The sequence below is a fragment of the Antennarius striatus genome, chromosome 4 (genome assembly GCF_040054535.1).
Source record: "Antennarius striatus isolate MH-2024 chromosome 4, ASM4005453v1, whole genome shotgun sequence".
Taxonomy (NCBI): Eukaryota; Metazoa; Chordata; class Actinopteri; order Lophiiformes; family Antennariidae; genus Antennarius; species Antennarius striatus.
In genome coordinates this window covers 12,507,836-12,652,014 of record NC_090779.1, presented here as the reverse complement: position 1 = coordinate 12,652,014, position 144,179 = coordinate 12,507,836, and the positions used below count along the sequence as shown (strand labels likewise).

General features: G+C 40.2%; 7 protein-coding genes across 12 annotated transcripts in view; 4 read left to right on the top strand and 3 right to left on the bottom strand.

Annotated features, from left to right (window-relative positions):
• The window catches only part of frmd4a (FERM domain containing 4A), a 93,977-nt gene extending 64,969 nt beyond the window's left edge, over window positions 1–29,008 (bottom strand). The window contains exon 1 of one of the 2 annotated variants that reach the window (XM_068312431.1): window positions 28,883–29,008. In XM_068312431.1, the coding sequence (XP_068168532.1) occupies window positions 28,883–28,915 (33 nt within the window). In that variant the 5' untranslated portion in view covers window positions 28,916–29,008. Of the gene's footprint in view, window positions 1–5,554; window positions 5,623–28,882 lie in introns of those variants that run through there. The other variant, XM_068312430.1, reaches the window with a different exon arrangement.
• Window positions 29,009–50,217: 21,209 nt separating this feature from the next.
• Window positions 50,218–52,759, top strand: LOC137593831 (ankyrin repeat and protein kinase domain-containing protein 1-like). The gene is made up of 9 exons (XM_068312875.1): window positions 50,218–50,288; window positions 50,512–50,693; window positions 50,789–51,119; window positions 51,202–51,350; window positions 51,459–51,508; window positions 51,593–51,748; window positions 52,080–52,162; window positions 52,260–52,326; window positions 52,468–52,759. The coding sequence occupies exons 2-9, from the start codon at window positions 50,539–50,541 to the stop codon at window positions 52,542–52,544; spliced, it is 1,068 nt and encodes a 355-aa protein (XP_068168976.1). The 5' UTR covers window positions 50,218–50,288; window positions 50,512–50,538; the 3' UTR covers window positions 52,545–52,759.
• Window positions 52,760–53,342: 583 nt separating this feature from the next.
• On the top strand, window positions 53,343–65,398 carry impdh1a (IMP (inosine 5'-monophosphate) dehydrogenase 1a). 4 transcript variants are annotated; one of them, XM_068312871.1, is made up of 17 exons: window positions 53,343–54,090; window positions 54,384–55,520; window positions 56,839–56,937; window positions 57,457–57,505; window positions 59,648–59,749; window positions 59,990–60,064; window positions 60,163–60,369; window positions 60,485–60,572; window positions 60,684–60,883; window positions 61,120–61,210; window positions 61,303–61,398; window positions 61,581–61,724; window positions 62,411–62,552; window positions 63,051–63,194; window positions 63,281–63,364; window positions 63,675–63,691; window positions 63,832–65,393. In XM_068312871.1, the coding sequence occupies exons 2-17, from the start codon at window positions 55,285–55,287 to the stop codon at window positions 63,933–63,935; spliced, it is 1,878 nt and encodes a 625-aa protein (XP_068168972.1). In that variant the 5' UTR covers window positions 53,343–54,090; window positions 54,384–55,284; the 3' UTR covers window positions 63,936–65,393. The 4 variants fall into 4 exon arrangements, with proteins under 4 accessions (XP_068168972.1, XP_068168973.1, XP_068168975.1 ...); XM_068312872.1 differs by lacking the exon at window positions 63,675–63,691 and having other exon boundaries at window positions 63,832–65,398; XM_068312874.1 differs by lacking the exon at window positions 53,343–54,090 and having other exon boundaries at window positions 55,381–55,520; window positions 57,486–57,505; window positions 63,832–65,386.
• A 177-nt stretch (window positions 65,399–65,575) lies between these two features.
• Window positions 65,576–71,064, bottom strand: prrt4a (proline rich transmembrane protein 4a). The gene is made up of 3 exons (XM_068312870.1): window positions 70,988–71,064; window positions 69,844–70,735; window positions 65,576–68,162 (listed from the first exon to the last, which is right to left on the bottom strand). The coding sequence occupies exons 2-3, from the start codon at window positions 70,655–70,657 to the stop codon at window positions 66,058–66,060; spliced, it is 2,919 nt and encodes a 972-aa protein (XP_068168971.1). The 5' UTR covers window positions 70,658–70,735; window positions 70,988–71,064; the 3' UTR covers window positions 65,576–66,057.
• Window positions 71,065–73,944: 2,880 nt separating this feature from the next.
• si:dkey-5i3.5 (uncharacterized protein LOC565091 homolog) lies at window positions 73,945–79,928 on the top strand. 2 transcript variants are annotated; one of them, XM_068313087.1, is made up of 4 exons: window positions 73,945–74,119; window positions 74,594–74,851; window positions 75,048–75,294; window positions 77,898–79,928. In XM_068313087.1, the coding sequence occupies exons 2-4, from the start codon at window positions 74,600–74,602 to the stop codon at window positions 78,257–78,259; spliced, it is 861 nt and encodes a 286-aa protein (XP_068169188.1). In that variant the 5' UTR covers window positions 73,945–74,119; window positions 74,594–74,599; the 3' UTR covers window positions 78,260–79,928. The 2 variants fall into 2 exon arrangements, with proteins under 2 accessions (XP_068169188.1, XP_068169189.1); XM_068313088.1 differs by having other exon boundaries at window positions 73,945–74,287.
• Window positions 79,929–82,517: 2,589 nt separating this feature from the next.
• rbm28 (RNA binding motif protein 28) lies at window positions 82,518–91,780 on the top strand. Its single transcript, XM_068313651.1, has 20 exons — window positions 82,518–82,853; window positions 82,999–83,145; window positions 83,244–83,347; window positions 83,499–83,574; window positions 83,680–83,772; window positions 83,882–83,953; window positions 84,048–84,150; window positions 84,245–84,492; window positions 84,586–84,652; window positions 84,784–84,893; window positions 84,975–85,048; window positions 85,148–85,283; window positions 86,374–86,438; window positions 86,587–86,745; window positions 86,909–87,058; window positions 87,217–87,291; window positions 87,378–87,504; window positions 88,273–88,411; window positions 88,902–89,016; window positions 91,376–91,780. The coding sequence occupies exons 1-20, from the start codon at window positions 82,736–82,738 to the stop codon at window positions 91,514–91,516; spliced, it is 2,319 nt and encodes a 772-aa protein (XP_068169752.1). The 5' UTR covers window positions 82,518–82,735; the 3' UTR covers window positions 91,517–91,780.
• A 192-nt stretch (window positions 91,781–91,972) lies between these two features.
• LOC137594275 (leptin-like) lies at window positions 91,973–93,850 on the bottom strand. The gene is made up of 3 exons (XM_068313652.1): window positions 93,726–93,850; window positions 93,064–93,258; window positions 91,973–92,972 (listed from the first exon to the last, which is right to left on the bottom strand). The coding sequence occupies exons 2-3, from the start codon at window positions 93,211–93,213 to the stop codon at window positions 92,637–92,639; spliced, it is 486 nt and encodes a 161-aa protein (XP_068169753.1). The 5' UTR covers window positions 93,214–93,258; window positions 93,726–93,850; the 3' UTR covers window positions 91,973–92,636.
• Window positions 93,851–144,179: the final 50,329 nt, after the last annotated feature.

Genomic DNA, 144,179 nt, shown 5'->3' with positions numbered 1-144,179 from the left:
CATCTGAGGGCACTGCATGTGTGTTTGTGTACTGTGCGTTATGTCTGTTTGTGTATTTTTCATATAACTGCACCAGAAAACTATATACCGCATTGGCCGGAATATAAGACGATCCCGATTATAAGACGACCCCCTCTTTTTCAAGGCTCAAGTTTGAAAAAAGACTTTTTGAATTCCGAATTTAATTTTTATAGAGAAAATAATTACAGTACATCCGAAACAAATGATTATAACAATATATTCGAGAGAAAAACTGTAGTGCAATAAAATAATGCAAACTGGATTAAACTTAAGAGTAGCCGAGATCTATCATGCCAGAACATTACTCCTCGCAAATATCCTCTGCCTCGCTGTGCTCAGTGTCGCTGTCCTCACTCCCATTCTCTGGCTCCGCTGGCTCCTCCCATAGCACGTCATCCTCACTGCCGTCCAGAGTATTTCATATGCTGATGTGCATCCCGTCCTTTCGTTTCTCGTCCACATACGCGCACACCCTCCTGTCGAGCCCATGGAAGTGGCCGCTATGAGGACCACGCAAAGCTTTTCTCTGGTTGGGAGCATTTTTTAGTCGATCTTTTTGAGCTCTCCATCTCCGTACATTGCACTCTGTGACACCATATTTCACAGCCGCTTTGCAATTGTTTGAGGACTCTGCCTCATATATCACCATCATCTTGAAGTTTGCATCATAACTTCTCCTCAGCTGCCGGTTAACCTAGCCGATCTTCGACCCACATTTCTCCAGATTGTAGCTACGTTTCTCCATTTTCTGTTATCTCTTCTCTTATTTTCTTCACTTTTCTTTCTTACCGCTATTTTTTATTTTTCTTCTTCGTGCTACCGCTATTTTTATTTTTCATCTTCGTGACAGGGGTTCGCTTTGGCCTGGGGAGCCAAGTTCAGCTTTTGCTTTAAAGATATCTGGCGCCATCTAGCGTTGTGAATGGGTATGTCTAGACCCTGAATATAAGACGACCCCCACTTTTTCAGTCTTATTTCAATGCAAAAAACACCGTCTTATATTTGGGCCAATATGGTATTGCCTCTAACTTCACATCCATTTTTTCTTTTATACAGTAATATTTATATGGTAAGTAGCTGTTGCTTCAAAAAAGAAAACATATGTCTGTCTGGTTGCAGTTCATTATGCAGTGATCTATGTACAAACAGAATCTCCCCACCTACATATTTGAATAAGCTCACTTGAAAACCTCACATTGTCACGCTTTTTAACTCCACCCACTGCCTGTCAGTCAAGCACCCAACCAATCACAGTGCCCAACCAATCATGGCACATCTCCCAGAAGGAATCACGTGAACAATGGGGCGTAAAGCATCTGCTATGTTAGGAGAAGAAATAACTATCCATGGACTTCCCAGTTAAAATCATTTTAGATTGTCATAACTGTTCCAACAATTTTCATGTTTTTGAGCAGAAAGTCCAAACAGCAAGAATGACAAAGAAAACGTCAACAAGTTCTGAGTGAAACTAGCTGGCTAGCACAAAGTCTCTCCAGCAATGGTTTCTGTTTGGAATGGAACAATCGATGTAGTATCCAAAATGCTCCCCGGGCATCTGACAAAAATGCTGTTTAAGTAACTACATACATGTAGTTAGCTAACAGAACTATCACTTCTCTAAAATTTCTTTTCCACTTGCTCTTTTGACAGGTGCCTTTTCTTTTAATGTTACCACCTTTCCCAATCTCACCATTTGTTAGCTTTCTTTCTCCAGTTATCCTGCTAACATTCATCTACAGCTTCGCAATGCCAACACAAAGTCGTTACGTCACCATGCTGATTTTTGACTACGGGTGCGCTTGGGTGCGCTTGGTTTATAATACCAATACATTTGTTTTCATATATTTGGTATGAAGTCTGATATTATTGTTTTATTGTGGAATTTCCATGAGTTCCCGCTAGTTAGAATATATTGCTAAAATGGGCATATTAAGAAAGCAGCTATAGACTTCAGTGCACATTTAGCAGAGTGCTAAATGTGCACTCTGCTCGACTGAATGGCTCGTAATGCTTCTGAATTCTCTCCAATCCATGTAAAATGTAAAGTTTCTCCATGGGCTTAGCCTTTTGACGTCATATTGCAAACCATGTATACAATTGAAAATGATGTCTGTGTGATAAATAGATAATTAGTTTATATATTCATGTACTGTATATAAAATGGAATCAGGGTGAATATTGCCTATTCACTGTTCATTTGGGTGACTCTGGAGTCATCATCAAATAATGAATTATTTATAGGATGGGGTAAAAGAAATTTGGTAGCAAAAAAAAACCACTACACAGGAGGAGTTACATAAAGAGGAGTATCTGGATTGACTGCAACAGTTGAAGAGGTTCATGTGTTTTATCGGGAAAACTAAACCTCATAATATTGATGCAACCAATTGGAAATTCAGGCAACTGTGTCCAGTAAGAAAACAGTGGGATTCCTTATCACATGCAACTGGAGAATCAAGCCAATCGCTTATAGAGCTCAACCACATCAGTTTGATTCATTTACAAAACACTGTATTACTTTGTTATTACATTAATCTATTTACTTTGCCCAACCTCACTTGCCTCCGCGCCTATTCTGTCTACTATCAATTATAAGAAAACACAATTACTTTGAGATATGTTGGTGTATTCTCATCATCCAGATCATGGTATGCAGGCTTTGTAGAGTTAAGACTCTGAAATCTCCCCAAAGCTAAACTTCACTGTTCAGAAGTCTTGTCAATGTGTCACCCCCACACTGATCGACACACTGTTAATATCAATATGACATGACAAGTGTTTGTTGAGTCAAAGGAAAGGTGAAAAACATGAATCAAGGGAGTGGAGGGGGAAAATAGAACAACTTAAAAAGTGAGGGAGAGAGGAGTAAGCAGGAGGTCAGCTCACTATAATTGAACAATGTTGTGACTGAGCAGAGAACACACCAATTATATAAGAGAGCCCAGGCAATAGCTGCATTATCTGAGATGACACATCTACAACAACACAGGAAGAAGACATAACAGAATGGCAAATACTTTTACACAGATGTGTGATATTGTGATGCTGTGATACAATTATGGGGTTAAAAAAATACAAGCTTTTGGTATCAGAACATTACATTTTTTTATGCCACCTGCAGACTGAATGCTGCAGGATACAGCAAAGTACTTTGTCGGACTGACTCCCAAAAATTTAACCTGCTGCTGGAAAGAGGAGATGGTGGAGGAAAGAGCAGTACAGCTGCAATGGAAGGAATCACATTCATGATATCTCTCTGTGCAAGAGGATGTGAGGGGGTAGAGGAGAAAAAGAGGATGAAATGTATGCCTCAATGTCCGCATTGAAGAAGGAATGAAGATGATGATGGAGAGGGATCAGGGATGAAGGTAAAAGATGTGCACCGGGGGGGGGGGGGATTCAATTAAATTACACAAGGGTTTAATGCATTTCTAATCACAATTTTTTATTTCCTGATTTGACTGGCAGCCTTTGTGTGTGACTGCAAGGCAGCTGCTGAAAGAGGTGCTGCCATCTTTCTTTCTTTTCTCCCCTCAGCAAACAATATCCAGCAGATTTGGCAGGAGTTGATATGATGCAATAAAGATTTTACAGCCACTAGGAAAACATCCAATCACTAAATGCAGATAATACTAACATTTTTCATGATCAGGGTCCTTTCATCTTTTATGTGGCAGCATTGCCACATTATACATATACGACAATGCATGTCACAGGGATCAAGCTGGTTATATTTTTCCTCAAAATTCTAGCAAAAATGTTCCTATAAAATATTTTTTGAGGTCACTACAGCTTTAACTTTACTAAGCCTTTGTAACAGTGGCAAGGTCATGTATCGTGTAACCATGATGTCTGCTCTAGTGAGCTTTGAATTGATATTGGTCTTAAATAGAGGTTAAATAAAAGTGTTGACCTGCAAAATCAGCAATGACTTAGCTTCATCTCCAGCCACACATGAGTAACCTGGGCAACAAAATAGTGACCTCTTTTTCCTGTAGTAAAAAGGAGAGTGTAAGGACATTTGTTTTTTTAGATCCTCTCGCCTTGTCTGCATCATTTATTTGCGCTGCTGTGCTAACAAAAACAGTAGTGCATCTTTGAACAGCCTATTCAGCTTTTGTATTAAACCAATGATCATCTCAGATAAGGGTCTGGTGCTTCTTCTTTAAAGGAAGATGGAGAACTTGTATTTTAATGACCTTGCGCATCAACCTTTGTCTCTGCTGGATTAATTCAAGCGTAGAGAAATGTTTACGAGTGCTGACAGCCAGTTATAATCACTGAACTCACCCACTTAAGTTGAACATTGGCAAAATGTTTTCACTTGTATCATATGTCTGACACACGTCTGCTGCTGGAAACTAATTTAATTCACCATGCCTTGATTTGATGGTTCACTGACAAACCCTCTTTTTAGCTTATGTCTGCATGTCTGAACATTCATGTGGGTGTGTACACATGTGTATTTGAATATACGCATGCGCTGCCATATGCACGCTCAGAAAGCAACCGGCAAGGATAGGGCATATGTGATTGGAATATTTCTCATTTAAGTATGCAAAGTGGCCTAATAAACGTCTGTTTTTCAGGTTCTTCCAGCAATTACAAAAATAAATAAATAACTACTCTAATTAGGATGAAGGAAGAAAATGTAGAGGAAGGAAACATTTTCTCAATTCCCATTTCTTCCCCCCTACCCACATATAGTGCATGAATAATCCAAAAGCTGTTCTGGCTGTAAACACTAATCTTTATTGCCTGACTCATAAATCATCCATTGGATGAATAAAACTCCCAAATCTCCATCATATAGCATTCATGTGAACATGGATATGTGGAACATAGGCCAATAGGGTGGATGGTGCACCTCAGGAAAATATAAGTTATTGAGCTTGTATACACAACATTGAACGAAAAAGGCATCTCAACGGCAAAACCCATTATAGCAGCCAGTAGATTGAATCAACCAGGGATTTGGATGTGTTATGATGTGTCTGTAGAAATAGATTGCATGTGCCGCAGTTTATTGTATACAAGTATGTGTAACAAAAGGTGGGTGACGGATGCAATGTTGTAGTTTTTCATTTACACAGCCTAAATGTTTTGTATTCTCAGTTTTCTACCTCTATCCAAGCCTCACAAGCAATGGAAGTCTGATTATCATATCCATCATATTTTCCTTAACATTATTTTTCCTCTTTCATCCCTTATTCTCAATCCTTGCTTCCTTTTCTTGGAGATTTCAATGATTCAGAAGATTGACAATTACCTGAATATAACTACAGACTGTAGACAGTGCAATTCAATATTTTGTTGGTTGAACAAAAACTCTTCACATACACAGTCCAAGTACCAATTAATAAGAGTGCATCTGCAAGGAACATATGATGGCCTCTGGTCTCAAAATGCAATTATAGAATGTAGAGGTCATGTGAAGCACAGAGAGGAGAGAGAGGAAATCTACTGTATGAGAGAAAAAGACAATTACTATAATTAAAGAAAGTTGAACAGCAGTAAGAGAAAGTGAACTCACAAAGACATCCATAAGCATGTGCTCCAAGGTCACCTCCATGTCCTCAAGTCTTGCTGCGAGTGTCATCATTCAGCTCATTCACAAAAAACAAAAAAACAATAACCAAAAAAAGATAACACAGTAAAAGATCAGGTCTGAATTGATAGCCTTGCGTCCTCCTGTCTGAGGGGAATATTTACATCATGTCTGAGATTCTGATTCTCGAAATTACTGCATCCCAACAGAGTCTAACAGTCCAATATAACTTGTTCACATTCTCCTTTCATTGTCAATCCAAGATAGTCTAAAAATATTGTTAATATCCCAATCATGTGGACGAACAAAATTATCTTCGAGGAACTTTGCCTTGAAAGTGACGTGGATTCAAATTAGTGCTCCGAACGTTTCCATTAAAAAGTTTAAAGGGCTTCTTTGCACAGTCCCTCATTACTTTGACTTATGACAGACTGGAGTCTTGCAGTCTCCTCTTCAGATATGGGGGTATGATCCATGGGTAAGACACTGACAACTCAGTGGTAGAGGGGAGGGTGGTGGGTGGTTCTCACTGTTCTCTGGACGCCTGTAGGAGGAGAGCAACTAGTCATAGAAACTACTATTCTGTGATTAAGTCATATTTCTGTTTTTGTTTCTATTTAAATCTATATCTCACAGTCTCCAAGTTTTTTTGAACATGTCTTTACTCCATTTTCCCCATGTCTCCATCTGTTCTGCATTTTTTTAAATCTGCCTTTTCAGGCCTCTATCCACAGTGGAGATCTTTGTGTGGTGGGAGAGCCTGGGGTGGCTGATGCCCAGTTCTTGGTACTTTGGGCTGGGGTCATCTTCTCTCACATTGTGCCTCTCTCATCAATGGGCCTTTGTAGAGTCCTCATTACTAGCTGGCCCAGGATGCAGAGGCTCCAATAGAGAGAGGGAAGAGAACAACTGTGATAAAGCCTGGATCTATGACTGGACGCTCATGTAACAGTGACAGGAAGGGATGTCTGGGGGTCACAGAGGACAGGGCATGTGAGGTCTGATCGGGAAATAGAGGGAGTAGAAGGGAAAATATGTGTCCATCACAAAGGGGTGTTTCAGTGGCATTGGGAAGTTGTAGCAAAGAAGGGAAGCAGGGGGATGAAGGGTGTTGATGGCATCTCTATGGAGATTAGTTGTTTTTCTGGCAAGACCCCAAGGAATGTACCCCAAACCCTGCCCCCAATTTGGGATTTACTTGTCATGTGGGGAAAAACATAGAAACAAAGTGTGTCTGCATGTATACAAGGGACCAAGTTTCCAAGACGGCATACTGTATTCTTCTATATTTTGTCCAAGAATTTTGAACGGCAGTGGAGTGAATAGGGTTTGTCTGATGGCTTCAGCGGGACTTGTGGTGTTTTAGGAAGTAACCCTATTGATGCATCAGTGATATCATCATAATTACTTTAAAATAGGTTTGAGGTTTCAAATATTTGGCAGAATCTGTTATGGAGTGTCTAATAAAAGATGAGGTACTGATTTTGATTAGAGAATAAGTAAGATCCAATGCTTGTGAGGTCAGATTTGAAGTCAAGATCTGTCGCTTCGATTGCAACCTTTTTATAATATTAAATTATGAGGCTACTCCTATAGAGTGCAGATAAATCTATGGATACTAAAGAAACTTTAGGATGTCACAAATAATATCATAAAATAATATTTTCATGCCAGTAAAGTATCCCACCACACTACCCCATCCAGCTATCTGTACCTCTGTCCATCCATCCATCCATCCATCCATCCATCCATCCATACATCCATCCATCCGTCCATCCATCCATTTTCTTGGGGACAAGACAACAAAAATTTTGTTTCCAGCTGCTTTTCTGCCTTGCAAATCAGGTTTACTATGGCCTATTACAGCTGGCATAGGGGCGAGAGGTGGAATACACCACAGTAAATTAGATGAGTTGCCATCGCCTTATGGGGCCACATGAAAGATATAACCACTCATGTACACGCTCACACCTATATGGACAGTTTGAGGTTCACCTAAATTGCGTATTTCTGAAGGTAGGAGGAAGCCAGAGAACCCCAAGACAACCCGTGCAGACATGGGAACATACTACTCCTAAGGTGTAATAAAGACTTTGTGAGAGAAACTATGTTTAAATGTTTTTCATGAAACTGTATAATAAAGTTTTCTGTGATTCCACACCATGATTTTCTCTTGCTGTAAGGTAAAAGTGTTTTAAAATTAAGCAGACTCTTCACGTCCCGCTCAGCTCTCTGTCACAGATATCCAAGTCTATGGCAGCCTCTACTGAGTAAGATAAGTGGTGGTTTTTATTACTACACTTCCAAAGGAGGCACACAGAGTTAGTCTTACCTGTCTATTCATCAGTCCATCCATCTGTTTAATATGGTCTTGTAACATGTTCTCAAAAAACATTGGACAGAATTCACTCGCTACAATTCACTCCCCCACTTCAAAGCACAACTGAAAACACATCTGTTTAAGACTGCTTATTCCAGCTGAAAACTGTAGCTCTTTTTATTGATTTTAACTATTTTTATTGTTGTTTCGGTAATGGACTTTGTATAATTCTGTACAGTTCTTGAGTGTCAAGAAAGGTGCCTTGAAATAAAATGTATTACTGTTATTATAATTAGTCAAATTTTATGCACACATATTACGGGCCTTATGTGTGCATCTCAGCATTGGTTTATATATTTTGGTAATTTATTCACTCTTAGATACATTTGAACTTACTTTTTTTCCCTGTTATTCTATTATCACTCTGCCTTTAAAGGTTCATGCTGTCATTTAATAGGTGTGACCATGGCTGAGGAGTAGAGCTGACAGACACAGCCCAGTCAATTGATGGTTTGCTACCGAGCCACCGGAGTCTGAATGCCACATTGGTGTGTGACTGATTATCACTCCTGATGAGCAAGACATGCCTCACCCTGAATTATAGTCTCTGAGGATGCATACATCAATTTAAATCAATTTAAGATAAATAGTAATAAACAGTCATTAACTTGTGAAGCTGTAAGCATTACAGTAATCCCTCACTTGTTCACGCTTCAAGATGCACAGCTTTATTACATCACAGATTTTTAGTAGGTAGTCACGTGATACCGTCTTCTTCTTTTCCTTTCAGCTTTTCCCTTCAGGGGTCGCCACAGCGAATCAATTTCCTCCATCTAGCCCTGTCCTTTGAATCCTCTTCTCTCACACCAACTACCTTCATGTCTTCCCTCATTACATCCATCCTCTTTGGTCTTCCTCTAGGCCTCCTGCCTGGCAGTTCAAAACTCAGCATCCTTCTACCAATATATCCACGTGATACCGTATGAGCATGGTATTGTCTGACAGCATCTGGAAGTGCACTGTCAGACAGCACACTTCCAGATAATGTCATGGAAAGCAGCGCACTTCTGTGAAACACAAAAGTGCTTTAAACAGTCTATAAGAGTGTGGGAAAAAGTAACATAGATGTAAGGTGGTTTAACATCAAATTGGGGAGGTCTCATAAATGTTTAAATTACCGTAAATAATAAGATAAATAGTTTGTCGCTATATGGCAGAATTAGGTTATTCATGGGTGGTTCTGGAATGTATTAACCGTGAGTAACAAGGGATTACTGTATAGTGTTTAAATTTACAAAAACACAGTAATTAACAATATATTTTAAGTAATATTTCGTAATTGTATGTTTCAATTTGAAACTAAAAAATACAGTACGTAGCAGATAAAAACAAGAAATCTTTCAATACAATGTTTAACAGTGCACATCTGGTCATTACTCTGCAAAACTTTTATGCTTTTGGTTCAGTGTATTACAGGAAATAATTTTTTACCTGCAGCGTCTCTCTCATCCTGTCTTGCTTTTGCTCTCAGAACTATTCCCTCCAACCATACCTCTGCCTGATTTGGTGTTGCCCTCTTCTTCTGCCCTCTGACCTCTCTTAGGAGTGAAGATCAGATAATCATCAGAAAACTCTCAGACCAACTCCCTGAGTGAAAGTAGTCCACCCCCACCTCGCCTCCATCCCCTCCACCCCCCCACCCACACACACACACACACACATGCACAGGTGACATTAAGCACCACTGGGTGTATACAGTGGTGCACGGATTCATCAGGAGGCCCTCTTGTCTCCCTCATTTCACTCCTAATGCTGGCTGCTGTGAATATGTAAGATGCTGCCATTAATAACTCTGATACAGGACTCTGATTCTCATCTGCATGCCACTCATACATTATAAATACCCTTCGGCATGGAGAAGATAGAGAGGATATGCCCGTTAATGCTCGTGAAGCAGGTGGCATGTGGAGTATGAAGTGAAGGGTGTCGACAGAGGCAGGTTGTCTACCCCAACTAGAATTCCTCATTAGTGACAAGCTTAGCCCCCAACAGCGAAGCAACACCAGACAGCATGTCCAGTGTCAGTCTGCTGCATGGCAAGGGTTAAAACCCAGATTTATATGTATAATCCAGTTTGGTTGTGTTGGTGAGTGAAGGTAGTTTAATGGCTCTATTGACGCAATGTTTCCACAGTGTTCTTAGAGGAGGAAACAACCCACCCAAGAGAAAAAGGACAGATTAAATCCTATCCTAGATAATGTAATTATGTCCGAAGCGTCCTGAAATTATTTTACTGTGTGATTTACATAAAAAGGGGGCATCTGAATAGTCAAGACACTATTTCTCCTGAGATTTATTTCAATATGAAGAAGGGGTTCACAAGAGTACTCCTTTAAAAAACTGCTTTGTGAATATTGCTCTGCCCAAACAAACAGCCCATTCTCAAAGAATGTAGTAGATTCACTTGAGGATATGTCAATGCTACATTTAATCTGAATCTGTAAAAATTTACACAGTAGTGCGGCACAATATAGGATCATGTAGACTGAAAAAGACTGTACAGGTGGTCGATGGATGAGTCACTACCACCCAGTAGCTGAAGGTTCTCGTCTTGTGAAAAACAAGAGGACATTTTTTACTTATTTTTGAAATTCATGAGTTAAATCACACAATGAAAACACTTTATCATAAACCAGACACATAATATTTCTCTTCATCCCATACTGTTTCGCATCCATGTCTTTTGAAAATCCATTCAGATGTTCTGTATTCATTATTACTCATGTTACTGCAGAATGAGTATGTGCACTGTGTAGCTTTGATGTAATACAGGTTGTAAACAAATTCTTTGATCTGCAAATGACTAACAAGGCAGTCAGAGACTGCAACATCCCGCGACACCCCTGAATTTTACATTTTACCCTGACCTACATATTTTTGTGCCTCTGGCTTCCTGAAATGTTGCTTTTTGTTTGTGATTATGTCTCATCAGATTTCAGAGATGTGTACCTAAAAAGGTATACAGTGTGCCGTCTTTCCTCGCAGTTAATGTGTTCCAGGAACCACATGCGATCAACGAATTCCGCAATGGAGCGACAAACTATTAATCTTACTATTTACGGTAATTGAAACGTTTATGAACCCTTCCCATACAGATATTAAACCACCTTCTTTCTGCATTACCTTTTCCCCACACTCATATTGACTATTTAAGTCAATATGAGTGTGTCACGGAAGTCCGAGACTCACAAAATGTTGCGCACTTCCGAATGTCATTAGCCATTAGAATGTGCATACGGTATCACGTGACTGCCTTCCAAAAATCCGCGATGAGTACAAAAGTTTAAATTTGACCTTGACCTAGTTTTCTCAACATCAAGATCATCATCTCATTTTCATCCCCTTTGCCACCCGAGTAATGTGCTTTTACTTTAATCTTTCTATCTGCAACGGTTGTCAAGATATTTCGTGGACGGACGGATGGACGGACGAACACATAAATACTGACAATTACAATACATTACCGTTTTGTGGGATGTAATTACATGAAATGATGATGCCAAAGGGTTCGCCCCCTCTCCATGAGTCACATATGCATCATATTCTTCTGAGGTATGCCCTAAACTTTATCTCACAACCACATGAAAGATAAACAACATCATGTCAGACAGATGGCCATGGGCAATTTTGAGTCACAAATTCACCTGTCTTGCATATATCTGATGGTAGGAGGAAGACTGAAAAAACTGGGGTGAATCACATAGATGAGAAGGACTTAAATTTGTTGCTTGAGTACTTATTTCTTTACAACAGAAGGAAAGAATCAAACTACAGACTCTACTTCATTTTCTAGAACACTGGCAAAATACACAGCACAGGAAGCGAAGACTGTCTCTATCCATCACCAGATCCCTCATGGAATTTGACTGTCCCAGTAATCTAGTTTGCAGCAAGGACATCAGAGCGGAGGTTACAGCAGAACCTCAGACTGCGCATCACAAAACCGATCTTATTAAGCATCACTGATTCTAGGTAATTAGTAAAAATGATGAAGACGCTTTAGTTTCCTTTTTTGATCAAGAGTACCGACTGCCTGTCTGTGTGAGCCTGATTGATCATGATGTCAACCTGGCGTGGCGAAGAAGGATATGTGCTAATTAAACTCTGGGCATTCTTCCAAGTTGCTGGCCTGCAGACACTTGCAAATTCAAAAATAGTATCCATTCCAGACATGTTGATAAATCCTCTTAAGCACCTGGTTGCAGAAAACTCTATACAGGGTTTAATCCCCATCTTATGCATCACACAACTAGACGAGGAAATTTGTAGGGTAAATATCCAGAAATGGCTTTAATTTGCTCACTCTACAGCTAAAAAGTTATTGATCTATCAGGTGTTCAATGCCCAACATACTTTCTGGTTATTATTATTATTATTATTATTATTATTAACATAACTTTACCTAACACATTTCTGTCTTTCAGTAATTTCATCTTTCGATTCTTTTCTGTCTTTCTCTCCATTCAGGTGTCTTTCTAAGTATGCCTCAAATTGATGAAATAATTGTGAATAAAAGGGATTTTGCTTAGTCATCTCTGTAGAGGTGCCAATGATCTGAAATTTGCTGTGCCACTCATCACCCCATATCTGTCATTTCCTATTATAATGAATGGTTCTGTCTTATTGGTATTCCTGTGAGTGCAGGTGTGTGTGCGGAAGTGTGAGTCTGCGGTTTGTAGAAAGGCCCACGAAGAGAGAGGTAAGTGAGTGTCTCCTTGGATTCTGTTTGGATCTTTTCATACTCAGAACGAGTATGAGGAAATAAAAATAATGTCTGATATAGACAGATCAAAAAGCCCTCAAAAAACAACTACACCACCTTTGCTCACTGGGGTAGAATCATTCGGACACATAAGCCTCCCACCATAGACTGATTGTGTGTCTGAGAGGGACTGAATAGAGAGAATGTGACAGGCATATTTTAGAGGCTGGTTCTATGAAACTGCTGGGTTGAGTCACGCTTCAATATTTTCTGCCCCAATAAACTTAGCCCACTTTACCCAGTAGGCCCAGCCTACACCATGTACAGAAATAGACACAGTTACACGACTGTTATGTGAAAAAGAAAGCGTTTCCCTAACAATGATCCAACCGTTAATATAGGTATATGAATCAAACCGCGAGAGCGCACAGTTTTTACAATATTTTCTAGACTGAGAAATGCATGTAAGTCCCTTTAACCAAATTACACCCACAGTTAAGAATCTGATTTGTAGCAACATGAGCATTAAATGTTTGATGATGTGGCTGTATATTTAATAATTACAGGCCGGATCATGGGGGAAATGGGTTATACATGATTCTACTCCCAGGGGAAACACTGGAAAAAAGCTGAGACACCAGTTATCAACTTTTCTCTGTGTGCATGTGCATCTCTATGGTTTATGATGCCGAGAGGTAATTTTTATAGGACTACCAACCTCTGTGAAATGTAACATAGATATGACTAAATGCTCACAATCCTCTTTAGGAAAACATTGCTGACAAAACCAGACTCTGGGAATGACATTCTATGTCTTGAGGTAAACCATTCTTGTCATTACAAATTATTAGAAAATAGCATAAAAAGTCCATAATAACGTAATTTTTTTCATCAAAAACTGTTCAAAACATACCATGTAAATTTAAATCTTTCATATTTACCACTGGTGAATACATTTTTGAATGTCAGATTATAAGACTGAAGACTCATGTTTTCCTGTTTCTCAATGTCTAGCCAAATGCTGTTCATTCCTCATACCTCTGTGAGAGAATAATTTGTCTCCATGCAGGATGCAGCTGTGCTTATAACCCTTGTAAACCTCCCAGCCCCTCCTAACTACATAACTCTCCATCTTTATAGACAATGAATCATGATGATGCCTTCTGCGTGCACACCACAAAACAACAAAGTATGAGCACGAACAATTTAATGCATTGTTGAGGTGGGATGCACCTGTGCGAACTGTACACGTACACACGTCTGCCGAATCATACATGCATTTCTCCTTCTTTCTTCTAATGAGCCAACATGACCTTCTCATTCTGCAACCCTCAATAATCAGGCATGCATTCTCCCAGTAGGGCAGTAACCTCAGCCTCACTGTACCAGCTCCACCTCTCGCTGCAGGCAGAAGGCTAAGCTGTTTGTCACTGTGCAGATGGGCCTTACACCTCTGGCAGGTGGAGTAGCTTTTTGTCTGCCACATAAACCAATTCCAAAAGCTGGTCTAATGACTGAGCTAGATTGCCTTTATGATGCACAAAGGAGAGGGCATAATTTTAGATCATTGTCATCTCCTGATGTTACTCCAGATTCTTCCTCTCCTTAGTGTGATGGTTAAGACATAGATTCACCACTGGGTACTTTGAGATCAGTTTATAATTTAAGGCTGTGGCTAGCTATTTAAACCAAAGAAAAGGTAGCCTGACAGAAGGGGACCAGACTGACCCCAAGGGGCCAGACTCCACTGTAAACCCTCCGGCGGACAGGTCAATCACCTCCCTCTCTTCTCTTGCCTATGTTGCAGCTCCTCACCATTACAGCATTCAGAAAAAGATGTGCTGTGATAGGCAGGGTGTGATCAGCCCCAGGGACCTCTTCCAGCCGAGGTCCTGTCCCCTGGTATTTGCCACTTATTTACATTCTGCTCTCTTTCTTGACAGGGGAAAAATGAGCTGCTGAAGCTATGAAAGTGTAGGGAGGCAGGATGACCACAATGGGGTTGAATTCTGTGTAATTGTCCTTCCAATAGAAATCAGGGGTAATTGGACCACTAGTCCTTTCATGACAATACTTACAATTATCAATCACATGCACCCTTGAACAGATGCTTTACTCCCCCCTTTTTGTTGTTGTTGTCATTTTCCTCTCTCTTGATTTCATTTGTCATCTCTGTTCTTTGTCTGTCACCCCCACATTTTGTCCTTCTTGGACAGCAGGGAGAGCAGGGTGAGTTCATTAATTATACATATAACAGTTCCCTGCTCACCACACACACTTGCAGACATGCACACTCTCCCCCTTCCCCACCTGGGTCCCTTCACCAGCACTGGTGTCTGTGGGGGAGTTGTGTGACGGATGAGCAGCACAGTTGTCCAATAAAGCTTGGTGTTTATTGGGGCCAAATGGACGGCACTCACACAGCAGCAGAGTAGCAGACCACTGGTCATTTGAAGTAAAGGTCTCCCTTTATTGACTATGTATCAGGCAGAACATGGTAGGAGGAGGCCAGTTGCTCCTGAAAGCTGAGACTCTCAACTAACTCCAGGAGTTTTTCTAATCAGTGCTGACCTTCTTAATTCTTATTTGCAATGGACATATTCCTACTACACTAAACTACACTTTCCTGAAGGAGTTATAGAAAGAAAAATAGATACTGCTTAGCACATTAACCAAGAGGGCATCTTTGTCTTTTGTGAATGGGATTCTCAACTTGACATTCAGGCTCATTGTTTGGGGAAGCCTTCTGTCAGAGAAATGGAATCCCACAAAGCTCACAGCTCTCTCTGGTGGTCAGAGCGTGAACCACAGCATACTGGCAAAGAGCTTCAATAAGAGATCAGACGTGCATGAAACAGCAGACATGGGCTAACAATGCATACAAACTGACATGACTCTTTAGAGGACTTAGTTTGTTTGTGCAGTAGTAACAGTCTCATGATTGAATTGTCAGACATCTAACAACAGGTACATAGCTAATGAGTCCACACACACCAAAACACATAGCAAACTGAATAGCAGTTGTGTTCTGACAAAATCGTGTTCCATGAATCTGGGCCAGTGCCTCTGGGAAGCAAAAATATGTTTACTTTGGTTTTTTTTAATTTGCAGCAGTGGTTTTGAAACTGCTTGTACTCAAGACTATAACGCACAATTTTTATTGCCAACTTCAGATTAAAGGCATCCTGATTAAACTCAGTTTTGTTTAAGCCCTGCAAGCGAGGACTTAAACGAGGAGAGTCTTACAATATACAGGTAGTCCTGAGCGAACATGGTTCTGACAGGTTGTTCACAAGTTGATCTCAAGTGAATCTTAATTATACGTCTGTGTAAAAGAATAAAGGAAAATAATAATCAAGTTTACGTCATTTCACTCAACTTAACCCCTGTCCGCTACAAATATTAGACTTTTAAAATGACTAGACAGCAGTTTAAATCATGCTGTATAATGTTACTGTACAATAAATAAGTATAAAAATGAATAATTATAATATTGTAATTCATGCAATTGCTTTGAATTGAGATTGGTTTACGGTGAGATTCTGCTGCATAAAATTTAATCCTTGAACTCTCGACCAGATTTTAAGTACATCCAACAACAACATTTAGAGCAGTGGTTCTTAACCTTGTTGGAGGTACCGAACCCTGCCGGTTTCATATGCTAACTCACCGAACCCTTCTTTAGTTAAAAGTTTTTTTTTTCAAATTTAAGACATAAATATATGTTTTACTGGTATAGTTAATGAATTGTGCATTACTGTCACCTTTTTAAAAGAACAAAACTGAACCCCTGAGACCGACACCCCAAACCCCTAGGGTTTGATCGAACCCAGGTAAAGAACCACTGATTTAGAGTCAGCTGCTGATGTTACTGAAGCATGTAGAATATAGGAAGTAGTTTACCTTTAGTGCGAAGGAAGAGGAGGAGGAGGGAGGTATTGCAGTCGCTCAAAGGCAGAGTTGTCATTAGAGAGATCGCTGCTACTACCACTATTTTCACTACCCTTTGCTTTATCATCCATGATGAACAGTAAATTATCCAAGGTGCGAAGGCTGACATGCAGAGATGGTCACAGGGACAAACAAACAGATTAGAACAAGTGGGGGAGTTAAGTGTTGTACGTGCGCGAATTCAACAGTGCTGCACGGCGAGGGTTGTGGCAGAAAGGGGAACTGCAGTACAACAGTTGGATATGGCGGCGGGCATTTGTTTGTATATGTAAACAAATGCAGATACAAACAAGTTGAGGACTATCTGTGTCTCGTGGGGACCACAAACATTTGTGTTGAAACTTCTAAGTAACAATTCATAAAATCAGTAAATATTTGCTATTACTGTATTGTGTCTTGTTGATTGTATTTGCTAAATGTGTATTTCGCATATCCACATAGGTACGTATTAAAATTCAAAAAAACAAATTAGGAGGTGTAAGATTCACTCATTTCCCAGTTGATGTAAAATTGAACATCAGGTATGTCAGATAAAGACGTATGTAACCGAGTAACCGGCAAATAACAACAGCTGTTGTCTCAAACCAGAGACATCCACATACAAACACCTCTAGACATGTATTAATGGCCTTAACTGCAATAGCAGATGCTCACATCTGCTCGGACTAAAACAAACAGAAATATGTGCACGTACTCAAGCATACACACACGGGGGGGGGGGTGTTATTATCTGACACACGTCACGTTTAATTGTTCTAACAAGCAGTAATGAGAGAACAGAGTGAGTGAGGCACATAGGATGATGTAAGTATCCCCTGGAGGGCAGGATGGATGAGCATCAAACTGGCAACCTTAATTTCATAATTTGGTTTATGACGGCATAACAGCAGCTGTCGACACATGGGAGGGAAGTGGTAATAGGATACTTGGCAATGACCACACAGTACACAGAGGTAGAGTGCCGGATAGGTGATGAAAAACCCATACATTGTGAAGGGAGCAAGTATCACTGCCTTTGTGATTTCACAGTTTCTGATTTTCACTGAAAGATTATCATTGACAAAAGGTAATAAAGAATAATAATAATACTGGCCGGTCCCAAATTGCCCGTAGGAGTGAGTGTGTGTGTGTGGTTGTCCGTCTTTGCGTGGCTCCGCAGTGCACTGGCGTCGTGCCCGGAGTGTCCCCCGCCTCACGCCCTATGTCAGCTGAGTTAGGCTCCAGCTCCCCGTGACCCGCTACGGCAGATGAAGCGTTAGACAATGAATAATATCACTTTAAGTAACATATAAACATAAAACATCTATATGATTATCTTCTTCTTCTCCTTTTGGCTTTTCCCTTCAGGGGTTGCCACAGCAAGTCAGTTGCCTCCACCTATCCCTGTCTTCTGCATCCTCTTCTCTCACACCAACTTCCTTCATGTCCTCTTTCACTACATCCTTAAACCCCCTCTTTGGTCTTCCTTTAGGCATCCTGCCTGGCAGTTCAAAACCCAGCATCCTTCTACCAATATATTCACTATGTCTCCTCTGGACATGTCCAAACCATCTCAGTCTGGCCTCTCTGACTTTATCTCCAAAACCTCTAACATGTGCTGTTGCTCTGATATACTCATTCCTGATCCTATCCATCCTGGTCACTCCCAGAGAGAACCCGAGCATCTTCATCTCTGCTGGTCTCACCAAAGTTTGCACTTTTCCTTTCATTTTAGCTTCTATCACACATCACACCTGACACTTTCCTCCACCCGTTCCATCCTGCCTGTACACGCTTCTCCACCTCTTTTCCACACCCTCCATTGCTCTGGACTGTTGACCCTAAGTACTTAAAATCCTCCACCTTCTTGATCTCTTCTCCCTGTAACCTCATTCTTCCACTTGGGTCCCTCTCATTCACACACATGTACTCTGTCTTACTCTGGCTAACCTTCATTCCTTTCCTTTTTACGACAAACCTCCACCTCTCTAGCTTCTCCTAGCAGTAAAACAGTAAAAATATCCATCCATCCATCTCTCCATCCATACATCCATCTCTCCATCTGTCTATCCATCCATCCACCCATCCACGAGGGCGGCAATGGCTCAGCGGTAGAGCAGACGTCTTAAGACCAGACATCACCCAGCCATCGGCAGTTTGAGTCCCACTCCTGCCAGACATCCAGACTTCGGGGCGCACCAGAAGTCACGACCCGTCACTCTGCCTCCCCTGTACTGCTTACTAATTGCATGCCTACAGGCCCCTAGGGTGTTGTGTCTGTTTCAGGGTCCAGGGGCCTGTACGTAGGATTGTGCTGTGATTAATATATATATGTGTGTGTGTGTGTGTGTGTGTCTATATATATATATATATATATATATATATATATATATATATATATATATATATATATATATATATATATGTGTGTGTGTGTGTGTGTGTGTGTATATATATAGCTATATATATAGATATAGATAGATAGATAGATAGATAGATAGATAGATAGATAGATAGATAGATAGATAGATAGATAGATAGATAGATAGATAGATAGATAGATAGATAGATAGATAGATAGATAGATAGATAGATAGATAGATAGATAGATAGATAATGTCCCTCTCACCCTTGTGGGGTGGTATCTGTGCGTCATCCTCAAGCTCGGATCCTCTACCAGAGACCTGGGAGTCTGAGGGTTCTGCGTAGTATCTTAGCTGTTCCTAGGACTGCGCTCTTCTGGACTGAGGCTTCAGATGTTGTTCCAGGAATCTGCTGGAGCCACTCTTCCAATTTGAGGGTCACTGCCCCAAGTGCTCCTTCTACCACGGAGACCACATTAACCTTGATCTTCCACATCTGTTCCAGCTGTTATTTCAACCTTGATACTTCTCAATCTTTTCGTGTTCCTTCTTCCTGATGTTGCCGTCAGCTGGAATCGCCACATCTATTACCACTGCTCTCTTCTGCTCTTAGTCCATCACCACTATGTCCGCTTTGTTAGCTAGCAGCTGTTTTGTCAGTCTGGAAGCTGAAATCCCACAGAATCTTAGCCTTGTCGTTCTCAACCACCTTTCATGGTATGTCCCATTGGGATTTGGGTACTTCTAGTCCATACTGGGTACACAGCTACTTGATTGTGCCTTTCCATGTATGCTGAGCTGGCGAGCATCTTACACCCTGCTACCACATGCTGGACTGACTCTAGGGCTTCTTTACATAGCCTGCACCTTGTGTCAGATCTACTGTGGTAGATATTGGCCTCTATTGCTCTTGTACTTAGGGCCTGTTCTTGTGCTGCCATGATCAGTGCCTCTGTGCTGTCTGTCAGTCCAGCTTTATTCAGCCATTGGCAGGTCTTCTTGATATCAGCCACTTCCTCTATCTGACGGTGGTACATGCCGTGTATGGGCTTGTCCCTCCATGTTGTCTCCTCCTCCTCCTCTTCCTCCTCATGTTTCTGTTGTCTAAGGCATTCATTGAGCAGTTAATCTGTTTGGGCCATCTTCCTGATGTACTGTTGGATTTTCGATGTTTCATCCTGGACAATGGCCCTGATGCTCACTAGTCCTCGGCCTCCCTCTTTCCGCTTAGTGTACAGCCTCAGGGTGCTGGTCTTGGGGTGAAAACCTCCATGCATGGTGAGGAGCTTTCTAGTCTTAATATCTGTGGCTTCTATCTCCTCCTCTAGCAGGGTATCTGATGATTGGCAGTGCATACATGTTGATGGCTTGGACCTTGTTCTTGCCATTTAGCTGACTTCTCGGGACTTGCCTCTCTGGAGGTATTTGGCTTTCACTTCCTTGCGGCCTCCTCATGATTGCCATTAGCCTGTGGGATTCCAAGGTATTTGTAGCTGTCCTTGATATCTTCTATCCTGCCCCCTGGTAGGTCAACCCCTTCGGTTCTGATCATCTTGCCTCTTCTTGATACCACCCGGCCACATTTGTCTAATCCAAATGACATCCCTATGTCGTCGCTGTAGATCCTGGTGGTGTGGATCAGTGAGTCAATTTCTAGCTCATTCCTGGCATACAGCTTGATGTCATCCATGTAGAGGAGACGGCTGATTGTTGTCCCGCTTGTGACTGAGGGGGTTCAGGCCTATGCAGAACAGCAGTGGTGATAGTGCATCCCCTTGGTATATGCTGCACTTGATGTTAACTTGGGCAATTGGCTTGGAGTTAGTCTCCAGGCAGCTGTGGTCAGTTCTCAGGTCCACTCCAGTATTTCTCCAACTCAGCTCTTGGTGGGTCTGACCGGATGCTATTTCCTTGCCACTGAGAGTACACCTTTGCTGGTTAAGTGGAGAAGGTCTTGTTTACTCTCCTGGCCTCTATCTCCTTGGTGTATCTCTTCAGTCGGGTAACCAGGGCCGTTAGTCTCTGTTTGGCATTTCGAGTGCTTCAGGTATGGAGAGCTTGCTCTGTTTCCTGGGTACCCCTTTATTCACCATGTTCCCTTTATGCAGCTTGGCTAGCTTGCTTACTTCTCTCCGTGTCGCCTTTATCTTGGCCTCTAACCGTCTCTTCCATGGAGGGTATTGTTTGTTATGCCCTGCGTTGATCTTATATCCCAGCATTTCGAGGATTACTGTTGCTGTAATGTGAATCAGCTTATTGGTTTCAGTTATGTTCCCTGTAGGTATGGTTCTTATCGCAGCATTCAGATCTTCTAGCAGATCTTCTGAAGGTACCTGACAACTTAGCTTTGGTATTTGTCGGAGGCTCCAGGTTTCCATTTGGGTCACGATCTTCCTTCTCAGGTCAGCAGCTCTTGTATTGAGGCTGTCTATGTCTCTTGGGGCTTGTGGGGTCGGGTGCTGAAATCCCCCCGCTGACCTGGCGTCCTGGCTCCCCCTTGCCATAGCATTGTTATAGTATTTCATCGATCTATAGTTATGATAGCAGTTTTCAGTTACGGATTTGGAACACTGGGCTAACAGCTGTTTTTTTGTTAGCCTTTATTGTGGGTTTCGAAGCATCCATTGGTCCCACATCTGCCCCATATATCCCTTTTCTGGGATTACTCATGTAGTAGCATTCCAACAACTCCGTATTCTCCATCCTTGTCAATGTATGTCTTGTTCCAGTAACCCACTTCTCATCAGATTGCCCTGGTTCCCTAGCAACTGACACGGTATGAGATTAAAATGAGATTAAAATGTGATTAATTAGATTAATTAATTAGAAATCCTGTAATTAATTAGGTGAATTTTTTAATCGCCTGACAGCACTAGTATATATAGTATATATGTATAAATGTATATATATATATATATATATATATATATATATATATATATATATATATATATATATATATATATATATATATGAACTGAAGGGGTCATATATATGAACTGAAGGGGTCAACCTACCAGGGGGCAGGATAGAAGACATCAAGGACAGCTACAAATACCTTGGAATCCCACAGGCTAATGGCAACCATGAGGAGGCCGCAAGGAAGTCATCCACAGCCAAATACCTCCAGAGAGTAAGGCAAGTCCTGAGAAGTCAGCTGAATGGCAAGAACAAGGTCCGAGCCATCAACATGTATGCACTGCCGGTCATCAGATACCCCGCTGGGATCATAAGCTGGCCAAAGGAGGAGATAGAAGCCACAGATATCAAGACTAGAAAGATCCTCACCATGCATGGAGGGTTTCACCCCAAGTCCAGCATCCTGAGGCTGTACACTAAGCGGAAAGAGGGAGGCCGAGGACTAGTGAGCATCAGGGCCACTGTCCAGGATGAGACATCAAAAATCCAACAGTACATCAGGAAGATGGCCCCAACAGATGAACTGCTCAGTGAATGCCTTAGACAGCAGAAGCCTGAGGAGGAAGAGGAGGAGGAGGAGACAACATGGAGGGACAAGCCCCTACACGGCATGTACCACCGTCAGATAGAGGAAGTGGCTGATATCAAGAAGACCTACCAATGGCTGAATAAAGCTGGACTGACAGACAGCACAGAGGCACTGATCATGGCAGCACAAGAACAGGCCCTAAGTACAAGGGCAATAGAGGCCAGTATCTACCACAGTAGATCTGACCCAAGGTGCAGGCTCTGTAAAGAAGCCCCAGAGTCAGTCCAGCATGTGGTAGCAGGGTGTAAGATGCTCGCCAGCTCAGCATACATGGAAAGGCACAACCAAGTAGCTGTGATAGTGTACAGGAACATCTGTACCCGGTATGGACTAGAAGTACCCAAATCCCAATGGGACATACCACCGAAGGTGGTTGAGAACGGCAAGGCTAAGATCCTGTGGGACTTCAGCTTCCAGACCGACAAACAGCTACTGGCTAACAAACCGGACATAGTGGTGATGGACAAAGAGCAGAAGAGAGCAGTGGTGATAGATGTGGCGATTCCAGCTGATGCCAACATTAAGAAGGAACACGAAAAGATTGAGAAATATCAAGGGTTGAAAGAACAGCTGGAACAGATGTGGAAGGTTAAGGTTAATGTGGTCCCCGTGGTAGTAGGAGCACTTGGGGCAGTGACCCCCAAACTGGAAGAGTGGCTCCAGCAGATTCCTGGAACAACATCTGAAGCCTCAGTCCAGAAGAGCGCAGTCCTAGGAACAGCTAAGATACTGCGCAGAACCCTCAGACTCCCAGGCCTCTGGTAGAGGACCCGAGCTTGAGGATGACACACAGATACCACCCTGAAAGGGTGAGAGGGACATTTAATTTATATACTGTATATATTAGCCGATGTGTCTGTAAATCATTAATTAGAGTTTAGAGTGCTGGAGCATAAACAACAATGCAGCTCTCTCTTTCTGCCTTCAAGACGGTCTTGTCACCTGTCCAGTTGTAGGCCAACCAATCAAATTTGTGGATTTCCTCTGTTGACTGCAGCTACCTTTCTTTCTGCTCATGTTCAGAGATTATGTTAGCACACAGGGGACATGCAGTGATGGAAATAATGTTGCTTATGGAGACACAAAGAGACACAGGAAAGACACTGGTTACAAATTGTGAGTCATCGATATGGGGTTAAGGTGAAAATTGCAGAATGGCGTGTGGAGGAAATGCTGAACTACATGTGAGTGGAAGAGATTAGATAATAGCAGGTACTGGACGGAGAGGAGGATGAAAACTCTTCTGTCTGCATAAAATTATCAGTGCTTTATAGATCTACTGATAGGGTGATGTATGATACCTGTTTAATGCAGGGTCACCCTTTGTTGCAGGGGTGACACAACTGATCCTGAGATCGTTCATCAAAGGCATATGTGTGTGTGTGTGTGTGTTTGTGTGTGTGTGTGTGTGTGTGCGTGCGTGCGTGCGTGCGTGTGTGTGTGTGTGTGATTACATTCTTATATATAGGAGGGCGTAATTGCCATTCTGATTGTCTGAAGGCTAAAAGCAGCACAGGGAAATCTCTCATGGGACTATCCATTCTGTGAGTCAATATACATAATAGGACTGCTCAAGGCTCTTTAATCTAATGTACCCAGCTTCACCACTAACACACAAACACAAATGCATGTAACTTAGGCAAGGTGTTCAGATTAATTTGTCATCATAAAATCTTTGAGTTTCCCTGTGTCTACTATCAAATCTTCCCCCTATCTTTAAGATGCCTATCTTGGTTATAAACTTAAAAATGCCTGCAGACTAATAGCAACCAATGAAGTGGAAAATTTGCTCCCTGCGTTTCCCTGGCAACACATAACATTAAGTGCATCACTGCTCCTCTTGTTGTTCAATTGCTCCATGATTGATCTCATCTTTTGGGCCTCTTCAAGGGGACAAGAGTGCATTTGACATGCTTAACAGCAGGGCATGCTCACATGCACACACATAAACACACACATAAACACACACACACACACACACAAAATTATGGTACATCGCTGACTTGCAGTGCTGGATCTTCAAACAGAGAGAGTGTAGATTTTCAACACAGAGAAAAACCTTCAAACAGAAACAATGGAGGGATCACTCTCTCTGTACAAGATATCCCACTGATTTGATCTTACAGAGAAAAGTAACAGTTCCGTCTCCCTATACATCCTCAATGCATAGATATATGCCCCAGTGGGAATGTAATTCTTCTCTGGATAATTTGGGATAAACGTTTTCCATGTAGTGATTTAGAATTTCAGAAGTCAATAAATATTATTATATCTTTTTTCATTTCACTTCATATCAAAACCAAATAATGAATGCATCCCTATTGTAGCCAAATTGCAAAAATACATGAACTGCTTGTGATTGCTTTTAATTTCTATCAAAGTAAATTTACAGCTGCATTGCTAGTAGAGATGTGTGTGTGTGTGTGTGTGTGTGTGTGTGTGTGTGTGTGTGTGTGTGTGTGTGTGTGTGTGTGTGTGTGTGTATGCAGCATGCGCCCAACTGCACCCCTTCCTTTTTACTTTTGACCTTTCAATATAACAGTCGTCCTCCTGTGCATTGACTACATGCACACTCAGTGTGTATTTAGGTCCGTGAGAGAGAGAGAGAGAGAGAGAGAGAGAGAGAGAGAGAGAGAGAGAGAGAGAGAGAGAGAGAGAGAGAGAGAGAGAGAGAGAGAGAGGAGTGTACGTGTGCCACGTCAGAGTGCTTTCCAAACGCAATCACACCTTGTGCTACAAATCCCCTCTGCCCTGCCTTTCTCTCCTGATGATTATCATCTGAGTAGCTAGGCGGTCGGCTTGAGGAATGGAAGTCTGGGCATTTCCCTTTTGGCCACTTGTCCTTTCTCCCATGCCTGACCTTAACCATCCTGACAGCTGCTTGTCTGCTTATGAGCCAGGTGGAAAGATGGTGGAAGAAAGGACTGAAGGAATGGGTGAAGCTGGAGGCAAAGTAAATGTGGTACCAAGGACTTGTAAGGATCCCGGGGTTTAGAGGGAGAATGATGAGCCAGGCTAATGTCAAGCTGCTCTGTTTGTGATGATTTGCATATCTGGATGTGGTAGTAAGCAACAACAGACTAGGAAAAGTGTACCTGGTATCGTGCATACGCATGCGCGCGCCTGTGTGTGTGTGTGTGTGTGTGTGTGTGTGTGTGTGTGTGTGTGTGTGTGTGTGTGTGTGTGTGTGTGTGTGTGTGTGTGTGTGTGTGATGAAGTAAATATTTGGTTGGGGGACCCGTACATATCTGTCCAAGTTTTTGTCCATTCCTCTAATGGCCCCATCTGTTATGGGCAGCTGGATACACAGACCCACATGCAGATCCATGCTTTTGACCTGAAGAGAAAGAGGAAGGGGGCAAGAGAGGCACTGTGCTGAAAAAGAGAGTCAGCTAGCAGATAAGTGACATGAGGGAAGCGGGACAGTGAAGTGATGAAGAGGAGTTTCTCATTACTGATAAAGGATTGACAGAGCTAATCTCCTGATAACTACTCCCTATTGATCCACCAACACATGGGAAGAGTTAGATGGAGAACTCATGCAATCATACACACACACACACACACACAGACACACACACACACACGCACGCACGCACGCACGCACGCACGCACGCACACACACACACACACACACACACACACACACACACACAAAGTGATGTGCGTGTCAAAACAGCATACATGTTCTCAAGAGGAAGATTTCTACGAAGCTAGAGCTCCTTGTTCTACTGACCTATATGCATATATTACGTACTAGTGGGGATACCAGCAGGGAACTTAAAATTTCCCCTTCGTATTCTGTGAGTGTGTTCATGCCTTCAAAAGATAAAAAGTAGATAATGTGCACAGTTAAGCTGAAGGAAGATGCGAAAATTATGTGCAATGATGTGTGAATCAGAAAAGTTCTGATTGAATCAACCATGAAACTTTAACATCATATTAGAAATGCAAAGACAGAAATGATAAAATGGTGAATGTGTTTTAACAAAGTTTATGGATGCTCAAGAGAACAAATTGACATTGTCTAAGATTCCCTCAGTACTTCTTTGCTCACTGTCTACAGGCTGTGTGTTTGTGTCAACCTGCTTCTCTGTTGTGCTGCATATAACTGCACAAGGAGACCCCCCCCCACACACACACAGACATTTGTACACAGCTCACTGATGATTTTATTTCAATTTTGTTTTCCTGCTTCACCGCACATTACTGTCATCCCAAATAAAGAATAGAAGAATAAGAAGAGTGAATCTTGGATAGTCCTCACAGTTGTACTACTATGAGCAAACAATGGAGTTGTGTAGCTTTTATAGGCTGTGCTATTCCCTTTATACTACCTTGAGGTTGACCTCAACTTTTGTGCGTCCTCCAAGCAAGGCTTAGAGGTGATAATAATGATTAAATGTAATTTAAATAATTTTCTGGTGTTTGCAACAGATGATTTTAAAAGTATGCACCTCAGATTATTCTGCTGTTTACAAATATATCTGAGATCTAACAGCCTAAACTTTAAAAGACATTTGCACTGGCTCACTCTCGTGGTTCATTCATTCAGATAAATCTATTTAAGTGACTTTAATGCCAAACATCATATCGGTAACTACTGTGGTGTATGTGAAGCTCAATGTGGTTGATGCAGATAAATGCAAGTCATTCAGTCAACCCAAGCGATCCCCACGGCTCTTTAGCAAATCTGCTCATGGTGGCAGACAACAAAAAATGTAGTGGGCTTGATTCCGTGCCACTTATTTGGAAGCCAAATCTGTCTCCAACCAGCCCCAAGACTTCTCTTTGGATTAGATCATGGACAGATCTGTGAATACCAATTACAGCGCTCATAATAGCTGCCAAAGACACAGCCAGGGGCAGGCAGGCAGACAGGCAGGCAGTCACATAGACAAACAGACAGGCACAGACAAACAGACAGTTGGGCAGACAAGCAGGGAAAGGTAAGTATAGATAGGCACTGTTAGCTTAAATGCAAAAGGGAGGGTGTGCTCTACTATTCCCAGGCAGAAAAATGGGGCAGAGGTTCAATGAAATGAAGAGAAGATGGGAGAGCTATAAAGATGTGGGAGTAGAGGTGAGCAGACGGGGGTATTCGTGTGTGACAACACCATCAGGTCATCCCTGTGGCTTAACCCTGGCATTATACTTGAAAGTTGAGGTTTCTGTGGGAGTCAGCATATGCATTTGAGCTTATCTTCTGTTTTGGAATATGATTAAAACAACTATTATTGCATATTTCTGCACATAGGTGGAGGATGACAGGTCTAAAATGTAGTTTTGGTGGTACAGGTCTGTACCAGTGGGAGTATGAAGGGGGAAGGGATTTGGGAGAGTAAAAGGGAGAACCAGTTTGCTAAATCACCTCTGTCCTCTGAGGAAGAGGCAGACAGAAGGGAATAAAGGCATCAGAAACAGTAGACACAAAAAAATGCTCAGAGGATAATATTTTGTGATGATGTTAATGTGTACTGTATATATATTTAATATTTGAGTCCATGATAGTTTAATGTCAAGTTATCACTGCAGCATTCAGAAATTGAAAATCACACTGCAATCATTATTTTCATAAATATTAATAATGAAATAATATCTTTGCATTGCCGTGCTTGCAAACGCTTCCTCTTGTACATAAGACACACTCTACCCTTATCATTCCATACCTTGAAGACATAAAATTAATCAAAATGATTGTATTTGAAATCTCAACTAGGAGAAAGAATCTAATGCAGTCCACTGGATTGTGTTGGATTCACTCCAAGGATGCAAATCCACACTCTAAGGATGTGGATGTGGACAGATAAATAGCACATAGTATTTTACAATAACACACACACACACACACACACACACACACACACACACACACACACACACACACACACACACACACACACACACACACACACACACACACACACACACACACATTTGTCTTTTCTGTGGCACAGAAACAGACCTTAAGTTCTGTGAAACAGAGACATGACTGTATAATGCAAAAAGCCAATAACAACAACAACAATAATGAATTGGTGCTTTCAGACATTTCACTGTACAAACTAGCCAGTTGTTGCCTTGCACATTTGTCATTCTCTATTCTAAATCCAGAGGCCAGTGGTTTGTACTGAAGAGAGATAGGCACCACTCTGAAACACTGAGTCATTCTTTCAAAGCATCCTCTTGTTAATCCGTACATGGACACATACACAGACCCAAATACACACACACATGCACCTGCACACAAACATGAAAATTCTACCTGTATTTCAGTTTTCTGCAACACTTAAATATTTTAAGAGCATCACAAGAGTCAGTCAATTAGCTCGAAAGATATCCTGTATCTTCGTATGCCATTCTAGCGTGCATGGATTCTAGATCACGACAAGGTAGTTGAGATGCCCTCTAATGCCACATGGTAACCTACCCGCGTCCTCATTGGAGACAGCAGTCCCTCCATGGCTAATTTGGTTGGTTCCAGTGGACTTGGATCCCCTCAGCTGTGTTAGTGTATTATCCCAGTCCAAATAGATCCTGTTAGAAACGCTGTCTCATCCTCAGAGCGAACATCTCTACAACGCTGCTCCCTACCCACCCAGAAAGCCCACTGCACTGGCAGGCACACAGAGAGTCTGTGTGTGTGTGCGTGTGTGAGTGTGAGCACTGGCACACACACACACACACATACAAACAAACGCACACACACACACACACACACACACACACACACACACACACACACACACACACACACACACACACACACACACACAGACAACCACGCAGCAGGCAGCAGGAGGCGAGGGCAGTGCCAAACTCCCAGTGCTTCTTCTTCCGCCGACCTGTCAGTTGATGTGTGATCTCTCCCACAAATCACTGTGGTACTAATATACAATGTCCATGGAAGCTTCTTCTGTGTCTGTCTCCTTGGCTTCTCGTTCTCACACTCTCTCTCTGCCTGTCCCCTTCTCTCTCAGTTTCACTGCCTGCAGCTACATTTGTTCCCTTCAATGTGGCAAATGATTGCAGGTCTTTTTTTTTTTTTTTTTTACCATGGTACGGCTCCCATGTGACAGCTCTCCCTCTGCTTACACTCTCCTGTCCCTCTCTCTGTCCTTTCTCACCATCTCAGCTTCTTACAACGCTTTTTTCCTTTCTGTCCCCCTGTTCACTGTCAACTCCGTGTTCCCGCCCAAGCCCCAAGCTGGGAAAGGAGGAGGTGGGGTCTCGCAAAATGTACATTTACCATGTGTGTTTGTGTGTGAAAGAGTGGGAGAAAGGAAGCCTAAGACACAGAGAGAAAGAAGACAGGGCACTCTGGGCCACTATTGTCCCTTCAGACAATAGTGGCTCTTAACTGCCTAGCAACCTGATCACCCTCTATTCTCTTAATAGACAAGACATGAGTCACCCTCTCAATCACAAAAACTACTTCCTGCACATAACCATGCTCAGAAGCAACAGCTGTAGCATAATCTGAAAGAAGCCATAACATGTAACAGGTCATTTGGCATATCACAGGGCTGCGTGTTGGAGTTTAATGCACATCCTTCCCCTCCCCAAATGTGTTACATGCAATGGAGGGACCGTATCTGTGTGTGTGTGTGTGTGTGTGTGTGTGTGTGTGTGTGTGTGTGTGTGTGTGTGTGTGTGTGTGCGTGTGTGTGTGTGTGCGTGTGTGTGTGTGTGTGCGTGTGTGTGTGCGTGCGTGTGTTTCTGTGTGTGTGTGTGTGTGTGTGTGTGTCCGTGTGTGTATGCGTGTTTGCGCTGTTCATCTCTATTGTGTGCTAATGTGTTTTCTTTCAAATGGGCAAAATGACCCCCTTTGCTCCAAGCTGCATCTTTCCGTTGCCATGGCAACAACATGGCCTTTTGTGGGGGTGTGGAAAAGCAGGTAGACCATTACAAAGTGAAATAAATAAATAAAACCTCTGCATTGCTCTGCCTGCTGCCTTTGTCACTTGCAGTGGTTTGTATCTACAGAGCAGAGGATACAGATGGCTCTGTCTGTACAAACCTCACAGCTAAAGTGCTCTCTCTCTCTCTCTCTCTCTCTCTCTCTCTCTCTCTCTCTCTCTCTCTCTCTCTCTCTCTCTGTGTGTGCGTGTGTGTGTGTGTGTGTGTGTGTGTGTGTGTGCGTGCGTGCGTGCATGTGTGTGTGTTGGTCTCACTGCCTTTCTATTGCAAGTATGATTAAGATGGCATCTCTGTATTACCATGGATAGGATGAAAAAATCACTTGAGTAACTTAAATGCAAAGGAAATTATGGCTGTGGATCCCACTGCTGGCGTTTATGTATTATTGTGATTATTATTATTATTATTATTATTATTATTATTATTATTATTATTATTATTATTATTATTGTTGTTGTGATTATTATTATTATCACTACTACTATTATTACCATTATTATTATTATTACTATTATTATTATTCTAAGATTAGCACCACTATTAGAGCTCTCACAACTGCCACTGCCACTACTAATAACAATAACAATTCGTTATATATAATTGAAACATCATTATTATTATAATTGTGTTTTACTAATAATTTATTTTTATATATAGTATACAAAACCAATAATAATAATAATAATAATAATTATTATTATTATTGTAGTAATATGTAGTAATAATTAATTATATAAACTAAGCTAAAATAATACATTTCATTAATCTATACCAATCAATTAAACTACATGTTTACATGCATTTAAATACAATGGCCAATGGTTTTCTGATTGATTGGTACAACCAAGATGAAAATGTAGAGTGACTGCTCAGCTATCGCATAGGCACTGCTGTTGTGAAAGAGTAGGTAGAGTGGAACCCATTGTCACATAACCGCATTGATCGCAGCCTGCCCTGGACAACACACACATCTTAGCTCAACAATGTGTGGACAAAATCAATAACATTCCCACTGCAGTAGGCATGGCCTCAGTGGTGTATGTGTTTGTGTGCCAATACGTTAAACTGATCAATGTTTTGTCACAACGACTAAGTGTAGAAAGAAAATAACAGAATGCCTCATGGTAAATGTAATTTTATTTCCACTTGAGTTTGACAGTTTGGCTCTGTTCTGATTTTATTTGCACTTTTTGCCATTCTAAATATAAGATAAATCATGCTATGAACCACAATGTGTTTCAGGGGTTTACTTGTGAATTAACATCTATTTAAGTCCAACCATAAACGGGGTTCCTGGTTATGAAACATGTTTAATCAGAAGCTTTCCCACAGGAAAACAATCGCCCACTTCATCGGACGATTTACTACTTCACATAGAACATCACCGTCTGACTAAATATTGTATCACAGCACACACACACACACACAAACTGCAGTGTGGAGGAAGTTAAAACACCATTCCTGAGTCGACCTCTGACCACAGAGCAGCAGTAGACCCACGATAGTCTCCTAAATTTGGCCAATAAATAAACCAAGCTTACCGCAATTCCCAGGATGCTCCATGTATGCTGCCTGGATGGAGGTTACCATCTCTTTTTCTACTGTTGCCTGGACATATTACAAACTTTGATGTGGTCAGTCAAAAATGTATTTCGATCAGTGTAAATAGATGATTCAAGCTGAAAAAAAGAAAATGTTCCGTTTTCTTTTACGCTAGACTTGATGTGTCTCACAAGCCACAGTGACATACAGCCCTATTCTGTACATCACTATAGTCGCATTATAGTTGACAGTGAATGTTAACCTGTCAGCAAATCCCACGTTGAAACACAAGTACACATTAAACACAATTCATTCCAACCTTTCTCAGCCACGGTAAAACCTGCACATAGCCATGGCTCCATCCATCCATGAGTGGATGGGACATAGGGGGTGATAACTACAATCACAGCACAATACTGCACAGTGTGGTGCACAGTGTAATATACAGACTAATGCCCTCAACCCATCCCCACCCACCCTGTGTGCCCATCCCCTCCTCTCATTGCCTCTCATTGGAGTCTCTTCACTCTAGTCTTGATGTCCAGCTGGACCCCAAAATGATTCTCTTGTGATTTGAACTGGCACCACCTCGGAGTGGATTGATGAATCACTGCATTACCTTGTGTTTCTTGTTTGTTTTATGAAAAATCCTGCGGCACTTAATTCTGGACAAAAATCCTTTTGGTTCATGAAGTCAGTCATACATCTTAAGCAAGAGTACTTGCATTGAGTGAATATATTGAAATCACAGCAGGGAAAAATGTGAAAATGGTGTGTAATTTACTGAGTGTTTCTACTGAGGGCTACAATTAGACTACAGAAAACAGGCATCCAATTGGCTGAGGTAATTAGCCACTGCTAAACAGACTGTAACTTCATGGGGAAACAATGAAATAAATTGCAATGATTATCCATTAAACTAAATCACAACATGACAAAGAGACATGGAGGCTCTGTTTTTTATTTTTATTTTTTACAGTTCTCCAACCCCATGCTTCAACCTGATGCCTTTTTGTCTTTTAATCTCTTGTCCCATCTGCCATTTTGGCTGTTCCAGTATGCTGCTGTATAATTAGCCAGACACCATTTGTTCAGTCAGTTCATTTTGTTGTATTTTTGATATTCTATAGTGGAATTTCAGATTGCATCAAAACATATCTGGCCCAGCAACCTAAGTGACTAAAATGGAAGTGTGGCAAATCATAACAGAGATAACGTAATGGAAACAGAACAAATAAAGGGGAGGATATTTACTTGTGCATCCTGGTTTTGGACTTGGAACAGACGGACCCATTAGTCAATGTAGAAACCTGTCACGACATTACAGCTAAATCAATGGCACAAGAGAAGGAACTGCTGCTGACTCTCCCACACTGCTCAGGGACTTCTCCATGCAAGCCAATATCATCGACTCAGGAGGCAGCAGGACGGACAAGATGCGTGCCTGTTAACAATCACTGTCAATATTGTAGATGTGATGAGGTAGACTAGTATGTGATTATACTGACTAGGATGTGATGAGGTAGATTGGAATGCAATATGATGATATGGAATGCAATATGATGAGACACACTGATGCACATGTTAGACGAGGAAGAGACAAATTAGAATTTGATGAGATATAGTAAACCGCAAAAAGGTAGACTAGGATGTGATGAGATAGATTAAATCTGTTATTATAGACTAAAAATCAGATAGATCAGAATAAAATGTGATGACAGATATTAGAAATTAATGAGGTGGACTAACGTTGAATGAGGTAGACTAGAATCTAAAGGCATGCAGTACAATCTTGTGCGGTAGAATCTGATGAAATAGATGTCATCTTTTATGTCAGCATCTGCAGTTTTCAGAGGCACAAGACCAACTGGTTATATAATATTGAAAGATCAATGTGGCAGGCATCTATGAGATTAGATAAATAAACCAAGAAAACTGATAATTACTGTCTAAATCAGTGACATTATCATCATCATTAAATATCTAAAAGCATCATTCCTAATGGGGACTTGAGGGAAACTGCTTCACTGTAAATGTGTTAATCCACAAATTGCTGTAGCAGCATTCATACTTATCATATAAAGACTAGGAAAAAGAAAGATTTGACCCTTCTCCACAAACTTTCAACAAGATTTTAGTGCAATTTTCTGCAGTTTGGTACCCAGCTCATGGTTAACACTGAGATCTCCTATGAAATATTGGAGTGGGAACCCATTCCCTTAGCCAAGAGTCCTGCTGCAGAGAGCTGGGCTGATTGTTACCAGAGGGAATTTGTCTGACATCCAATCTAAAGTTAATCAAACAGCAATCACAAGAAACATACTGCACACACACACACACGCACGCACGCACGCACGCACGCACACACACACACACACACACACACACACACATATATATATAGATGTACATTTCTATTGTGGAACTGTAGAATTGTCTTCTTTGGCCTACATTTCCATATGGTGTTAAGGACAGGAGGAAAGCCCCTCTTCTCCACACCTCACTGCTTAAGGAAGGAATATCTTATCTCACAAATGCAGAGAGGGAGAAAATTAGAAAGGGGGAAAGATGGATGGTTGAGGGTAATGATGAGTGGTTTGCAGGAGAAGGACATAAGGGATTTATACAGAGATTGGGCATGAATGAACTGCAGCAACAGAAGGAGAAAGAATTTTTAATCACGGTGCAAGCATGCCTGATGCTATGACGTCATTCCAGAATGGTCTCCTGGTAACTGTTGTCAGGGGCAACCAGCCTTCTCTGCAGACAGCATAGACACACAGAGTGTGACAGCGTGGTTGAGATTTGACCATGGTTAAATTGCATGATTGCTATGTCTGTTTGGCATGAACATCTTTTCACGCTAAATCTAGATTAATCTAATATCATCATAATTGAACCAAAACAATGATTCATGAAAAAAACCCATTTCAATTTCAATGCAGGCTTTTAAGTGTAACACCCTGATTTTGTATACAAGCACAGACATGTGCAGAAACTGACCTATTTCTGTGTTTCTGACACATGCTGTGTAGCCACACACATATGCCTGAAGCATGGATGCACACTCCTGCATGAACTACAGCAGCTCTGAGCTGTTGCCCACTCACACACTGCCCTCTACTGCTAAACCCCACACAGAGAACCTGCAAGTGCTTCTTCTATTCAGTCAATACATGAGACAGAGCATGAGAATTTAAAATTACAACAGCAATACAGGGGATAATAAACTGATTAATATATTGTTTGCCAAAATTTGATCTTCTCCAGCCGTCAGTGGAGAAGATACAATATTAGGACAGACAATGAAAACACTGACTTTAATCCATGATTGTCACGTTTTTAAAGTCTTTCTTACTGGAACATTATTCATTTATTATTTGCATTTCTTATTCATTGCTACCAGCTTTGATCTTTGATGTGACTGTAATTGAATTCTTGTCTGAGAGTATGTAGCATTAACATGCATCTATTAACATGTCACTCAGGTGATGTTGTCTCATCTCAGGTGAAATTACTTTCCTGTTTCAGCATGTGATTTCAAGAATGACGATACAAAACCAGGGACAGTAAATCGTGCTATTAACCGGTTTTCATTGATAATCACACACATGGAAAACAGAGGAATGTCTATTATCATTGCTAAAACTGCTGTTAACCAACTGCGTTAGTGTTCATGATATTCCTGATGCAGCAGCAGATCCTTTCATTTGCACTTAAAAATCTCATTAGTCACCACAGTCATAATTCAGAATAAAATATAATTATATGACAAGAGCTTAAATTATATAGGGTAAAAAAGACTGGGGAAAAGAAAGAAAAATGGACTCTTTTTTATTTCTTAAAAATAAAAGTGCAAGGCTATTTTGGCCTCGCACAATAAACGGTGTTAAGTGATGCTGTGATTTACATAGTAATAGAAGCGTTGCTATCAAAACCAGATACCAGAACGAGATATTTCCATAGCAACAAAAATGGGGTTGTAAATTTAAATGTATTATTTCATCTTTACTGAAATATGAAGCTAAAAATGAGGGTGCAATTTTTACTGAGAATTGGACAAGCCAATCATGTTCCCATATTCTGATTTGTAGCCTAGTGTGTCTCAACAACACGTCAGATGTGATAACGAATATACAGATAATGCAATTTATATGACAACTGCAGTTTTGAAAATATTTCCTATAATGTTTACCACTCCTTTTAGGCAAAATCAATTTGCAGTATTTGGTTATATTGGATGTGGATATGATATACTAGATGGGCTGTCAGGTTATTTGTCTGCAGGGTAATATGTTACACAGAGGGGATTAGTGGTGATAAGCTCTTGTAATATTTAAAATCAACAGCAATGATATCAGTTATATCAGACTATTACCTGAATAACCTGTGTGTGTGTGTGTGTGTGTGTGTGTGTGTGTGTGTGTGTGTGTGTGTGTGTGTGTGTGTGTGCGTGAGAGAGAGAGAGAGAGAGAGAGAGAGAGAGAGAGAGAGAGAGAGAGAGAGAGAGAGAGAGAGAGAGAGAGAGAGAGAGAGAGTTTGATAATGAGTGTGTGAGTATGATGGTGTGTGTAAGAGTAAGATTGAATTATGTCCTAAACGGCCCCTCATATGTTATCATTTACAGTCACAGGCTCCACTTCCTTGCTGCTTTCCTGACCTCATACCAGCAGGCCAGCGGGGGTTGCATGATTTAACGAAGCAGCTGTGCTCTGACCACGTGATGACATGGAATCCAAAGGCCGAGAATAAGAAACAACTTCAAGTTACCCACTGCCTCCAGCCTAATATGTGGAACATCATCCACAGCACAGATAAGCACAAGATACAATTTCCGAATCAAAAGTGGGCTATGTCCGGTTCTAATTCTGCAGACTTTAGCTCCCTCTAGAGGTAAGGAATGAAAGCTACAATAGGCAATTTTCTCTTTTCTCCTGCTCCAGCTGCCCTTCAGTCATCCTCCCTCTCCCAACAGTCCACCATTAAATGTCTGGTGGCAGTAACGTCATTCTTTCTGGGAACTGGTCACACTCAGCCGTCACGTTGAAATAAGGAACAATCATGCAACTATTATAATAATAACAAAATTGTCACTTTTAATCAATGAAATTAATCTCTAGTGTTCTGTATTCTCGTATCAGTTTCCTATGGTCATTTTATGTTTCTCTGCATTGCATAACATTGTAGATTTATGATCTGGGATCTATTTTTTAACATGAAAATTGAAAGTAAATGTTACAATAATCAAGATTTACTCTACTATATATACGGTACTTTGGGTGCTTTCCACTTCTCTGAATTTTTTGTTCTTATAACATTTGAACAAATAAATGTGACAGTGTTTTTGGTGAGCAGATTTCACAATCCACTATCCGTCAAACGTCATGATGCAGATCATTTCAAGCAAAATATGGACGGACGGATGGACAGACAGACAGATATATATCCTGTTCTGTGTGGAGTTTGAATGTTCTCCCCATGTCTGCATGGGTTTTCTCCGGATGCCCGTAGTGACCAAAGTGGTATAGAAAACAAATGAATGAAGGAATAAATAAATAACAAAGAAAAGATCAGCTTTTGTAGGGTAAGAATCTCTTAATGACCTTGAAGTTGCAGCTATATTCATTAATTTGTCAATTCCTGAATTGAGCTTTAGATCTTTACAAAAAGCTCCACAGGATGGCAGCTGTTGCTGGGACAACCAAGGTCAGAGTGTCAGTGAAAGAGAGAAACTGAAAGAATAAAGTCAGCCACAGGACTGAATGCTGTGTTGATTCAAGTAACACCATGTTACATTTTTCACAGGTTCAGTAAAAGAAATATCAATGGTGAAATGCTTTATTCATTTCAAGTATTAGTGGATTTTGCAGTGTAATATAATGTGAGATTTATCAAGTGGAGACAGAAGATGACACATTGTATAAAACAAGCAGTTCAAAACTCAGCATCCTTCTACCAATATATTCACTATCTCTCCTCTGGACATGTCCAAACCATCTCAGTCTGGCCTCTCTGACTTTATCTCCAAAACCTCCAACATGTGCTGTCCCTCTGATGTACTCATTCATGATCCTATCCATCCTGGTCACTCCCAGAGAGAACCTCAGCATCTTCATCTCTGCTACCTCCAGCTCTAGAATAAAATAAACTACAGTGAATATAACCAGTAGAGCGGGTTGTCCAATGTTCCTAAGATCAGCGGTTCGATTCCTGCTCCCGCCCAAAAAAAAACAACAACCAAAAAAAACACTCGGAGTGTGAGCTGACACCTCCCACTGTCAGCTCACCTCCAGAGTACTGCCAAGGCACCCTTGAGTAAGATGAAGTCCCCCTTTAAAAGTTGCTCATTTGGGGCGCTCCACAAAGGGGCTGCCTGCCACTCTACCTCTCCCTTCATGCCGACAGGCCCCGTTGTGTGTGCGTGTGCTACAGGGGCCTAACTAACATGTATGCATGCATTTGAAGTACATTATTTACTAACTAGAGTGGGCTCTTAATTTCCCTTTGTGGATTAGAGCAGTATATAAAATTAAAAACAAAAAGAAAATGTGTTCCCATAATGTTTTGCGAAACAGAATTTTTTTTTCCAACTTTGTTTTTCAATTGTGTGTTCAGAACACAGACATTGTATGTGTATTTCACTTGTGTGTCTTTGAAGTTTCAAATTCAAACAAATAATAGTGGTTTACAGCTAAGCCAAATGGATGGTGGAACACTTGTTCAAAAGGTAAGTGAGGGATTAAAACTCACTTGCTGCAGTCATACTGTGTGTTAACAGGACAGATTTTCAGTGTGACAAGGACCTGTTCTCCGTAGATTTCCTCCATATGGAGGACAATCAGACCTCATGCGGCCTGTGTCAAACAGTGTGAAAAGTCAGGCATACACTCTGTGGACCAAAATTATACCGACATACACACATTAAGACCTTCACAGCATACAGTATTCACACAAAGAAAGGGTAGAGAAAGTGAAATTATAAGCAGAGAGATTGGTCGTCCTACCAAGACATCTGCTCAGTCCCAGAGACAGATGGTGAGCCAATCAGGCCACCTAGTGAGTCTGCAACTCCCCACCTCCCATGCCGTTCTTCTGCCCCTCCCCTAAACCTGCATCCTGGCACACAAAACAGGTGACATGTTGCAAATGTGACACTGCCAATGCCCTGCAACATAATTTGCATATTCACCAAATTACAAAGAACCATCATCGTTTGGTAGAAGACAAATAACTTGAATCCGATGCAACCCTCTTTTATGTCTACTTCACCAAAAGTCCAAAATAATTCACATCATAGATTAAAAACAGTCCCACAAAGCTGAAGATAACATGAACCAAATTAGCTTTATTTTTCTTTTAAATGCAAAGTACATTTCTGCAATACACCACATCCAGAGGTTCACCTCAGATTCGGATCGATTTAACTGGAACACACTGAGCTTATTGTCTTTCGATGCTGCACCACCAAACAGAGAGTACCCATTTATCTACCCTGAAATGTTTATTTCCATGTCAGGTTGACCTTCTAAAGGGGACAGCTGGCAGATAAATGTGGTATGTGTGCAATGTCTTGCAAAACACCTAAAATAAGATGGAAATCTTTTAAATCAGGACTTTCACTGAGCTGCATCGCTCTGTCAGCACTGTGTAATTGCACTATTCAGCAGGTCATGTGCACACGTGTATATCTAGTGTGTAAATGTAGCAGGCTGGTGTGGGCGGTAAAGAAACAAAAACATATTTCCTTCTCAGCCCGCTATTCTTTCATTGAAATACTCCGAGTCTTACTGTGATTGCAAAAACACATCTCAGTCCGCATTTGTGATTTATCATTTATAATTAGGCAGCTGAGTTTCATTTGAGTAGCGTCCATGAATGTCAATGCACCTGCAGATGCAGTCAGAGTAGAGCTGGAAGGAGACAGATTGCAGATTGCATTTGGGGTTCAGAGGACGGGTAACATCACGGTTTCATTAACCTTTTTCTCTCATTAACAATGAAAGATAAACTCAGTTAACTTGACTCACTGCTCGTTGTAAATTAGATGCGAAGAGACATACTCCAAAGACAGGCTGTGGCATGCATTAACTTGCAGGAAATGTATGCACTGTGTCTGTGCACACAGCTAATGCTTAATATATTCACACCTGAGACTCCTGTTACACACACACACATACACACACACACACAAATGGCCACAGCTGAGCGAGCAGATACTCTGGTGGAGTCAATTAGAACTGAGGTACCTTCACCTCTGCAGCTCATCAATAGTCTTTAAACAGCCTGCAAAGTAAACAGTCTCTCTTACACTCCACTCTTTCTTTCTTTCTTTCTTTCTCTTTCTTTCTCTTTCTTTCTCTCTCTCTCTCTCTCTCTCTCTCTCTCTCTCTCTCTCTCTCTCTCTCTGTACACATTTACACATGTGGTCAGACAAGAGAACACTTTCTTGCTCTTACAGTTCCTCTTGCTTCACCTCCATCCTCTGTGTCTCTGAATTCTCTTAATTACTTTTCCACAAATTACCCAAATAACACTAAGTTTACCACCAAAGAAAGATTCCCCATATGATGACCCTTTAACCTGTAGTCATTCCAATCAATGCTGTGATCTTAAGACAACATTTAATACTGAAAACCAGTGAATAAAGGTTCCAATCCACAGAGTCATAACTGTGCCCATGACTCTGTGAACTCAGCGATTGATTTTACCTTGAACATCTAAGTTATATAAACGGTAGAGATATACATTAAATTAATTGGTAATGTAACACAAGGTTGCAACTATTAGCAAGGTGAGAAGGGTCATCATCTCTGCAGCTCTATAAATAAGTTAAAATAAACTTTTATGAACCCTATACTGAAGAAATTCTCATTTTACAACAGGTGCAGAAACAAAGTGTGCAAAAAAACAATGGATCTAGAAAAGCAATAGACCACAAGACAGAAGACACATGAAGCTACCACAGTCGGGGGTGGTTCCTTGTACAGGGCATGCATTTTGCCAGTCCAGCCTAGCTTATTGTTTAGGTTAACACCCAGTAACTTATAGTTCTCCATTGCTTTGATGTCCTAACCCTAGCCGGTGATGGGTATTGTCTTCCTGAAATCAATCACCAACTCCTTCATCTTGCTGGCACTGATGTGAAGCTGATGAGCTTGCACGAGCTGACAACATAATTAATGACCTCCCTGTATTCCAATTTGGTCCCCTAAGCAACACATCCAATGATGGTTGTGTGTACTTTGTTCATTTAAACACACTGCGTATGTTTAAAATTCAGTGCATTTTCCTGCAGTGTGGTTCAGTGGACTCTCACAAAAGCTTCAGTCAAATAATTTCACTGTGTGCTGACAGTCCTCCTGTAGACAAAACAGCTAAGGGCCAACAATGATTTTACATTATAGGTTTCTTAGACATAGTGCAGTCTAGAGACTCATCAGGACAATGACATTAAAAACACAAGTCAAGCAGTACAGGGATGATATTTCAATTCTTTTGAAATTTATACTTTTATTCCTTCTTGTCTGTGTAGGTTGATATCTGCGAAAGGTGATGTCGCAGTCCCCCCCCCCCCCGTTCAGAGATGTCTTCTCCACTTTGACATGGATGGCTTCTTTCACTCCTCTCTCAAACCATCTGTTTTCCCTGCCCAAGAACTGAACATCATTGAAGAGCCAGACTGGTTTCAACTACGGTCGTTGAAATGTGAACAGTACTGACCACACCCCACAGGGTTAATAAGTTGGCACAAGACCAACCACATTCAGAACTGAAGAAGCCTCTTGGATGAGAGACGAAACATTTTCAAGAAACTTTCTTAAAGTCCAGTGGATTGACTTAAACAGCTTTGGTTCTTCCCTTCTTCTTTTAAATATGCTGCCCTTTCATTTAACATTTTTGCTGTTACCTACACACCAAACTTCTAACCATGACCATTTTTGCACGACAACACAAAGTCACAAAAAACAGCAGAAGAACATAGCTGATATGTGGGAAGTGGGAATAGCATTTTTTCACTGTAATAAGTAGAAGTGTTTCTGTGCTCTGTAGCAGCATCAGAGTGTTCCAGCTGTAGCTAGCTGACATCAGCAGAAGCAGAACCGAGAATCACTCAAGCATGAGTGTTCTGCAGTCAGCCTGCAGCTTTAGCTGGAAAAAATATTACTTTAGTTTTTTGTATTCTGGATGAATGGCCACTGTACAAATAATCAAACAAAAAAATTGCAAAGGAAAGTAAGTTGTGAAGTAAGAACAAGAACACAAAGTGGAGCATCAGTAAGAAAAAAAGAATAAAAAGAAATAGCAGTAATGAAATGCAATCAGTGCTTGTACTTTTAATTAATATCAGTCACTCATAAGAATCTATACCGGCTTATTATTTCAGTAGGAAAAGTACTTGGCAGTCTGGCTGACAGTCACACAAACATACAGATGTCAGGCTTCTTAGAAATTAAACTTGGACTCATAGGACTTGTTGATGTTAGAATAAAGACATTTGAAATAAGAAATGGAAATTTTCTCCAATATCTGCAAATAAAGAAGACAATCACAAGAAGTATTCCAAAGCTTCAGCCAACCTTATCTCTACCTGATTTACAGCTACCTGAACTCACCAAATACATTATAAAGCTGTCCCCACAATTTAAGAAAAATCTCTCAAAAATATATAGTTCACTCTCAAAAACTGGCTCTGTACACCAACCAACCACTGCCGCCCCTGAGTGGTGTGATAGCTTTGGGCTTCTGGCTGGCCCCTGTGCCTTTAGGTGAGCCTGGTGGGGCGGACTATGCATCGCCTTCCTTCCCCCCTGTGGTGCCGTGGTGGTGCATCTCTGGGTTGTTGTTGTCGTAGGGGAGTTTCATTGCTTGGACCGGTTGCCGGTTGGTCCTTGATCGATGGTCATCGATTGCGTTGATGATCACGGGATGCCTGTGGCCAGGCTGGGGCCCTGGTGGTCATGGCCATGCTGGGTTGTGGGCTCAGGCTGATTGGCCGGTTGTGAATCCGCTCCCCCGTACGGCCCTGTCCATGCGGGCCGGGCCCACAACAGATTGCCTCCTAATGTTCACCTTACATATCTCACGCTGCACTGTACATAGGTACTTGTAGGCACATATAGGGACAACTCAGTTGGGGCTTAAGGAACGTGTGGGGGTGGGGGCAGTGGGCTCGGTTGTGGGGCGGATTGCAGTGCTCTAGGGAGCTGCATCCTCCCCATATACACCTCACTTGTCCCACCCTCCTCCTTCCAATTTTACAACACACACTGGCACTTTGGAGGGGGCCCTGCAATGTTTTGAGGAGTCTGCTGGGCGGCTTGGCTTCTCTCCCTTGGACCTTGCCTCCTGATTAGCTTTGGGTGATTCGCTGCTCAACTGCTGGCCTGTCAGGCTTGGCGGGGCTGGTCGCCTCGGTAATATGTGTCTGGCCGCTACTGTTGACCGGGGTCAGTGGTTGGTGGCTCGTGGTCTGTTTATTTTGGTGTGCGCTGGGGTGTTGGCTGACGTCAGCTTCGGTATCGCAATGAACCTGGGCTCCAGTGGGAGAGCTGGCTGCAGTGAGCCTCTGATGGTGCCTGGCATGGGCTGGCTGTGGTGGCCGATGGTGTGTAGGGGCTGATCACCTCTGGTTGACTTGGCTACATGGGTGGTGACGCTGGGAGGCCTTGTAGCCCGCTGGAGATCTCTGCTGTATCTGGTGGATTGGTGTGGCCCCTATCTCTGGTCTGTCAAGGCTTGCGGGATGCGGGACGGGCATGTGGGGGCGCGAGACCCTATACTTGGGTTGGGGGGGCTATGGAGGGGGGTAGGTCACGTGTCGCTCGGTCCCTGCGGCTGGCCCTGTGGGCTGCAGAGGGCCTTCCTGTCTCCTGGGGATGGGAAATTGTGACCACTGGGCGTGTCTTGGGTGCCCTGGCGGAGGCAGCTGCTGCCTCCTCTTGGTCTCTTGGGCTATGTGGTTCTTGGCGCCCCTGGTGGCTCTTCAGGTGATGGCTTCTGGATGCTCCTGGCTGCCTAGGGTTAGGGGTACTCTGCTAGCCTGGCCCCGCTTGGTTCTGGTAGCCTCTCTGGGTGTTGGTTTCATCACACATGCATGTTGATTCAGGGTTTGACAGCTTTTGTCAGATCTAATTGTTGAGAACCATTGGGTCTCGTCTCTTCAGACATTACCATCTCATGCCCTCTCTCTTCCCACTGCACTGTTTTCCTTTGGTGGCCTGTTCTATACTGTCAGGATCTCCACCAATCTGGTGTTTTATAACATTACGTATTCAGGTGTAACTTGTGAGATATAATAGAACAGCTCAAACCTCTTCCACTCTAACAGCACTGCCTGTCTATCCACTACCTTGTTTGTGGAGAGTTCAATGAAATTTTATTTGTTTCTCCTCCTATGTCATTGTTGTGGGCAGAAATCAATTCTGTTGCTGTGATGTCATTCTGCTCACCCTCCCCCATATTGCTCATCCTCCTTTATTTCTACTCTGGCTGCCCTGTCATTACATGGATGATCTCAGGCATGTAAAAACGAATAAAAAAAGGATTACATTGATAATCAGGCACCTGTGTTTTCATACTTTTATTCAGGTTGGACTTATCAGACAAATACACACATACAAACATACTCAGTATGGCACAACAAAGATCAGTAAGTAATCTAGTTATTGCTGAATGAACCTTCTCACTCAATCAGACTGAGTCATCTGGTCTCCATGACAGGATTATTGAATTAAGAACAATAATAAGGCGACATGGATACAAACTTGAACAACTGGTTGAGGCTTTGTTTTGGGTTTCCTTCTCTTTCTGTTGGCTTTCTGCAGAATGTGTCGCCAAGAATTAAATAAATGCTTCTATGATCAGGTCATTGATGTGGTGTCACACTGACCAGAGTGTGAACTGCACATTTCCCTCCTCATAGACGCAGGACTTAATTTGGAAAGTATGCTATGATGTCATCTGCAAGACAGTTTTTTCATGCTGGAAACTGACAGAGGACATCTAACATGTAGGCTACTGTTTCACAGAGGAACAGTGATGCTGTGAACTGCTGTTCTCACTCAGCATGCAGAGCAATAGCCCCCAGCAATATGAAGATAATCCACTTATGTGTGTGTGAAGATACCAAGTTGCCCTGGTTTATCTCAGTTGTATTTTTGGGACCTGGTGTAACAGATAGCAGAATATATGTCAATCAGCTGGCCCTGCATTTAGAAAACAAGGCCGCCCCTGATACACAGAATCTGCAGATCTGCAAAAACAGAACAAGATGAGCCAGAGGGGTAGGTTTCAATAAAGTGGGAGCTGATGTTTTGGCAGCTTCATTCCCCTCCTTAACACTTTATCAGCTTGTTTGAATTTTTAATAAATCCAGGCTTATTAGAAATTAAACCTCATGACTGAAGCCTGTGAGAGGCTGTTCGTACTCATTGCTGTTAATTGCCGATGTGTTTGTCAAAAGGCACTGATTTAAAGCATCTTTTTTATTAGAGACAAACAAATCAAAGTTGGAGAAACATTACATCCTTGGCAGACATAATAAATAAATTTTCATCTTGAAGATTACTCTTCAAGAAAGCCCTCTAGATGGGAGCTAATCAGCTCAATGAAGAGTACAGCGGGAAAGATTATAGCTGCCCCAGTTTAGCACAAATGAACCCACGGTACGCAAACTGGTTTAAACCAAAAGACGTTCCAGTCTTGTGCGGTAGTCACAAATTCCAGTTTAGGTGCAGGACAAAGCTGTGTGTCAAATCCCTTTGATAGAGATCTCAGGAGCAAAGCTATTGGTGCCTCATTGAGATCAAACGATATCATCTAGTTTGTGATGTGTTCCAATATCAGATGACAGCATGTCTCCATGTCTTAGCTTGAGACAGATTTGTTATTGATTCACTGATCTCTACTAAAACAGAAACCCATCAAACCAGGCAAATGGATGGAATGGAAGGATAGAGATGTTATGTCACTGAAATACAATTACAAAATGTGATAAAACCAGCCTGCTTTTCATCATTTATTCTTCTGCATTTGTACAGGTCGTAATTTCCCTTATCACATTCTCTTCCTTGTGTTGTATTTCATTGACTTTACCCATTTATAACACTATCAGTCAATACTTTCAACATTGTAGTACGGTCTCTAAGACAAGGTAAAAATAGTTTATATATCTGAGTCATTGTTTGTGCCAGTCACATTAGTTCCAGACTACCAACGTCCAACTAAGACACAGTTTACTGCATTTTTTTATTTTCATGAACCATGATGTATGCATGAAAACAGGAAAACTTGCCTGTAAATGTAATGTAAATAAATTAGATAGCTGTAGATGTCAGTTGCACTGTCAGTGTCAGTTCATTAAAGCAACTCCTGTAATAAGATAATCACTTATTCACCTGAAATATTAATACACACAGAGGCAGGATCCATAATCAATATTCCTTTTCACAACCCACACACACACATAGAACCTATTAATAATTGAGATAGGTCCAAGCTCTGAACATGTCAGCATGAATAAAGATGCAATGACTTTTGTGAACACATCCCTGACCTCTAAAATTTCGTTTCATCTGTATTTTTCAGCATATTTTTCATGGAAGTCAACATGGAAAAGATTTAAATCCTGTTATTTGTTAGTTATGATAACAAAACATCTGAATAAAAAAAGAAATCTCTTTCAACAACAAAATCACAAGAGCCACCAGAGTCTAGGTTCAAATGTGTTGCTTACTGGAGAGCTGAGGGTGTGACTCTTGGCAGATGGGGAGCTATAATATAAAAGGGAGGAGCGGCCAAAAAATTCATCCTGCCAAGATCTCTTTGCCTTTAATGCTGCTGATCCAGTGAACTCATGAACCAAATCCCACAAGGACTGGTTAATTTGGTGGAAACACTGGTTAAAATAATTATTGCAGTGGACCACTTTCTGTGGAAATAAAAGCCCACTTTCACTTCTGCCTCATTTTCGCATTGATTCCCTCTCCTCTTATCCCCTCCCTCATCACTCACTCTTCCTTTTCCACCGTTGTCCCTCTGGGCTGTTTGTCATCTGATGCACTCCTCTCCCACCCCAGCGCTTTTACGGCTACCTCCTACTCAAGAGGGGTGCATAACCTATCGCCATAGTAACAGACAACCATGACAGGTGGAGATAGCAGGTAGTGCAGTGATGCATGACTCCTCCTGGGACTGCAGAATGCCAACACTATAGAATGAGAATGAGCAGAACAAACTCTCTTATACAAAGTCATCTTGTGTATGGTGAGAACCTTCAATTCATTGAAGCTTATCATAAGAGTGCTGCATACCTTATCTGTATTCTACACATGCTGCAGAGCCACACTGTCTTTGTTTCACTGTGCGGCTGGACAGAGGAGACAGACGACTTCATTGAATTACAGCATGTTGCATCCTCCTACTGGGTCATTCCGCATGTCCGGAGGCCAACCTTGTTTCATGTCAGTAAGGCGCTGCATTCTACTCTAATAAGATCCCACTATGATGGGGTGCTGCTCTCCTGTAATGTGTAATTGAACTGATTTAGATCTGATTTAGATATGACTTCCTGTCTAACGCACAAGCACAAACTGATCCCCTCAGAAGCTTATTCACATACACTGCAGACACACCTCATGTATGATATATTAAATGACATCCTTCTACAACACACACAGCCAGAATGTTTAACCCCACACCTCCCACGGCTACCATAGTAGCCTAGTAACATATTTTATGCAAGAGATTTTCCCCACAATTGATTCCTGTCTCTGAACACGTGGAAACATGAGACTTGACCTGAGTTGAATGCATAAAACACATATTTAGTTTGGGGAAGTGGTTCTTTAGCCCCAGTAGGAAGTTTTCAGATGATAGTTAGCTTGTAGTAAAGGGGAGGAGCAAGAAGCACCTAACCTATTCAGATCACAACTCATCTCACGCTTTAGTGTCATCATGAGCGTTTGTCATGCAGACATAGTGACAAGAAAAAACCCCAATGGATAATCAGAGAAACAAAGACAGACAGTATAGAGTCACTCACCATAAGCAAACACACAGCTGATTCGGGCATGAGTTGGACAGCCATGATGGGATCCACCTATAGCTTCTTGTAAAAATCAGTGTTGGTTTTTTCCTGTATGGAATCACCTCCTTTTATTCGTTTTCTTCCCTTCCCTTATTCTTCGAACAGGAAGTAAATTTACCTTGTCCAGATTGTGTTTTGAGTGCCTCCAAAGTGTGTGTCCTTAACCACGTCTGTCCCTCAGTCCATTTTGCAGGAAGCCTCTGTTTTCTGATTGTAATGTCTCAATCCCTGGAGACCCCTCAGTCTCTCTCCTAACTGAGTGAAGAGCAGCCCTCCTTCCAGCTCTTTGATCAGAGAGCAGAGCAACCCCCACCTCCCCACCTTCACTTTTAAAACACTCCCTGCAGACCCCAGACCCCACGCCTCCCCCAAAACCCTGTGACTCTGGCTCTTTTTGCTAAACGCTCTCCACCCGTGGCTGCTGTCCTTTAACTCCTTCTTTCGATCTCCTCTCCTTTAACATAAAGCACATACTCCTGTGCCGTCACTCTTTCAGTCTTTTTCCTGGGGTTGTCTTGCCGTTGCAACACAAGGTGTAACCAGCATCAGTGATGCTCTCCAATCTCAAGCAATCCTCCAGTGGGATGGAAAAGACAGACGCTCACCTTAACAATCAATGGAAGCATCCAATGCAGAGAGATCCCCTTAAGATCAAACCTTGCCTTAAAATAAAATCAACATGAGAAAAGGGTAAAAAGGGAATCAAAAAAATTTATTATTTCCAAGGGACAGAGGTTTTAGGCATAAGAGCTAGGAGGAAAGAGATGTAGTGTAAAAAGCAGTCACTGGTAAGAGAGGTCCACGCCATGTAGAGCATAAATGAAAGTGGGTGGGGAAGAGGGAGGGGAGAGAGAGATGGAAATGCAGTGAGAGAGAGAGCAGACCGCACCTATCAATGCCAGCTGAAAGAGCAAGGCAGCATCGGATGCAAGTGAACACACCTCATCTCGCTAAATGATGTCAGTGTACTTCTGCACACAGGATTTAGGATGCATTATTTGGCATTAAATATTTTGAAAGAACAAATTCACATTATGGTTTTAATCTGAGGTATATACAGATTAAGACAAATAGAGAGAAATACAGCAGCAAAGAAGACAGTCATTCATCACACAGCTACATCACAAACTACAATGTAAATACAAGACTTATTTCCTATAAATCACTCTCAACATTAAAAACAATCTGGAATCTGATGCAGATTGAATTTTGGTTTGCGTGTCTTTTATCAGCGGTAAGCAGACTCTTTGTTCTTTCCATTATAACTCCTTTAACTGTGAATTCTTTATAGCACTTAATGTGCAAGTAAAAATGTCTGAATGCATTTTTTATCCAATTTACATATCAACAGAAGTAGCATTTGTCTTTGTTCTCCATCATTACATCCCTCGAAGCGCTGATGTATTGTAATTGTCAGTGTTTGTGTGTCCGTCCGTCCACCAAATAGCTTCACAACCTTTGCAGATAGAAAGATGAAATAAAAAGCATATTACTCAGATGGCAAATGGGATGAAAATGAGACGAGGACCTTGACCTTGAGAAGACTAGGTCAAGGTCAGCACTCACGTGATACCATAAGTGCATTCTATTGGCTGACGGCATCCGGAAATGCGCTACGTTCTGTGAGTCTTGGAATTTCATGAGACACAAAAGTGCTCTAAACAGTCGATAGAGTGTGGGAAAAGGTAATACAGATAGAAGGTGAAGGTATCAGTATGGTGAAGGTTCATAAACGTTTAATTTACCGTAAATATTAAGATAAATAGTTTGTCACTCTATTGCTAAATTCGTTAATCGCATGTGGTTCCTGGACTACATTAACCACGAGGAAAGACGGTGCACTGTATAACTTTTTAGGTACACATCTCTGAAACCTGATGACATATAATTGCAAAACAAAAAGCAACATTTCAGGAAGCCAGAGGCACAAAAATGTGTAGGTCAGGGTAAAATTGTTGAATTCAGGGGTGTCGCAGGATGTTGCAGTCTTTGACTGCCTTGTTCAAATTGCCATAATTCTTTGTGAATTCGTCCGTGCTTTATCAGGAGACACTCTGTACAGGAGGGGTCATGATCAAACTACTTTTATGTATCAGCCTAAAACATCGGAAAGGCTTGGTAAGAGAAAATAGGAAATGCAGCAAACACTTCCGTCAAACACTCTCAGTTGTTGCCCAACTTCATTTCAGTCAGTTTCTTCAGTTTTCCTCCCTTCATCTGCAGCACAGAGAGCGAACAGGAGCTTGTTTTACAATATTTTTGTGTGCACAGCTCTTGAATCTGAGTGGTGAGTAGAAATTTGCTACTGAATTTAAAAATGAAAGAGAACCACTGGGTTAATGTTAACAAAAAATACAGTCAGGGTACAAAATTCAGTCTTTCTCTCATGACAACATATTTGAAAGGTGAGCAGTAATTACAATGCCGTATATAAAACAAATTCATAACAAGTCACTGAACAACTATATCTATGTTTTGAATCTTTTTTTTTTTCATAATTATCTCTCAAGAGATATTCTACCTGAGTTTTGCAGGAGATGGCGCTGCAGAGCAGTAAGATTGACACAGTTGGAAATGAGAGCTTAGACGAATGGAGGCCAGTTGGCTCTGGAGGATATGGTCGTGTTTACAAGGCCAGGCATAAGGGCTGGGGTTTTGATGTGGCGATAAAAATTCTTCATGTTGATGATAGGTAAATGTAGAAATATATTAAATTTTCTTTTAAGTATTTATTTTCATCCATATAAGTTCAAGAGCTGTTATAGCAGCTGTATCTGATTTTTGAAGGATCTTCATGACTACAGAGAAGGTACTGTGGGAAGAAGTTAAACACATGGAAAAGGCTTCTTGTGAATTTGTGGTGAGGGTCTATGGAATTTATCAGGGATGTCCCACAGTTGAAGAAACACACATGCGACAGGGAATAATAATGGAGTTCATGGGAAGAGGATCAGTTGAGTTCCTCCTCAAGGAACTGTGTGGCCCTCCACCATGGCCCCTGGCCTTTCGTTTGGCCCATCAAGTGGCTCTAGGCATGAACTTTCTTCATTCAAGGAACCTAATGCACCATGACTTAAAGCCAAGTAACATCCTGCTGACAGATGAACTTCACGTCAAGGTGGCAACAACTTAAAATCTCACATTTGCATTTCAAGTTGATTTAGTTTCCTGTTTATTTAAGGCTCTCTCTCACACTGCAGCTAGCAGACTTTGGTCTGTCCAGGGTTGCCACCAGTGCACTGAGCAGCATCAGAGAAACAACACAAGCGACTGGAGGGTCATGGAAATACATGCCACCTGAGGCTTTTGAGGCATCTTACGAACCAGTCCGTGCTTTTGACAGATACAGGTGCATTTCATGACAAGAAAACTTATAAATAGTAACAGTACTATATATATAATAAGGCATTTCGCTGGATAAACACAATACTCAAACAATCATATCTATCTTGGTCAGCTACGGTATTCTGCTCTGGTCCATTCTTACTGGTAAAGAGCCCTATCCAGGTGAGAATAGTTTTATCTCATCATAATCTGCCCCATGGGCAGATGTGTTAGTGTGTTTTGTGATGCCTGTTTTGTCTTTAATAGTGGCTGATTATAATCTTGTGGCACTGAGGATCCCAAAGGGGGACAGACCTCCATTTGATGACATTAATGTGAAGGAGGCAGAGGGCTTGAAAGAGCTGGTTGACCTCATGAAGAGGTGCTGGGAAAAGACTGCTTCAAACAGACCCACCTTCACAAGTAGGTATTTGGTTAAAGGATACAAAGCCTCATCACAATATTAGAATATTTTAAACTATGCTAGTATGCTATGCTAACTGTTGAAATATCTGCAATCACATTTTTTATTGACATTTGTCTTCTTTCCTTCAATGGTGGGTATTTTTCCATAAATTTTAAAATATTCCACTAATAAATGTGATGCTTAAGGGATAAACATCAACACAGATTCTGATGTGCCCTTTCACTTCCCTTCATGCAAAACAAATATTGCATCACATGAGACAATTTCAAGTCTTCCTCTCACCATATAACTGTACTGAATCAACATTTTACTTGGTTTCTGTTCCAGAGTGTCTTGCAGTCACAGAGAATGTGTTCTCAAAACACAAGACTGGGATTCGTGATGCCGTCCATAACGTGTTGAAAAAACTGGTACAACATATAAACTTCATTTAAAAAATGAAATATGGTGCTGATTTATAGCAATTCATCATTTGATTATAACTGGCTTAGTTTTCTTTGACTGTAGGATTTACCTGCCATTCATCAAGATGAGAAAACAAGTGTGGAATTCAATTTACCTCTTCAGACACCAGGTAGATGTCAGTTATCAAACAACGGATGTCAGTCGTGTTTATTGACCCAGCACTGTCACAAGTGATTCATCTCTTGAAAGTTGTTCTTTACATTATATTGTTCAATCAATATAACTAGATGAGTTTTTAAAATATTTTTAGACGAGCCAGCATTAAAAGGTTTGGAGAATCTTAAGAGATTTCCAGAAGCTCAGAGGTCTTCAGAACAGGTATGGTGAAGGAACTCTGATATCTGCTTCACAGAATGCTAAAAACAAATTCAATGGTTTTATTTAATATGGAAATTTCATTTAGATCAAGAGCTGAATATATAGTTCACAGTTGGACTTAACATTACCAAAGGAAACACTGATCAAAGTGATATGTTAGAGAATAATTGTTACATGTAATGATAGTTTATTACTGCACAATTCATTTATTAAATCTAATATTTAATGGGAATGAGCTTACAAGCCAGTGTTTAAACTGAACAATAGATCTCTAAAACTAATACACTGAATCTACTAATTCCACTAACTGATCTAATTTCCATTGACAGTATTTTCCTGAAGAAATGAGTGACATGGATAAAGGTGAATATTATGGGCTAAGGTTGATGTGCTAATGTTGTCTTGGATATAAATTAAAAATATTTTTTGTTCACATTTCCAAAGTGCTGTTGAAAAAAGTCAAGATTTTGACTGGTTTAAATAATCATCTAAAAATTAACTTTGGTTTCCTCTACATGTTGTGTTTGTCCACTTTGTAACAGCAAAGTTTGTAGATGACAACCAGGCTGTGCTAATTCAAAATACTTCTAAGGTCATGCAAATAGCAGAAGAGCTTGGAAACATGGTCCACCGTGAAACATACTCAGTGATCAAAGTTAAAGAGACAAACCAGGAAAAGATGAGAGAGCTTTATCTCACAGCAATACATTCTGGGGGGGTGGTGGTCAAAGCTGCCTTCTATGACATCCTCAAAAGACAAGAATCCCAGCTAATGGAGAGGCTTGGTATGATTTAAGGTACAGTAGCCAAACATCAAGAATGACTTGTGAGTTCATGGTACTTTTAATTTCATTGTATTTTCCTTCAATTGTTAAATTTTAAGGAAGTGGCCTTCATAACCATCTATAGCAAGATGAGTCAAACACATGTGCGCGCACATGCACACACACACACACACACACACACACACACACACACACACACACACACACACACACATACACACACACACACACACACACATATCCACGCACAAACACACACACACAATAACAATGTTTTATATTTTGTCAACGTGTATGTTTTTAAAACTTGTCATTACCATTTAACTTTTTTTTTCAGATAAACAATTCTGTCTCACCGTGTATTCTTTTTTTAAAATTTTTTTGCACACACAGCATCAGGGTAGTCTGTTGTGTTAGTCCTATGTCTTAATGAACTACAACAACACTTGTTATGAAAGGGAGAAAATTCTTTTTTTGAGAGACAGAGAGAGAGAGAGAGAGAGAGAGAGAGACAGACAGACAGACAGACAGACAGACAGACAGACAGACAGACAGACAGACAGACAGACAGACAGACAGACAGACAGACAGACAGACAGACAGACAGAGAGAGACAGAGGGAGAGGGAGAGAGAGGGAGAGAGGCTAAGAGGCTTTTCTGCTTCCATTCCTCAGTAACTGTCACAAGCAGTCATTCAGTCACCTGCAGATGATGGTGTCGAGGGCATCCCAGGGAACAAATTACTTTCCTGTCCTCAGTTTAATTGACAGGTTTGTTGTTTTTTACTCTTGCACTGACTGATGAGCTGATGATGACAAGCAGAAAAAAACAATTTAGCAACTTTGTTTTCTGACTGGCAATGGTAAATTGTTGTGTATAATTATAAAAGTAATCTCTCTGTGTCTATTAATATTATATATAGGAAAATAGAAAATAATATGTATGATGATTTTGAGATGCATAGTGTGACTTTTAGTTCAGAAAATCAATTACAAGATGTTTCATTTCAAAGTTGTACCTTCAGATGCACATAGACTGTTTGCCTCCCCTCTCTGTCTCAAAGGAGCAACTCTTGCTGCACAACAGTATTCTGGGATTTGACCTCCTCCTCATTCACAGCTCTGTCTCCTTGAGCGCTGCAAAAACACACACCTCTACACCGTGGTAATCCTCCAAGGGGTAAAGTGTGTTCAAGTGTCATCTTGACCCATCCCTCTCTCACTGTTTCTGACTGTCTCACTCCACCCAACACACCCATCTCACCCCACCCCATTCTGCATTAATGCTTCCAATCCTCTTTGTGGGAGAGTGACGTCTGCTACTGTCAGAAACAGAGTTAAGCTAAGCAGCGTTGGGAGAACGAAGGGAAGAGAAACTCAGATAACCAAACAGCACTTCATTCTGGTCCTCTATGGGGATGAATCCCTGCTGCCTAAGCAAGACTTGACTCCACTTCCCCAGCGGCTGCTCATGACTCCGGCTAAGGAACAATCAGGTGCAGTCAACTTCATCAACATATTATCTACAGACTCCGTCCTCCTACCTGAGGCTGTTGAATTCCAGGAAAGAAAGCTGACAAAGTAGAAAACAAATACTCCTTTTAGCAAACAAAAGTATTTTCAGGTCTGCTGCTGCTGCTGCTGCTGCTGCTTCTGTAGCTTCTTTAGATTTTTTTAAAACTGGATTTGAGAAAAAATTGTACTACTGGCCATTTTGTTTCAAGTGGCCACAAAACAGATGGCACGACCACTTCCTCCTATGCCAGGTGTGTCTGGAAAATGTTTGTGTGAGTATGCACTCAAAGAATTGGCTGTTATGAGGTCTTGTACTTGAACAACAATTTGACAGTGTTGTAGTTTGCCTGTTGAGACTGAGTTTATGAAATAAATCAGTCCTTGAAGACTGTCGACCAGAAAGAGAGGGGTTGGGGCACGGTGGAGGTCATAGCCCTGGATTTCCTAGAGATGGAGGGTCATGGTTATGACCGCTTTGGAGATGGAGAGAGGGATAATTACCAAATCGACTACCGGAGGATTGTAGGGGACATGGAACCAGCACAGCCACGAATCTCAAACAGAGATGTGGAACAGCCCCATCCCTACAGTGCTTATGCCCACTCAATGCCACATGGACATGGGCATGAAACTGCAGCCCAGAGATACAGCGCTACTCGTATCCAAGCTGGATACGAACCAGAGAGGTCAGTTTCCTACTCTTGATTGGCCTTTGGCAACTTGGAAAATCCGATAAAAAGAATTTCATTTTTGTGGTATTAATAAAGTTGTTATTGGTCCTCTTCTTTTTAAATTCAAGCCCGTCTCTGATTAGCAGTGATTGTGTGAAGTCTCATATCTCATAAACTTTGTACCTCAAGCAACAGCTGAGATGTTTTCACTTTCTTTTAGCATTGGTTGTGTGCTTTTCCTATCCCATTTATCAGCTATCTGGGTAACCAACCAAATCCTCTTACCTACTGCAGCCTATTGCCGTCATAGGTGTATAGGAGGATGTTTCCTTTTGTTGGCATTTCCTGTCTCCACTCCCAACATTTTTAATAGGATCTGGCTACAAATAAGATAAGACTCAAGAGACACAGACAAAACAACATACATGTTTGGTAGAAGGGATCAGTACTCCCAGCTATAAAAGGTTTACTGTGCACATAAAGTAATAGATAGACAGACAGACAGACAGACAGACAGACAGTGATAGATAGATAGATAGACAGACAGACAGACAGACAGATAGATAGATAGATAGATAGATAGATAGATGGATGGATGGATGGATGGATGGATGGATGGATGGATGGATGGATGGATGGATGGATGGATGGATGGATGGATGGATGGATGGATGGATGGATGGATGGATAGATAGATAGATAGATAGATAGATAGATAGATAGATAGATAGATAGATAGATAGATAGATAGATAGATAGATAGATAGATAGATAGATAGATAGAACGGCCGACCGACAGACCGACAGACAGACAGACAGACAGACAGACAGACAGACAAACAGACAGACAGACAGACAGACAGACAGACAGACAGACAGACAGACAGACAGACAGACAGACAGACAGACAGACAGACAGACAGACAGACAGACAGATACTTTATTAATCCCGGAGTATATTGCACACGTCCACTGCTCAAGCATTACATAATGAACAAACACTGGACAAACACCAGGAGAAAAAGAAACACTGACACCACAGGACATACTACAAGACATACATTACACTAATACACACATGCAGCACCAACAGAACATATACTAAACATTTAGTATGGAGGATAGTATGGAGGATTTGAGGATTCTTTGCACTAGGCAATAAAATATTAATTCAAATATTCAAAACCTGCAACATGAGTCAAGATCAATTCAAATCTAAGAGAGTGCACACGTGAAATCATTGCACATGATAGAAATTTATATTACATTTATTTTCACATTCAGAGTGATACACAGTTTTTGTCATGTGTGCATGTGTATCTTCATTTTCCAGCATGGCAGACTACCTGATTAGTGGAGGCACAGGTTATGTTCCCGATGATGGATTGACAGCACAACAACTCTTTTCAATTGGTGATGGACTCACATACAAGTAAGAACATCTAATGAATACCCCACAGATGTATTTTACCAATTCATTTTATGGCACTGTGCACTTAACTCACTGACACACACAAACATGTGTGCATATGACCACACACAAACACACACTAAATGTTTAGTAATCAGTGGTGTCACATCTGCTTGGGTACTATGTTGAGGATTATAACGAATAATACTTCTTTAAGGATGATGGTGAATGGTGTCACACACATTAAAAGCAGTGTGTGTTTGTGCATGTATTAATGTGTTAATGCTAGTATAGTTTCCTTAATGGAGGCTACATGCAGAGATTCATCACTGTGCAGAAGATAAATGCACAATATTTCAGTGGCTGACAGGCTGACAAATTGTATCTAATGAAAAAAAAAGCCTTTTAGAAATGGCACAGTGATGATGATTATTTTTAATATTGACAACAATTTTATTCACACAATTCATCTCTAGTCCCAAAGTGAGGTGTTTTCATGTTATCCTTTCTGATCAGATCTATGTTTGTATCTCCTCTCAGTGACTTTTTGATCCTCCCTGGTTTCATAGATTTTACTTCTGATGAGGTGGTAAGTATCCTAACATTCAACAGTATAACACAAGCCACATACTGTGAACCCTACCTTGTTATCCAGTACATGGTCTATGCTTTTAGTAATGGGTGTTGTTTTCTGTGAAAAAATATCAACCATTACATTTATATTTTGTATTTTAGTTTCTTTTTTCAGACATCTCCCCACCTATATATTTGAATAAGCTCACTAGAAAACCTCACACTGTCACGCTTTTTAATTCCACCCACTACCTGTCAATCAAGCACCCAACCAATCACAGCGCATCTGCCAAAAGGAATCCCGTGAACAAGAACTCCTGAAAGCATTGTGGAAATGAATAAACAGCTGTCACCACAAAAAATACTCTATTTTCTATTTATTGTTCATTAACATGTAATGCAAACACACTGTACACAAGAAAAAAAAACTATTCTTGTGTACAGTTTTGACCGGCCTCTACCCAAAAGTTCGGGCCGTTTGCCGAGTTAGCTTCACATTTGTCCATGTCTCTCACTTACGGAGCCATTTTGGCTTCGTCAAACGTAGTGGTTTATATTCTTTGATTGTGATAGACCTCACGTTGTCTTGTGGGGTACCCCGATGCTTTATTCACCAGGACCGAACTCACGAAGCCGGCGTCTACCTGGATGGCCGGACCGTAATGCCGAAGCGGCCTTTGTCTTCGTGTTCATCCGTCCCACACACACGGAACTGTTACACCTTCGTCAGACACAGCGGTTTGTTTTCTTATGACAGCGAAGAAAAAAAAGAAAACAAACAAAGTCTGATATTATTGTTTTATTGTGGAATTTCTACTGAGTCCTGCTAGTGTTATTATAACAGACTTCACACCTTCATCACATTTGCAACATCAACAATAACATCCCAAAAAAAGGGGGCTGATGGATAGAAGTCATTGGGCTTGTCAAATTCCCGCATCTCAATGTCAGGGTGTTTTAAATGCATTTTTTGTTTTTCATGTTAGACAGTCCATGGGGGCTAAAAGGTTTCCTTTTACCTTATTTCAGAAAATGTTTCCTAAGCAAAGCACTTCCTTTAGGTTTTGTAACAAATATATTTTTTTATGCTCCTTTAAGCACAGGGCAGTTTGTTAGACTTGCATTGTTTCTCTCCCTGCAGGCTCTGCTGGGAGAGTAAATTAATTTCATGCCTAGGTTACATGGGTTATTGTTGGATAGCAGATGTTCAAAACAGGAACACACCTGCGTCATCCAACACTCAGCAGGTGAATTCAAGTGCAAAACTGACTTTGAGCCTCATTATACAGCAAAATAAATGCAAATTTAGCAGTGCTTGCAAATGCTTTCCTTTTACCTGCTGGTTGCAAAATTTCAGGAGATTGTTTGCAGAAAAATTATGAAATAATAATGAATAAGTTCTCTTCAATATCTGAGAAGTGTTTTCATATTCCCCTATCAAAAATGGAGATTTCTTTTCATGTGTTAAGACATTCAAACAGACTGGGCAAATAGATTGAAAGCTAGTTGCTGTCCAATATGCTGTTACTGCCACTGAGCCTCTTCCCTGCACACTTGATTATGATCATGCTACCACATTGTAGCTGGTATCATTGTAATATTTTCAGTTAGTGTCAATTACAGCTGGAAATAGGTAACAGGAAACAACAAAATACAGTATATGAATTGCACAAACCATTTTGATGCAGAGGCCAAACCAGGAAAATGTTTAGGCCTCCCTAGACATTTTGGGAAATTGGCCCCAAAACATACTGGTACGTCTAAAATGACAGTTGCAAATCCAGTTAAATCTCTCATGAAGGATTTATACACATCACCAAAATTCCCAAAACTCTTTTTCAAAAGCAGCATAGATAGGACACCTTTAAGAGAAACAGCAGAGTCAAAAAGCCTTTCTCCAGACTGTCTACTGCATACAACTGTGGTTGGTGGAGTGTGAGATATGTGAGTCATGGACTTACAACTTGTTAACAGGGTGAAAGAGAAATCGTGCTTCTAGCTTATTTTTGAGGTGTCTTATCTAGGAAAACTATTCCAGAGTATTTTTCTGTGCCTGGCTGATTTGAAGAAAACTGTCATGTAAATATTTAAGTTTAGCTTTAGGTAAAAATCTAACAGTTACCCTGAGATGACGTTTTTATATTTAAATGCATTCTAGGATCTAACCTCTGCACTAACAAGAAAAATAACCCTGAAGACGCCTCTTATTTCATCTCCCATGGATACAGTCACAGAGTCATCGATGGCCATTGCCATGGCAGTGAGTGCAAGCACAGATCAACCTCACACACACACACGCACACACACACACACACGCATGCACGCATGCACGCACACACACACACACACACACACACACACACACACACACACACACACACACACCAAATTGCTCACAGATTTGCATCTTACTCAGAAGTGACGCAAGTAGTGTAGGTCTTTTCTCAGTGTTTTGAATGCTGATTTCTTGTCTCTCATGGCTGTGATTGGCTGATTTCAGTTGATGGGTGGGATTGGAATTATTCACCATAATTGTACTGCTGAAGTTCAGGCGAATGAGGTGCGCAAAGTCAAGGTAGGTTAAAAAAAAACATCTGCAGTATCATCTTTGACATTGCTTTCAGAGTTAAATATTCTTTTGCCACCCAACACTTCTGTTTTTGTTCTTGTCAGAAATTTGAACAGGGCTTCATTACAGACCCGGTGGTCATGAGTCCTCGGCACACAGTTGGGGATGTATTTGAGGCAAAGACACGCCATGGTTTCTCTGGGATACCTGTTACGGAGACTGGCAAAATGGGCAGCAAGCTAGTCGGCATAGTCACATCTAGAGACATAGACTTTCTGTCTGAGAAAGACCACGACAGACCCCTGGAGGAGGTGACAGTCTATCTGATGTGCCAATGTGTGCACAGAGAAAATAATATACCCAATAATAATAGGATGTCAAATACTTGTACGTCACAGTTTTAATCAATCTAATATTTTGATTCAGGCAATGACTAAGAGAGAAGATTTAGTTGTCGCACCTGCTGGAGTCACACTAAAAGAAGCTAATGATATACTGCAACGCAGCAAAAAAGGTAAGGCTGTAATCAGTCAACTGACTGTTCAAAAAAATAAACAGGATTTAGACTGAGTCAGCTGACACCCTTCATAACTTTGTTTCACTTCTTTTATGATGTGACTCACAGGTAAGCTTCCCATAGTGAATGACAGCGATGAGCTGGTTGCCATCATTGCGAGGACTGACTTGAAGAAGAACAGGGATTACCCGCTGGCTTCCAAGGACTCGCGCAAACAGCTGCTGTGTGGAGCTGCTATTGGAACAAGGGAAGACGACAAACACAGACTGGACCTCCTCATGCAGGCCGGGGTGGATGTCATTGTCCTGGTAGGTTCTTTTCAGAGCTTTATCAGTTACTGATTTGATTCTGATGCTGTAGCACTATTCTGTCTGACAAATCATAAAATCTCTTGATGCAGGTAGAATGAATGTACTGAACTGGGTTAACTCTTGAGTCTTTTCAATTATACATATATTTGCTGTTTTAAATATAATGCACTTTGCACAACCTTCAGTATGCATATGTGTAGTTGTAGTCTGAATTAATGCTCCTTTATTTACAGGATTCCTCTCAGGGAAACTCTGTTTATCAAATAAACATGATACACTACATCAAACAGAAATATCCTGAACTACAGGTGGTTGGAGGAAATGGTACGCTTTCCTTTTGTGCCAGAGAAATTCCTTGCTTTTGTGTTGTGAAAACAGTAACCTTGTTTCTCTTCCATACGCATGTGTCTCTGTAGTGGTGACAGCTGCTCAAGCAAAAAACCTCATAGATGCTGGTGTAGATGCCCTAAGGGTGGGCATGGGTTGTGGCTCTATCTGTATCACTCAAGAAGGTATGATTATTAATGAAACACTGCCTCCCTTCCCAGATTAGTGATTATAGTTTGAAAAGCAGATTCAAACAATGCTAACTGTTTAATGCTTTCATTTTAAACAGGGAACATAACAATGCATCGGTTTCAGCTGTATTCGCTATTTTTTCTGCCAATTGTCCACATTGTACATTTGTTCATAGTGATGGCATGCGGTAGGCCCCAGGGTACATCGGTGTACAAGGTTGCCGAATATGCCCGACGTTTTGGAGTACCAGTAATCGCTGATGGTGGCATTCAGACTGTGGGTCATGTGGTGAAGGCTCTCGCCTTGGGAGCATCCACAGGTAGAGAAAGTTCTCATTCTCTTGGATCATTCAGTTAAACCCTCTAAGATGGCTTCAAGGGGTCTTCCACTTGTTAAAAACATTGATAAAATCCCTCCTAGCTACCTTTCCCCCAAGAAAAATGTGATGTATTGCCATATATGCTGTTCTACATGCTGGAAATACAGTTGACCATCATGTTCTTCTAATGATTAAATACTAATTTATTTTCATAGTATTTTTCTATCACAAGTATAGAGTTGAGATTGAACCTCAGATTGTGTGAGTGACAATGGCCTTAATTTTACAAAATGCGGTCAACTATCGAGACAATTTTGTATTATGTTGTCAATCCATCTTGCTCCTTGTAAACGGCAATCTGTCTCAAAATTGTTTAGAGTGACATTATTAAATGTGACACTGTCAGGATTACATTTATTATTTATGTAGTTTCTGAAGGTGCCAGAACCTGTCTGCCACCGATTTTTGCACACTAGTTATAAAAGATCATATAAGGTCATATGAAAAAACATATTTAAATCATCTAGAGTTTCTAACACTGTTCTAAGAACCTTTCTTTGATGGAGTATTGGTTTTTCTGTTTTTGACTGTGAATTAAGGTGGATGGATCTCTTTGTTGTTTTGTGCATTTTGATCTTATGGTTCCAATAACTTCTTTATATGTCGTGTTATTTTTCCTTCTCTAGTTATGATGGGATCATTGCTCGCAGCAACCACAGAAGCTCCAGGAGAATATTTCTTTTCAGATGGTGTGCGTTTGAAAAAGTACAGGGGTATGGGGTCCTTAGATGCCATGGAGAAAAATAACAGCCAGAAACGTTACTTCAGGTGAGGGATAACAAATATCCTTTGCAGTACATGTATGAAACCCAACAAAAAAACCCGACCAAACTACAGTGTGCCCTCGTTACTCGTGGTTAATGCATTCCAGGAACCACACGCGAATAACAAATTCCACGATATAGCGACAAACTATTTATCTTATTATTTACGGTAATTTAAACGTTTATGAACCCTGCCAATACTGATATTAAACCACCTTCTATCTGTATTGCCTTTTCCCACACTCTTATCGACTGTTTAAAGCACTTTTGTGTCTCACGCAAGTCCGAGACTCACGGGACGTAGCGCACTTCCAGATTCCATCAGCCAATAGAATGCGCGTACGGTATCATGTGACTTCCTACCAAAAATCCGAAATGAGGTGAAGTGGCACGTGTTGATGCGCAAATGCGTGAGGGCATACTGTATACAGTAATTGTGTAATTGTTTCAGCATCAGATAGTGACATAAAAAACTCTTGTGAGTTTTTTTTTTTCCGTGCAGTGAGGGAGATAAAGTGAAGGTTGCTCAGGGTGTCTCAGGATCAGTACAAGACAAAGGTTCGATCCATAAATTTGTTCCTTACCTCATTGCTGGAATCCAGCATGGCTGTCAGGACATTGGAGCCAAGAGTCTGTCCATTTTACGGTACATGTGAACCCCCCCCCCACCCAAAAAATAAGTTTCAATTGTGCTAGGATGTTCGACTCATGAGCTGCATGTCCTTGTTCAAGGTCAATGATGTACTGTGGAGAACTGAAGTTTGAAAAGAGAACCATGTCTGCTCAGATGGAGGGAGGAGTCCATGGCCTCCACTCGTAAGTCTAACCTCTGTTTAACTCTCGACTTCTGATTCTTCTCGGTATTCTTGTACTTTTTCTTACTCTATAAGTCTACTATTCTGTATACCTTCTATCTTAGTACATTTTGGTTTTCCTCTCGGAATTTAATTAAAGTTGTTTTTTTTTTTTAATTTGTGGCACTTTGTAACAGCAAAGACACAATATGTGTCCAAACTTCACCTGTATTCAATGTCTGTCAGAACCCTTGACTAACAAATAGAATATAATTGGATTCATCAAAATTGTCTTCTCTCTTCCTCCTTTCTTACCCATGCTATCATATTAGATATTCTTTTGTGCCATGTAAGTACATCATTGTGGTTATCATACCTCCATCTGTGCTTCTTCCATTCATTCATTTTCAACTAGGGCTGACCTTATTGTAATGAAATATCAACAAAATACAGGAAAGACTTAATCTCCTCTTTCTTTTCCTTGTGTAGTTATGAAAAGCGGCTTTACTGAGGCGGGTGGAAGAGGAAACACGCTATCAGGGCCTAGTGTCCCAAGCCCAGCAGTTATGAGTGGATGCACTGGGCGTGTATGATCAAACTACCAACAGCAAGCTGTTGTTGCTGTACAGCATACTGACCATCTTGATCTTGTCTGTCCCATTTCTGACCCCTTTGAAGACAGATGAAACAAAACACTCTAAACTCTACAGATCAAGAGCCAAATTGCCCTCTTTGGCCAAGCTTTGACAAAGAAGAAGAAAAAGGAGTAGTAGAAGAAGTTTTATTATTACATACAATTATACATAGCACAATGTAGTACAATGCATTTGAGCCATCCCTGTGGAATTCAGAATCTCATATATGTGTGGGCCTCTGTTTCACTCTGTACAGAAGTGCATATACTGTATTGACTGTATTAGGAAATGACGCAATTTGAAAAAGACAGTAATATGCTTTTCATGGATAATCTTAATTGCTTAACAGGTATTTCCTTAAAAGGCAAGATGTAAAATACAAACATTAAAAACTTCAAGACAGCTCTATGTTAATAATGAAATCAGATTCTAAAACTTTGAAATCACTTAAAATGTGTTCAAATGTACGTTCAAATATTAAAAGCTTGCAAACTTGTGCACTGAACCACAATGAAATATACAGAATAATTAATATGGTAAAACAATGCTGTCATTATTTTCTTTCTACATTGTTTGTTTTTAGTTCAGTCAAAAATCAATGCAGTAAGAAAATAATTGTCACTAATGCACTGATTTTTTAACATAAAGGTTATATGGATGGATGCTCGGATATGGTTATCTTGTAATGTCACCCACAGTCAGTGAGATATTAGTACGTACTGTACTGTTGTGGAGACCAAAGTTTAGTATCAGCCTTAATTCCTTTATCTTTCATACAGTTGGGCTCTTTAGGGAACAATCATTTTCCACTGTTCTTATTGGTATATAACATACTGAATAACCATATGATTGAGAACATGAGTAAAAAAAAAGACAGGTTTTTCATTTCTCATATCTAATTATAATTAATCAACTCATAATTTCAGTCAGAGTACAAATAAGTCTTAATCACATTTGACTGACATAACATGACCTTCCACAATTTACTTTAGCAAAATACATAACACATGAGTAGTACATAATATTTGTATGTACTGTAATGTCATTGTTATTCCTCAATTCATTAAGGCTCACTACAAAAGAAAAGGTGAGTCAATGACAACAATGTAGGAAATTGGTGTGTTAGGTTAGCAACAATCCTTTACTACATTAGATTTCTATTTTTATTGAATTGTGGAGAGAAAAAAATTATGAATCAGTTTTAATTGACTTTATTTATTTTTTTGGGAATAACTCAATGTCTTTGGAATTACATATGTTCCACTATTCACTATGATGTGATAACAATACATTGAATTAGACCTATTGTAAATGGTAGGATTTGAAAATTACCAAAACTATATTTGGTGTCTTCCATGACACAACCTATGACCTAGGAATTAAAAAACATGTTTATTACATTAGTGTTCATTAAAGTGTTGCCATGGGGAACAGGATGTTTTGTTTAGCATTTGCATATCATATCTCATGAAATGTTTGAACTTGACTCTGTGTGTGTGTGTGTGTGTGTGCGTGCGTGCGTGCATGCGTGCGTGTGTGTGTGCATGTAAAACAAAATACAGTGTGCCCTCGTACATCTGCGCATTAACACTATGTGACTTCATCTCATCGCAGATTTTTGATAGACAGTCACGTGATACCGTACATTCTATCGGCTGACAGCTTCCAGAAGTGCGCTACGTTCTGTGAGACCTGGATTTCCATGAGACACAAAAATCAATAATAAGTCAATAAGCGAGTTGGAGGAGGTAATACAGATAGATGGTGGTTTAATACTAGTATGGGGAGTGTTCATAAACGTTTAAATAACCGTAAATAATAAGATAAATAGTTTGTTGCTATATCGTGGAATTTGCGTGTGATTCCTGCATTAACCGCTAGTCACGAGGGTGCACTGTAGTTATATTTTGTACTTATAGTAAAAATAGAAAATAAGTTGGGTCTACACATTAATGCCCACTCCCAGATCAGATTCAGCTGTTTAATTAATATTGCGTAATGGAATTTGTGTATCTAATCAGAATATTATTTTTCTGTTCAATGACATGTGCCTTCCAATTGGAGCTGATCTTATATAATTCTACAATTCAATAGTGTCACTGCAAACACTCAGAGCATCAATTTGTTTGCACACATTTACAAACTCAGCCTGTACAGCGAGATCCCATTCTAGTTGTTTGCTTGCACTCAAATGTTTAGTGCCTTCCAACTGACCAGTTCCATGGTTGTTGGGAGAGACTAAGCTTAGGGTCCGGTAATGCCTGTGGTAAGAAAGGTGGGGAATTGCTCGTGGAAGACTGCTATGAACAAAGTTTTGACCTCTGTTGACCCATGAATGTGCCCGCAGCTTTGCCTTCTCCTTGGGATTGCTGCACAAATCCTGAGTTGAGCCAGTGACACTCCCCTTCCAATCCAAATGCTCTGGTGACAATGGTAGCTTGCTGTGAGATGTTACAGAGACATTTGCCTGAGAAGGTCTTGAGCTGGTAAAACCATTATGTTGATCCACATTATCACATGAAGAACTATGATAAAGGGCGTTTTCGACAAACCTAGGCTCTTGTTTTGAAAATTTTTGGCTTGAAGAACTCAAAGAAGTACTTGAAGAAGCATGAAAAGGTTTGGGCAAAGCAAAGATACTGTGAGAGAAAAGGGTTTCACTGAACAGAGCCTGGTCAATGCTTTGTGATAGGTTTATAGGAGATGGTGGCTGAAGGTCCATAGTAGAATCAGGATCCAGTTTCAGGCTGTCAAGCGATGATAGCTGAGACTCATAATTTTCATGGTTGTGAGGTGGACTTGATGATTTGGGCAATGGCAATAATGTGCTCTGGGTTTGGCTGGACTTGGGGACACAGTTGAGGCCATTTCCAAGAGGTTCCTCTATTGAGAAAAGAGGAAGTGCCTCAGATTGTCCCTTGGTGATGACATCACAGACCACAACCTTCTCCTGCTTACTTTGACACAAGGAATCATGAAAGGAGAGGACAGAAGAATTTACACCTGCCTGGGAGGTCAAGGTGACTACTTGTGAGGGGGAGCTGCAGGAAAGGCGCGACCAAGATCCTGGCCGAGGTTGAGTTATATTATTCATGGGGGAACTATTGTGACAGAACAGAGGATGTGTACCAATTAGAGACAAGCTTAGGCACACCCCAATTTCACAGAGCCTGCAGCCCACCTGGTACACCCACCATGGCCAAGGTTGGAACCCATAGCCATCCACTCCTCCAAAACCAAGAAAATGCAGGATCCCATAAAGTTGCAGACCTCCATACCCTAGTAAACACAGTGAAGCCCCAACTCCAGCTCCTGCTGCCCTACCCCAGTCTTCCACTTTGGCAAAGGGGCAACTTGCAGGTTGCATCCTTTCAGGAGATCCTCCACTCTCTCCATTGTCATTCAGTCTGTAAATGTGTTTTGTGTTGACTTTTATTAAGCAGTAAAATATAAGGTAGGAGCATGAGAGAAAGATGGCGAGACATACAAACACACTCTGAGGGAATATCAGGATAAAAATGGGGAGGCCTTTAAAGAACTGTATCATGCCACTACACCCCAAAGAGACTATAAAATGTACCAAGGACATACACAGCAACAGGCAAGGCTTAGGCAAGCCTGGGAATGAGGTAAAATTAGCAACTGTAAGATGCATACGTGAGCACAAGGACAGAAGCAGGATGGCCAGGGAGAAGGCTGAAATCAAACAAGGGGAGGGAAGCTCAGATAGGAGGACAGAATACAGAAAAGGAAGACGGTCTTGATGACTGTAAGCATCATAAAGCAAATTAAAAGCTTGTATCCCAGTAAATGTCAGGAGGAGAAAGTGCAGCAGTGTGAGGTATGGGATTCCTGGGGGGCAGCGCAGGGGTAGACCTAACAAGCAGACCACAGAGATGAGGCCAAATCCTGTGAAGACAGTCCCCAGGCCATAGATGTGTATTTCCCAGGCAAATCCCCATGTGGCAAGGGCAGAGTTCCAGTCTGAATATAGAGGGACAAAAAAGGCAGGGCTGTGAGCCAGAGAGGGAAGGAGGGCCTCATCTGGAATAAAATCATCTGGGTAGGTGGGAGCCCATGACAGGTTTGATGCTTTGCAGGGTATGGCAGTTGTAACCAGGTTCTCATCAAGCCATAGTGTGCCACCAGTCTTTGAGACAAGCAGATCATCATCATTGGAGTTATCTGTGCACATCAAACATGACACAACCAAGTTAACTGTTGAGCCAGCAAAGAACCAGAATGTAAATACAGACATAACTATATATATATATATATATATATATATATATATATATATATATATATATATATATATATATATATATATATATATATATATATATATATATATATATATATATATATATATATATATATATATATATATATATATTTAAATATTGCTTTTCATGCTAAAAATGACAATGAAAGAATTCCATGCAAACAAATCAAGCTGGCCTAGTAATCATGAGTATGTTATCATGCTGATGATGGCATTTGGATCAAGACCCTGATGTGACCAAAATACAGTCTCACATTGTTGTGAGGATGGCTCTGTACTTTAGGTATTAGTGAGCAGCTTTAATAATATTAATCTTCAGATGGAATGAAAACAATAAAGAACAATGAACACAAATCAAGTTAAATATAGGCGACCTTTATTGTCCAAAAAGTCCAGTAGAGAGTCTGTTATATGTGAAGGTAATCCCTGATCAAATAATGTGAACTTCTAACTGGGAATGCCTAACTGGGTCACAGAGAGAGCTGCAGTATGAGCGAACGGTTTGTGTGTGTGTGTGTGTGTGTGTGTGTGTGTGTGTGTGTGTGTGTGTGTGTGTGTGTGTGTGTGTGTGTGTGTGTGTGTGTGTGTGTGTGTGTGTGTGTGTGTTTGTGTGTAGCAGATACAGAGAGATGGTTTCTGATTAGCCATTATTGACCTCATTGCTGCTCTCATTTTGTGTGGCTATTATTAAGCATGGTAAAAATGTGCTAAAAACTTTGAGTTTAATTCCTTCTACAAGAATCTGCAGAGGTATCTGTTATACTTGGCTGATTGCATAAGCAATAAATAATGTAAGCAACTCGTTTTCTAGTGAAACAAGGTGCAGAATGAGTTGCCAGGATCCACCAGAATAAGTGATTCTACTGGTTACAAATGGGATGTGTCCTATTTCTTTTTCACACCCGCCCTTAGCAGGGAAGTGCCAGTTCGAAAAGAACAAAGAAACTTACTATGCAATTTGGAATGCTCATTGTGTTCAGTACAAATAGACAAATAAATACATCAATACAGACATAAATTAATAAGTAACATGTTAGTGCTCTTATCACACAGATTATACATTAAGATAACATCTAGAAGTTACTCCAAAAAAATGCTGAAAATTGTGTCTGATGTTAAATGCTGAGATGACTTTACAAACAAAAGAAAAATTGTCACACATTTCTGTTGAAAGATCTCCCCTCCATATGAATGTAGACACAACACATCATTTGCTTAGACAAGTGTGTGCCATTGTGGGGGTGTTCATTACAAATACTGAGCTGAAGAGTAAACCACATTTTCAGCAACCTTTGTAAATTTGTTAGCCTGGTTGTAGGAAAATCATAGATTCTTTCTAAATGACTAAGAGAGGTCAGGGAAATATTTAAAGAATTAAAAACTTCAGGGACTAAAGTGGAGCAAACTGTTTTATTGTGTTTCTGTCAGCATAGTCACACATACTGTAATTAAAAAAGTCTTGAAAAAAATCACATTCAAAATGGGTTCCACATTACAAATCCTACCATTTGCAATGGGTCTTAAGTTTGAACTGCAATTGATGAGGTAAAAAACATACTGCTTTGAAGGAAGGACTCTTACCTGCATCTTCCTCCATGTTCATCACTTCTGTTTGTAGATTACCATCTGTATTATCAATCAATCCATCTCCAGGTTTCTCTGGGGAAATTCTGTCTTGTGTACTTCCTTGTGTAATAACAGAAGGACGTGTTGCCAAGTCCCAACTGCTGGTGGCCATTGTTGGAGTTGGATGAAGAGGCCCCTGCTCAGATCCAACAAACAGTGGTGTAGTGGAGTAATCAGTTTGATTTGAGCCATGTAGAAGAGAAGATAAACTTCTATGTGCCTTTTTATTCTGCAAGTCTGGGAAGGCTAGCTGGTTCTCCCTACTTTGTATAGATTGCAATGAAGATCCTGTCCTGGTTTCAGGTTGCTGATATATTAAAATCTGCTGTCGCTTTGTGGATGAATTCCCCTCCGAGGTCACTTCATCTTCAGTTGTATCTGAGGATCTGAATATAATGTGTTCCTTCTCATTAGGGTACATCAGAGAAGTCTCTGATCTGACCTGTAAACCACCATATTCACCAATCAAATCTTGTCTATCTGGCTCCTCAAATGATGATATTGGCCAGCTAAAAATCTGAGCCAGGTAGTTAGCATCCCCATTTCCAATACTGGAACTCCCCACAACTAAACCAGAACTACTGGGTTTCTGTGATGGCCCTGCGAAGTGCTGCACTGGTGTGTCATGATCTGGTTGTTGGACCTCTTTGACATCCTTTCCAATAATGGCTCTGACTTGAAGAGAGAGTAGTCGGAAGGTAGAGAGAAGAAGGTAAAGATTCCACGTTGAGAACATGGCAAGGGTCTGCAAACTCCACTGCAATATCATATGGTGCACATTTTGAGAATATTATCCAGTCATACGTTTTGATGGACCTAGAAACTCAGGTTTCTGAGGATCTCATGCCTAAAAACACAAGAGAAAGAATGGGAGAAATCACATTCAAGACATCATCAAGTCAGATATTGGATATCTGCTTTAATTTCTGCATGTGTTTTCAATGATGAAATTCAAATAACCTATCAAACCCTATAGCCTATATCCTTCTCATAATGTCCTGTGTCATACACACAATAAAAGCATAGTGCAACGATTCATAAGGACAGACATTAATAACAGAAATGCTTTCCTATTGCTGGTTTGTTTTAGCTTTCTTACCTCATCAGCAGCCCACTCTGCTGCAGCCAGCTCATCCAAATGCTGCTCTGTGTTGCTGCATGCCTGCAGTCTTGTCGAGTACTGCTCTATGTCCTTTCATACACTCTGTGCTGTGCCCCTCTTTTCTCTATCAGACAGTCGACACATGGGACAGACCACACCTACTCGAGACAACCCCCGCTGTCCCACACTGTGCCGCTGCACTGATTTGACACTAGTTTTACTGTTAAGACATTCTAATTCTCCTATAAGAATGAGTTTTTGTTTGTAACTCTGTGTTCAGTATATCTCTCCTATGTTTGCATAGGAACCTTATGTCTAATTCTGTTTCGTGTGTACACTCACAAATATCCCTCTGGTGGCATTTAGTATGCCTGTGTATAACGGAATGGAAATGAAAAGGGTGATGCATAAATATCTCACATGTGCCAATGACCAAACAGCCAATATCCTTTATTAAAGTAACAAGTTATTTATATATGCTATTTTGTGCAACTTACAACTTCTTCTTCTTTTCCTTTCGGCTTTTCCCTTCAGGGGTCGCCACAGTGAATCAATTTCCTCCATCTAGCCCTGTCCTTTGAATCCTCTTCTCTCACACCAACTACCTTCATGTCTTCCCTCACTACATCCATAAACCTCCTCTTTGGTCTTCCTCTAGGCCTCCTGCCTGGCAGTTCAAAACTCAACATCCGTCTACCAATATGTTCACTATCTCTCCTCTGGACATGTCCAAACCATCTCAGTCTGGCCTCTCTCACTTTATCTCCAAAACTTCTAAAATGTGCTGTCCCTCTGATGTACTCATTCCTGATCCTATCCTTCCTGGTCACTGCCAGAGAGAACCTCAGCATCTTCATCTCTGCTACCTCCAGCTCTCTCTCCTGTCTTTTCTTCAGTGACACTGTCTCTAGACCAAACAACATCGCTGGTCTCACCACAGTTTTGTACACCTTTCCTTTCATTTTACCTGAAACTCTTCTATCACACATCACACCTGACACCTTCCTCCATCCGTTCCATCCTGCCTGTACACGCTTCTTCACCTCTTTTCCACACTCTCCATTGCTCTGGACTGTTGAGCCTAAGTACTTAAAATCCTCCACCTTCTTGATCTCTTCTCCCTGTAACCTCACTCTTCCACTTGGGTTCCTCTCATTCACACACATGTACTCTGTCTTACTGCGGCTAACCTTCATTCCTCTCCTTTCCAGGACAAACCTCCACCTCTCTAGCTTCTCCTCCACCTGTTCCCTGCTCTCACTACAGATCACAATGTCATCTGCAAACATCATAGTCCATGGAGATTCCTGTCTAACCTCGTCTGTCAGCCTGTCCATCACCATAGCGAACAAGAAGGGGCTCAGAGCTGATCCCTGATGCAGTCCCACCTCCACCTTGAACTCCTCTGTCACACCTACAGCACACCTCACCACTGTCTTACAGTCCTCATACATGTCCTGCACTGCTCTGACATACTTCTCTGCCACTCCAGACTTCCTCATACAATACCACAGTTCCTCTCTGGGCACCCTGTCGTAAGCTTTCTCCAGATCTACAAAAACACAATGCAGCTCCCTCTGGCCTTCTCTGTACTTCTCTATCAACATCCTCAACGCAAATACTGCATCTGTAGTACTCTTTTTTGGCATGAAACCATACTGCTGCTCACAAATGTTCACTTCTGCCCTTAGTCTAGCTTCCACTACTCTCTCCCATAACTTCATTGTATGGCTCATCAGCTTTATTCCTCTGTAGTTGCCACAACTCTGCACATCTCTCTTGTTCTTAAAAATGGGCACCAGCACACTTCTCCTCCATTCCTCAGGCATCTTCTCACTATCTAAGATCCTGTTGAACAACCCAGTCAGAAACTCTACTGCCACCTCTCCTAGACACTTCCAAACCTCTACAGGTATATCATCAGGACCGACTGCCTTTCCACTCTTCATCCTCTTCAATGCCCTCCTCACTTCATCCTAACTAATCTTTGCTACATCCTGGTCCACAACAGTAACCTCTTCTAGTCTTTGTTCTCTCTCATTTTCCACGTTCATCAACTCTTCAAAGTACTCTTTCCATCTTCCCATCACACTACTGGCACCTGTCAATAGACTTCCATCCCTATCCTTAATCACCCTAACCTGCTGCACGTCCTTCCCATCTCTATCTCGCTGTCTTGCCAACCGGTATAGAGCAAGATCCCATTTGGACACTTGTTAAAAACAGTGTGAACCGTCATCCCTAAAAATCAGATATGGAAGGAAATCTGATATACCTGTAGTCTGAACGGTGCCGTAGACAGATCTCTAGATATAAGATAAGTATGTGTTAAAATTGTTTGCTTTTATCATTGATGATAACGTTGGATTTCTTCTCAACCTATGTATGATTTGAATTGACACATATTTTATACTTGTCTACTTTGTCCTGTTTTAAGACAACCCTGGATTCTACTTCAAAACACTCAATACATAATTTCTAATGTTTTTAAATGTACAGTGTCATTCATTAATTCATTCACCTTCTATACCCGCTAGTGTCCGCTGTCGCAGGTCGATGGAGCCTGTCCCAGCCGATTAGGGGCGTGGGCGCACCCTGGGCGCAACGCCAGTGCTCCGCATGTCCAGAAATTTTAATGTGTGAATTGAGCTTTCCAAATTGTCGGAAGGTGTGAGCGTGTGCATGGGAGTTTGTCTGTGTGTACACGTGGCTTCCCAGAGCACTGGAGTGTTCCCCAGTTCACCCCCAGTCCGATGGGATAGGCTCCAGTACCCCGTGACTCCCGAAAGCGGAAGAAACGGGTTTGAAGATGAATGAATAATCTTGTAAACAGCGTGAGAAGAAGCCTCCAGACGCTGATCTTATCCTGCGCTGACGTGTTTTTTCCGGGTGGGGACAGTAGTGCACCGTGAATGCGTTTAGCAGCCAGAGTCAGACACGCAGAAGAAGGAGAACTCGCTTTCTGGAGCTCCGCCTGAGGATATTTAAGTTAGACATCGCTTGCTTTGCGCTAAGGCTCGACTAAAGTAAGAAGTTGATCGATTCCAGTGGAACCAGGGTTGTGGAAGCATAATATTGCTCTTCAGAAAAAATTTTAGCACTTCCGATTTCTACATTCGAAACTACAAGGTAACTAACTACCTTTAACCTCTGGTTTGGCTTGGAAACGCATGTACACAGGAAACGGGACACATTGACTTCTTAATCTCCTTGAATGAGGGTGATCTTTCCGTCGTCACCCGGCGTCTGCTGAGGCCGATCTGATCTGTGTTTCGGGGAAATGAACTCCGTTGTGAGGTATTTTAATCGATCAACGAAAGGGTCATAATGCGTTGATAACATGTTTACGTTCTGCCAACACGCACCGGGCGCTTAAGGACAAACGCAACCCGTGTCCTCGATGAACTGTAAAATAGTTTCACTTTAAACACGGGTCAATGTCAATATGTCAATGTCAATATGTCAATGTCAATATGTCATGGTCCTTTAAAACAACTTGTGTCTGTGATTATTTTGTGCACCTGCTGTTAGGTTTCTTTACTTATATTTTCCTTTGCTGTCTTTGTTCTTTTTGATGACTTTCATCTCAAACTTACAATGCAGGAATCTATGAGCACAGCTGCAATGTTGGCAAGAACAGTCATGAGTCTGGGCATCACGGCACAGCGTCTTAGTAAGAATGTCACTTTCTACATCAGTGAATCCTCATCTCTAGTTTTGGACCGTCAGACCCAAATCTATGGAGAAAGTAAGCCCTTGATGCTGCTGCTGCCATGGTTGGGTTCTCGTCCTCAAGCTGTGCAGAAATACTGTGACATTTACTTCCGTGCCGGCTGCGATGTGCTTGTAGTGGAGAGTGAGGTAAGATATTGTAACTGACTTTTTGTGTTTGATAATGTTATAACAGTATAATAGAAATGTGTGTCAGCTATGCAATGAGGTATTTGCATTTTATTTTCATCTCAAACAAAGTCTATTGTAGTGACATTTAGAAATCACGCAAAGCCACATTGATTTGAGGGACTTCACGAACATCTATTTGTTTACTTTACACAAGGTCAAAAATTTCCTGTGGCCCCAATGGGGTTTAAATGAAGGACTGAAGTTGCTGGAGGTGCTTCACAGCGAACGATTCATCTCCCGTCCTCTGCTTGTCCATGCCTTCTCCATCGGTGGCTTTACATATTCCCAGCTGTTGTTCCAGATGTCCCGGGACAAACAGAAATATCAAGCTCTCACACAGAGGATCAAAGGACAAATATTTGACAGCTTGGTGGTGGGTTCTTTGGAAATGATGGCCATAGGTGACTATTTTTTATTATTTTATATATTTGTTAATTTCCTTTTCATTAATACCCATAAAGAGAGGAGGAAAGTGTGATCGTAGGAAGAGGTGAGAAGAGGAACGCCAAGAGTATAGGACTGAGAGTAGGGATATTGAATGTTGGAACTATGACAGGAAAAGGTAGAGAGTTGTTTGACATGATGCAGAGAAGGAAGGTAGACATACTGTGTGTCCAGGAGACCAGGTGGAAAGGTAGCAAAGCTAGAAGTTTAGGAGCAGGGTTCAAGTTGTTCTATCATAGTGTAGATAGGAAGAGAAATGGAGTAGGAGTTATCTTGAAGTAGGAGTTTGATAGGAATGTCCTGGAGGTAAAAAGAGTGTCAGCTAGAGTGATGAGTCTGAAGCTAGAAATCGAAGGTGTGATGTTCAATTTTGTTAGTGGGTTTGCTCCAAAGGTAGGATGTGAGCTGGAGGAGAAGGAAAAATTCTGGTTGGACTTTGATGAAGTGATGCAGAGCATACCTAGAAGTGAGAGAGTTGTCATTGGGGCAGACTTCATAGTAGTAGTAGGCGAGAGTGTAACCAAACAGCATAGGATGGTGGTGTGTAGGATGAGTCTGGTGGTGAGGAAGATGAAGAGGGCAAAGGCAGAGCAGAAGACGAAATGGTGGAAGCTGAAAAAGGAAGAGTGTTGCATGACTTTTAGGAAGGAGTTAAGACAGGCTCTGGGTGGTCAGGAGGTGCTGCCAGATGACTGGATAACTACAGCTAATGTGATCAGGGAGACATGTAGGAGAGTACTTGGTATGTCATCTGGAAGGAAAGTAGATAAGGAGACTTGGTGGTGGAATGAGGAGGTACAGGAGTGTATACAGAGAAAGAGATTAGCTAAGAAGAAGTGGGACACTGAGAGGACTGAGGAGAGTAGACAGGAGTACAGGGAGATTCAGCGTAAGGTGAAGGTAGAGGTAGCAAAGGCCAAACAAGAAGCTTATGATGACTTGTATGCTAGGTTGGACAGTAAGGAGGGAGAGACTGATCTATACCGGTTGGCAAGACAGAGAGGCAGAAATGGGAAGGACGTGCAGCAGGTTAGGGTGATTAAGGATAGGGATGGAAGTCTATTGACAGGTGCCAGTAGTGTAATGGGAAGATGGAAAGAGTACTTTGAAGAGTTGATGAACATGGAAAATGAGAGAGAACAAAGACTAGAGGAGGTGACTGTTGTGGACCAGGAAGTAGCTAAGATTAGTCAGGATGAAGTGAGGAGGGCATTGAAGAGGATGAAGACTGGAAAGGCAGTCGGTCCTGATGATATACTTGTGGAGGTTTGGAAGTGTCTAGCAGAGTTGGCAGTAGAGTTTCTGACTGGGTTGTTCAACAGGATCTTAGATAGTGAGAAGATGCATGAGAAATGGAGGAGAAGTGTGCTGGTGCCCATTTTTAATAACAAGGGAGATGGGCAGAGTTTTGGTAACTATAGAGGAATAAAGCTGATGAGCCATACAATGAAGTTATGGGAAAGAGTAGTGGAAGCTAGACTAAGGGCAGAAGTGAGGGTTTGTGAGCAGCAGTATGGTTCATGTCAACGAGTGGCAGAGAAGTATGTTAGAACGGTGCAGGACATGTATGAGGACTGTAAGACAGTGGTGAGGTGTGCTGTAGGTGTGACAGGAGTTCAAGGTGGAGGTGGGACTGCATCAGGGATCAGCTCCGAACCCCTTCTTGTTCGCTATGGTGATGGACAGGCTGACAGACGAGGTTAGACAGGAATCTCCAAGGACTATGATGTTTGCAGATGACATTGTGATCTGCAGTGAGAGCAGGGAACAGGTGGAGGAGAAGCTAGAGAGGTGGAGGTTTGTCCTGGAAAGGAGAGGAATGAAGGTTAGCCGCAGTAAGACAGAGTACATGTGTGTGAATGAGAGGGACCCAAGTGGAAGAGTGAGGTTACAGGGAGAAAAGATCAAGAAGGTGGAGGATTTTAAGTACTTAGGGTCAACAGTCCAGAGCAATGGAGAATGTGGAAAAGAGGTGGAGAAGCGTGTACAGGCAGGATGGAACGGGTGGAGAAAAGTGTCAGGTGTGATGTGTGATAGAAGAGTTTCAGCTAAAATGAAAGGAAAGGTGTACAAAACTGTGGTGTTGTTTGGTTTAGAGACTGTGTCACTGAGGAAAAGACAGGAGTCAGAGCTAGAGGTAGCAGAGATGAAGATGCTGAGGTTCTCTCTGGGAGTGACCAGGAAGGATAGGATCAGGAATGAGTACATCAGAGGGACAGCTTAGAGGTTTTGGAGATAAAGTCAGAGAGGCCAGACTGAGATGGTTTGGACATGTCCAGGGGAGAGGTAGTGAACATATTGGTAGAAGGATGCTGAGTTTTGAACTGCCAGGCAGGAGGCCTAGAGGAACACCAAAGACGAGGTTTATGGATGTAGTGAAAGAGGACATGAAGGTAGTTGGTGTGAGAGAAGAGGATGCAGAAGACAGGGTTAGATGGAGACAATGATTCGCTGCGGCGACCCCTGAAGGGAAAAGCTGAAAGGAAAAGGAGACACTGAACAGATTGTAAGTTTATAATGTATGACTAGAAGTGAATTAAGTGTTGTCCTCTCTGTTCAGGTCTTGGGAAGACTGTGTATCCACGGTTGGAGACGCTGCTCAAAAATGCAGCTCTAGCATACTTCAGCATCTTCAGGCACCAGACAGCAGACCACTTTGATCTGTGCATCGATACATTTCGAAACAGTCCAGTCAGAGCTCCTGCACTTTTCTTCTTTTGCGAGAACGATCCTATGAGTGACTATCTAGCTATTGAGGAACTAATTGGTCATTTGCACAACCAGGGGATTGAAGTTACAGGAAAGAAGTGGGAAGAATCGACACATGCAGGTCACCTGAAGAGGCACGAGCAAGAGTATTTGACCACCCTGAACACGTTCCTCCACTCACTTCACATCGTACCACTGAAGGCCAAGATGTAAGATGGTTTTATTTATACATATACGATAATATTTTATGTTTGCTTTTTTGTTTAATGGTTTGTTAATGTATACTATTTGAAGGAAGACCTTTCAAGCTTTTGTGACTTTTGTGTACTTTTGGACTTTAAATTAGTGAGTACAATAAATGGGTTATAAAGGTCATAGTTGCTGCACAACACTGATACCAAAGCACTTCACCTGTCTGTGAGCAATAAAAGATACAAGTTGTCCTGAAGTTCTGCAGTAAGGTTATGCAGCAGTAATGTTATACAACACACAGGCCAACCAACTGGTGCAGTCGGTTGGCCTGTTGACCCACAGCAAGAAGGAACCTGGTTCGAATAAACCTGTGGCCTTTCGGTCTGGAGTTTGCATGTTCTCCCCGTGTCTGTGTGGGTTTTGTCCAGGTTCTCCGGCTTCCTCCCACCTCCAAAAACATGCAGTTTAGGTGAATTGGTTATGCTAAATTTACTGTAGGTATTACTGTGAGAGTAATTGGGTGTTTGTATGTCCATGTGTGACCCTGGTGACCTATCCAAGGTGTATTCTGCCTCCCATCTGCTGTCTGCTGTCAAGTGTAAACCCATGACCTGGATTCGAATCAGCCAGAATCAGGATCATGTGATTGCTCTCATTCTTCTGCATTTCACAATCAGACTTGTTTATTGCGATAAAATAAATGCGAGTCAGGAAAAGGTTTCCTTATTTGCCATTGCGAGCACTTTTATTTATGTTGCTCTGAGAGTGCAGTATGAAGATTCATAACAGTATGGTGCATTTGATGAAGAACGTGATGAAATGTGGTTCAGTTGATTTTGTTTTGATTGAAAATGTTATCTGTTTTTACTTTGGCACCAGAAGTTTTCTGGTTCTCTGGCCTGTCCTGGTGAACTTTTCCTCCTGGCTTCAACAATAAACTGATAATAGTTTCATGGTACAAGGCCACAGGGACTGTGAGCTCTAGGACGTACCTATTGACATGACAGATAAGTGAACACAAGTAGAATTTCCACCTTTTGAAAGTGGCAAATTGACGCTTTTAGCTGGATATTCATTATCTTATATATTAAATCACTCAAGTCAATGCTGTGACGATGAACATAAGTCAACAGCACTTGTGAAACTAACAAGTGTGAATCTTTGAATTTCACAACGCTGGGGACCTTTTGCACTCTAATTTCCATTGTTCTTTTTTTTTTTACCATGTCGAAGAGAAAGTGAAATTCTTTTGCCCCCCAGCTTTTTACATTAATGCAGCTGAAGCGACTATGTTGTTGCTCTGCCGGTGCTTAGAACAAAATTGTCAGTTCAGCAAGAACTTCAAATTTGTTGGTGCTCATTGGTGATACTGATAATGGGAACATAGATGATTCACTATTTTTGCACTATGAAGTCATTTAGGAAGTTGTGCAAAATGTCCTCGAGGTTCATGTCACGTTGAACAAGATGATTTTATATTTACTTAAATAATGAATGAATGTTACAATTTACCAAAACATGAAATGAGTTGGACTCCAAACTGTTTATGTCTGCTAATGTTATTGCTAACATTTATATGTTATGAATAGGAAAAAGTGCCTCTAATATTGTAACTTATTTATTTTTTGTGTGTGATTCTTACTGTTTCTTCTAATGTTTTACAACTTGAAATAAAGGTTAATTGTTTCAGTTTGAGGTGCAATAGTTCAATTGGTATGGCAGTGGAGAACTTTTTTTTCCTACCTCAGTTTGAGTTAACTTAAGTCATTTAATTTGTATAACACATCTAAACACACAACAGCTGTCCCAAAGTGCTTTACGGGTATAGCAGGTAAGACAAAACAGTACACATGTCTTGAAATTACAGATAAAATATACAATACTCCATATGTACAGTAAATACAATAAAACAATGGATAAAAGAGGGCTTTCAAAAGGAAGTGAAAGCACAGGGAGTTCCAAAGTTTGGGGGCTGATATAAGCTGATTTAAACTTACTTTAAAAACGGAGCTGATGTTTTGTAAAGTTTTAGAGAGCTGTTGAAGACACCGAAGTTTTTGACCTCTTGAAAATCCGTGACTAGGTACCGAAAAATTTGTTGAAAGTTGTTTGTAGGATTAGGAACCCAACTAAAACTAGAATCAAGGCAGTCAGACTGCAACATCCCACAACATGGCAAACAGAATCCTGAAGTCTGCTTTCACCTGAATTCAAAATTTTACCCTGACCTGCTTGCATAGGTCAAGGATCAAAGCTAGTGCTCTGATCTACTGTCATTGATCAAAGCACAAGCTTTGATCTATGGTCTTACTCACACTGGCCTTCTCCCTCGTCTTTCTTATCCGGTTCCTAAGAGTACAAAAGTTGAAATTTGACTTTGTCCTAGTTTTCTCAAGGTCAAGGTCATCATCTTATTTTCATCCCCTTTGCTGCCCGAGTAATGTTTTTGTTTTTTTGTTTTTTTTGGTAGACTAACAGACGAACACACAAACACTGACAATTTCAATACATCACCGCTTTGAAGCAGGATGTAATCATCAGTGTTTTTGATACGTTCAACTGGACGAAGTTCACTGCCAATCAGGATCTATTTTAGGATACCAACAAGAAAAAAACAACAATGGTAAACTGCAGAACTGCAACAGAAGTATACAATAGCTTGTGACATCAGAATAATTCCTGCCAGCTGCATGAAAAAATCTGCAGCTTGCAGACTTATACCTTGTTCCTTATTATTTTTAATGACTATCTGGATTCAACCAGACAAACATAAAAATTACAACACAATACATGAACATCATAGTTTGTATAATTAACAGGTGTCGTGACTGGAGTGCACAACAAATGTTTGAAACTGTTTCTTTTGTGTTACCTCTAACACTCAGTTTAAAACAAATCTGTGTTGACACAAGCAGAAACCTACAGAAAAGGTCAGTATCTATTGCACAAGCTCAAAATATAAGGAAATAAACTGCATCTGCCTAAACAAACAAACAAATGTTAGGTCAGCATCTTTTTAAATTACTTTTCCAGAATCGGAGCCATGTTCTCAGCTGCTCAGACCAACAACACTATTAGCACTTTATGAGATACTAGGACTCTTTAGAGAAGTTACATTGGAACCTCCAGGGCATAGGATGTAAGGATGGCAGGACCTCACTGATGGATTGGGATTCTGAGACAGAGATGAAGTTCCCTTTTCATCCCGTAGTACAAAAAAAAAAAAAAAAAAATTGTGTCAGGGACTGTGTTGGAATCCACACTGGACCTTTCCATCTAATAGATCTGTATTTAATATCTGTAATTTCTTATTCCATTAATGTTTTGTTTTCCATCAGGTCACAATGATATTTTAACAAGTTATTAAAATGTAATGACACAATATTACACATCATCGTGATGAAACAGTTCAAGTGTAACTATTGATTTTTAAATGACTCAACATATTGATGATAATACACGATCAAAGTTGCAGTTGTAAATGTTCAGATTAAATTATTTTACAACCAGTGATGAATAGTGAGGATAGATACCTTTGCAATATAGTGAACACTGCCCTCTGATGGACAAATACTGAAAGCAACACTTCTTACAGAAAAGCAAGTTTTCCCCTCTAGTTTTATGGCTGGTGAGGCACGCACTGACTCATTCAGAGTCCAATTTACAAATTTATCATCCAATATATTTGTCAATTATTGTGTTTCGTGTCTCATCAGAGTTCTTTCCATATACGTAGCAGGTACGTATTGGGCCAAGGAAGAATGTAAAATGTACAGCAGACAGACAGACAGACATAAAGATAGATAGATAGATAGATAGATAGATAGATAGATAGATAGATAGATAGATAGATAGATAGATAGATAGATAGATAGATAGATAGATAGATAGATAGATAGATAGATAGATAGATAGATAGATAGATAGATAGATAGAGGCAGAGGGAGAACTCATGATGCACTTTGTAGAGCATATTTTTAAATACAGTAACACTGTAGTCCTATTTGCCATAATGTACAAGATACAGTGCTATGCATGAAATGTAGAAGGGTGTGACATATATAATTAAATAGCTAGAATGAGTATTAATGTCGTCACTTCATTTATTGCTATGTTTATTTATGATACGTGTATACGTACATTTATGTAGTACAGTACATGTTGTATCTTATAAATCTCCTAATGTGTGCGGTAATACACCCCTGACGGTAGGTGGCGGTAAAACACGAGCGGTAAACATTCGAGGCTCGAGACCATTTCCGTCAATTTTCCAAGATGGCTGCCCATGCATATAAACATGCGATTCAATGTGGTTAGCGAGTGATGGTGAAATTAAATAGGCCCATTTTTTGTATTATTGGGACTTACGTATACTGAATAGACAGGTTTACGTTTATGCGTGATTGTTAACAAGTTATACATCCGTTACGGAATCGTCACTGAGCCCGGGCGCCATTAGCGAGCTAACCTTCCACGTTAGCTGGTTAGCAAGCAGCCATGTCAGCTCAAACCATATTCGTTGGTTCTCTGCCAGCTACAGCTACGAATGAACATCTGCTGGAAATATTTTCCGACGTTGGACCCGTAAAGCAATGCTTTGTGGTCAGAGATAAAGGTACGCTTTACACTTTAATACAGATATTTTACGGAATGTACAACCGATCGTAAACTAACGTGTGTGAACATTTTACTGAACTGCAGTCCATTTCAAATATTTGAAATTTAAAGACGATGCTTTTTTTTTTTTAAATCTAAATCAGGCTCAGGAAAATGTCGAGGTTTTGGTTACGTCACTTATTCCATGTTGGAGGATGCCCAACGGGCCTTAAAAGAAATAAAAGAATACGATGGGCAGCGTCTTTCTCTATCCGTGGCAAAAAAGAAAATACAAGACAAAAAGAAACCTGGTGTGTATAAACCTTGACCTAATTGATACGAATGACTGCAACAGCTCTCGAGTTTTGTGTCTTTATTGCATCGATCATGGTAACTGTCGTCTGTGTAGCTCCTGAAAAGTCATCTGAAGCACCAAACCAAAGTCAGCCGAAGTCCGGCTTCAGGAAGAACAAATTGAAAGCGAGACTCATCTTAAGGAACCTCAGCTTTAAGGTACACGTTCACATGAGAAATGCAGCAGATAAATGATGACCACATTTATCACTGATCTATTGTAAGACTTAGTTCCACATCATTGGATAAAGTTGTTAAAGTGGCACATTTGTTTTGTTAACTGAAGCACATGAAATGTCTTGTCTTGTAGTGTTCTGAAGAAGATCTAAAACAAGTTTGTAGCAAGTTTGGAACAGTTCTGGAGACCAAAATCCCTCTCAAATCTGGTGAGAACAGATGTCAATACCACTAGATTTCAAAAGACTTGTTTTGTCAGTGACTCTTGAATAGTCTGATTATTTTGTATCATTATTCTTCTTTACTTTGCATAGATGGAAAGATGCGGGGATTTGCTTTTGTCTTGTTTCAAAATGTAAGCGGGGCAGCAAGAGCACTTAATGCCCTGAACCTGACAGAGATAAAAGGTCAGTGAGTAGACTCATTCCTGATACCTCAGAAACGCTGTTCATCATTGATAATTGATATATTTTTTTAAAATATTGTAAAATGCTGTTTTAAATGTTTAATTAACAGGTCGGAAGGTAGCAGTTGACTGGGCTGTGCCTAAGGATCAGTTTATTGCCACACAATCCTCCTCAACTGCAGGTAATTTTATCTTTAAGACTTATAGTAACACTGTGTAGGGTGATTAGAAGATATTTTGATTGTCATCAACAATGTTTTGTTTATTACCTATTAGGAAATAAGAAGACTGTGGAGGAAACAGCAAAACAACAAGATACCAAGAGTTACACTGATGACAAGGATGAAGAAAAGACACAAGTAGAGTCTAAAAAGAAAAAGTGTGAACCTCAAACATGTATACCTTTGTCACTATACCACTAGTTGCTAAAATAGTTGTGTCACTGGTTTACTTTCTTCACAAACTGTCCACAGAGTAATCTCCAAATCAGCCGTGCAGCAGGTAGAAAAATCACAATCCGATGATGAAGATGATAGCGAGGAACAAGAGAGTGATGAGGCGGAAAGTGACGATGAAGAAAGTGATAAGGATAATAATGAAGATGTGGGTGACGATGATGATGACGATGATGATGATGATGATGATGAGCGCATTCATTCAAACGAAGATCAAGATGTGAGTGACAGTGGGGATGAGGATGATGATGAAAAGCACAAACCAGGTATATTATTGACAGTTTTGCCTGTAATGAATAGTTTGTTGTATTTCCTTCCATAAACTGCATTTTTGACACTTCTTACACTTTCATTTGAAGCTCAAAAGAAACCCCCAAGAAAACTTCTGCCTTCAGATGTCAAAGAGGGCAGAACGATTTTCATCAGGTTTGCAATTCTTTCTTTTCTCGTTTGATTAGCTTTTGTTTTTTTATTCTATTTTTTTTTCTTTTATCCTAACATTCTCACAACTAAACTTTATTATCATATTGATGTCTTTATAATTATGTCTATTGTAGGAATCTGTCCTTTGACACAGATGAAGAGGGTCTTGAAGAAGCTCTCCTACAATATGGAGAGCTTATCTACATAAAACTTGTTGTCCATCCAGATACCGAACAATCTAAAGGTCAGTCCTTTCTTAAATGATGTACCCTCTCTGTGAAAAAACTTTTCTTATTTTCTGTTTGTGGATTTGTTATTTTTCCAGGTTGTGCGTTTGCTCAGTTTAAGACTAAAGAGGCTGCAGACAAATGCCTAGCAGTAGCACAAGAGGAGTCAGAGGTACTATGTTTTTTTCATGGCATGGAATTATAGTTAACCCTGTTATGTTCAAAGAATTGATGTTACATCCTGGCTGTAACATGTTATTATTTGATTTAGAGTGGTGGTATCCGTGTTAATGGCAGGAAGCTGTTGGTTGTGACAGCAGTGAGCAGAGAAGATGCATCCAAACTGAAAGTGAACAAGGCAAAAGTAGAAACAGGCACAAGGAACCTGTACCTCGCCAGAGAAGGATGTAAGTAAAGACATTTCATACACTGATCATGAAATATGGCTGTATTCAGGATAGTCTCACCTTCCACACTGTAAATACAATGATACCTCTGTACTCGACCGCCTCTATACTCGACCAAATCGGTGCTCTACCAAAAAATTCGAGTAGAAAATGTATCGGACCCCGAACAGATTTTCGGTACTCGACGAGCCGAGTCGACCCGAACGCGCTCCTCGGCTGCGCTCCTCGGCCAGCGGGTAAGCGTCAGTTCGACTCAGACCGCCAGCGGAGTAACACGTACGCAAATTACGTACGCAAAGACGTACGGAAATTATAGCAAAATATGAAAGTGGTGTACGAGTGTCCGACCTCGCGTCGCAGTACGAAATGAAAGTCAACCATTTCCACTATCTTGAAGCAGAAGCAACTGACAATGGACAGGTTCCTTCTTAAAGAATAGAGGAAGGCTACTGCCCAGCCAGATTCACCTCCACGGAAGAGAGAGAGAAGGGAGAAAACCCCTGGAGGCGCGTTACCTAGCGTCATCATGGAAGGGATTCCCCTTCCATGATGACGCTAGTGTCATCAACCACTCTCCGAAACATAAGTAAATTATACAAAATGGTTTATAATGCTTTATCTTTATCATGTACTGCTTGTGCACATTTACGTATTCATTGTTGTTTAGATACACGTTCTTATAATATTTTAGGTATTTTTCTAAATGGTAAGAACGGATTAAAATACTTTCCATTATTTCTTATGGGAAAATTGGTTTCGGTGGTCGAACAAATCGGTGCTCAACCACCACCTCAGAACGGATTATGGTCGAGTACAGAGGTATCACTGTATTAAAATAATTTCTGAATGCATGTGACTCAACATATACAGCATAATATTATTCATCCAAGGTGGTTTTATAATGTTATGGAGATAGGTCGATGTGAAGATTCTTTGGTGAAACAATTTAAAATGGAGGCAGTGAAGAGATTATTTAATTTGATAAATTACTTTTTTGTTAGCAGCTACTTGAGTAAGCATTGCCTGTCTTGTGAGATTTTTATTAAACGTCTTAAACTATATGTTGTTCTCAACTAACTTCAACACCCAGTGGTCCGTGCTGGAACCAAGGCTGCAGAGGGTGTGTCTGAAGCAGATATGATCAAAAGAGCCAGAGTAAGTTAATTTTTATCTAATGTTTTTGTCCTTTCCTCGAGAAAAAACTGTAATTAGTGCATAAATATGTAATGCATAAATATGTAACAATTATCCCTCAAATGACTCTAAATTGTCATCTTTACTTTGTGTTGTACATTTCTCTTAGTTTGAAGAGTTCAAGAGGACAAAGCTTCGAAGCATAAATATTTATGTGTCAAAGACCCGTCTTTGTGTCCATAACCTGCCCAAGTCAGTGGACAATAAGAAACTCAAAGAACTCTGTCTCCAAGCAGTAAAGGGGAACAAAAGATTCCTCATCACAGAGGTGAGAAACTGAATGCCAGGCGTGTCACTATATACTATAAATAATAATTTCTGGAGCTGTGTTTATCAGGATTAAGCATCATAGAATTTGACTTTGCGTCCAACAGATGGCGCTGTTGTCATTCTTTTTCCTGTTCATCCATGTCCTTCGTTGCTCCATTCAGTGTAGGGTCATGTATGACAAGAAGCCGGTGAAAGGTCAAGTGACTGGACAGTCATTAGGTTATGGCTTTGTCCAGTTCCGGGACCATGAAGATGCTCTCTGCACACTTCGTCATCTTAACAACAACCCCAACATCTTTGGTTCACACAAGGTAAATTATTGTAGTGAAGGATAAAAACAAGATCTGTGTGTTTTTGATATTTTGACTCTGTTTGTAAGTTTCAGACTTGACATGGTTATTTTCATTTGGTTTGGCACACTGGATTTCAAAATTTGTAATAATGAGTTTGGATGTTTGTCATCTTGCAGAGACCAATTGTGGAGTTCTCCCTTGAGGATTCAAAGAAACTCAAAATAAAAGAAATGCGACAACAAAAAAGAAAGGTCTGCTTATAACACTTTAGTGGTTTCATATAATAAAAAACAAATAATTTAAATAAGAAATATTATCTTTGTTGATATTTTTGCAGTTGTTTGTTAAGAATCGGTCCTTTATGGGAGGAAAACCTCAGTCCCAGATGGCTGATGATGGAAATGGACCCAGGGAAGAGGGAAATAAAGTACAGTCCTCAAAAAAGCTGTCAGGAAAGAAGAGAGGTGTGGTTTTGTTTTGTTTATTGAACAGAGACTATATTTAACAGTCTGACAGGAATCTCTAATGCAGATTAGTTCATATAGGTTGTTTTCCAGATGGCTTTTTATAAGTGATGAGAAAATTGGTACAGTCAAACCTCGGTTTTCGATCGCTTCTGTTCTCTACCAAATCGGTTTTCGACCAGAAAATCCGAGAATTTTACGTCTCTGAGCTCGACCAAAATTCGGCTCTCGACCAAACGGAAAGAAGCCGAGCGTACCTGAACGCGACTCCCTCGGGAGCCGAGCGAACTCGAATGCCTAGGATGCTTCCTCCGTAGCGCATTCGTGTTCAAAGTTCAATAGGATATCTTTTATTAAAATAAAACACACCGTCTATTTCTACCCCTTTTTATGTATGGTAAACAGTATACAGTGCACTTTATGGTGTAAAATAGTTAAAAAAAAAACTTAGAAAAATTTGTTTTTTAGACTTGGAACGGATTTAAATTGTTTACATTAATTATAATGGGAAAAATAGTTTCGGATTTCGAACAACTTGCTTTTCGAACAGCCTTCTGGAACGGATTATGTCCGAAAACCGAGGGTTGACTGTACTCTGAAATCTGCTCTTACCTATGTTAGAACTACTGTTTGCATCATCTATGAAAAATATGATACACAGCATGGATACAAAGCAATGCACTGACATTACTGTAACATGTTTGTTTGGTTTTTAGTGTTCACTTGTGATCTTTTTACAGTTTTATCTCATTTTTATATTTTTATCAGCTCCTCCTCTCCACCAGAACAAAGATGGTCACTATTCTGGCTTCAAGACCCAACAAGAGGTTGAACACATAGAGTTGGAAAATGGAAAGAAACGAAGAAAAGTTCTAGCTTTTCCTTCCCATCATGGGCCTAAGATCAGGTACAATTTTAATTAACTTATCTAACTTCTCGTTTTTAATTCTGCTTCATCCACTCAATGCTTAGGTAGGTAAATCCTGATGTAGATTTTTTTACATTTTTATTTAATGTTTAGCATGTGCACATCTCAGTTTTCAGCAGTAGTGGAAACAAGCATTGCAGGTGGAAGGCAAAGTTGGGCAGCAGTAGCTGCCATTTAGCTGTAATGTAACAAATCCCTATATTTATGTGTGTCTTGTGTCCCAAAGCCATTCTTATTCATAAAATTAAAACAGCAGGTTAATAGACAGTAAATATATTTCTTTAGATACTGATTTTATTACTTCTCAATTATATAGACACACACACAAATAGATCCTAGTATTGCTGAGGTATGTTTGTGGGACTTTTCAAGTATTGCAGCCAAGCAGTTGAAATTTGTTTGATACTTTACAATGTATTTTGTCAGGATGATTAACTCCTCTTCAACTCCCCTTCCTCTTCTTCTGCAGAATGCGTGACAAAGGAAAGCAAAAGGCTCCACCACCCAAAAAAGCGAAGCCTGGTTCCAGCAGAAAACAACATCAAAGACGACAGATAGAAAAGCCCACACAGTCCAGGAACAAGGTTCATGCACACACTGCGTATATGCTGAATCTTTGGTCATATTCACAAAACATTGAAGAATCAATGAATTTCATCAATAGTTGAATATTGCATAGAGAAGATGATGAAACAATTGCTTGATATCTCATCTGGAGACCTGCAGACACTTGTCTTTTAAATATTTAAAAATAATGACAATACCAACACACCTACCAAAAACACATTACTAGATAAGTCATTTACGGATTAATGGTTTAGTCATTAATCCGTAATTAGATGTAGGCAACTGATTCGCTGTGGTGACCCCTGAAGGGAAAAGCCGAAAGGAAAAGAAGACGATTATGTCAGTACATTACATTTTGTCAATAATTGGTAGTATGCAAAACTTCAATTTATATACATATGATTATACCTAACTCATTCGCTGCCAACGCTTTGCAGCAATTCATCTCTTTTGACGCTCCAGAAATTTATCAGTGTTTTCTTTCTGTTCTTGACGGACTGCCAAGATTCCTCATTCAGAGCGACACCGTATTCGTTCATGAGTGCGTACAGTTATCCAATAAGTTTTTGTTTTTTTTAATGGGACAATGCTTTGAAGTGTGACATATTTAAGTCCCAGGACAGAGTTAACAATAAGCATGAGGGCATTTATGTCACATGATCATGTACAAAATTAAACCATAATTGTTTAAATTTAGAGAAATATTTGTGGTGAGAAAAAAAGTTGCACATGTTGAAAATGTTGTGAGAGGAGGGTAAAGGAATGGAAAGGTAGCACCTGTATTTAGCGGCTAAGACTCAGGAATCTCCTCGGTGTGGTGGTTGCAGAGCTGGACCTAATTAGTGAGGAAAGAATGAAGTTCAGCACCGATTTGTATTTGGTTTACTGTTCTTCCTTTTTTTGCATTAGAAAATTCATTTATCCTCAGCTTCAGTATCAAAATCAAGTGATTCTTTCATTTTCTATAAAGTGACATGCAAAATAACTAAATAGAAGGTACGGTTAAAGTATTAATTTGCAGACTTCTGTGGGGGGTGGTTTGTGTGGTCATTCTGCTTTCAGTTCCAGTAGATTTCTGGTTTTCGGGCAGGGAAGGTAGTGATTGAGGCTCTGGGAATAAACAGGGACGGTGGAGGTTCACACAGTGAGTGGCCAGGGTGTTTGGTGTCTAATGGTGCAGGTAGTCTGAATTTCCCTTGGGATCATTAAAGTTATCTATCTATCTATCTATCTATCTATCTATCTATCTATCTATCTATCTATCTATCTATCTATCTATCTATCTATCTATCTATCTATCTATCTATCTATCTATCTATCTATCTATCTATCTATCTATCTATCTATCTATCTATCTATCTATCTATCTATCTATCTATCTATCTATCTATCTATCTATCTAGTCAACTAAATCAGAGTAGTAATAGGCTGTCGCAGACATTTGTAAATTATCCGTTGAATGTTTAAATGAAAGCCACCAGGGCCTGCTGTAATCCTTGCCTTCACTTTGTTCTAGATGGTTTCTGCTGGTTGCCACAGCAGACAAAGTAATATACTGTAATTCAGAACACCAGGAAGTCTTCATCATCATCATATTTGGGCAGCAGGTTGATGGTTTTGTTGTCTGTCAGGGCTTTGTAGCCATATCACAGGCTGCCAGGATCTTCACTGCGCTGTTTAGTGTTGGGGAGAGGGTTAGAGTTAGCATCACGGTGCCTCTTTGTTTTCCCTTCTTCACTGTAGGCCTGTTTGTATGAAAGCTGCTCCCATCCCCAGAGAAAAAACTGCACATATTTACTGGGCAAAAGAAGAAAACAATGTGGTGGTAGTATGGTTATAATTAATGTGCCATCCTGGTGGGATGTATTACTGATTACTGACTGATTCCACAATATAATTTAGGACTGATGACCTTCAGGTATTATTGTATCCCTAAACGCAGCTCATTAAATTATAATGAATTGAATGATGAATGCAAGCTGCTGCTCCTGAACTTAACATATGTTGGAATTTAGTGTGGTTTTGGTCCCTAATTACGTCACTTTTTTTTAATCACAAAGTAGGGAGGGGAGAACAAGCTGTAAAGTTGGGCAAAAATGAGTAACAGACCAGTTCCTCGAAAAAAGCTTTGCTTCTTAAGAGTCATCCATCATAATCATTTATCTCACTTTGGACGATAATCTGTGCCAGTAGTGATATTTATGTTGTCTCTTGGATGAGAGGTGAAACGTTTTCAAGAAACTTTCTTAAAGTCCAGTGGATTTATTTAAACAGCTTTGGATAACCATGACCTGGATAACTGAGAACCTACACAGACATGTTGAAATAATACTTTGATGTGACATGATACATAAACATTTTTATTTTGTTTTCCAGAAAGCTAAAACGACAAAGAACAAATTCAAGAGTCGGGATGGGGACGGTTTTGACAATCTGGTCGACAAGTACAAGAAGAAACTGATGGGCTTCAGTGACAAGAACATCAACATGAAAAGAAACAAGTGGTTTAATAGTTAGTGCAGTCACTGTTAGTGACTGAATGAAAGTGGTCAGTTTTCTGAAATTTTAGAAAAAGTGTATTTTTGACTTAAATTGGATTTTTCGGTACAGGATGGGATTCCTGTTCATATTCATTTTGTTCATACAATCTTTGTCCCAGTTTGTTTTTTACTTCTAAAGTAAAACATGGAAGGATATTGCACATGTTTCCATGAGAGTTTAACATTCTTACACTTTGTGTTGTTAATCTTAACATGTTTTTATTAAAACTTTGTTGCCTCAGTTCATTGTGAGTTTGCTTATATTCAACATTTGTAAAGCTGTGTTTAACAGGAGTTAATCATAAGCCGATGGCACTGGATAAAAACTTCCCAATCATTGCCCTGACACATACACCTGCAGCAAGAGATGACGAAATTTGTATGTGAGCTACGTGCTTTTCTCCTCTGCCCTCGTAACACCACACTGACCAAGTTGCATATTAGAATTATTTATTCATAGTTCAAATCCAGTACTTACACAAAACAATCAATGTACAAAAATAGACAAAATATCATCCAAGCACATAAATATATATTTTGAAAGAGCTGATAATAAAAGAACAGTCGTTTAGCCCTTCACATCCGTGTAGCTCTCAAACAAACACCTGTTTTTCTTGGCAAGCATCTACCTACTTTTTGAGAGGGGAAGGCCTAACTGCTCATTGTGTCATATCTTCTTCCCATGCTTCCACAGCTGATTCATGACTAAACTGACATTTGTACATATTTTTTACTCTGCGCTCTCTGTTGATATGCCACTGGTGTAGTAATAACCCATAAGCAAGTGATTTTTTTTTCTGTTTGTGTAAAGCATAGACCAGTTTGCATTTAATCTTACAGAGTACAGGTACACTTACTGCAAATATCCTAAAAAGTGTTTTGTGACATTTGTTTATCAAAATACATATTTTCTAAATATAATATATAAATAAATACATGAATATATAAATAAGTGCATGTTCAAGGACATAGTTTGTTAAAAATCTTTGCAAAAATTCAGCACAGTCCATTGAGGATTAAAAGTCAGATATCACAGATACTGACGACCCAATTTGCAAATTAGACCAACAAGCAGTCTTGATCTTGATCTTGAACTTTCAGCAATTCTCTAGAAGATCCAAATTTTTCAGCAGAAGATTTAGGAACTCCTTCACTCTCAGAAGAGCTTCAAAACTCACGGTGTGAATGTGTTTTTTCTGGCTCTGTAGCTCTTGTAGTCTCATCGGCAGCGAAAGCTTAGGCCACTGCTCGCTGCAATGTGCCTTCCTCCATTGATCGAGGTATCCTGTCAGCGAAGCGATCTCAGTCTTGATCTGAGAGACCCCAATGAGGCTGTCAGAGATGAGGCTGTTATAACCCTCTAGGACCGGCACTATGCAGGATGGCCCATCCAGACTATCGGTAGGTGGGCTGAGCGTCAGTGTAGGGGGGATCTGCAGCCGGAGAGAAAACATCATCCAGTTAAAAACAAGTCTGTCAACACTTAAGATTCTGTTTCCACATCAACAGGGCCACAAATATTACCTCAACATTTTTCTCCAACTTGACCACCAGCTGCCCCGCCATCCATTTCACTTTTAATTTCATTAGAACAGTGTCCATGGTCACAGGAACAGCTGTCCCCACACTTAAAATGTGCAGTAGAGAAAATAGAATGGCCAGAATGTAGTCCATATTTGTAGTCCCTGGATGTACAGAATTGAAGACAACACTTTATCCCTAAAGAAGAAGTGGAAGAAAATGGACATGATGAGAGATCATGCAGGTCATTGTCCCTTTTAATACCATCTGCAATATCCATCTCCCACTTGCTGTTTCACCATCTACTCAGCAGGCATGATTTCATATCTGCATGTCACCATTTTATACAGAAAGATGAGCTGTCTTCCAGTGATTTAGTCAGGATGTTTGATCATGGCAGCAAATATTTGTAATTGAGACACCTGTGAGTTTGTATGGAACAGGTACAAAGATCACTGTTTTTGGCTAACAATTATTCTTAGCTCCCAGTTTCACAATCTTTTCTCTGACAAACAGACTGAAGTATGAGGTAATAAAAACTCATTATCTCCACTAGCAGCCCCTCAGCTGTCATTCATGTATGTAACACAAAGTTCTGAAGCTTTTGAACAAATACGAGAAAAGAAAGTAAAATAGGTAGAGAATGAGAAGAGAGCTGACCTTACCTTCACTGGTGTGTGTATGTCACTGTTAGCCTCTATCAGGATATCTTATAGAGGAGGGTTGTTGACTCATCCCTTACTCATTTCTCCCCCCATCCACCCCCCTCACTTACCTCTCTCCATCTCATACCCCTGAACCCCCTGGTTGTAACATGGGACATGGGAGGTAACTTGAACATTAAGTACATTTTTTTATAACAGCCCTCTTTGACATATGTGAGTAACTGGGGATGCCAAAAATTTAATTAAAAGTTCATTTTTTAACCCATATTCACCGAAACAACAGCAGGTTAACACACGTTCAAAATGACACAGCAACTCAACAGTGTAAAACTGCTGGCTCACACATAACGCAGCTACTAATGCTGTTACTGCTACGTAACCCTTTGCAGTTTGATTCATCAATACAATATGCTATCTATGCCATAACTCATGCCAACACTCATTTATCCTTGCTGCTCTTTTACAAACCTCTCTAATATGGTATGATCACTTACGTCAGCGTTTCTAAAGACGTATCATTGGTGTGTTTCAGCACGTCTGAGTAGTAGATTAAAACCTATAAACAAGTGCGATAGAAAAAAGTTTACTGTTGCCCAGACTGATGGAGATAAAATCACATTTACTCTCTAGACTGATCTTTTGATTATTCTTGTGAATTAGCTGCATCTAGTAGATGATTCCTGGACTTAATGCTGTTATACAGTGGCTTTGGTTTGTCAGCAAATCTGAGTGTATATTGGTCATTGCACAGGTTTTCATTCAATCCTCTATTTCTTTATTATTATACATAATTCATGTTAATGGTTGTTTGGTTGTTCAATTTGTTATCTTTTAACAGTTCATCTAATTGTATCATTGGATATGAAATGTAGGAGGAAGAACAAACAGGTGGAAAAAATAAATACATGTTGCCACACATGCAGTACATGAATCACAGTGTAAACATTGACTCAAACTAAAGTTTATTTCAGAGTTTTCAGGTGGACAAATTGATAATTTCCAAAACAATTATGACAGCAACTTGAAAATGTGACATCCTAGATATATAATACATGAAACTGATGTCTCAACAAGTATAATATACTGATTGCAGTTCAAACAACCATGTTTTTGGGTGTGAGGATGTACCCCACCTCACACCCAATGTTAGCTGGGATAGGTTCCAGCCCCCCATGACCCAATGCAAGATAAGTGTCTAAGAAAATGAATGAATGATTGACTATAAATGCAGATTTTTTTTTTCTTTATTGATGTATTTACACAGGTTGGATGAGATAAGTGCTCTGTCATGTATTTTGACTGTGTAACCTCATGTGGATGTAGGAACAATGATAACTTAATATTCTTTTCATGACACCCGTAACGCTGTCCCATACAGAGACAACACATCTACTCAAAATGTATGCTGAATGTTCCGAATGAAGTTTGTGCTGAATTCAGACAGTACCGTTAGTACCTTCAGTAAGTAAATTTCTTATCTCTAGTAACAAAATAAGTACCAGATTAAGTTAAGTGGGCTTCCAGTTGTAACAGATACCAAATTGGAGCAAATATTTCCCCGCCGTATAATAAATTCCCGCACACAGATTACTTATGTTCTTTTACCGGACAAGTGTTTTGAAACTTTTTACACACAGTGGGCCCATTTTCAGAGACAGATGTCTGTTGTTGCTCCACAGTAAAGGAGTTGAACGGCTGTGCTGACTAAGTTTCTATTGCTGTGAAACAAAACAATGGCCAGAGTCCAGAAATCTTCATGTTTGAGGGAGAGCTGCTCCCACCTGGAACAAAACAAGAACATTTTGGTAATTTCAATTTTCTCTCAAGGTAACTTACGGTAAATAGGGTCATTCATGTGTATACTCCAACACGGTAATGGTGTGCTCACACACACACACACGCACGCACGCACACACACACACACACACACACACACACACACACACACACACACGCAAGGTCTATAAAACTATTAACACAAAGCTATTGCCACACTGGGGGGCAACACACGTAACAGGATCTGAAAAATTGTTGGGAAAAGGACGCACTAAAAGACATATTTCTGGGAAAGAAAGTAAATGGGTGGCAGTGTCCTGCTTGTATTTTCAACAAATGTAGTGTATTATTCATCACAGATGAACATGAAGGAATGAAGTGACTGATAGAACAGGGTGGATAGTTTCCAAATGTTGTTTAGTGCCGTTAAAGCTGTTCTCTAGTGGTTTAGTGAGTCCTCTTGCCGGCAGCAGAGCAGGTTTCAACACATGCAAAAATATTTTTCTGACATCTGGGATGAATAAAAGCTGCCCGTTACTAGAATATTTAATGTTAAGGTTTTACCTGCCAGTATGTGAAGACTTAGTAGATAGAAAACATTTTAAGATAAATTAAGTCATTTTAATCCACAGAAGAACATACTGTAATAATTACCTATCAACCTAATGTGGGATAAACATGCGATTCTTCTTGATATTTGAGATGGATTTTTGGCTTCTGGGGTTTGACCTAGGTGTGCAGCATCAGTAGAGGCAAATGAGCAGTGTTTTAGACTGTTTAAAGTTCATCAACATAATGTATTTTCTGCTGCTTTGACAAAAACCTTCTCATGAAACAGATGAGTCAAGGATCTTTCCTTATGGCAAGAGTCATTAATTTATGAATCTTTTTTAATTCAAACCTCTACTGAGCATGTACTAATTATTTCCAAACACCTAAATTGCACATTTGTACTTTTGCAACTTCATTAAAAACATATGTGTGCAGCAAGAAGCTGGGCGTGTCTGGAGTTTCATGTCCCCACTTTCTGTAATCATAGAGGATCAATGGGGACAGAACGTCTACAGGACACCATATCATCTCCTGGAATATGACAGAAGGGCACTGCAAGATGGCATTAATTATTCATGAGCTCCTTGTGTCACATGACTTATGGGAGCATATGAGTCACATCCTCAGAAGACTGTGTCCCTCATTTAGGAACCTACTCTTGCACACGTAGTTTAACAGAATCTATTTAAGGTTTAGAATTTAAGGTTAAGAGAGGCAATGTACAGTATTCATTGTTCCAGCTCATGACATAGAATGTTATAACAGAGCAAAAGGTTAAATGTTAATGACACCTCTCCCCAGTAGCACTGGCTTGGCCACGCTAAAGGGTATCAGATTACTGTCCAGATGCCGCATTGAAACCAGGAATTCCACTAAGCAGCAACTGCCTGAGTGAGTCACAGGAATGACGAGAATTTGTATTCAGGGATTCTGCATGCGTTGTAATTCAGGACGACGTGTTGTTTTGACCTCCAGACATTTGAATGACGCTGATGCTATAAAACCTGTCTGAAGAAACCTGAATCAGCTTTTCTTTTAGGGGGTAGTTCATAATGAGCGGAACTGTTGAAGTCCAGTCGGAGCAAAAAATAGGCTTAAAATAACTTCAGAAACAATTGGTTTAAAGGTCACTTTATACTTTAAAGACAAAATGCTACTATTTTGACCTAAACCACCAGGGTTTGAGTGCCTAAAAGCATGAAGACATCTGAATGAATTCATGAAGACTATAAACAGTGACATGCTATGCAGTATCCTAAATAAGGTGTGATGCCTTTTCCCACCAGTAAATTTTGGAGAAGCTACCAGTTTCTGGGAATGTTCAGTTATGCACATGAATGTAAGATTGGACAATGCTTATTTCAGACAGCTTATCCCTGCAGTCTAAAGCTGTAGCCAGGAAATTATACTGCCGATAATAATAAGTTGGATTTTAAAAGTAGAAAGAAATTATTTTTCCAAAATGAAGTTGTAATAATTCATGTATCTATTGTAAAAGAATGGTGTACTGTATTTTTTATGTTATTTTAAAGGATTTTTTGAGCTGTATTGTTCTCTTACTAGTTATTAAACTATTTTTTGTAAACATGTTGAAATAGTGACGGATTGTTGTTCTATAACTTAGTTTTTTTCAGTCGCTAGCAAGCGCTTACCCATACTTTAAACTCTTAACACAGACTCACACCTAGAAAGCACAATTGACCAAATGGTTAATTTTCTTCTCAAGAACACATTTTGTTAAACAAACACTAACTCTTCATTTCAAAATGGAATACATCTTTTTCTGTACACACACTTTACCAAAACACTGGATATTTGACTCAAAATGAAATTACTGTGTCAAACTATAAAGCTTGTTTTCACTTCATAAGGTACATGCAGTCAATCAAAGTACACCAGGTTTCAAAATACTGGGTATTTGTGACATAAAAATTGCACAGACTTTTATATATCAGTTTTACTGTTGTTTGCATGCAAAATGTACACAACATTTCTTGGTTGGGAACTGTATGTCCACATGCGATGTTCACATTCAAAAGCATTCCAGTAAAGAGCAAATCAGGTTTTTTTTCCTTTACAGTTTATTACAGGAGGTACAGTAAAAATACTGTTTACAATATGATAGAAGAGAAAAAGCTTACAGTGAAAAAAGTAGCCATGAAACACACAAGAGCCTTCTGAACCAAACAACAACAACAACAACAACAACAACAACAAGCCCAGAAAAAAAAGGGTGCGGGGGGGCTTACGTTAAAAAACACAAAATTACTGTCTCTAATCTCTACGATCTCTGATATCATCCAAGGCGATGCACCTGGATAGAACCGCTTGGGTATGCGGATCCACCCTTGGCAATGATCGGCTGTGTGTCAATGGGGGGGCAGAGACTCAGTGGTAGAGCCGGTCATCCAATGTTCCAAGATTGGCTGTTCGATTCCACCTCCCACCCTAAAAATACCCGGAGTATGAGCTGACAGTGGGAGGTGTCAGCTCACCTCCAGAGCACTGCCAACGCGCTCTTGAGCAAGGCGCCGTCCCCCTTACAAGTTGCTCATTTGGGCGCACCATAAAGGAGCTGCCCGCCACTCTATCCTCCCCCCTCTTCCTGCATGCGTACAGGACCCCTGTATGTGTGTGAGTGTGTGTTCAGGGCCTGTACACACTAATATATGCACGTATGAATTACTAACACTAGAGTGTTCCACTAATTTCCCTTTCAGGATGAATTGAGTATATAAAATAAAAAACTATTAAAAATTATTGTTGCTATTGTGGGATGTTGTGTGTTAACATTTGTAAATAATAAAAAAACAATCCATAATTTTGTTGGGAGGTATAGCTTGTCTGTTAAGAAAATGAAAGCATTGTGGTAATATGTTCACTGACTACATATTGAGTGAAAACAACATGAAATGCGTGAATGGTATGGCCACAAAAGACCGATGCTGTGCTAATTGTGTTTAGAGTTTTGAAAATGTGACTGCTGTTTGGACAAACGCTTGTTAGTGACTGAAAAAAACTGTAAGTACAACACAATGCTAAGCCAGGAAAATCACTGCACAACAGATTCCCACTTAAAACACACGTGAAGAGGCCAGCAAAGTGATTCGTAATGAGAGTAACAAGCTGAAATCACAGCCATCATGAAGACACTTGTGAACAAAATCTTCTTGTTTAGGTGTCAAGCTTTCAGAAAATGTTAATGGATAAGCAAAAATAACATTAAAAAAGTAAATATGTTTTTAATTTCAGAATGAAACCACAGTCATTGAACATTGTTTAGGTAAAAATAAATGACTACAGTAGGTGCTTGAGAGGTTTTACTACAGCATGATTAGTTATCATACTGTGTACGGGGTAGAACTATCAGTATTTCTTTGGACTGAGGGCTACTGAAAATTCTAACAATGTAGAACTGTATTTTGATCTCAGTGATGGTTATTATATCAGCGTATTATTTTCACACTAATTTGAAGGTAATGAAAACATATACTGTGTTATCTACTTGAATTGATATTTTGTAGAGAGTCGAAGCGAGTACTGTTGTTGCCTCATGGCAAGAAAGTTCTGGGTTCAAATTCACCTGAGATAATGGGTCGATGGACAGGTTTTTTTTTTTTTTTGGCGGCACTGTGGTGTAGTGGTTGGCACTGTTGCCTCACAGCACAAAGGTCATGGGTTCAAACCCTAGCTTTTCCAACATACCTTTCTATGTTGAGTTGGCATGTTCGCTGTGTCTGAATGGGTTTTCTCCAAGTACTCTGTTTTACTCCCAACATCATGAAAAACATGCATTAGAACTGGTGCCACCGAACAAAGTAGATTTTAATTTCTAATAAGCTTATTTTCAGGTTCTGTTGCTCACACAGTAGAAAATCATAAACCACACACGTCATTTTTAATTTACAGGTGAAGTGTTTGCTTTGTTCCCTCCGCCTGACGTACAGTAATAACACGCCATCAATGATGAGGCATTACCGATCCAGACATGAGAACGAAGCCAGTGGTGCTGCTCTGATGATGTCTTGCAAACCCTACTTTTATCTCACAACATGGACCTTGCTTTTTTCCAGTGACACCAATACATTAGCTAATTATGGAAATTTTGTTCATAGAGCAAACGTGTTTGAACATTTTAATAGCGACATATATAGAGATAGCATTACGGTCTCACTGTGTAGCATACCAGCACAGCTAGCGAACCCATTGATCAATCAATCCATGGTGTGGCTTGGCTGGCCGGTGCCTCACCGCAGGTCTCCGCTCAGTATTTCAGCGGTAAATGTGAAAATTCAGTGATTTTGAGTAAAAAATAACCTAAAATTGGTGATGTTGAATGTAAAATAACTTTATAATTCTCATCATTGGATAAATATAACCATTTAATTTATTTCTTTCGTATTTATTAATTTTTTTTTTCTCATTAAGAAGGGACAGAACCAAGGCAGCAGTCAGACGGATTAGCAACAACCTCGGCCAGAGGAAACACATTTCCTCCGGGCAGATCGTTGCTCCTCATGAGGCCCCATCTTCCCCAAGTCCCAAGAAGCCACCAGGAAGAATTGTTGAAGTATATGAGGAAAATCAGTTTTCATTAACAAGAACTAAATATCAAACAATGTGTTGAGCTCACTTCAGGTTGGACTAATGCCAAAATAACAAAAAAACCCCCGATCCTATCTGTAAAAGAATAATAATTAACCTAACAGAAAAACAAATTACAGGATCTAACCTTCCTAACTAAATTAAACAGGAGAAAAGATTCATCAAATAAACCGGCAGTCCAACCCTACTGCTGTTTTGTATGACTAAGTAGCTCATACAAAACGGCATGTAGCTGGTTGGAAGAAGTGGGCAGAGGATGAGAATCCGCTGCCTGACTCCCTGGTACCACTGAAGGACTTTCGTCTTCGATCTTCATATACCCGATAAGGCCTTGGCCCAGCCAATCAAAAGAGCGAACAGGTGCGCTCCCCCAATCATCGTCGGGTGATGGTACAAGCTACTCTGCATATCTGCATACCACAATGAGCATACAGAAAAAAGGGAGCAAGGAAACAAACCCAACACACGCGATGCTAGTCGTCACAGGAGTTTGCATGTTCTCTTTGCGTTTGCGTGGGTTCTCTCCGGGTTCTCCGCCTTCCTCCCACCTCCAAAAACATGCGCTTCAGGTTACTTGGCCGCTCCCAAACGGACAGTAGGCATGTATCAGTGACGTGCGGTGAGGTTCATGGCTGGTGAGGCACTGATCAAATCATAATTAGATTCACAAACATATGAACCTACAGTGTAGCTTATTCACCATTTAAGTATCAACAGTGAGTGGGTTATTTTTAAAGTCTCAGAGCAGAATTATTAGAATTATTTACACATACAAACTGTAACACACAAATAAGCACATTTGATTAAAAAATGTTATGTTGTTACCTACATGTCTGTTTATATGTTACGTTTACTTATAAATGAAGTACACGCGCTACTCCATCTGAACAAAAGCAGCGAAAAAAATTGTATAGTAAGGAAAGGCGAGCGGAAAACAAATGAATGGCTGAACATATTTTGCTGTCACCTTTTCTACGGCTGAGCAAGAGGAATCCTCAGCCGAATCCCTGGGATCAGCAGCGCCCTCTACCGATGAGGCACAACAGCATCGTGCCTCACGTAGTGCCTTGTCACAGCGGTTTCATGACCTCTCAACTCAAGAAAGACGTTACACTCATGCAGTTGTTGACAAAAAACACTACATTATATACATTAGCTAGATTATGGAAATTTAGTTCACAGAGCAAATGTGTTTGAACATTTCAATAGCGACACATAGAGCGATAGCATTGCGGTCTCACTGTATAGCAATTGGTGATGATGAATATAAAATAACTTTATAATACTCATCATTGGATAAATATAACCATTTAATTTATTTCTTCCATTTTTCATTTTATTTTATCTCATTATGGCCTCCCCTGACTGCACGTCACTGGCTGAAACAGAGTAATACCACTGGAAAAGATTTGGGTAATGCTCAAAACACAATAAATTAATATGGACACAAAAAAAAAAGTGAAAAATTTATTTTTCTCAATGTACATGATGGCCTAACAGCCTACTGGCTAGTACTTCCTTAACTTTTGATGTCCTTTTGTAAACATATTGTTTCCAATGTAAAACTGGGTACTTAAACCTACAGTCTGAGTCAAGTCTTTTCACATTGAGCCTCAATGTGTCTTAAATCAAGTGCAACTCAAGTTTCAAACTCTGGTTTAATAAAATCCACTAAAGAGGCTGTGTTTTCACCTGTGCATTTGTGCTTGTTTGCTGGCTGGCTTGCTTGTTTTCTTATTAGCAGGTTTTCACAAAACTTCCTTGAGAGCCTCGGGTCTTTTATCAGGGTAGAACCCATTAAATGATAGGATGAATATGGATAAAGGGTGGCTGCAGGAACTTCTTTTATGTTGTTTCACTCTGATCTGAATGAAGGGAAATTCACAAATTTCTTGTACTTTTTCCCCGAAATTGCAAGGCAACATTGATTCACTTGAAATTACAAATGATCTAGCCTTACTTTTTTGAAGCTTTTTAGAAATTATGCAAGTCAAAGTCTCAGTAAGTATCTATCTGTCTTGGAGTCTTTTGTGGTAGTCGTGGACAAGGCTTTTTATTTTCTCTGATGGTAAAGCTGCCCATTCTTCTTGGCAAAAGGGCTCCAGTTCCTGGAAATTCTTGGGTTGTCTTGTTTGAACTGCACGCTTCACATCTCCCCAGAGTGGATCAACGATATTGAGGTCAGGACACTGAGATGGCCACTCCAGAACCTTCACTTTATTCTGCCGTAGCCCATGACAAGTCGAAGTGGCTCTGTGATTTGGATAATTATTATGTTGGAATATCCAAGAAGGTCCCATGTGCAGGTTTTGGGATGATGAGTGCAAATTTTCCTTTAGTATTTTTTGACAACATGCTGCATTTTGCCATCAATTTTGACCAAGTTTTCTGTCCACTGGTAGCTCACACATCCCCAGAGAATTCAATTTTGGTCTTATCACTCCAAATGATTTTGTTCCCAAAGTTTTGAGGTTTGTCTCTGTGCTGTTTGGTAAATTGTAAGCATAATTTTTATGGCGTTGACATAGTTAGGGCTTTTTTCTAGTGACTCGACCATGCAGCCCATTTTTCCTCAAGTGCCTTTCTATAACATCTTGAAACATCCACACTACTTCTTTCAGAGAGTCCTGTATTTCAGCTGAAGTCATTGGCTGGTTTTTACTTTGCATCTCGAACAATCTTCCTGGCCATTGTGGCAGAAGTTTTTGTTGGTCGACCTGATCATGGTTTGGTTACAACAGAGTCTCTGATTTTCCACGTCTTGGTGGTATATAAACTTTTGATCAGGGTCATTTGTGTAGTTTTTCTTGTCATTATGATTTTAAAAAAGTAAACACAGTTTATTAATAGCTAATAAATTTGATTCAACCAAGCACTAACCATGAGTGAAAGAAAAGTTTTGGGTTATCTATTCTCTGAAAAAGGGCCAAGAAACCATAAATTCTGCCAAGGTATACAAATGTATGAGCACCACTATATATGCCCCCCCCCCCCGCCACACACACAAACAAATCATAAATCTGCACCGTGTAAAATCTATGATTTGTGAATGTGGTTTTACAAATCTCAATGCAGCTTTCACTGACGAAGCCATAACCAGATGGTTTGGAATGGGGAAAACATCAAGTGAGTGAGTGAGTTTACAGTTAGTCTTGTATATTTTGTGAGAAGATATTAAATTATATATCACAACACTTGTTTTATGATACATCACTAAAACACTGGAAAGAAGTGTGCTGTGATTTAAATGACACAGATGCCAGTTTAAGAGGAAATATGAAAAACAAACATTGACATCTATCTTTCAGACAAAAATGGAAGAATCTTCATTTTTAGTTAACGTGTTGCTTCAAGAAAGTCCAAACACAATTTGGACATGAAAATAGAATGTAAATAAACAGTCATTGTCTAATTTCCCTGTATTTAGTCAAAATTTTGTCTGGTTTGATTTTGTAGATACTTTTGTATATTTCAGCTCCAAGGCACACACAAAAAAATTGTCAAATTCCACACAGCAATCATTCTGAACAGGAGCGCTCAACCTCCAAGTAAAGTATTAATGAGTTTAATAATTTTTAATAATACCGATCAACTCAAGTTTTATCTCAAAAGAACAATAGAATGTAATTCTTTCTGCTAAACATAGAAAATAAAACATTGACTCTCCATTTTAACTGTTTTAAATAAATGAAGAATTATATATGGAGTTAACGTTATTGGATGTGATGAAGGAAGTAATCTGGCTGTGTGATTTTTTTAAATCTTGGTTTGAAGAACACAGAAGAATTTTATGGCAAAGGACTCACCAACTGCTGTAGATGTGATACATTAATAGGAAGCAGGACTGCTTCCTTCAACAGCGGTTTATTGAGAAGTTCTTTATCAAGACAAACTCTCATTGACAGATATTCAATTGCATTATGAACACACCTATTATCTCCACCCTCATTTCTATTATTATTATTACTATTACTTTTTACTGTAATGTAAACCTATACAGCCAAAAAATGTTCAGAAATAAATAGATGTCACACCTGAGTTATATTACAGCAAAAAAAATAAATAAATACATACAATAATAATGATAATATGATATCTTACCACTACATGAGAGAAAGGGATTTGCTCAGTGGTGATTAAGAATCTAATTAAAACGCACGTATGGTGCAAATCTTTACCAATGCTGCCACCTTCTGGAGACATGTGGCAATTCGGATGCAACAAGCATTGGAGTCACGGCTCTTAATGCTGTAATCCCCCCCCCCCCTTTTTTTTTTTCTTTTTTCTTTCTCTCCCTCTGTCAAATCAAACCAGTTACTTTGTTGGGAGAAAATTAATCACCAGACCAATTCACAAGTTTCAGCGGTGGTTAACAACAGCAAGACACTTATACTTTTTGTTTGTTTTTCATCTTAAAGGTCTAGATTACATAGTTTTTCATTAATCACTTCAAGGCACATGATGCATGAATCAACAAAATTTGTTTTAATAAAACAGTACTTCAATCGGAGACTGTTGCTGTGGAATGGGTCCCTTGCAGATGCTTTTTGGGGTAAGGGCTTCCTTGATGATCATCTGACAGCAAGCCCAGACCGCAAAAAGATCTGAAAAGGACAAGATTGGTTTTCTGCAGTCACGGCCATGATCATACCTGGCTGGTTCAGCATCTGAAACACAGAGATCCACAAGCCTGAATATCATAAATGAACTACATTCACACAGATTGAAACTAAATATGAAACTGAAATGTCACACTTTGAAAGGAATAGTGACAAATGTCCACTATCTTTTATTTATTTATTTATTTATTTTACCATCCACTCAGCTAGTTTAGTTTATATTGCAGAAATTACAAATATTGGAGAAATTATATTGTGTGTTTTCAGTGTCCTTTTCCTTGAACAGAACATACAGAAATATTATTGTATTGTAATAAGTATTCAAAAACCATTTGGATGTGAAAACAATAATGAATTAACTGAATACAGCAATATTGCTAATAAGTTGGCAGTAGTGTGTAAATTTTGGTTCATTCATTTCATCTTTCCTTCTTGTCACAATCTATTTCCTTAAAAGACAGGTATTATTGTGCAAAATGAAAAATATAAAGCAAATACATGTAATTATAAGGGAAGTGTTTCTACACTTTAAATGCACAATTCCACACATAAATGTAATCATCTCTAGTTTAAGCTTAACTTTCAGATACTGGCTGATTCTGAGTTTAGACAGTGTACTCATGTTAACATGCATAAAAACATTGCTCATGGTACTGCTCATAACTGATTGACTAAACAGAAAATAATTGAACAGGAAGATTAAACCAAAGATTTATAGGAAGGTATCCCATACCTCAAAATTAATGCAATGCTCTTTAGATGCAAGGAAGAAGCATTGCAAGATTTGGTTTCTACACATCTTCCCATATTTCTTTTTGGTGATTTATCTTCATCACAGTATACACCCCTCAGAAATCCAGCAGTTGGATTGGTGTGGAAATTGGTATTACACCAGTTGCCACAACATAAAGTTAAACTATGAGATGGACAAATCTATCACATATTCTACACATAACATTCAATGACACTGTGAGGTAGGTGAAGAAATGTCCCAGAGCATGATGGGGTTTCTAGATGAGGATTAGGATGTAACTGTTTGTAAATTTGACAAAGGTGAGAGAAAAAGATGAGAATATACATCTGGTGTGAGCTGGGATACAACAGAAACAAAGCCACAGATGTAAAATCTGGATTTATGTGACCATGTGTGAAACGGGAACCAGCAAGTTGATGTAAAGGTGAAATGAACAGACATTTTCTGAGATTATTCTTCAGCTGAATATAAGAAAATTGAAAGTCATCATCATCATCATCATCATCATCAGGTGTAATCTTTTACGAATACACCTGCTACTCAAATATTGCACAGATGACACAAATTGTAACAAAGACAGCTACATGAACTTACAGGAAAAAGTCAAACAAATAATGTGCAGGGCCTTTAACAAAGGTCACATAACTGTCTTTACTGTTCATTGAAATGAGCGCATTTGCCAGTGAAAAATAAATTTATCTGAGCTTCTTTTATTTACAATCAAAGATTCTGCAGCCAGCATGGACAGGTGGGTGGAGACCACATTGGAGGAGCTTCATAAGAGCTGTCCATGGTTCTGAAAGCTCACACCAGCCCAGCCGGTAAACGCCCTAAAATCCCCCCCACCGCTTCTCACGACACTGTGCATGTGTGCGTGTGTATTTGCGTGCGTGTGTGTGTGTGTGTGTGTGTTTGTGTGTGTGTGTGTGTGTGTGTGTGTGTGTGTGTGCGTACACGCGTGTAGTAACAGCATCGTCTTGCTGCATGCAACATGCATCTCTCTTGGGGTCTTTCTTGTAGCAGGGGGTTGCACTGTCAATTTATGCTGCCTATACCCACGTCACCTGGCCAGCAGCCTACTTACCATCCAAGTAAAAATAGCTAAGCTCTGCTGATCGATGTGCTGACAACAGAGAACAATAAACACAGAAATAGACCATGAATACCCCACAAACACTTTGAACTTTCATTTTAAAGAGACGATCCTACGGTCGAATTCAAAGTTTTGGAGAAGACGAAATCTCCACGCATCACCAAACGTTTGGCTGTGCGCGTCGGCAGGTCGCCGAGCAGTGAGCAACCATGACGCACAAAATCTTGAGCTTCAATAACTGACATTTTTTCTCACTAACACAAAAATCGTGTCAGGCTATATTTAAGGACCAAATTTGACACACCAACACAAGTATGTACAAATGCAAGAGTCAACGAGCAGTAGCTTAATGAGATGTGAGATGAGGGAAAAGGTGCTCGTTACCTCCGTGCGTCTAGATGCGAGCGCTTGGAACAGGTCGGGATTGTGTCAAGCCCTTGGGAGAAAAAAAAAGAAGAAGCAGGAAATGCAAATAAAACAAAGTATTATCACATGTCGCTAATGGAAGAAAGATAGACAGCACACGTAGAGTTAACGCTGGAAACAGAACAGTATGTTCACACAAAGATCGCACGGAGAACAAACAAACCAGGATCAAATCAAAACACCAAAATGTTCTCGAAAGCGTTATTCCACAAGGCTAGTCACTGGCAGGCATCGTCCTACAGATGCGCTGTGGACGAGGTGAAAAAAGCATCCTTCCATACACACCTCCCTTACTATCGCTGATGCTCGAAGGGTTGGGGCGACGTGATGCCACTGTGATCATTTTCACTTCTGCATTTTGATTCACCTCTATTTGCGATGAATTTTTTTTTTGGAGGAAATACACTTCCATTTTGTACTCTTTTCCATCCTTTCTGTTAGAAATACAGCAAAAGCCCCAAATGGAAGCCACTCAATTCCTCCAGTCTGCGATTGACCCGCATTGACGTCATTGCGTCATTAGGTCTCCCCTGGAAACACGGGGCTCCCAAAAATAGCAACACATTAATTCAGCCTGCGCTGGGGTTGGCTTGGCGGGGGTGACTATTTGTATCAATCCATAACCTCTCCTCTGTTTCTTAGCAATAATACACCCCCCTCATTCTCTCTCAAGGACGAGCTGATCACGACTCACGACTATTTTTGGAAAGAGAGAGAGAGCGCGGGAGAGATAGAGAGAGAGAGATAAGAAGAAGAAGAGAGAGAGGGGGAGAGGGGGGGTAGTGGGTGTGAGAGACGCCCGCATCTCTGTTCTCCTCTCTGCTGGCTAGCTGAAGCTGAGAAACAGAAACAGCACCAGTGGGATAAAAATAGCAAAAGAGCGGTCATCCAGCCCAACCAGCAGTGGGGTGTGGGAGGAGAGGCAAGACCCGAAACCTAGTTAACGTCCGTCAGAGGCCCGCTCATTGGCCACGGTGGAGTGGCTGCCACTGAGAGGCTGCCTCTAGACTAATAATAATAATAATAATAATAATAATAATAATAATAATAATAATAATAATAATAATAATAATAATAATAATAACAAGAACAACAACAACTACAACAACAATAATAGCATTCCATCATTCATTCATTCATTCATTCATTCATTCATTCATTCATTCATTCATTCATTCATTCATTCATTCATATAAATAACGATCCTTTCATTTCTGCTTTAAAAGAAGCTGATCACACTATAAAACATGAAAAATATATCCTGTTCTTCCATCCATCCATCCATCCACACACACACACACACACACACACACACACACACACACACACACACACGCACGCACGCACGCACGCACGCGCGCACGCACGCACACACACACACACACACACACGTGCTGCATCTATTGCAATTTATGAATTAATGTGTGCTGTGAGCCATTACGTGAGTCCAACATTGAGGCAGATGTTATAATCAGTTTGCTGGTGTACTATAGCACCTTAATTATTGTTACATCATTCAACACAACTCATTCTTACACAGGCAGAATAATAAACAGTCAACACTGTTATAATGATAGCAACAGTAATAATAACTATAATAATAATCATATGAATAATAATGATGATGATGACGATGGTAATAAAACTTAATAATAATATTTTTATTCTTATTATCAATAACAACCACAACAACAACAACAATAGTATTATTATTATTATTATTATTATTATTATTATTATTATTATTATTATTATTATTATTATTATTATTATTATTATCAATAATTATTATTATTATTAATAATAATAATAATAATAATAATAATAATAATAATAAAATGGAAAGCAGGGGTCTAGTGTTAATGCTGAATTATTTGGCTTGAATAAAAATGTATTCACATCAGCTGATTCAACAGATGATTTACTTATTAGATGTTTATTAGATCTATTGGATGGTTCTTCATGTTGACAGAGACTGTTGTGACAAATTTTTTTAATCTTAAACTGCTGATGCCATCTACTGGATATTTAAGAGAGCTGCATATGATAGAAAATGGGCTCATCACCCTGAAATGGCAAAGGAAAAGAAAGACTTTTTCACTCTATAACCTGGTGTTTGGTGCCACACTGGTGTCAAATGGTTTTTTTTCCCCATCCTACAGAAAACTGGGAATTGATTCATAGAAGATTGTCCCCTGTCGTAGACTGATGCATCTTGGATTTCATATGACAAGCAAAGCATCGTGCAGCCCAAGAACTGAACCAGTTGTGGACTGGTGGGGTTTTGCAATGATCATAGCAGGTGGCAGGAAGGAACACTATCTGGAAGCAAACCTGTTGCAGCACATCAATCAACAATGATGCAGCTTATGCAAGCTTTCTTCATCTTCTTCTTCTTCTTCTTGGACCTGACACACAGTGGAGACTTCTATACAAACCTCCACTCAAGAAAAAAAAAGCCGACCTCCAGTGGAGAATTTTACATGGTGCCATCGGTTCCAATGCTTTTATCTCTGTTTTTAACCCTGCGGTGTCCAGCCAGTGTCCCTTCTGTCCCCTTTGTGAGACAGTCTTTCATGCTTTTAGTGAGTGTGGGAGACTTGCAGTGTTCTTCACTCTTTTAACGAATGTTTTTAATCTGTTAAGTGAAAATTTTAATATCAGGAACTTTATTTATGGTGCTGGGTACAAGAAATCGAATCAAAGAAAGTGGCAGCTTTTAAATTGTATCTCTTGAGAGGCAAAACTCGCAATTTATGTGACCAAAAAGAGGAGAATTGAAAACAATACTGTTCAAGAAGCAGCTACTGTTTTTTGCTGTAACATCAGATGTCGCTTAAAACTATAATTTGGTTTTTACAAAATGACAAAAGACCTACGTAACTTTAGGAACATCTGGTGTCACTAAGTTGTCCTATGCACTTTAGTTGATGATCAACTCACTCTTGCAAATTTCCTGATATAATGCACTGATTTTTAAATTGTATTTCTTTTTATTGGTTTTTAGTATTTTTGAAGCACTTTAGCACTTTCATCTAATGTAAAATTGTAAAATGTTTGAGTGTGATTAAAGTGTTTTTGCAAAAAAAAAGAAAAATCTTCCTCTTCTTCTTCTTGAGTGAGCTGCTAAAGCATGAGCCTGGCTGAGTTGTTTGGGAACACGCATGTTCAGTGTAAAGTAGGTCTTAACAGATTCTCAACCTCTACCCAGACTCAACAAGAAAGGCAACACACAAATACATAGTGCTACAAACACGGAGGGTGTTTTGCATGCACATTTGAGAATACACATCCCTCAGTTTGAGCACACCATTTACAGCTTCCATCATTAATGCCAGATCTGTTTTTGATTTTCAGCTCATCTCTAACTCATGTCTGCCTTCTCAAATTTCAGCTCTTGGGACATATCATGAGACCCACAGTCAGAGAAACAGTAGACAGTTTTTGTATTACATTGCTTATTGAATCCAAAATTGCTTGTCTTAGTGATCAATTTCAGAGACTTCCATCGTTTTTTTTAATTGCACCATTTTGCGCCCATATGGTTCAAATATAACACAGTAGGGTACCTTGGGAGACATCAGTGAAACTGCCTTGGGAGAAAATAACAGCAGCAATATCTATCTACCTCTACCCACAGAAATTAAGAGCAGACGCTGGCATCCATTATAGCTCCTGACGGTAAGCAGTTTAGCTCAGCCGGCTTTAAATCACTGCCACTGGAGATGTGAGCTCTGCTCTCGCTTTATGTGTAGTTTTATTTCCACATATTCCTGATTTATCAGTTGTTTCTCTTTTTTTGGTAAGGAATAAAACCGCAGCTTCTCCTGGTGTAGTGTCTCTGTGCTAAAGAATTTATTGATTTATTCACAAGCGCAAGCTATTCTTTCGATACAGTAGGAGGCATCTGATATCGCTCCTGCATTGAAAGTGTGTGTCTGTGTGTGTGTATTTTTGACAGCTTTCTAAAGGCACTGCAGGGATAGACTAGTTCGTTTTCAATTACTCGAGACTCACATTAACTAAAGAAATTAAAGAGAGTAATGTTATGTATAAACCAAAAGTCTTTGAAGGCTGAAATCTGCTGAGCTTGCATTGTGTGCATGCAATAGATAAATACTTGAAGACAACTAATCCAATCATATCTGGTCTGAAGCACCAAACGCCATTCTTCAATCTAAGTTAGGTTAAGCACATTTATACAGTCAGAGGCATTTATTTTTAAATCTGCAAGGTGGTTCCTTTCATATTTCCAGGGATGCATCCTTCCTGATGACCATAAAGTACAACACACTCAGAGGAATTTGCAGAAGAGTCACATTTGTTAAGCAGGTTGACATGGGGCGAAAACTAAGATGCACATCAACCAGAAACACATCAATAGTTTGAGCTGAAGCAGTAATGAGCAATAGAAAGACGGGAGCAATTTGTTTGAAATGTCAGAACATACTTGATGCATAACTCTTGTAAATGGAATAATAATACGCTTTATCAAGTGTGTAAAAACATTGAGAGGTGGGTGAACTTTGCTGTTTATGTCCAGCATACACTGACCATAAATATTTAAAGTATGATTCTTACATGTAGCTTATACATCCTAGTAAATCCCTTTTAGTATTTTGTTTCATATACAGTATATTTGTGCAATGAATATCACTTCTCCACGCTTTTCCAGACTGAAAATCCACTTAACCTTACTGAGTTAGTAAGAGGAATAGAGACACTCCCAGAGATGGGAATGCTTGTTCTTCTTTGCTAGTGCCATAAAAACAAATGAGCCTCTGTTGGACTCACACAAGTGACCCCGGTCAAGTCAAAAGAAAACCTGGCCATGTGAAATTACTGGTGTATGTGAAGGTTTAAGCATTGCTAGTAGCACAATTCTATGTTGGGAAATGTTGGGAAATTTGGTTTGTCCTTCATTTCGTACCAGACTGAAATATTTACAAATGACAACAAATGGCTAATGTCACGGCAGGAAATTTTGCACTGACATTAATGATTCTGTAAGGATGAATAGTAATGACATTCTTTTCAGCACCACTAATAGCTCAGAGGTTTTGCTCCCCTTTTGAAGTATCTCAACATCTATCGAATGGATGAGAAAAAACTCATTACACTCAAAGTTTCTAGTTGATAAATTGGAAATCTGAATTCAGCAATGCATTTTCTTTTTACCTAGTACTGTGTTGAGGCTTTCTGATCAGTTTTCAGGATTACTTGGCATCATCGGATGCACCGACACATAACAACCCATGGGTGCTCAGTTGAATTTAGGTCCATGAGAGGCTTGTTGGACTTTCAGCTCAGTTTACAGGATTGTATTTGAAGTATCTGAGTATTTTACTGCTCTTGGCTAAAGCATCAGCAAAGCTGCTGTCACAGAGCCACTGTGATTACCCTCTGCAGGCTGTGTGGTAAACAGGCCATCAATTGCATTGATGGACTCCTAGCTGCCTTGACTGTATTGTGAGTGCTGTTGAAAAGGATACTTCAAACTTCTGCTTAAGTGAAAAGACAAGCTCATTGCTACAAATATGTGCACACAACTCATGTTTTCATCTATATTCCACTTGCTGGCCAACACACTGGGGTGACATGACTCACCCAACTCAGTGTCTGATTGGTTGGTACTTGATGCCTTGGTGGATGAGAGGTGATGATCAGTCAGGATCGGGGAAAAAGTATGAGGGTGAGTATATCAGAAGTAGGGAGGGTTGGTTTTGGTGTCACTGCACTGACCATCTGCTCAGTCATGAATGCTGAAGTTATAAAATGAAATTGTCATTAAATTTGGTGAAGTGATTAATGTGCATTAAAAATAACCTAGCTAAAGATTTCAGATTAAGCACTTTAACAGCCCATAAAATCTTGATTTGTAGCTAACCTTAGCAAATAAATTGAGAGGAGTAAAAATACAATAATATTATATAAAATGGAATCTCTCAAGTAGAGAACTGATTTTACCAGGTACAGCATTTGAGGAAATGTACTTATTCAGAGTGCTTTTCACCCCATGACAGAATAACTGCATACAAATATTTTACAGCACACAAAACTAAGGCTTTGGCAGTTATCTTTGTCTCTTATCTTAAAAATAGGGTGTATATTTAAAAAAAATGTATTGTTGTGTGTTAAAATTTGGTGCAAGCTCATCTTTGTTTATATAGTGCTTTAAAAACAATCCATGTTTGTACCAAAGTGCTTGTCAAGCAAACAGGGTTGACATAATTAATTGAAATATGATATACTTTATAAATACATGTGCAGTTTAAGGTGGACACACAACCATGCATATACCTATAAACACACAACAGACGATCAAGTTAAGAACCTTTACCACACTCTAGCAATAAGACACTTCATGATCTACGTTATTTTATACAGAATTGCTCTTTGTTCTGATGCAGTAACTATATTTATGGAGTAACTAGGAGTAGTCAGCCCAGTAGAATCCAGTTCCAAGTCTCCTTAATTACTTTGAGAGAGGAGTGTAAATGATGATTGATTGTTGGGGAAGTGATTTAGCAGAAAAGCTATTGACTGGTACAGAACGTGGACGTCTGACAGGATCACTCCAGTAATCACCTGACACGATCTACAGGATGGAAAAACTAAAACTACAGCGAGGGTTTGTCTTCAGCCTTTATGTTTGACCTCAATTATCTGCATTGTTACCTGCTGAGTAGGACAGGAAAACAAGGCCCACTGAGGGAGAAGAATTCACTCCTCAGCAATATTACAACAATATCATATATCATCAGTTGTGTAAGCATTCAGCATCCCACTGTTGGGCAAATATTGATAAAGTTGCATCACTCAAAGGGAAAAGAATGAATCTCTTTGTTGAGCAGCAGATGGAAAGATTTTATATTCCACATTGTAGTATGATGGATGATGAAATGCTGGCCTGAGAAAAGTGAACAAAAACAACAAAATAGCAAAGTCAGATGAAATACCCAATGGACAGTGTCTGTAGAAGGAAAAGAGAGATTGATATTCTGCCAGCAGTGTTTGTTTGTTTGCTGTAAATCTCTTGAGAATATGCCCACACATATTAATGCCAGAAAAACTCTATATGAGCTACTTTTTCTTGAAACCATCTGTCAGCAGTATTGCTCCCTAAAAGCCTTTCCTGTGTGTTACGTTTATGTGAAGACTTTTTTCTTCCTCTTCTTCAGGTTTACATGATATTACTATCAATATATTAAAGTGAGAACATCTTACACCATTAAAGTCTGTGATGTCCTACATTGACTTGTAACGTAACATTTGAATTTGTGGCCTTGAAGAATTTTTTTAAACTCCATAACATTTGTCTCCTTTGTCATTTAAAGGTGTGTCTTCCTCTGTTTGCAAGTTTAGCTCTTCATATGCATATGCAGATAATTTTTTATTTTACATTTTTACAACTGCTTTATCATATTCAACACATGGAGGTGTTCTTTAAATGTTTAAAGTGGTTGTAATAGTTTGATATTCAAAATGCGAAGAGGAGACTTTGGTAGGACACTTAGGCCCCGCGGTGCACTGGCGTCGTGCCCGGAGTGTCCCCCGCCTCACGCCCTGAGACTGCCAGGATAGGCACTGGCTACCCCGCGACCTGCGTTAGCGGATAAAGCGGGTTGGAAAATGACTGACATGACTGACTTAGGCCCCATCCACACGATGCCGGAACGTTTTGAAAATGCAACTTTTTTGTTGCGTTTACGCCTTCCGTCCACACGACAACACAGATATCCGGAACGAAAACGCAACTTTTTAAAAACGCTGGCCGAGGTGGATTTTTAAAAAACGCTGGGTCTGCGTTGTCGTGTGGACGGTGTATCCGCAACTTTTTAAAAACACTGACGTCTTGCCTGTGACGAAAACCTCTGTGACGTCATATTTATGGGCATGTGTGTTGTGACAACAACACATGGGCTATCCTATTGGATAAAATTTGACTCAATACTGCCACCACATGGTTTCGCATGCTTATAGCCGTCTTCGAAAACGCACTGCTGCATTTACGTGTGGATGGAGATTTTTTTGAAAACGCTGTCGTGTGGACGCAAATTTTTCAAAAAGTTGCATTTTCAAAAAAATCTGTTATCGTGTGGACGGGGCCTTACTCAGGGTATATCTTAGTTTCTTTCTTTTCTTTTCTTTTTTTAGCTTTACTAAGAATGGCAGCCATGCTATAATTGGTGGCACAGCGTTGTTTGTGAGCTGTGTAAATCAACTTCCCAATTTAGCCATTGGCAGTCATATTTTAATGTCAAAGAGAAAAGTTTGAAATTAGAAAAATATGGAGATGTTTCAGGCTGTGAATTCCAGACTAACTGTAATACATAAGTACAAGGACTGTCAACCCATGGCTCAAAGAGATGAGACAGGTGAGCTGTTTCTCCAGCTATATCCACAATACAAGCAATTGTGCAAAAAAAAAAAAGAGTTAATATAAAATGCTCCAGAGCAGCTGTGACACCATTGTCCACCTAAAGTTAAGTGGCTTTTGTGGGAAAATGGATCTGATCTGGCAGAAAGTAGAATTTATGAGCAGTTGATTATGAGCACCTGATGATGCTAATGAGAGACAAGTATGTTGGGATGAGATTTTTCAGAGAATGGTAGAAATCATCTGAGGACTATAGATAGATGAAGTTTATACACAGAAGCCTGGACATGTTAAAACTCACAGATAATGGAAGTGACATTACCATTCTGTCCCTGTGACCACATGTGATAGAAACATGGTAGTAAATGGACCATTATGTGTAACACCAGGCTGCCTCGATGCCAGTTCCTAAGAGACGTATACCATTGTTAGTGTTATGCATGACAAAAGTGTGAACTATTGGCTAAACCTATTTCAACACCTATTTCAACTTAGAAATGAGAAGTAATATTTTCACACTAGTTTAATAAACAGGATTAATAATTAAAGCCTTTGTGCTGGACAGGAGACCAGCCAGAGACAATGGAGTGTATTCAGTAAACATTATAGCACTGGATTCCAAAAGGCTTGTAGTGCTAATGATTTAAAATTGATCAAGAATCTCAAATTGTTTGAAGCACTTGAGAAGTCCATGCAAAGCTCTACATTAGCTAAGACAAGGAATTTCTCGGCTTGACAACTGAATAATTCTTACTGCAGTGCTCCTTGGGAGTCACAGCTGTGACCTCTGAAATATTTTATGTAAACACAGAAGTGCATGTGCAGTTTTATCAATGACCCATTTTTTGAAATGCTGTTGTAAATAGTGCAGCAGTATTCTGGTTGATCAGTGTGGTACGCTCATTCTCCATATTTTACCAGGATCAGACCCTATGTGCATCCATGAAGAAGCAGTAGAGTCGTACCTCTGTTATCATCTCTCCTGAGGCATGGGAAGGACACTGGAGAATGTCTGGTGTAAGATTAACTCTACTACATGTGTGTTATATGTGATGGATATGATCTTCACTGCAGTTGCAGCCGTTGTCCTGTGAGAGGCAGCAGAGATACAGCCCTCTGTTTCTCCATGTTAGTACGGCCATGACTGGCAGTGCTGCAGCACTGATACACATGACAACATGTGCACACATGTCTGCACTGCTGCTCACTGGGGTCAACATGCTGGACAGATTTAAATTGGATTCAGTTGATCACTGGTGACTCAAATCTCCATCCCAAATGATACAGATACTTCTGAATGAAGAACGTGGGACTGGAGGAGAAGATAGTGACTGGAAGATAGTGACTGGGATGCTATAAATCTTTGTCTTGTATGGAACAAAGAGATTTTTATCCCAAACCAACAGACGAGGCCGTTTGTGACACCGATGTAAAAGGGAGGTGGCAGATGTGTGTGGTTGATTGGTAGTAATATTTTACTTGAGGAATTGAAAATAAGGTTAAGACTGCGTTGAGGCAAGAAAAAAATGGGCATGAAGCATTCTCCACCCTGAAACTATGTTTAAAGGATAAATACAATTCTGTCCTTGAAGTGGGAAGGAAAACAGCTGCAGAATATTGCGGCGCCCTCTTGTAATGGGGTGAATGGAAACATGAGCAATTTTCATACACCTGATGATTGACAGTTCAGATGTTTTTACATTTGGAGTAATTCTTTCCACTTGAACAGCAAATGATACTATTTTTTGCCCCATCAGTTGTTGCCTATCAATATGCATTGACCACATCAGCGCATTTATACACACTCATTGAGGTATGTATGGAAAATGCCTATGGGCATGACATATGACAGTAACATGATAAATATTAAGTCATTGTTTGGATCTTCATACTCTGACAATTAAAGAAAGAGGATTTTTTTTAACAATAGATCTCATTGTATGGCTGGTTGGCATTGTTATAAATAGATTCTTGAGGAAGCAGCTGGTCCAATTGGGGAAGACAGAAAATTTGTTCACGGTAGGAAAAAATGGTAATCGACGCCATAAAAAAGGCAACCTTTTTAAATGTATGTGTCTGTATAATTTAGTAATAGATATCAGCTTTGTGAGATCAGAAAGATGAGTTTCGACCGAACAATGCAGCCAATGTGCCTGTTTGTGAGCGTATGTGGGTACATTCACAGTTTGGCCTTGCTTGTACTTTTAGTTCCTTGTATGTAAAGCTCACCGCATAGCTCAGTAATGATCAACAACTAGAATACTACCAGTATATGCGTTCCTGTGGATTTCTTAAAGGCCTTGAATCAACGATATTATCTTTCACACTGTCTCCTGTTTGTGGCTGGTTTAGCATGCAACCCTGAGGTCTTTATCACAGCAGTCTTTTTATTTTTACATGTAATACCTGGGATAGTTACTGTAAGACCCATCACAGTGTGACAGGCAGCTGGCATGCACAACATCGGGACACTGAATTAGAAGCACTGAACTGGACTTCAACCATCGTAATTTTTACTACAGTTTTCGCCCTTTCACACCTTTCATTAATTTGAAAGCATATCTCCTGCAGGAACTGTCTGAGAAAAAGTTGACAACATCTGTTGTATTCCCTCCAAGTAAAGCAACTTATTGCAATACCAACAGGAGTCTCAGCATAAATGTCAAGATTTTGGGTTTCAATAGTCTGTTCTGTCACTACATATTCTCTCCCAAGAAAACCTTTGTAGACCACAGTGACAGCCCAAAAACACAAAGAAAAGGAAAAAACAAAATACTATGTTGCTTTATGTGATACAAAAGTCATATTTCCTTCCAACTACATTTTGAAGTTGAAGTTTGCCAGAGGGTTTCTATTTGTTTGTGTGTGTGTGTGTGTGTGTGTGTGTGTGTGTGTGTGTGTGTGTGTGTGTGTGTGTGTGTGTGTGTGTGTGTGTGTGTGTGTGTGTGTGTGTGTGTGTGTACGTTTTGGATGTGCATTTCGACATTAAAAACCAAAATCACGAGGAAAAAGCTCAGTATTTAGATTTCAAAGAATAATCAACTCTCTGAAATCTAAATGGCAAGCCACTGGCAGCCTGTTTCATGTTCTGACTTGTGCAATGTTAAGTGGCTTACCAGCTTCCCCCACAGAATCCCATGAAAGCAGAATCTGTCATCAGCATTCTAACTTTCACATATAACCTTGGGATTCAAGATGACATCCTATTATGCCGACAGCAAGAGACTTGGTTGTGAGGGATTACTACAAGGAACACTCAAATGAGAGACAATCTTCATCAAATATAATTAACATGAATCCTACTTTTGCCAAGTTGAAGATATGGGCTTTGATTAAAGATGGCTGTGTCAAATGTGCAATGGATGTCTAAACCCTTGAAATGCATATATTACTTCACCATGGCATTTTAATTTTCACAGCTTCAATCCCTATTTTGTACCCACGTATGAATGATGTTTAGTGTCATGATTAATGTATGGAGAATTAGCTTCTCATCTGAGTTTACATGTCTCTGAGAAATATGTCATGCCTGCTTAAAAGAGATCTTCAACAAAGCAGATGAAGTGGTGCAGTCATAAAGTCAGGGACCACTTTACTTTGATAAATAGATGTTTTCAACAATTTTGTCAGGTAAAGATAGAAGACATCTTCGAGGTTCAATGCCTACTACACCATCCATAAGCCCAACAGCTGGTCACCAGAACAATTAGCACACATGTGGCATGCTTTGATGATTACGTGACACATTGTTTCTCAACATTCCTGAACTTTGTGAACAACCATTTAATCTAGAAGTTTTCAATATGAAATATAGCCTGGTTATGTAATTGCATAATTACATGATGGCATTTTTTTTTTACAGACTTAATATTTCAGGAGAGGCCCACACTCTCCAACATGCTGGAATCAACCATGATGAAATGCATGACTATGAATGATTATTTATAGTAGATGTCATATAAATAAAAGCCTGCTGGTGTTAATGTATTCAAGACCAGTTGTTTAGGATAAGTTATGCAAAATTAAGGAGAGACTTGGCATAAGGTAGAACAGCAGCCATTTTTCTACTGGAAAATTGAATTGCTTTGTTTTCATAACATACAGTAAGAAGGGCTTGATGTCAGAATGAGGGAGGATACTGTCACTTTCCAATGCAGCCTACATGCAATTATTTTCATTACTATCTTTCATGATTTCAGAATAAAATGATTCAAGCGGAACTTTTTAACAGTAACATTTATTTTAACATGGTAACATCAAAAACTGGAACTGTTTTTCTAAATACTATAGTTGAGAAACTATGTATAATACTGCAGCAAAAAAAAAAAAAAACCTTTATGATGAAGAGGAGATGTGACTTTCTTACTCTAAAATGTCTGCCCCAAGGAAATGCCAGTTGAATGTTGTCAGACCACTGTGATTGAAGCAAGTGGTCTGGCTTTGTGAGACTAATAAAATGTATTTAAGCCATAAAAAGTACAGCAAAGGATGACTTATTTATGGGCGGGCGGTTTCAAGGTTTAAAAAAACTCTCTGCCTCAGCCCTTGGCCCATTGTTACCATGGTGAGAACATGACATATTAAGATTTTATTTTGCTGTGCAGGTCAAAAAACATATTTACAAGGACAGTCTGGTAAGAGGTTAACATCTCAGGGGGAACGTGTGTGAATTACTTATCTAAAGACTGACCCCAAAATAATTGCCAGTTCGAAATACAAAGATGTGCCACTGAAATATTTATGCATATTTTATAATACAAATGTCTCTTTGTAATGGATCCATGTGCTCTAGGTTGCTGAAGACAGATACAAAATGAGATTTTGTGGTTGGCAGATTGAGGTAAGTGCTGTTTGTCCTTGTACAACAAGATGTACTAGAGGTCAAAGAGAACAGGCTTTGTGCTCACTTTTCACACATGTACAATCCATCAGTCACTTAGGAATGACTGAATGTGAAATGTGTTTGATGTGCCTTTCTTTTGTGTGAAAATGACGAAGATAGACCCCATGATGCTTTTATAACTAATGTTTGATATTAAGTCTGTGCATGTTGAATCTGTGAAAGTACACACATGAACAATAAGGATGTCAAGAACATTTAGGATGAGTACATGCACAAAATGACATACTGTGTATATGATAAAATACACATACACTCATGCACACACACACACACACACACACACACACACACACACACACACACACACACACACACACACACACACACACACACACACACACACACACACACACACACAGATAGACTCTGATCTGTAGTGTCACAGGCAAGTGATCAAAAGGAAATTGCAGTGAACTTTGGAAGCCCTGATGGGAAGGGGGATGAAATTAGAGAGGTGCTTAATTCAATGCGACACATCCATTTACACAAAGTAAATGGCTATTACTCATCTGTACACAGACTGTAAAAACTCACCACAGGATATGTGAATGACGCTGGTCAGCCAAGATGGAATAGAACATGGTTATGTGATGTGTAGCATGTGGCACAGGTTAAAGACTATTCAATCCCAGAGTTATCAAGCAGAGTGGAGGAAGAAGTCTCACTTGATTAAATTCAATCCTCTGTCTGACAGCAAAGCCTTTCATAAAAAAGGGAACATTTATATTCAGCTTCTCTGTACATATATAACTCTCTTTGAGATTGTTTCCCATTTTAGTCTTTGCCAATGTGTTGTGATTCCTATGCAAATAGGAATCAAAAGCAATAAGCCCCAAGGCAGGTGATGCTAAATTCTCTGCCTTCCCACATAAGACACCAAGTGCAGAGTGAAATAGACCACACACACATTACACATTACGTCTGCTGCTTTCCAAGTGATAAGCCAAAACTGGTGCAATGAGCTGCAAGAAAATGTTGGCACAGGGGGTAATTAAGTTAAACAAGACGTTTTGGCAAAAGTTTCATTGTTATTAACCAACAATTTCTTGTCTGATACACTTCATGGTGTAGTTTCCTGTAAGTGGCATCTGGTTTTTATTGATCAATGTAGACAGATTCAAATGGAACATCTCAGGGAATAAGTCATTTTTAATGTTAACAAAGGATGTGAAAAAACCTGGTGAGTGGGTAACATCTTAGAATGTGAAATGTCAAAATATGTGGATCAGGTATATAGTGGTACGTGGTTGGTGAAGTACCCAATACAATCATGCATCATTGCTAATAAAATTATATTTTAAACTACACCAGTTACCTCGTGTGAGACAATGTAGGTTCTATAAAATCAATAATTCCCTGCTCGACCTAGAAAGTGTCTTGAGATACTTTATCCTGTGATCTGGAGCTATACACTACATATTAACTGAATAGAGTTAGATGAAATAGATAACAAATTCTTCTGTATTTGTGGTAATCATTTTCTATTGGTGCTATGTATAATAATATTTCCTCCTCTGACTTCTATCGAAAATAGGATCACTGTTGTTGTTTACTGGGATAAGCACTCTTTGTTGCATGAAAAGTCAAATATATAAAAATTATACAACTGCCATAGATCTTTCTTTCCATTACTGCTTGAAATGCATGTGAAAAAGAGACAAAGTGGGAGTGCTAGATCTAGGATTTAAATTATCTCCTTTTCTTTTTCTGTCAGTGCAGTCACCAGTCAATGACATGGGTCATCGGGATTCTGGTCCTGATCCACTCGGTTCCATAAAGGTAACACTATAATAGACAGTGGTGGTGATTTATTTCCTGTTGACGTAATATCTGCAGCATTTTGTCCTTCTTTTATGCACGTCTCTGAGATTTTCTGAGCAGGAAACGAACACACAATGAGGTTGAAAGTTACATCAGCAACATAGACTACAGGCTTTTTGTAAAAAAAAAACCCATTGCGCCCTGCCTGTTATTTCTTTTTTTAAAAAATTATTGACAGGATTGTGAATTTCTCAATTTGGGATCCAGCTTTCAGTCAACTGGGATAGGCTCCAGCAACCCCTGTGACCCGCAAAGTGGAAAAAGTGGCTAAAGACAAGGCAATTACGGTTGTTTCATCTACAAAAAAATGGATGAATGAATGGATGGCTGGCTGGCTGGCTGGCTGGATGGATGGATGGATGGATGGATGGATGGATGATCCACCCATTCCCCCCAACAACTCGTACCCTGACTATTATTAACAGTTGGATCAGGTCACAGCAAGGTCCTTGCTAAAGATGGTGAAGATTGAAAGTCCTAGTCAAGTTGTACAACCATTACAATTAACACAACTAATTAAAGACCAAAATACTGTTGGGCACAAGCTCATAATTTAGTTACAAACTATGCCAAAAATAATTTTTAGAGTTAACTGAGTTGCTGAACAGAAAGAACAGAGAGGTGAACAAGCACCAAGCAAAACTGTTGCTCTTTCTTCAAATATTTCATGATAGTTTGGCCTAATCAACATTTATTCCAACTCAGTTACAATGAAATTATGTCTTCTGAAGTAATAATAGAAATGACAAAGCACATACAAACATGCTCTCTTATTTTCTTCTATGATCATGTCTTTCTGTCCCATGGCTACTCCTCTGCCCTAATCCCCTGTCCAGACTGAGGTGTTCTATTCTGTAGTTGTCAGCAGTTTAAAACGGAAGTCTCATATCCATTCATGGCATTGTGTTGTACAATTACGCGACAAATGCTTGAGTGATTTTCTTGGTGGTGTTTCATTAAAAAAGGGGGGAGAGGCTACAGTGCAACAAGAGAAAGAAATAGCTTGAGAACAGAACTGTTTTTCCGCCAAAGGGTTTCTCTCATAAATATTGTAATTGTCTAGTAATAGAAAAAAAATATTTCTGCTTTTCCTGTTAGTACAGGGAGCCTTAACCTGTCTGCAAGCTGAGCCTAGGAGATAATAAGGAAATATCTAAACTGCATCTTCATCATTATACCATCCCATAAAGGGATGACAGCACAGTGTAAAACATGCAGATTTAGTACATAGGGCTCCATAAAGAGAACAATAATTTTGTGGTGGTTTGCTCCATATTTAATCTGAAAGCCTTCTGTGACAAACATAGAATCTGCTGTACAGCCAAAAATGTTTCTGGAAGTCACAGTTGGGGTTATTTTGGATTTCAAGCACACTGACAGCATATAGCCTGTCAGCTGGAGACAGAATTAGTGTTCCTCAGCCACTGCTTTCACTATTAGAGCTTTCACAATGGGCAAAAATATTTTGATGCATTTTTGATGCAGTGATGGTAATATTCTAGTCAGTGGATGTGTGTGTTTGTGTGTTTGTGTGTTTGTGTGTGTGTGTGTGTGTGTGTGTGTGTGTGTGTGTGTGTGTGTGTGTGTGTGTGTGTGTGTGTGTGTGTGTGTGTGTGTGCAATACTGTATGTTACTTAATTCATCAGTGAAACATTTTTACACTTATGAATATTGAGTCGATATTAAAGCTCTCAAATCTGTTAAAACAAAACTTGAGTCATGAGTAAATATTTTCTAGTACGTCTGAACAAATAGATTTGGTTCAATTATCTACACAAATTGAGTAAATGTAACTGAATTTGGGGGGTCGCACCCCAAACTGAGGGGGGACGGCACCTTGCTCAAGGGCGCCTCGGCAGTGGCTGGGGGGTGAGCCGACACCTCCCATGGTCAGCTCACACTCCGAGGGATGTCCTGGCGGGAGCAGGATTTGAGCCACCGATGGCTGGACGATCTGTCTTCAAGACAGCTGATCTACCGCTGAGCCACTGCCAGAGAGAGAGACCAGCGCCCCAAAATCCTAAAAAGGCGGAATCGGTTCCCTTCTGCTTACTTGATATTTTGAAGTTGTTAATTACGTCTCCAATACAATTAAGTTGACTTGTTTAATAATTGCACTTATAAAACTGATATTTGTTAATATATTCTCAAAAAGATTGGTGAAACATACACTTATTATTAAAAAATATTTAAACCATGTAATCTGTGAGTCAAATAATACTTTATTATAAGTAAGTAAACTTAATTTACATGTGTCTATTTCACACAAATATTCCTGTTGGAGTTTTACTAATTAATTTTGATGTAGTCAAATCAAATACTCATCATGATGATATTCAGAATTTTTATCGAGCATGCATAACTATATATTACTGTCACATTTACTAGGTCCTTGAATCATTTTTTAGAGTGTACAGGACAGTTTTCAAGATATCACTGAGTAACAGCCAGGAGAAGAGAAATCCCTTTTTTATGGCTGTGTTACTCCAGACATCACAAAACAAGACAATGGACAGGGACATTATGATTATCTTGATACTTCCATGCTATTGTGGCACAGATCATTGAGATGCAAGACCACTACGATATGATTAATTGAAATTCCAATTGCAGGGTTATTGTTAGCTGATTAGCAGGGGCAGAGGCTCCGGCCTCCCATGCTCTACTTACATAGACATTGTTAGCAAAGGAGCCCAACAGCAGGACATAAATGCAACAAACACACATGCACCCACACATGCACGCACGCATGCATGCCACAGTTATAAACAGAGACAGACAAATAGAGACACAAACACAGATGGACAAGTGTGGACAGGCAGGCTGGCAGACATAAGTGCACCGAGAGAGTGGCAGAAACATTACTTTTCATCTAATTAGCTGTCTGATCAAGTGGCAGAGACAAATATAGGTGGCAGGCTAATGGTTTTTCTTCTTGATGAATCACAATATATAGTGCATAGTCCAGAGAATAACACTGCTTTAAACAAATTATGTTGTTTTGTGTGCAGCAGGAAAAGTTTTTTTTTGTCCCAGTGCAGTTTCAGCAAAAAGTTAGAACAACAAAGTCAAGGTCAGTCAGTCATAGAATATCCTTTCATTTCTGGTTTCTTCTACTCACTTCATCTCTTTATGGTTTCTTTTAACTCAAGTGAGATGTTGAGTTATATTCCTCTATGCTCCCATACAATTGGACCAGGTTAGCTCGGAGAATCTGTTACTGCGGTAACAAACCCAGAGGTTCAGTTTACTTCACTTCAAGAAACAGGTCAGGGTTACTGCTCTAACTCTGGGTTACGTCCGTTAGTGACACCAAAAATCCTAGTTTTCCCTGATTTCAGGGTTAACTTACCCAGGTTTTCTACTAAACCTGCTTTGTGAAATGGGCCCATTGTCAGTTGGTTTCTGCCATGTAAACATCCTCCAAGGCTACCTGAAATCAATGTGCCAATAAACTGCAAACATCACCGTAAAATGCCTCAAACATCACACTGGTGTTTAAGTTTCCACTCAGTGCTCAGTGACACAGACATTCCGGTAGGTGTTACAAAACAAATGACCTGGTGCAGTATGACTTTGATCCACTGAGGGTACATGGTCTAACTTGCACAAGTGTGTACACGTTTGTATCTCGTAAATCACTCACTTGTTTTGTTCTTCTCTCCATCCCCAGCTCCTCAGTCATTTTTGTTCAGTCCCTGCGAGTAGGATTGTGTCTGTGTGTGTGTGTGTGTGTGTGTGTGTGTGTGTGTGTGTGTGTGTGTGTGTGTGTGTGTGTGTGTGTGTGTGTGTGTGTGTGTGTGTGTGTGTGTGTGTGTGTGTGTGTGCGTGCACGGGGGTGGAATCTAGGACACATAAAATATTAAAATCTTTCTTGGGAAGTCCTCATAATCAGCATATGTTGCTTTCATCTCTGGTAAACTCTCTTTTTCCACTTGAGCTGCTTCCTCTGTTACTATTCCTTCTATTAATGGTGTCATAGATCTTTCCATTCATTGCTTTTTCAAAGAGTCATTCATATATTCACACATTCATTCAGCCGTCGAGCCATAACTAGGCCGCTCACATGAAGAAGTCATATGCATCTGACTCTGTGTTTTGTTTATAGGAGCATGGCTTTATCCACCTGAGATGTACTTTACGCCATTAACATTCGACCCATTCAGAGATACCACTCCCTCACCAGCTTATGCATATGCATGTATTATAATGTATGATGCTAATTAAGTTGTAGTCATGCAACTTATCTGACACTTTCACATATGAAACAGAGATATAGTTAATTAGTGGCTTTATTTTCTGGAAGAAGAATTGAACAGACTTTACATTGCTCTTGTAGACATGTGTCATGTCTTCACATCTTCACTCTTCTTATAAGATCTTTACCCATGCTGGCTTGTTATTTTGAGAGTGTTCCAAGAGTGAAAAATGTCTACGGCTTCGAGGTACTGAATCAGCCACTTGGGAAATAAAAGAAGATGAGATGGAGAAAGAGAGATGCCAGCAGATCCATAAATGTAAACTTGGTAAATGGCCAAATATTTAAAGTTTCATTTATAGGGAAATAGCTTCATCAGATAAACAGGTGTGCTAATGTGGAACGTCAATGAACCTGACCTGAGCGATTTATGGACAAGAATAAATGTCCATCAAAGTGTTGATGGATCTTCAGGAGCCATATGACACTCTGTTAAGACTTCCTTGTTTATTTATTTTTTGCCTAAAATTGGTTTAACATGCAGTAGACCCGATGAAGGGTAAAAGTTTCCTTCCTATTAATTATGTTCATTCTGTGCCTGCTGCTACTAAGAGAGAATCTTCACTCACTGGAGTGAGGATGGGACTATGTGTTGCTGATTCTTTGTTTGTTTGGGGTAAAAAGAAGCAAAAAAAGATTTCCTCTCTCAGGGAAGAGCAGTTTCCTAAACACATTTGGAGTGTTTTTCTCAAGTGGCTCGGCAGCACTCAATGTGTTTGTGTGTGCATGTGTGAGTGTGTGCTACATTTTGTTGATGATGTTGTCACTGCTGTTGGCATCTTGGATTTGTACCAGACTCTCTCCAGGCAAAAGAATGAGAAGATATATCTCTTCTTGCATCAGACATGTGCATGCACACACGGGCACAATCTCTAACCTCCTTTGTCCTCTCTTCTCCCATGTGTGGCCTTGGCGGGCTGTCGAGACTCTGGTAGGAACAGAGAGCGTAACTAAGCACATCCTGTCAGAAAGTCATGCTACCTTCCCCTGGTCCAAACCTCGCTTCCCTTCATGCTCCGTTTGCCTGATATTCTCAGGAGGAAGCTGCTCGGAACAAGAGGCCCTGCAGGAAGGAAGGAAGGAGGCTGTATTACATTTCATTTACACACATCATGTCCAGTCTAAAGGTGAACTATGTTAATGGAGAGACAGTTTGATTTTACATATTACACTGTATTGTACCCATGTCACACTTAGGAGAGAATCAATTTAAACTACAGAATTTGTAGTCAAGGACACAGATGGTGTCGCTACTGAAAAAAATAAATTTGTGCCAATGTGGCTGGAACATAGCATCTAACAGCAGAATGATTTAAATATCATCTAATTTCACCATGCAGTTATGAGCCGCAGTGTGGATGGAGGGTTGTATTCTCACTTATTCTCTATCTAGTCCACCTTCTTGCTTTGAGCGCCAAGGTACAGGGAGCAAACACATCATATAGGGATGCAAACCATTTAGCACAATATACTGTACATGACAAGGAGGAACTCAACTAAAAAAAACATGATACATATTTCAACCAAACTGAAACACAATTTCAGTTAACAGCAGCCGAATGAGAATATGATCACACCACAGTCGCTGTGCATCATTGGCTTGTGACCAATTAACTCTACAATTATTCAAATGCTTAAACCAATGTTTCTCAGTCATTCTGAAATGATTTCTGATGGTTTCCAGAAATTTTCCATTTCGGAATAAAAATTATAAGTGAAAATGAGCTATGCTTATATGCATTTCAGTACAGTCAACCATCGGTTTTTGAACATAATCCGTTCCAGAAGGCTGTTCGAAAAGCGAGTTGTTCGAAATCCGAAACTATTTTTCCCATTATAATTAGTGTAAATAATTTTAATTCGTTACAAGTCAAAAAAACTATTTTTTAACTATTTTACACCATAAGCTGCACTGTATACTGTTTACCATGAATAAAAAAGGGTAGAAATAGACACTGTGTTTTATTTTAATAAAGATATCCTGTCAAACTTTGAACACGAATGCGCTACGGAGGAAGCATCCTGGGCATTCGAATTCGCTCGGCTCCCGAGTGAGTCACGTTCAGGTACGCTCGGCTTCTTTCGGTTTGGTCGAGAGCCGAATTTTGGTCGAGTTCAGAGATGTAAAATTCTCGGATTTTATGGTCGAAAACCGATTTGGTCGAGAACAGAAGCGTTCGAAAACCGAGGTTTGACTGTATTTTTATTTGCTGTAGTAGTGTCTAAATATTTATGTTGCACCATTTTTTAAAATGTATTATTATTATTATTATTATTATTATTATTATTATTATTATTATTATTATTATTATTATTTATTATTATTATTATTATTTACAAAAGAGAAGAATAAAAATGTAGAAAAAAATCTTATATTCAAGATGTAATTTTTGGAGAAATTATCGGAACTTTTTCACTCATCATTAGCAGAATTACACTTTAGCCAAAGTTGTAACAGAGGCACCAGTTGATGTAACAAAGGTTCCAGTGTCACATTGAATAAATGGGACTCATCATTATAGTGTCATAGCCCAACAGGGGAGACATATTTGCATTAAACATCCCATGAGGTAAAGTGTGTCCAGGGATATTTCAGTCACCAGCAGGGGCTGTGATTCTGTTAACTTCCCATAATTATAAGCATATGATTTAGCAGATACTGATGGATATATAGGACAACGACACACAAAATCATGTGGGATGTGTATTTCAACAAATACATGTCCTTACCAGGAGATTAAAACACCCTGTGGAGACTGAAGTAGGTGTTTTCTGCCTTTTGTTATTTTGGACACTTGGCCTTTCTGGATCTCCCTGAATGGGTTAAAGTGGTTTAAGAGTCCCTTCTGGGAATCTCAAGAGGTCAGTTGGGAATGGCAATGAAGGCTAAATCTCTCTAACAATAGTCACAAGTTGATGAAACACATAATACTGATGTAATAAGCTTCTACTGGACTGTGCCTTGGCCTGAGGGACAGACTGCCGAGCTGGGACAATGAACCTTGCAAGAGCTGTACCTCTTTTGAATCAAAGGGTTTCTAATTCATCTGTTCCGGACGCCATTCTGTATACGTTTGTGTGAAAGTAATCTGGGTACACTCGACTGTCAGAAAACCCCCAAATGTTCCAGATCATGCTGGTGGGATTGTGTATACCATCTGGCATGAGTATGGGCCCGTTTCACAAAGCAGGTTTAGTAGAAAACCTGGGTAACTTAGCCCTGAAATCAAGGAAAACAGACTCTCTGAAGCTAACCTACTTGGGAGCAAGTTTTATTCCACTAACCCAGGGTTTCCTCCGACTCCACCTCCTTTTAGCGCCACTCATTTCCTGGTTCTGTCGGACGGGGAGTTTGACGTAAGGTCGGTATCATAAAAAGAACTGTATTTTAGAGGTATTTTAGAGGCAAACATGGCATGTCCGCTTGTCAAGGAGCCCCTCGACAGAGTTTCAGCATTAATTCATAGAGAATTAAATATTTTGTATTGCGTTCAGATGCCCCGTCATATCCAGACAGTTCTCTTTATAATCGGTACCGGTACACACACACACACACACACACACACACACACACACACACACACACACACACACACACACACACACACACACACACACACACACACACACACACACACACACACACACATCCACGACCTGACCTATCCTCACATCTGCAGCAGTGCACTCCGTTCAGTTTTTAATTTTTCTTTGCGGTAGTTTTTCTATACAATGTGGGAGATGCTCTGTGTACCTTGCCTTGAAACTTTTACCCCAGTTTTTCTATTTCCTTGGAGATAAACCCGTCAGAATCATCATGGAGGAGTTCCACAGGATTGCAGGTGAATGATGTAGAAATCAGGTAAATTAATTTGAAATGATATTTTCTTAATAACATTGTGCTGCAACCTCAGAATTGGATGAGTAACTTTAATTTCTTTTAGTATTTCCTAATGTAATTCGCTGCATAGATGGTATCCACATTCCCATCATACCCAACAAGGTACATGTAGAGTGACTACTATTTCAATATGTTAAAGACTGCATCACAGATAAACTAACATCTGTCCAGATCATGTGCGATGCTGCAGACTACATTTCTGATGTGGAGGTCTGGATCGGTTCCTGACTCACAGATGTATGATGAGTCTTATCTGAGCAGCAGACTGTAATGTGGTCAGTAACCTAAAGATTTACAGAATAATTCACTTGTCTCCATCAGTTAATCCACTGTAATGAATCGACTATACATTACAGGAGAGTTTGATGTTTTTGATGTTTTTTTTACTGGGGGACAGAGGTTACCCATGCCAACCAAGGCCTTTATTCTGACCCAGACACTCATAAAAACTTCCACAGGGTTCACTGCAGGACGGGAGTCTTGGTAGAGATGACCATAGACCTGCTGAAGTCCGAGTCAAAGTCAGCTTTATTGTCAAGTGTGCCATATATCCACGACATACAGCACAGATGAAATTGCAGTCCTCTCTGACCCACAGTGAACAGGCAGTGCAACTGGCAGTACAACAGAGACAGTACAGCACACAGTACAGCACGAAGTATTGGACAAAACACAAGGGATTGTAAACATCTCTATACACTCTTTAATCCCGTAGGGGAAGTGATGTGTGCGTAGCCCCTGAGTTGATGGGGGGAGAGAGATAGGTGGTCAGGTGCTGGGGGGAGGGCAGGGCAGTGTGAGGGTAGAGTTCATGGCTATGGCAGGGGGCAGAGCAGGGAGGGAGTTGAGCCTCCTGACCACCTGGTGAAAGAAACTGTCCTTGAGCCTGCTGGTTCTGGCCCCCAGACTCTGCAGTCTCCTACCTGATCGCAGCAGGCTGAAAAGGCTGTGAGAGGGGTGGGCGGGGTCACCTGCAATGCTGATGGCTTTGAGGGTGAGGCGGGTGTTGTAAATATCTGTGAGGGAAGGGAGAGACACACCAGTGATCTTTTCAAAAAAATGCTGTATTGGGAGAGAGAGGAGCCGCTGAATGTGCATGCGTCGCCATCCTCAGCAAAAAAAACAACAACAACCCTTTTCCACTGTCACCTCAGGATGATTCCTGCTATCCAGGATGGCAGAGAAATGACAGACACCATCTGCTAAAATCATTTCAGAGTCTAAGTCACCATCACAGCGGCCAATAAAAACATACACATTTCCTTTGGTCATTTTTATTTCTTACAAATACCCAGTTAGTTTTTGTATCTTTACAATAGTTAACATTACAATAGTTAACATGATTCATTTGTGACCATCACCCACCTCTAACTTTGCTCTAGTATTTATATGTCCAGATCTGTCCTCCTAACCTGGTGGTCCAAGTAAACCATTTATGTTTTCTGTATTTTTTAAGTAAGTGAATTCTATAAACTTCTTTAACAGATTTGTCGCGCCTGTTAAACTGCAGGTCAATTCACCCTGGTTGAACAAAACTAACCCTGAAAAGCATTTGTGAAACCGAAATCCCTGGTTGTCCAAGTTCAGGGTAAATCTACCCAGAACCACAGGTTTACGTCAGGGTTTGTAAACCCTGATTTCGTGAAACAGGCCCATTATGTCAGGATTCCCCAAGATAAACTGGCAGCAAAATGGGAAAGAATGCTGTGATTGTTTGTACGACCTGTCTGGCATTTTCTGGTATTGGTGAAAACCCCATGAAGGGCAAGTTTATAATAAGTTTTTCTCCTGCCTCCACACTTATTCCTGCATGATTATACAATGAAGAGACACAGAAATTATATAATATTGCAGGAGACTGACAACTGGGAAGCAAAGAAGGCTCTTTTCTATACAAATGAGCTGCGGGTAACAACTAATTCTAACTTAATATTCAATATATAGTCATTATATGAAAATAAGCACCAAGAATGACAAACAATGACAAAATAAATCCAATTCAAAATCTGCTTTGTCCTACTCTTGTGTTTTACTGACTATATACAGGGAAGAAATAGGCAATGTTTGCTGACAAACTGACAAATGTCTGTCATTTTCTCCATCTTAATCCAATCACATATGGAGCATCCATCTCCATTTCTTTACAGAGAGAGGCTATAGCTTAAAATATCCTGCAGGGGATTGAGATAATCGTAGCTCTTTCAGCACCATCACTATTGCAGCTGCCTTACTCAGGCAGTGTGCTTGTATGCTGTGGACTTTTTCTTTAACTCACCCTTTAAAGTCTGGTTTGTCCAAGCAATCTATCTGCAGAAAGGCAAACAAGCTTCAATCACAAAGCAAAATGAAAGTCAATATATTCATGAATGTATTTGAGTGAGACGCCCAAGGCCTATAAAAATAATGGAGTGTAAAACATTATCCCCAGCATCCAAAATGGGAGCAGCCTTAAGGGGGAAATATCTAGCAAAAGACAGCTCCACTCATCTATGAACAGCGGGGAACACAGGAGAAAGAGGGTGCAATGTGAACACTTACCTGCGTCAGGAGACCTGTAGCCAAGTTTAGAATTTTACCAGGCTTTGACTCATTACTATTCTCCACTTCACTTTAAGCCATCTTTCTACCAGGTAAAGGTGAGTGCATTTTTGACCACTCCATAAAGGATTTTCTAAAATGTAAATGCATACTTTTAGCCCCAGCTCATGTAGCACTTTAGTTTCCAAACAGTATGTTCAGGATAAAAAAGATGAATTGGCAAATGTGTTAAAATAAAGGTCAAGGGACTTTTCATGGCAGCAGGCCTCAAGAAATTCACACAGGAATCAAGTACACGCCATTCAGAGACAGGCCGGATTCCTCTGTGCAATTCAGCCTACTATCAAATTCAGTCTCTTGAGCTGGGCTGTCTTTTAGAAAGAGTTTAAGGAAGGCCAAGGATGACAGACTTATCACAAACACAAGAACACACTCTGTCTTCATCTGTCTGATTTCAACAAAACTTATTTTTCTTTTCCCTCCTCGCTTATGGTGACATGGATTTCTCCATCTCTTGTTGAAGTATAAACTGTGCAGAAAAACCAGTTTATTCTACACTTAATGCGAAAAACAAAAAAATCTGTCACTGTAACAAACATCCTCCTACTTTCCTCTAAAATCCAAATTATTTCTCAATAACAGGGTCAACATTGTAAAGCTCAAACAGGGGGATTTTAGAAACACACAAATATATTGCCTGATTAACAGATGTAAGATAATATGCAAACAGAAATTAAAGCTCTGAAGACAATGGAGGAGAAATAGAGACAATGAATGGAGATGTGAATGAAAAAAAAGAGCCTAGAGTAGACCAGTTCACAGCCATAATTTGCCACAAATCTTCAATAGTCAAACGCTTCTTCTGTTTTTTTCTTTTTCTTTTCTCCAGCATGAGCAGTGGCACACAAAGAAAAAGTCAACTAGTTTGAACTACAAATAATGTTTTATTTCACCTACACATAATGAGTAAATTTTAATGTCAAAAAATCAATTAAATTTGATACAATTTGTAACAGTTAACTCTTCTACCAGAGCGCGTGGGTTCTCTCAGTGACGACTGCCGAGACTATGTCCGCTAAGTCTTTATTCTTTGGAAGTCTTTTTTACTGCCATTAGAGAGAGTAATCAGTCCAACACAAACAGCTGCCGTAATTACATCCTCACTTCTCCCACCCCGCTCCATGAACCACTCCCACACGCTGTCTTAGCTGCCACTGAAGCTAACCAAACCCCACCACTACACTCAGATTTATGTTCACAATTGTAGCTTATATTTCCCTGGTATTTTTTTTAATTATTATAATTTTTTTGTCTTTATTGATACCTGGGATGTTGTTAAGTCTTCTGAATTGATTTACTCTGGTGGACTCTCACACGCCTTATAATTTATTTATTAAGTTTTTATTTATTTATTTTTTCCATGCAAATGTTTCTGGTGTTTCTAAGTGTTACTTTCTCTAAATTGTATGCCAGGAGTAGCACTAAACCTCTTCCTTTGAAGCATGTACATTTTAAAAAAAAATTGCTGTCAATTCAACAGCTTAAATAGGATTTCAAGTACCACAGTCTTTCTTTGTTTCATATCTTTTTTGCACATAGAGCTGAATTAATCAGTGAACCTTTTAGATTTGACTAGTCTGCTGAATGACTCATTGTTCACTGGTGAATGCTTCCACTGTTTTTCTTTTGCTTTCAAAGGTAATTTCCGTCTGAAATTCTGTCGTATATAATTATTCATGTAGTCTGCAAAATGGGCAATGGTGATATTTGGGATATGGATGGATGAGTAGAAGGCTTTACCAATAAAATAGCTCAGTGCAGCTCTTAAGAAAGGAAAAGGGAAAAAAAAGAATAGAAAAGAAAAAAAGAACTAGCTCCTTTTTGAATGTGAATGTAGCTCAAAATTTGAAATTTGGAACTGTGAATGTCATTCATCTGAAATGGGGGCGTGCAGAACATGATGAGTGCTGGACTGTTCTACAGAGGATTTCACTGGCTCTCACTGTCCTTACCCTTGAGTCACAAAGTGCCGTGTCTGTCGCCTAGCAACGTTCACAGCTGCAGTTGGTTAGTTGATGAAGGGTCATAGTTAATTGTAGTTAAAGACATGGTGGTGGTAACTGAACTAAAGTCAGCTGTAAAAAAAACCCCAGCAGTGTAAGTAGTCATAATAAAAACAATTGTCATCATTAAAACCATTGTAGTTTTGGGAAGGTAAACAGATTTTGAAGCAAAACTTTTGTGTGTGTGTGTGTGTGTGTGTGTGTGTGTGTGTGTGTGTGTGTGTGTGTGTGTGTGTGTGTGTGTGTGTGTGTGTGTGTGTGTGTGTGTGCGTAGCCTTTTATTATATGAAATTGAGATGCTTCATGTTCTCTCTACAGCTGCTGAGCAAGGGGTCCATGAAGTTGGCACACACTGTTTAAAGGGAAAAAAAAAATCACAGCTGCAAAATTAATTTTGAGAGAGGGTAGGCCTTGAAGGAGCCAAGTTATAGATCCTTCACAGCCCTGTAAAAGCCAGCCACATTTTTGGACTTCATTTGAAGAAGGATTTGAAATACAACCCTGTTGCGATCCTGTAAAACTTTGGTCCTTGAAATGGCACACAACTTTTAAAATTAGAATCAGTGTTCTCCTTAGTTGAGAAGAACTCTTGTTATTTGGAATTTTTAAAAATTCACATTGTGACTTAAAAATGACATTCTACAATTGGACCACCACTTTGGTTCACATTGAAATATCTAAAAATATTGGACAATGAAATACTTGTATCCACACTTTTCCTCTACACCACACAAGGGTTCAGTTTAATATTGAAATATCTAACATCTTTGAGGTTGATTAATAATACATTTCACATTCATGTCCCAGGGGCTATATTTAAGAGCACCCCCCTGGTTTTTCATTTAGCACCATTTAGTAATAAATGAGTTGCAAATTTCCTTTCCACCAGTCTGAGTTTGATTTTTGCTAATTATGAAATGTTTGCAAGCTATAAAAATGAAATGATTAGCATCATATTTTCTAATATTTCAGCATGCTATCATTGTGAGCTTGGAGCAGTAGTACGCTAAAGTTAGATTTTAGCTTAAGTCAGTCAGATCAGTCAGCTGATTAAAATAATCTCCTCAGCTAAACCATCCTCCTGTCTGTTAGATCCAATTCCAACTAAACTCATCAAAGAAGCCCTACCTTTACTTGGCAACCACTTCCTTAATATAATTAACATGTCTTTATCTACTGGATATGTACCACGGTCCTTTAAAGTAGCTGTAATTAAGCCACTTCTCAAAAAACCTAACCTGGACCCTACTGTTCTAAATAATTATCGACCCATCTCAAATCTCCCATTTTTATCTAAGATCTTGGGAGAAAATAGTCGCTAATCAGTTATGTGATTTCCTTAAATCCAACAGTTTATTTGAGAATTACCAGTCAGGTTTCAGGGAACATCATAGTACGGAGACAGCACTTGTCAAGGTTAGCAACGACCTTCTAACCGCTTCAGACAGAGGACTTGTTTCTATACTGGTTCTCTTGGACCTTAGTGCGGCGTTTGACCACAATATTCTTCTAGCACGACCGGACCAAACAATTGATATTAAGGGATCAGCACTGATGTGGTTTAAGTCCTATTTAACTGACCGTTCCCAGTTTGTTCACGTTAATAACAACTCCTCTCAGTCAACTATAGTTATTTATGGAGTTCCTCAAGGCTCGGTTCTTGGTCCAATACTGTTTATCTTGTACATGCTTCCTCTGGGTAATTTGATAAGGAAACACTCCATCAACTTCCATTGTTATGCCGATGATACGCAATTATATATCTCGATTAAACCTGATAAAGTCAGCCAGTTGTGCAAATTACAGGCATGTATTAAAGGGATTAAAGATTGGATGACAAATAACTTTTGACATCTCAATTCTGAAAAAACTGAAGTTGTTGTGCTCGGCCAAAAAACTTAGGGATGTAGTGCCAAGTGATGTAATAACCTTGGATGGCATCATGTTTGAGGCCAAAACCACTGCGAGGAACCTAGGTGTCATCTTTGATCAGGATCTCTCGTTTAACACACACATGAAGCAGGTTTCTAGAACGGCCTTTTTCCATCTCCGAAACATTGCTAAAATCAGGCATATTTTAAAACGGAGTGATGCAGAGAAATTAATCCACACTTTCATCACTTCAAGACTAGATTACTGTAACGCACTTTTTTCAGGCTGCCCCAAAAAGTCGCTGAAGACTCTTCAACTAATTCAGAATGCTGCCGCCCGTGTTCTGACCAGGACCAGTGCCAGAGACCATATTTCTCCTGTGCTGGCTTCTCTGCACTGGCTTCCTGTGAAAGCTAGGATAGATTTTAAAATACTCACTTACAAAGCCCTTCGTGGCCAGGCACCGACCTATCTGAAGGAACTTTTAGTTCCTTATAATCCATCTAGAGCATTACGCTCTCAACATACTGGCCTACTGGTGGTTCCTAGAATTTATAAAAGTAGGACGGGGACTAGAGCCTTTTGCTATCAAGCCCCTCTATTGTGGAACCACCTCCCTACCTCAGTTCGGGGGGCAGACACCCTCTCACTATTTAAGACTAGACTTAAAACTTTTCTTTTTCATAAATTTTACAATTAATGGCAACTTAGGTTACTACGTTTATTTTCATATAGACCTACACTGCTGGAGACTCAACATCCAGACTCACTGAGTTCCTCTCTCCTCCCCCTTCTCTCCAACCATCTCTGTTACTCCTCCTCTTCTCCGATCTCACTCTCCAAGTCTCCAATCATACCCTACTAACTAAACTTCTTCCCTGGAGTCTCTGTGCTCTATGTCCTCACAGGTTTTTCTCAGGTTCATCCTTCATCCACCCATCTGCTATGGACCTGCTCTTCCCATCCCACCAGTACCACCCCTAACCTAATTATCGGCTGGGGTCCGGCTTCCTTTTTCCTCCGCGCCACCTTTGATTTCTTTTCCACCCAACCGGTCGAGGCGGATGGCCGCCCAAAAGAGTCTGGGTCCTGCCCGGAGTTTCTTCCTCATCGAGGGAGTTTTTCCCCGCCACTGTCGCTTATGCTTGCTCTGGAGGGTTCAGTTGGGTTTCTCTGTCTGTTAAAGCGCTTTGAAATGTCTGCTGCCATGATTAAGTGCTATATAAATAAAACTTGATTGATTGATTGATTGATAAAGGTGCTTCTTTGTCTAACTCAGTGGTTCTTAACCTGGGTTCGATCGAACCCTAGGGGTTCGGTGAGTCGGTCTCAAGGGGTTCGGCAGAGATGGATGTCAAGACAAAACACCCGACACGATCTGTTGGGTGTTTTTGCCAAACATACACGAATCAATGTGTACGTTTGACACATCGTGTCACTTCGTGATGATACACTCCCCTTAGCCATCACTGGCTGCAGGTGATCACGCTACATCGATTAGCCTACCTGTGCTACATGGGATTTTGCACACTCAATAGTCGTTTATTCCTGTCATGATGGTACGCCATCTGATTGCTTTCTTAATATTTTAATTTATAGTAACTGTGTTGTGCAAAAGAAAGTGGTTGTCGAATATGAGCAATGTGAATTTACATGTATAACGGAACGTGATGGGAGTCAGTGTTCTGCATGGTTTGCAAAGACAAGTTGAGCAACTCTTGTCTTGCACTGGCATAAATAAACACTTCCTTAAGCTGCATGGAAAACAAAAGAAACAGACTTTGCTGTGAAAATGACAGAAGAGCAGCACTTGCCAAGGTGAAGCCACGCATATCTGAACTGGTGTCTCAATAACAACAGCAGAAGTCACACTGATTTGCGGGTAGATAATTTCATGTGAATTCATGCACTGTCTTGGTTTTGTTTTTTTAAAAAGGTAACATTAATGCACAAATCATTAAATACACCAGTAAAACATATACTTCTGTTTTAAATTTGACAAAAAAATATTTTTTTTTTACTAAAGAAGGGTTCGGTGGGTGAGCATATGAAACCATCAGTTGTGATGTGACGCTGGGGATCGAAGCTCCGAAGCGTGTGCCTAACAGGAGAGGGGCGTTCCGGCGAAGCGCGAATCGAGGCTTGCTTCATCGATGGGAGGAGTTATAAATGATGACGTCCGAAGCCTCGCCGGCAGCGAGGCATCGGACGTGTATTCTGTATCGACACTCCCATCACGGGAACGCTCCGCTACGGATATATATATATATATATATATATATATATATATATATATATATTATACTCACTAAACTATACATGTTTTGCATACTTCTTTTTTTTGCTGACAGTTTTATTAACAGGCTTTCTGCAAAATGCCGCACACTTGATATTTTAGCATCCAGTAGATGTCGTACTAGAGCAAATGAAGCCTCATGAAGCTCCGAACCACCGTGAACCGATTGGGATGAAAGGCTTCAATGCTTCATGGGGCTTCATCTGCCCATCACTAACCGTCAGGGTTTGGTACCTCCAACAAGGTTAAGAACCACTGGTCTAACTGTATCCTCCTACCCAAATAACACCTGACGCCGGGGCAGATCCGCCCTTAACATGTGCAGTTCCGCCTCGGCGGATCACCCGCTTTGGGGAAGCACACAGGGAACGAAGCGGTTGCGGGCAGCACACCGTCATTAAGCGGACTCGATACGGATGCCAGGCGGATCCGCAGAGCGGATTCCCCTACCAAGATAGCACCTGATACAGATGATGATGAGCTGATCGATGATGAGCTCCAACACACCTGATCCTCATTCTAACGATCAGGTATGTTGGAGCAGGGAGACATCTATCTGGGGGGCGTGCCCCTGTGACGAAAACTATTTTCTGACGTACAACGGCTCCATGTCGAAGAGGCGTTTATGCTTGACAGTTATAAAGTTTATAAATTTATTATTCATTCATTCACATTCCTCACCCAAGACGCCAGTTCTGTGTCAGACTGGGACATGCAGGGGTTTCGTGATGGGTCAATACATTACGAGCCTGGATGACCGCATTACGTACGCACCTTTCTCCGCCCACAGACGCCAGATGAAGACAATGCTGAACACGGTAGATTCTGTAAGTAGAAGACACTCAAAAATATGTAATATGTACTTTCGACTTACTGGCAAAATTATATTCATCATAGATGTTACGCATAAGTATATGACGCTCTTATTTTGGTGCTTCCTCTTGTGAGCGGAAGTAGTTCTGTTGTATGTGTATGTAAATGTGATGGGCTTGACAGGTCTAGTGCGGCATGATTACTGTGCGAGTGCTCAGGTGATGTAGCAGGCACATGTCCAATAAAGAAAATATACTGTATACTCCACTCCGCTTATTAATCCTCCTGCGCAAGTCCGATATCGTAACGATAGATAAAGACCACTTGTTTCGTTGTTTCTGAAATGTTCAATTATGGTAAGTTAGGCTTGCTAACAGTACAGAGCTAGCATCAACGTTAGTTTGAGAGATTGTCAAACTTATTACAGTAACTAGCTCAAGTTAACTTTAAAATTTTGGACGATGTTTTTATGTCTGGGAGGTGGGGAGAACTGAACATTAGCTACATGTCTTGCTCATTGACTTTAATCCAGTCCTGAAGGACCACATGAGAATAAATTCAGTTCAGGTGTGTTTGGAGCTGTCATGTCAGTACGAGTAAAATAGAGTTGTAGGAGCCACAACTGGTGTCTGAGTTCATGGAAGTTTGTACCAAAATTTGTGGAACGGGTCTGCGCCGGACCGGGGTGGCACTGGGTCATGAACGGTCCCGGACTGGGTTCGTTTTGGCCAGGTCAGCCACTTCATGAACAGATGGGGATCGGGTCCGCATCCGTTAAATTTATAAACTTTATAACTGTCAAGCATAAACGCCTCTTCGACATGGAGCCGTTGTACGTCAAAAAAAATAGCCAGGTTTTCGTCACAGGGGCACGCCCCCCAGATAGACGTCTCCCTGCTCCAAAACACCTGATCGTTTGAATGAGGATCAGGTGTGTTGGAGCTCATCATCGATCAGCTCATCATCATCGGTATCAGGTACTATCTTGGTAGGGGCATCCGCTCTGCAGATCCGCCTGGCATCCGTACCGAGTCCGCTATATGATGGTGCGCTGCCCGCAATCGGGCCATTTCCTGTGCGCTTCCCCGAATGAGTAAGCCGCCGAGGCGGAACTGCCCATGTTAAGGGCGGATCTGCCCCCGCGTCGGGTGCTATGTGGGATAACTTTCACGCACGATCAACAAATTGTTTGCATGTCCTTGTTCACACACACCTGCTGCTCATCACCGGCACCTTCCCTAAATTATCTGTGTTCCTTCGATGGAGGAAGTCAGTAGTGCTCTACCCTGTGTATAAACCACAATACTGCACACAACGGCAACTGCCCGGTTACGCTGCACGCAACCGGCACGGCTCCTGTGCACGTCCCCGAAATGACTGAGACAGGCAGATCCGCAAGACATCCACTTTGCGGATCCACCCGGCCTCCGTACCGAACCCGCTGTATGACGGTGCGCTGCCCGCAACCGCTCCGTTTCCTGTGTGCTTCCCCAAAGTAGGTGATCCACCGAGGTGAAACTGCGCGTGTTAAGGGCGGATCCAACCTGGCGTCAGGTGCTATGTGGGGGTACATTCTTTGTCTGCTTCTAATGATACACTTCAACCGCTGAATTCTAGCAGTTTTCACAAATATCTCCTCTCCGTTCCTCTCACCTCATTTATGTCTCATCAGGTCTCCAGGGATAAATTCATATTTACCTTGAAAAGCCACTTTTTTTCATAAAAATCTCCTGTCACAGCTTTGTTACATGGGATCTCATCATCTCTCCAATACATTTCCATTTTTTTAACTACACCTTTTTCACTACATCAAAGTGGTCCACTCAGTACTCCTACGTTATCTTAAAGAGAAACAACCTTAATAAGAAATATACTGTACATATGATATATTAATATGACAACAATAATTTTTATGGAATATAAGGCATATGTATTTATTTCCTATTAAGTGACATAGTCAAGTAGCAACACAGCACTTTCAATCAGTCATTCATTTTCTACACCTGCTTCATCCGCTGTCGCGGGTCATGGGGTGATGGAGCCTATCCAAGCCAGCTGGAGTTATGAGGCAGGGGACACTCCGGGAGCGACGCCAGTGCACTTCTTAACACAAATTATCATTAACAACTTCACTCCCAGGCAGCACGGTGGTGCAGTGGTTAGCGCTGTCGCCTCACAACACGGCGGGTCCAGATTCGAGTCCCGCTCTGTGCGGAGTTCGCATGTTCTCAACGTGTCCGCGTGGGTTCTCTCCGGGTTGTCTGGCGTCCTCCCACCTCCAAAAGCATGCACTTCAGGTTGATTGGCCGGTCCCAACTTGCCCATTGGAGTGTGTGTGTGTGTGTGTGTGTGTGTGTGTGTGTGTGTGTGTGTGTGTGTGTGTGTGTGTGTGTGTGTGTGTGTGTGTGTGTGTGTGTGTGTGTGTGTGTGTGTGTGTGTGTGTGTGCGTGTTTGTATGTCTTTGTATGTGGCTCCGCGGTGCACTGACGTCATGCCCGGAGTGTCCCCCGCCTCACGTCCTGTGCCAGCTGGGATAGGCTCCAGCTCCCCGTGACCCGTTACGGCGGATACAGCGGCGGTACATGAAAATGAATGAACTTCACTCCCAAATTGTTATTAATATGAATGTGAGTTTATGTAATGTTTGTAATAATGTAATATGACCTGTCTGTCATTCCATACATTGATACATTGATTTCTGTTATATCATACAACATGGTATAGTGTATATTTATTTTCCTCATATGAAAACGGGTTGGATTCTTTTTGGAGGTTTTCAAATGATGGAACAGAGTGACTAGTCACAGAAATTGTATCATAAAACACTTGATTTCATACATTTACAACAGTTCAGACATTGTCTGCAGGCAGTGTGTTTATCAACGGATTGTGTAGGCCAAGTCATGAAAATTAACATACTTTACACATTCATAGCAGATGAGTTGTAGAATGGTGAACTAGGATAGAATATCTCCACATAGTTGTGTCTGTGTTTAAAGACTAGGAACAGCAATTTAACAGTGTTCTACCAGACATCCAAAGATACACAAACACACACACACAGTCCAGGTTCATCGAGTGAAACTACTGAGTAAGGCAGGCATTATCTTCCTGCTAAATGTTGAGGTCAAACAATATTTTATTTAAAGTTTAATTTCAATGTCATCTGGAAAATTTCCCCTGACTTGCTATTTATGCATATAGTATATTCCAGTCACATAAGTGTAAGTATGGACATGTTTTAAATTACTGAAAAGATAGATAGATAGATAGATAGATAGATAGATAGATAGATAGATAGATAGATAGATAGATAGATAGATAGATACTTTATTAATCCCGGAGGAATTAATAAAGTAGAGGAAGCTCTCTAATCACTTTAAATTGATCAAGACTCAATACACACAATAATAAACACACAAATCAAACACGAATCCCAGGTAAAATTTGTGCTGATTGGCATGTAGTATTTTAAAAGGCAGTGTAGCCTGAAGGCGTCGGTCGAGGTGCAGTCAAATATTCATGAGGATGTAGAGCTTTGAGTAAGAGAACCTAATCTACTTTGTGAGGGCAGCAGGTGGATCATTCATACTTACATGTGTATTCAAATTAAATCAGGGTTGATCTGGATATTACTGGTCCAGGCCAAATGTCTGGAGGATGCTCCCAGTGCTGTTGTTTCTGTTGGCTTTCCTCCTCTATTCTCCCTCACTCTGTTTTTATCTGCTGTTATTTTCTAACTAGGTCATCCCCAGTTAGAAAATGATGCCACATCAATCTAAAC

Excerpts from the sequence above, each read along its gene's own strand:
- si:dkey-5i3.5 (XM_068313087.1), top strand. The coding sequence starts at position 74,600 with ATGAGCACAGCTGCAATGTTGGCAAGAACAGTCATGAGTCTGGGCATC. Across the intron at positions 74,852-75,047 it reads TGCTTGTAGTGGAGAGTGAG|GTCAAAAATTTCCTGTGGCC; the intron begins GTAAGATATTGT and ends ACTTTACACAAG. Across the intron at positions 75,295-77,897 it reads TTTGGAAATGATGGCCATAG|GTCTTGGGAAGACTGTGTAT; the intron begins GTGACTATTTTT and ends CTCTCTGTTCAG.
- LOC137593831 (XM_068312875.1), top strand. The coding sequence starts at position 50,539 with ATGGCGCTGCAGAGCAGTAAGATTGACACAGTTGGAAATGAGAGCTTA. Across the intron at positions 50,694-50,788 it reads ATTCTTCATGTTGATGATAG|GATCTTCATGACTACAGAGA; the intron begins GTAAATGTAGAA and ends TGATTTTTGAAG. Across the intron at positions 51,351-51,458 it reads CGTGCTTTTGACAGATACAG|CTACGGTATTCTGCTCTGGT; the intron begins GTGCATTTCATG and ends TATCTTGGTCAG.
- rbm28 (XM_068313651.1), top strand. The coding sequence starts at position 82,736 with ATGTCAGCTCAAACCATATTCGTTGGTTCTCTGCCAGCTACAGCTACG. Across the intron at positions 83,575-83,679 it reads CAAAATCCCTCTCAAATCTG|ATGGAAAGATGCGGGGATTT; the intron begins GTGAGAACAGAT and ends TACTTTGCATAG. Across the intron at positions 86,439-86,586 it reads ATATGATCAAAAGAGCCAGA|TTTGAAGAGTTCAAGAGGAC; the intron begins GTAAGTTAATTT and ends CATTTCTCTTAG.
- prrt4a (XM_068312870.1), bottom strand. The coding sequence starts at position 70,657 with ATGATATTGCAGTGGAGTTTGCAGACCCTTGCCATGTTCTCAACGTGG. Across the intron at positions 68,163-69,843 it reads GAACATGGAGGAAGATGCAG|ATAACTCCAATGATGATGAT; the intron begins GTAAGAGTCCTT and ends TGATGTGCACAG.
- impdh1a (XM_068312871.1), top strand. The coding sequence starts at position 55,285 with ATGGAGGGTCATGGTTATGACCGCTTTGGAGATGGAGAGAGGGATAAT. Across the intron at positions 56,938-57,456 it reads GGTGATGGACTCACATACAA|TGACTTTTTGATCCTCCCTG; the intron begins GTAAGAACATCT and ends ATCTCCTCTCAG. Across the intron at positions 57,506-59,647 it reads ATTTTACTTCTGATGAGGTG|GATCTAACCTCTGCACTAAC; the intron begins GTAAGTATCCTA and ends AATGCATTCTAG.
- LOC137594275 (XM_068313652.1), bottom strand. The coding sequence starts at position 93,213 with ATGGACTACATTCTGGCCATTCTATTTTCTCTACTGCACATTTTAAGT. Across the intron at positions 92,973-93,063 it reads AGTTGGAGAAAAATGTTGAG|ATCCCCCCTACACTGACGCT; the intron begins GTAATATTTGTG and ends CTCCGGCTGCAG.